Source organism: Taudactylus pleione, unplaced genomic scaffold (assembly GCF_031769625.1).
Source record: "Taudactylus pleione unplaced genomic scaffold, aTauple2 ptg000306l, whole genome shotgun sequence".
Classification (NCBI taxonomy): Eukaryota; Metazoa; Chordata; class Amphibia; order Anura; family Myobatrachidae; genus Taudactylus; species Taudactylus pleione.
The window spans coordinates 6,498,437-6,642,615 of NW_028284707.1; the positions used below are offsets into that span (position 1 = coordinate 6,498,437).

At 44.9% G+C, this 144,179-nt stretch overlaps 1 protein-coding gene across 1 annotated transcript; it reads right to left on the reverse strand.

The window, feature by feature from the left end:
- Window positions 1-15,945: 15,945 nt before the first annotated feature.
- Window positions 15,946-115,703, reverse strand: LOC148511474 (sodium/hydrogen exchanger 3-like). Its single transcript, XM_088442210.1, has 15 exons — window positions 115,580-115,703; window positions 113,508-113,668; window positions 105,743-105,821; window positions 101,402-101,579; window positions 92,378-92,598; window positions 72,020-72,222; window positions 61,483-61,572; window positions 58,154-58,224; window positions 53,930-54,059; window positions 50,455-50,570; window positions 40,844-40,973; window positions 33,978-34,151; window positions 31,928-31,988; window positions 29,306-29,416; window positions 15,946-16,506 (listed from the first exon to the last, which is right to left on the reverse strand). Exons 1-15 carry the CDS (start codon window positions 115,701-115,703, stop codon window positions 15,947-15,949), a joined length of 2,409 nt encoding a protein of 802 aa, XP_088298336.1. The 3' UTR covers window position 15,946.
- Window positions 115,704-144,179: the final 28,476 nt, after the last annotated feature.

The window sequence follows — 144,179 nt, forward strand, 5'->3', positions numbered from 1 at the left end:
CATCGCTGATGATAGCTATTGCTTCAAAAACATTTACATACATCTACGTTTATCTACCACTCCTATCAAAAAATGCTCTGGACAATTGCCAAATGAACCTACTTTCAATCTATCTTATCTGCTCAAGTTTCTAACAGAAACACCCATATGCACCTACCATCTAACATCAGTGCCCAAGATCTGTCCTCCAACTTCAAGGACTAGATTGGTAAGATCCTACATGAAATGGTCACATGCACTGAAGCCTTCTGGACGGATCACTGAAAGCCAAATGTAGGTCTATACCCACCTGCCTGCCCCTGGAGCAGGAAAACTCATACACACCTCTCCCCTGCAACATAAATGGGGAGGCATGGATGACATAGAGGAGGACAACCGACACAGTTATTGTGTGTATGTTCATGTTTTTCTGGTGTTTTGCAGTGGCACCGGGTAATTTAATTTTAGTGATAGTGGTCTTTATTGGGGTGCTGTCCCTATTAATTCACATTATATATACTTAGATATGAGAGGCAAATGGAGATGGGGATGGAGATGATTCAGAAACAAGACAAGGGGGGACAGAGATGAGAAAGAAATGAAAAAGGGTAAATGATTAGAGTCAGACCAGGGTGGCAGGAGGGACAGAGGGGGAGATGTATCAAGCCTGGGTGGGAGATGTATCAAGCATTGGAGAGAGATTATATAAATAATAATTCTGTTAACAGGTCTTACTTTTAATATTAGCTCAACCAACACAAACTTTGTATATCTCACAGTTTATATTCAAAATGTAACCATACAAACCAGAAATTATAAGAAAGAAACTGAATTTACCAAGAATCGAAATTGCAATCTCGGGTGAGATTTAAGAAAAGTAACAGAAAAATTGAAGTTTCAAACACTCCAGCTCCCGAGCTACGAGTTTTGCAGAAACATACACAGATCAGTGTGATTTGGGTATGTTTCTGTATGTGTACACATCCTCTCTAGGTGAACTCATCAGCTCTTTTGACCTCCATTATCATCTCTATGCTGATGATTCTCAGATCTACCTTTCCTCCCCTGACCTCTCCCCCTCTCTCCTCACTCGTATCTCCAACTGTCTCTCTGCTGTCTCTTCCTGGATGTCCCAGCGCTTTCTTAAACTTAATATGTCTAAGACTGAGCTGATAATTTTTCCACCCTCCAACATAACTTCACTTCCCACTATTTCTTTAACAATTGATGGCACAACTATCTCTTCTAGCCCAAAGGTGCGCTGTCTTGGAGTTATCCTGGACTCCTCCCTATCCTACAAACCACATATCCAGAGCCTCTCACAGTCCTGTCGCTTCTATCTCAAACATATTTCCAAGATTAGACCCTTTCTCACACCTTATGCCACCAAAACCCTCATACACTCACTGGTCATATCCAGATTGGACTACTGTAACCTTCTCCTATCTGGCCTCCCCAACTCCCATCTCTCTCCTCTCCAGTCTATCCTTAATGCTGCTGCATGGCTTATCTTACTCTCCGAATGCTCTACATCTGCCTCCCCTCTCCTACAAGCCCTCCACTGGCTCCCCTTCCCCTTCAGAACCCAATTCAAGGTTCTCACACTTGCTTACAAAGCCCTCACACATTTCTCTCCCACTTACATCTCTGACCTCATCTCCCTCCACTCTCCTGGCCGCCCCCTTCGCTCAACCAATGCACGCCGCCTCTCATGCCAACTGATTACTCCCTCCCACTCCCACCTCCAAGATTTTGCCTGTGCTGCTCCCGACCTTTGGAACTCTCTCCCTCCCCCTATCAGACTCTCCTCCTCTTTACAATCCTTCAAACGGGCTCTCAAGACCCACTACTTCATCAAAGCCTTCCAGCTCCCATCCTAACTTGCTGCAACATGCTCCTTCTTCCGTTTACCCCATCTGTGTCACACCTGTTTGTCTGCCCCTCCCCTTTAGAATGTAAGCTCTTACGAGCAGGGCCCTCTACCTTCCTGTGCTTCTCTTTACTTTACTTTCACCTACTTCTTACCCCCCACCAGGGCACCTAACACTTGGTTGCTTACGCTCTGTTGCATATCTAGGTGTTATGGTCACTTATGTATCAATGTATATTATCCATGTCCTTGTCCTATTTTTTACTGTAAGTCAGTTGTCAAATTATTTGTTTATGTAGTTTGTAAGGTGCTGCGGCACACTTGTGGCGCCATATAAATAAACGATAATAATAATAATAATAATAATAATGTGTACCTAAATTAAAGTCGTTTTATATTTAAAAAAAAATAATGCAGGGTTCCCCATCAAAAGCATACCCAGAGCCGGACTGCTGGGTATGCTGTAAAATTACAGGGTACAAAACGAGTAGGGTTCCCCCGTAATTTAGGAACAAGCACCTGGCTGCAGGGCCAGTGCTGGTTTCAAATATAGGGGGAAAAAAGGCATAGGGGTCGCCCTATATTTAAAACAAGCACCAGACCCAAACCAACCAGGGTGCAATGCCACAGCCAGGAGACCCTATCACCGGGGCTCTATGGCCAAAGCATTCACACCCCAAGCCAGTCAGCCTAAGCTGGGGATCTCAGCGGAGGTGGGGACCCTCCCAAAAACACAGGTTTTGGCTGCAGCCCAGGGCTCTTCCCTGCATCCCTGGGCTGTGGGTACGGGGGTATTAATGTGGTAAATAGTTATAAACTATTGTATTTTACAGTGGAACTACAGGTGCCAGCATGCCTGCCCTTTTGCACTTGTGGAACTACTAGTGCCAGCAGGCAGCCAGCACCCGTACCTCCACTGTAAAATAGTTAAAAAAAGACGGTACACACACACCGTCTAAAGTAAAACTTTATTACACACCTACTTACCTCACTCACACATACTTAAATGTGCCAGCTGGTCGGTCCACTTCTCCCATGTAGAATCAGTTTGGAGTACGTGAAATAAAGATCCTATACTTACCTCCATCCTCGCGCTGCTCTCCGTAGCATCCAGGGGTCTTGGCAACATAACAAACCGAGTAACCGAACCCAAACGGACAAGTATTGGTATGTGTAGGCACACATACCAATACTACGTAAATGCCAGCTGACGGGCCTCCTCAGGAAATCTCATGGCCCACCAGCCAATCAGAGGCCGCTTTGCATATAGCGGCCGCTCATTGGCTGGTTACAGGTTGGTAGGGGCGCCGACAGGGGTGGGAGCGGGTACTATTTACCCGGGCCTGTTGAAGGGGCCCGGCGCGACCTGGGTCCTGCAGCCCGCCCCCAACCCCGCCCTAGCCACCGTTGTCAAGTTCGGGCAGCAGGGAGAGAAGACTGACTGTTTCTGCAGCAGCCTCTCTCCCCAGCCCAGCACACACACTGCTGTCATGCTGTGGGCCGGGCCAGGGAGAGAGGCTTCTGCAGCAGCAGTCAGACCTCTCTCCCAGCGTTATATGCCTCTCGGGGGAGCGATTGCACCCCCACCACCTGACACATGTGCCCCTATGCGGTGCTTGCGGCCGCGAACACGGTCATTTATTTTTTCGGAAGAACGGGGTCTGGCCCCACCTCCCCAATTGGCCATGCCCCCTCCCTTTACCTGGGCCAGGCAGAGCTGTCGGCAGCCCTGCAGGTCGGGTGAGTAATCTCATCTAAACTTGCCACTCGGGGGAGAAATCTCGATCTGCTTCACCATCGGCCATCTCACTTTCAGCTAAACTCACTTCTTAGTAACTTTGTGAGTTTAAAAATGAGAAAATCACCCGAGTTTCGGTGAGGCAAATCGAGTTTAAAAAAACTCGATCAGACTCGATTCTTAGTAAATTTACACCTAACAGTTTCATTGAAATAAGTACTGAGCACCACAATAATTGGCTTTATGAAGTACCTAAGGGACCATTTATGTGCCCAAAACGAAACTGCTCTGAACATTCTATCAAAAGCAAGCAGAAGAAATGAGTCACCAATTCTGAACTAAAGGATATAAAATAAATCATTAAAGAAGCAATGTAGCAAGAGGAACAAATGAAGAGGGAAGATTTACTCATTCCAAAACCTTCAAACAAATCTGAGAACAGAGGACAGTTTATCGTACCAAATTATGGTTCCCATTTTAGGAAATTTGAAACCATAGTGAAATAAACATTGGAAGTTACTGACAAAGGATCCCATTCTGAAATAAATCTTTCCTCCAAAACCATCATTTATTTACAAAAAAAAGCGCCTAACTTGCGCAATAAATTGGCTAGAAGTGCATTAGACATCGAGAACAAAAACTCTATAAGAGCCACAGGTTTTCACAGATGGGGAATGTATGCAGCCTGTAAAGGTGCCCATCCACTAGACGAATTAAGTTGAGCGATTGAACGATAACGATCGTTTAATCTTTCATAAATCGTTTGCAAAAATGTCTAAAACGACCAGTGATGAGCGCGCCCGCTGGTCGTTTAGACATCTATCATCGTGCAAACATGCTGGTCAACCTGACGATATCGTCATGTTGAGCATGTTTGCAAATGATGGATGAACCTGTACTGAACGACTGCTCGTACAGAGCAGGCTCATCACAGACTGACAAACGACTGCACGATTACAATGTCGTAATCGTGCAGTCGTTTTCATGTCTGCTAGTGGATGGGCACCTTAATACCAGCACTAAATACAATCATTTTGAGGTCAACTGCAGGCAGTATGATACTAAGGATTTCATAACATGCCACACAACCAGTGCTGGTTACCTTATTGAATGCAAGTGTGGACTCTGCCATATAGGAAAATCATAGTGTATCAGCTATCAGTATAAATATTTATATTCCAATCTATCATACTATTCCCACCATTTATAAATTATCATTTCTCTTAAATTATATTTATAGATTGTCCCTTTAGAGGTTGTTTGAAGCAAAAATATTGATTTTACCATAAGAACGTTTTTAATACTGTATTTATTTTTAGATACCAACGATGCTTACTCATTTACCACCACAAGGTGGCACCCCACTTTAGTTTTTCTGAAAAATGTATTAAGGAAGAAAATGCCAGGCAAACTTTGGATTGATAAAGACTGGCCACAAAAGGATTTAATAACAATTAACAGAGACGCAGAACTTGAATTGAAAGAAAAGGAGAAAGTAAAAAGAAGAAGTGAAAAGGGAAAAAAACAAAAAACAAAATAAACTTTTTTATTGCGCCAACCGGAAGTAGGGCACTACTGCACTTACTGTCACGTATGATGTTACGGTAGTGTATAGAACCCCTCTTCATTTGATGTACATGGAAGTGATGTGGAGTGAGTGTGGTTCCATGCCCATAAAGGCCACCAAAAGAAGAAATTTGTCTCCTGGCAGGCTCGCTTTGCTCGCCACGCCTCGGGCACAGTCCGGGAGGGGATCTATCCACTACCATTTTGTTACAGTATTTCTGGTCGCGTCTAACCAAACTGGAAGTGGAGTCTGTATGCAGTATAAAAGGAGGTTACTGCACTGCGCTGGTCCCTATACTTTGACAAAGAACTATTCAGCTTGAAATGCGTTGACCACAGGAACCAAGGGACTGCTTGGGAGAGTACCTTACACCACCAGAAGAAAGGAGGAAGGAAAAGAGGTATCTGTGGAATCACCATCTTTACTATTTATTCCACGCTTAAAAAACATCTAATCTCCGGTAGGAGTCTCTCCATGTCCTATTTAAAAGCAGTTTCTTATACATGTCAATGTTTTAACAATATCACACTATTGTTGATAATCCCTCTATTTCTCTGTGTTGGATTGGAGTAACAGAACATAGATGGCAGTTAGGTGACACTGCCGGATCCAGTAACGGGGACCCCGATGTGTGACAACTCCTTTCCAACATTGCATAATCACAGTTCTACCAAAGGTTACATTACTCACATTCACATATTTTGAAGTACACATCCAGATTGTCAACCCACTCTCTCTGCATGTTGCTGTAATCCATCGCTCCCTGGACCACACCAACAATTTATTGAACAGCTCTGCTTGGCACCCCCATTTCTCCTCCTCTAGCAACATCACCATCATGGGTGCTTTTATTATTATCATAGTCCACACTCTCCTTGTGCCTTCAAACTAGTGGCCCTGATTCAGAGCCGGACGCTCTGACAGAACGCTGAATCTTTTTTTAGAACGACCTCCTGGCCACTCTCATAGCTGTGGGTGACAACCCACAGCTATAGCGAGCAGCCAGGAAGATGGTCGTGAAGGTCAAGACCATCGCGACCATCGGGCTTGCGACGAGACCATTCTGGCAGGGTCTCGTTGCCGCAAGCCCCAGAGAGATTTCGGCTCTAACAGTGATGTCAGTGGGGCCGCCCCCAAACGGAGGCGTTCACATGGGAGCTGTCACTCAACATCGACAGCTCGCCCCCTTTGTTGCGAGACCCGGAGTGACGGAGTGCCCGACGCTATACGGGTCTTGCGCATGCGCACGACGGAGCCTGCTCCATCATGTGCATGCGCACTGGCCCACCATTGACCCGGTTGCGAGCGCACAGCGCTTGCGACCGGGTCTGAATCAGGCCCTAGTTTCCCTATGGACTGACGCTTTTACTCACCAGAATGGCCACAACATTGGTCTTCAGTTCTCTAGGCTATACTCAGTTTCTGATTTCATTAGCACTCCTTTCCTTCTTGCTGATCATCACCATCACCATCATCTGCAAGCTCTCCTCCATTATTTTAACCTCTCTGCTATTGAAGTGTACCAAACCTCCTCATACCCGCAGAAATAATGACTCTTAATTTTCATCTTAACATCTCTCTGCAACAACTTCTCTCACCAATTTCTACATCATCTTCTCTGGATGTTGTTGTGACACATCTTAAACAAACACTGGAAAGGTCCCTTGATGAAGTGGCCCCAGCTGCTCTTCACACTCCACGTCATCGCTGATGAAAGGTATGGCTTCAAAAACTTTTACATACATCTACGTTTATCTACCACTCCTATCAAAAAATGCTCCGGACAATTGCCAAATGAACCTAATTCCAATCCATCATATCTGCTCAAGTTTGTAACACAAAACACATTTTTAATACAAATCCCTGCTCTCTTCTCCCATACCAACCCACCATCTAACATCAGTGCCCAAGATCTGGCTTCCTACTTCAAGGACAAGACTGATAAGATCCTACATGTAATAGTATCCTCTTACTCAGCCAGCCACCTGCTCAATTCCTTCCCTTAATCTTCTAGTACTTTATCTTCATTTGATTATACAAATGAAGACAAAGTCTCTACTCTTTTATCTTCTTACTCTACTACCTCCCCTCCTCATCTTATACCCTAACAAATCAGTGGATCAATTTTTACTGTTCTCATCCCAACCGTAACTAAAATCTGTTATCTCTCTACTGGTATCTGTCCATCATTATATAAGCATGCAGTGATTACTCCTGTTCTGAAAAACAAAACTGACCCAAACTCTCTCTCAAATCATCGCCCCATCTCTCAGCTCCTTTACCCTTCCAGGATCCTCGAGAGGTTTTAAATTAATATACTCATCTCACCCTTCTGTTGTTAATAAAACTTTCAACATAATTATGCCAACATACATCTGTTCCCAAATATCTCCCAACATCACCCCTCTGCTCTACACATAGATCTGCCTCTCTCATCCACAGTCAATACCTGCACCTGTTCATGGTCAAAATACTTTTTGCATGGCTGCACACACTCTGGGCCTGATTCAGACCCGGTTGCGACCGCTGTGCGCTCGCAACCAGGTCGATGGTGGGCCAGTGCGCATGCGCACGACGGAGCTCCGGGTCTCGCAACAAAGGGGGCGTGCTGTCGATGTTGAGTGACAGCACACCCCTTTTGGTGGGCGGGCCAGGGGAGTGCCTGCCCAGATGGAGGCGTTCCCATGTGAATGCCTACCGTCTGGGGGTGGACCCACTGACATCACAAGTGATGTCAGTGGGAGAGCTTTCGGCTCTGTTAGAGCCGAAAACTCTCTGGGGCTTGCAGCAACGAGACCCTACCACAAGGGTCTTGTCGCAAGCCCGATGGTCGCGATGGTCTTGACCATCGCAACCATCTTCCTGGCCACTCGCTATAGCTGTGGGTGGACACCCACAGCTATGTGAGCGGCCAGGAGGCCGTTAAAAAAAAAAAATAGCCCGGCCCTGATTCAGAGCGAGCGCTCTGTCAGAGCGAGCGGCTCCGAATCAGGGCCTCTGTGTGGAATGCCCTCCCTCAGCCACAACAAAGCTTTCTTCTAGCCTCCAAACCTTTAAGCGATCTCTGAAAACCTGCCCCGCTTCATAAAAGCTTATCAAATTCCAAAACCACTCACACATAACTTTCATAAGCTATTCTATCCAATTTACCTTCTTTGTCTGTCTGCTGTTACCCAGTCTCATTTTATTATTGCTTGTTACCAACTGTAATCAGCTTTATCCATTTAGCACTTGAACATTAGAGCCAAAGGGGATGCCTTAGTCCCCTCAGAGCTTACTGTGGCTGCTCGGGATGAAATGGACTGTGCCTCTTCCCACGGTCATATGCACTGAAGCCTTCGGGACAGAGCTCTGAAAGCCAAATGGAGGTCTATACCCACCTGTCTGCCCCAGGAGCTGGAAAACTCAAACACACCTCTCCTATGCAACATTAATGGGGAGTGGGGGAGGCAGGGATGAGATAGAGAAATGAGGATGACCAATATGAAAGAGAACATACAGTAATTTCTGGTATTTTGCAGTGGCACAGGGTAATTTAATTTTAGCGATACTGGACTTTATTGGAGTGCTGTCCCTCTTAATTCACATTATATAGTTAGATATGAGAGGCAAATGGGGAGGAGGGACAGAGATGATACAGAAACAAATGGAGGGGGGGGGGCAGAAATAAGACAGATGGTGGAACAGAGCAGTGACGTGCGGTGAGGTCAATGGCTGGGGAGGCATAAATGGAGATGGGTCTGAGTACTGGGAGCCTGTCTCGCCCCCTACTCACTGGAACTCTTCCCTCACTACACTAAGCTTCAGTATCCATTGATTCTCCTACCTGCATCACTGTGTCTTCTCTTGCTGCTGCTGACATCTTTGATCTCTAAACATGGCAGTGCACTTCCTGGTCACATGATACATCCAAAATGTCCATCAGTGCTCAAGACATGCCCCCCCATACTCAGAGGCATGCCTCTATTAGCGCTTTTGCTGTGCAGCTTCCTGCCCGTGGTGTGGCCCTGCCCCCAGCTCTGCAAGTAGTGTCTGACTATATAGAGGCAAGGCTGGCTGAGCTGTTGCTGCCTCATCTCCTGTCTGCCTGCAGTCCCAGGGACTTCTACAAAGCTCGTGAGTGTTAACTATAAAAATTATTACAATAAATAAAGATGTTTATAAGTTATATATAATATCTTTTTTGTATCATTCTAATAATTTTTATATCAAAGCTCAGGAGTATGACAGGGGAGGCTCTACCACCCCTGCCTACTCTACCTGCACGTCCCTGGAACAGAGATGAGAAATGGATGAAAAGGGGTAAGTGATGAGAGAGACAGAGGGAGCACATTTGAGAGGCAGATGGGGGAATGAGATAAGAGACAGCGTCAGACAGGAGGAAAAGAGGGGGAGATGTATCAAGCCTTGGTGGGAGATGTTCCAAGCATAGGAAAGAAATAAAGTACAAACCAATCAGTTTCTAGCTGTTATTTGTCAAACACAGGCTGTAAAGTGACCATTAGAAGCTGATTGGTTGGTACTTTATCTCTCTCCACTTTATCCTACTCTCCAAGGCTTGAAATATCTTGCCCAGAGATGAGAAAGCCAAATCTGGTAGTATGGCTGGAAACCGTTTGTGATATATGCAAACTGTATTACAAATGGCTTATCCCTAAATTATTAGACATAATTCTGGATTGCATACTTAATCTTTATCGGTTTCCAGTCAAAAGGAACCATGTTGACGTTCAAAATGTTGACACCACAATGTCGACTTGGTTCAAACTGACAACAGGCACCATGTTTGCAATGTCGACATGTGAACTGTCACTGTGTGAAATGTGTCACGACCAGGGTTTCGCGGCATGGAGGTTTGCAGTCCTTACCGGTGAGGGCGCTGTGGCGCGGTCCTTCTGTCAGGGGGAGCTGGCATGTGGAGACTGGCATTGGCTGTATGCAGAGGTCTGCCAGTATTGGGCCATCCTGGCAAGGATAAGTCTAGCAGCATCTCTGCGTCACAGGTGTCTGGGCGCCACCATGTTGTCTGTGGCCATGTGACATAGCAGGCCAATCGTCTGTAGGTCACCTGCTATCTCTGGCCTATCACGTTCCGCTACTGGGTACTTAAGGGTGTTTGGAGCTCCCTGTAGTTGACAGTGCAACGTGTTCACAGCGTAGCTGTGAGAGAGTTATCTGCGCTCCTGAAACCTAGACTTGTGCTCCGGTGCTTACCCTAAGCTCCTTGTCGGCCTCTGGCTCCCTGCATAGCCTGCACTGCTCTGCCTAGCCGTGCTCTCTGCTGAGATCAGTCCTGCACCTTCCACCGGACCCAATCCTGCCTGAACCTGTCTCCCCAGTTAACCCACTCCTGGATTTCCATTTCAGCCAAGCATCACAGCATTTCCAGATTTCCATTTCAGCCAAGCATCACAGCATTTCCGGATTCCCATTTCAGCCAAGCATCACAGCATTTCCGGATTTCCATTTCAGCCAGCATCACAGCATTACCGGATATCCCCTTCAGCCACTATTCAGCAAACCAGGGTATCCACTTCACTCTCACAGTCTATCTGAATTCATCTCTGTCACTGATCTGGACATTCGTTTACTTCAATTCACTACAGCTCCCTTCAGCCATATATATCAGTTTGTTTATTACTGGACTTTAGTTATCTTATTATTCATGTCTACAAACAGTCTCATTAAACAACCCACCTTTCAGTTTGAACCTGTTCTGGTGTCTGCTCATGTTTTCACCCCGGGTCCACAACAAACACCGACTCTGACAAAATGTAAACTAGAGATGAGCGGTTCGGATTCTGTGGAATCCGAACTGCTCCAAACATAGGGGATCCAAGTCCACCCGAACCCAGTTCGGGTGTTCCCCGCCTGACTCGGATCCCCGGCGGCCTCCTGAGACCATTGCGACCATCGGGGCTTACGACGAGACCCTAGGGTAGGGTCTCCCTTGTCGTAAGCCCCGGAGAGCTTCTGGCTCTGTCTGAGCTGGAAGCTCTCCACTGACATCACTAGTGATGTCAGTGGGGCCGCCCCCAAACGGCAGGCATTCCCATGGGAACACCTCTGTTTGGGCTGCCACCCCCCCGGCCCGCCTTCCAAACGGGGCGAGCTGACAATCAACATCGACAGCTCGCCCCCTTTGAATCGAGACCCGCTACGACCGGCGCTGTCGGTCGTAGCGGGTCTCATGCATGCGCACGACGGCGCCGGCGCCGTCGTGCGCATGCTCTGTGGGGGGCCATCGACCCGGTCCGAGCGCATCGGCGCTAACGACCGGGTCTGAATGACCCCCTATGTGCGGTGTAGTGTGAATAAGATTGTGCACTGTGACTCCTAGGGCCGTAGCCCACTTTGTAAACAAGTACTGTGACTCTGCTGGCCGTACCCCACTGGGTGGGTGCACTACTTTTCATTTCTGCCACTGCTGTGTGGCAATGTGTCATAGATGTGCTTTAAAATGTGGTGTCTGTGCCGCTGCTTTGTCGCTTGGTAACCAGTCAGCTCACTGCAACCTTTGGCCAATAATGGTGAAAACTATAATTTAAACTGTGAGGTGGTCTAAATTGACTGTAAATGACTGTAAATTAAGGTTATTGAGGTTAATAATACTCTAGGAAGAAAAAAAGCCCAATTTATGTGATTTTAGCTTTTTTTTTGTTAATTTTTGTAAAAAAATCCAAATCCAAAGCCAGTCACCACAGTCTGGCAAATCCAAATCCAAAGCCAGACGACGAATTAGAACCAAATCCGGCAAAAATGGTCCGGCGCACATCCCTAATGTCAACAGACTGAGGGGCAGATGTATGAAGCTCTGATAAAGTGCAGAGTAATAAATGACCGCCACTCAGCTCCCAACTGTCATGCTACTGGCTGTGTTTGAAAAATGACAGTTGGGAGCTGATTGGTTGGTCGTTTATCACTCTGACCTTTATCACTTCCAACGGTTAAAGTTAGGCACCAGGGCCGTAACTAGGAGTGTGACCTGTGCCATGGCACAGGGCACCGCAGGGCAGGGGGCGCTATTCGGGCCTGTGATATTTTCTATTTATTATCATTCTCACTTATAGTAGCTTCCTCTTATTTTTTCCCCAGCATCTCCTGGCCTCCCCAATCTCTTCCCTGGCCCTTCCCCATGAAGCCATGGCCCTTTTTCGGGTGTATCTCACTATTTAAAAAATAGGGGGGGTGCCAATGCTCTTTCTGGCACAGGGCAACAAAAAGTCTAGTTACGGCTGTTAGGCGCCGCCGGGCGTCTCAGTCGTTTAGGGCTAGGTACTAGGGAGAGGGTTAGGGATTAGGATTAGGGATAGTGGGGAAAATACTCACCGAACGCCAGTGCTGAGACATTGCTGCCGGAGCTGATCCCCACGTAACTACAGGGACCCAGGAGAAGACGCTACAGCCGCCACAGCTGCCGGGACAAAGACACTGCTAGACCACCAGGGAACGTTTGTTGACGGTTTGTCATGTCAACATATCATCCACGTGGACCAGAGGTTCCCAAACTCGGTCTTCAAGGTACCCTAACAGTCCAGATTTTAAGGCTATCCATGCTTGACCACAGGTGACTTAATTGGTACCTCAGTCAATTTGATTTTACCATCTGTGCTCAGCCATGGGTATCTCTAAAACCTGAACTGTTGGGGTGCCTTGAGGGCCGCGTTTGGGAACCTCTGATGTAGACATAATGAATGTCTATATGATAGCTGTCGTATCTAACCCATCTTTATCTAATAATTAGCACTTCAAGTATCTAGAATTCTAAGGATAACCATTAAAAAAAATTAAATTTTATGTAGTGTCAAGCTTGAAAAAGAGGGAAAATATTTTTTATTTCTTACTTTTTACTATATTTTGCCAACTTTGTTCACATTTTAATAGGTCAAACAAATGATTACATATGCATTTTTTTGTGTAATAAATATCAAATCTGGTTTCCATTCCACAATTTTCTATACAATTACTGATTCTTTATAAAATGACATTTTGTTAATATATAAATAAATACATACATCTATGAGATTAGAAATATATTTGGAGGAGTAATCAAACAATTGAACATTAGAATAAAATAGATCTATTTCTTTTGTAGAATATAATTTGTTTCTGTGATCCGTAGTTCTACAAAGAAAAGATAAGACTCTGTATGATAAAACAGTATAATTTACAAGAAAACAGACCATACTGACAGTAAATTATAACGAAAAGGAAATCTTTTAGAGGTGCTTTAATAATGAACACTTTTCTGTGTTTTTTTTATTTTACACACATAAAAAAGCCACGGTACCGTGTTAAAATTTTCTAATGGCCTTTACAGAATAATTTAATCTAATTTGAGCATTGTAGGGCTACTAAATCCGCAGCACAAGATTTCTCATATATAAACGGAAAACAAAAGGAAAAAATAACTGAAAAACTACTAATCACATTGTGAACTATGAAAGATAATAATGAGATAAAGTAATACAAATATGTGATATCATGGGAAAATGTTTTCCTGTGCACAACAGACTTAAGGCCGCCATACATCTGCAACGGATTGCCGCAATGTCCCGTTCTTCCGAGGTCGGGGCTGGGGGATCGGGAATATTCAACATGTTGAAAGTCTTCGATTCCCCGATCCCACCCCGAAACTAGTCGGAATTGGTGAGTCGGGAATTTTAAACATTTAGAAGTTCCCCGATCCGCCGATAGATCGCAGATCATCGACTACTGCAGATCAGTGTTTTTCATTACCGATCCAGAACAGGGAATTTGCGGCTCATTTACTTTCCCCATTACTTACCCCATTGAAAACCAATGAGCCTCTATCAGACTGCAATAGTTCAAAAGGAGGAACAGCTTGTAGTTGATTACACAGCAAATACAGTATAAATACTGGATGCTACAATTTTAGTACCTAAGTGGGTACTTTTTCAAACAAACACATAACACAAAGTGGCAGAGTTGCTGGTAACTCTATTTTATGTGTGTGTGGTGGTTTATACAGTATGTATGTACACATTTTGGTCCAGCTAACAAAATGTTTGCCCCCACTCTGTAGAATATAAGCACTCTTCTGTTCCTTAAAAATATGTAATTGTATAAAAAAAGTTCTATACATTAGAGGTGTTGTCCTGGGACAATGGTTCCCAAACTTTTTGGAATCACAGTACCTTTGACTCTGTTTTTTTTTTTTTTTTTTTACAGCAGCCCTAGGCCAAAAATTTCTCATTGAAAATTCAGAAAGAATGATTCATGGGGTGATTCAGCAGAGCACACCAGTGCTATCATCGCGGTGAATTCCCATGAGGAGGCGCGGCTTAATGAAGTGATCTGACTGGCCCCACCCCCAACTCCGCCTACCTGCTTCACTTCCCCGGCCTTTTCCCAAGGAGGAAGATTTAATAGTTGGCAAGTATGGTGTGCACTACTGAATGAGACCTTAAAGTTATTCAATTGTGCTTTCCTGTCAGCCTTAGGTCCATTTTATGTGATGGTGGGCAGGGTTGCGCTTCAACTTGTCCACATATTTTATGTCTATCACAGTGAACACAGGACCACCAACTCGCGGCACCCCAGCATGTGCCCCGCGGCACCCCAGGGTACCACAACACCCAGTTTGGGAACCACTATTCCTATACACATCAGACTTAATACTTGCACCCTTACTGAGGGACACTGAAGACAGCCTCTGATGTTGAAATACTGATAACAGAGAACTATAGATCTTGTTACTTTCCTTAAAGTGCACATTGAAAGAGAGAAGCATCACATAATCACCATCAGCCTGAATCTTTGTGACCGACTAGCAGGCTGTTTATGAACAAACAATTCTATGCTACACAGGCATATGACCAGATATCATATTATAGTGTATTATAAAGGCAGTAACTAGCATACTATGCAAATTCATTGCCAGCAAGTTGCATTGGAAAGTCAAGCCAAGACTGAACAATGAATTTTACCGTACTTTGCAATTTCTTATTGTAATCAAATTATAATAATGGTCACCAAAACTAAATAATAACATAAACACACCTCACTAACTGTTTGTCAAGCAGAGCCAGTAACTATGTTGTTTAAAATGGTCAGTTAACATATGCCAAATTTTGGGGGCAATTTTAGTTTTAAATTGTTAGAGGAGCGCCCTGCGCAACCTCTGTTCCCTTTAGCCGGGCTCTAGGACCCAGCAGCCCTCCATGGAGGCATGACTTCTGACATGCACCTTCTGTGCTTGCGTGGCTGCACCGTGCACCTTTCCTCCTCAGCGTCCTGTATGACCGGACGTGCTCCTGGGTGATTCTCTCCACAGAGAGCCCTACAAAGCCATACAGAGACACTACTGCCCTGTGCCATTATCGCACAATACAGTAGATCTACCGCTGTCAGCCTAGTCTGTGTGTGTGTATATAACACCCGGTGCACTACAATGGCTAGCATACCCTATACGCTCCAGGCTGCATCTGGCATACCATCTACAGCCTGTACCTGAATTAACCCTGTGACCTAGGCTACTTGTTTCTACTTGGTTAATAAACCAACAACTGGTTAGGTGTGGGCTAACGTCCATTCGTACACCACTGCGCACCCAGCACCATCGTATGCTCAGTAAATAAATAAAATATACATTAAGGAAGTGGTTTTCTTTTCTACTAAATGGTGGAGCCTTAAATCACTATCTAATCTGTGTAACTAATTGCATATATTTTTTTCTTACAATGAAAATGTTTTCTTTTTTTAAATTAAATAACATTTTAAAAATGAACTAATATTCTGTTTTGCTAATTTGGGATTTAAAAACGATCTATTAGAGGTGCGTTTCTTCCTGTTCTAATGAATGGGGAGGAAAAGGAGAAAGTGGAAATGGTCTGAGTTTCTGCGACCGACCATGGTACTGAAAAGATTTTGGACAATTAAACAAATGACGATTTTGGACACGTCTTGCGATAGCCGAGCTCAGTGGCGTGTGCGTGCTGAGAAGTGGCTTCTCCTCTTGAAGGTCTCTGGTATTAGAGTCTTCTGAGTCAGGCGTACTTATATTATTTTGTTTTGTGGCCTTCAGTTCATGGAAAGAATTAGAACAGGGAGCAGGCAGGGCTGAGCTTTTCACATCCAACATTGTTTTCCATTCATGAAAAGGTTCAGTTTGATCATTTGTAATATATTGCAATAGGGTTTCCAGGCTGGTTTTTCGTTTCATGTCTAGTGTTGCGTAGTTTGGAGACCAAGGCCACTGAAGACCAAGAGGTACAATCTTTGGTGTTTCTAAAGCACTTAAGGAATTATATCTTGTTTTGTCACATTTCAAAGCTTCTACATTTTCCATAGAGGGTTTCAAAGTCTGATAATCATTAGTGGTGCAGTCACCTGGAGATTAAAAAATGAAAAGTATTTATGAAACATTCATTTAACATAATTGGTGGGATACTATGGTCAAAAATGTGGTCAAACCCCCGAAAATGACGTTTTCAGGGGTTCGCCCGCATTGATCATATGTAATCAAGATCTGGAACTTTTGCATTATTGGACCTGGTGGGTAACACCATCTTTAGTAGGTTACCCAATAGAAGCCTATGGTTTCTTTTCGCATTCCTGAGAGGGATAAAATCGGATCCTTCCCAGCACCCCCGACGGTGCGCGTGTCTTTCTGAGCGTGCGCAGAAGAATTCCAGAGGGACTTCTGGATCATAAAACTGGAAGTCTCTCTATTGCAAAGGACAGCTCTTATTGGGAGAGCTGGTCCTTTGCGATTAGAATTGAAAATCTAGGTACATATCGGCGTAATTAACAGCGGTATGTACCCAATAAGTGGCGGAATGTACAGCATCGCGGGCGCGAGACTTAGTTCATCCCGCCCAATATGTTTTTATGTTTCTTGTAACAGCTATAATAAGAGGCAGCTCTTCAACTTCAAAAATGTATTTAACTCCATCTTTGCCAAAGCTTGGTCTAGAATGCTCTAAACCAGTGGTTCCCAGACTCAGGGCCTATTTCAGACCCGGTCGCAAGCACTGGGTGCTTGCAACCGGGTCGATGGTAGGCCAGTGCGCATACGCACGATGGAACCGGCTCCATCATGCGCATGCGCGAGACCCGGATAGCGTTGGGCAATCCGTCGCTCCGGGTCTCGTACCAAAGGGGGCGTGCTGTCGATGTTGAGTGACAGCACGCCCCCTTTGATGGGCGGGCCGGGGGCGGGGCTGCTCAGACGGAGGTGTTCCCATGGGAACGCCTACCGTGTGGGGCCGACCCCACTGACATCACAACTGATGTCAGTGGGAGAGCTTTCGGCTCTATTAGAGCCGAAAGCTCTCTGGGGCTTGCGGCAACGAGACCCTACCACAAGGGTCTTGTCCCAAGCCCGATGGTCGCGATGGTCTTTAACATCGCGACCATCATGATGGCCGCTCGCTATAGCTGTGGGTGGTCACCCACAGCTATGTGAGTGGCCAGGAGGCCGTTCTGTAAAAAAAAAATGCCCGGCCCTGATTCAGAGCGAGCGCTCTGTCAGAGCGTCCGGCTCTGAATCAGGCCCTCAGTCCTCAAGGCACCATAACTGTCCTGGTTTTCAGGATATCCATACTTAAGCACAGGTGACTTAATCAACACCTTAGTCATCTATGCACAAGCATGGATATGCTTAAAACCTGGACTGTTAGGATGCCTTGAGGATCGTTTGGGAACCCCTGCTATAAACAACAGTTATACAATATACTTGAATATTAATTACATTCTCAGTATATATGCATGTATTTAATTAATTATAGTTGCAAACAACCAAGGAAATGCACAGCGCTAAGTAATTTAAGATTAACAGGTATAATCGCAGCAATCTAGTGGAGGAAATGTCAACCTCACAAAAAGACATAAAGGAAGAATAATAAATTGATTCCGCTGAAACTACCCCTGTCGGGACATATAAACCATACACCAAATAACAAACAATGTAGTTTATTTAGTTAATTGAAACTCTTGCAGCATAAATAAAGGTCTAGTAACCTAAGACAAATTCAACATTAGTAATAGATATATAGAAATACAAATTTAGCATAAAACACAAATAAAACTTTAAATCAGAGCTGATCAGGCTCAATAAAAAGAATTAGGAAAAAAGAAGAGCCGTGATAAAATAGGAAGGCCAGCTTGTCATTTATTTGTATTTCTATGCATCTATTACTAATGTTGAATTTGTCTTAGGTTACTAGACCTTTATTTATGCTACAAGAGTATCAATTAACTAAATAAACTACATTGTTTGTTATTTGGTGTGTGGTTTATATGTCCCGACAGGGGTAGTTTCAGCGGAATCAATTTATTATAGTTGCAAACAAATCGGATTAAGGGGGTCATTCAGACCCGCTCGCGAGCGCAGGACGCTCGCAAGCGGGTCGATGTTGCCCCACTGCGCATGCGCACGACGGAGGGAGCTCCGTCGTGCGCATGTGCGAGACCCGGATAGCAACGGGCTCTCCGTCGCTCCGGGTCTCGCACCAAAGGGGGCGTGCTGTCGATGTTGATTGACAGCACGCCCCCTTTGGTGGGCGTGCCGGGGGCGTGGCTGCCAGACGGAGGTGTTCCCATGGGAACGCCTACCGTCTGAAGCCGGCCCCACTGACATCACTAGTGATGTCAGTGGGAGTGATTTTGGCTCTGATAGAGCCAAAATCACTCCAGGGCTTGCGGCAGTGAGACCCTACCGCAGGGTCTCCGTCGCAAGCCCGATGGTCGCTTCGTCTTGACCATCGCGGCCATCATCATGGACGCTCGCATAAGCTGTGGGTGGTAACCCACAGCTATGCGAACGTCCATAAGGCCGCTCCATTTTCATGTAGGAGGGCCCTGATTCAGAGTGAGCGCTCTGGTCAGAGCGTCTGGCTGTGAATCAGGCCCTAAGTTTTTTCATCTAAAATCTAATCATGTATTGTCCATGTCGTGCTTTCTATTCTCCCATTCATTGATCATAGCATTCTCAGGAAAGTTTTAATTATATCTAATGAGAAGTGAATCAATAATCAGTCTTGTCACTATACACAGAGGCGGCAGAAAGGTTGGAGAGGGCACCAAGAGTGAACATAGAATAATAAAGGAGAAAAGAGAAGAAAGTGTTAAAGCTCTACAATATATATGGTGTGCATATAACAGCGTATTAAGGGGTCATTTCTATTAGGTGCAAAGTGGGCGAGTTGACGTTGCAACAGCATGGAAACACCGGCAATGGCAACTCGCGGCCCGTCTACGCTCTGGACTTGCAGATTTTTGTATGTACGTATCCCTATGGGGCAGTGACCGAAAACCCTGAGCCTGGCAGTACCGTAAGTGCTGCAAATAGATGCACTTACACGTGCCACGAAAAAATAATCGCAGCTTATAGGATCGATCCCTAAGTGTCCCAGAATTTCCAGGAATGTACAAAAATAGTCCCGTCCTTATTTTCTTCACAGATGGCAATATTCAAACTGGTGCAGCGAACAGGGTTTCCACCCGCCCTGTATAATACAGGATCGCATCTGAATTGAAGGCAACACGCTACGTCCCATATTAATTCAAGATGGGACGCAGTTTGTCCTGTTTTTAGGTCTGCGGACCGCCGGTGGACAGGGATGGATCAACTCCCCACCCCCCCACCCCCTCCCTTCCATAACACACAGCTCCCTTCCAGGTGCTGCTTTGGGCACTGCAGGCCACAGATCTGCATTATACCCTCCCCCAGTAGAGTGAGACACCCCCGAGGACTGAGAGATGGGATGAGTCAGCAGCAGCAGTTGTGCAGAGGGAGGAAAGAACTCTCCCGGCCAATCACAGCCGGCCTCTCCCTCCATCCTCCTCCTTTCTCCCATGTGGCTATGGAGTCCCCAAAGACTCTCGGTTCTATGAACTAAGCCTTGGAGAGGGATAAAGTGGACAGTGGTAAACTACCAGCCAATCAGCTCCTAACTGTAACTTTACAGGCTGTGTTTGAAAAAATGACAGGAGCTGATTGGGTACTTTATCTCCATCCACTTTATCCCTCTCCAAGACTGAGTACATACGAGACTATCTCCCGGGAACTGTCCTGGCTGAGCTCTGGAATAATGCTCACAATTATGTTTGAATAAACATTTGAAGCACTGAAGAGAGACAGAGAGGAGGAAAGAGAGAGAAAAAAGCCCAGGCAGCCCCGGAGAGGACATTTAGTTTTATGTAGAATAAAAAAGCATTTCCATGTTGCAATTAATATATGCATGTATGCTACTATTATTATTTTTAACAAAATCATTGTATCAATGAATTATAAGTACACTTAAGGCTAATCCGTATGATATGCTTTTTTATTCTTTTTTTTTAATTATTATTAGTAGATTAAAATACTGGAGTTAAATTAAGCATGTATACTTCAGGAAGTATAGATAGTTGTAAAACCATAAATGTCAGCTCATATATTACATATTTGTCGTCTCGGGAAGCAAAGATCTGGGATGCTCCTCCGCCCCCTCTGCTATCAAAAAGGAATCAACTGATCTATTGCTGAGCCGCAGGGGAGTCAGCCTCCTGAGGTTGTGTGGAGAATACGGAATCTGCACTCGCGCCCTTTGGGATGGGACGACTGCCTCTTCGTTGTGCAGCCAGGGCGCAAACGTCGCAGAGGTATGTTGCTCATCGTCAGTTGAAAATACAGGATTATCAATTCCTAAAATTTGGAGTTGAAAAGAATTTAGTTTTGTGAAAATTCTGGGCTACAGCATTATCTTCTCAGCTCTTAGTAACCAGAAAAGCGAATAAAACTGAAATGTGTGTGACTCGGGTATCTTTCAGTGTTATACAATTTAGTAAAAACATCTACCTGGTTACCCACCTGAAAATGAAATGATATACAATATAAAACAGTCAGAAAGAGATGACAACATTACCAAAAAGAAACATTATTCACTTCAATTGAATAATTATATGTATTAGTACTTTTCTTAGAATCTAATGCACAGTAATTATTAAATAAATGTGTGAAAATATTCTTGTTAAACAACATTACGTATCTATGATGGCTCTAGTAATCAGGCTTACCATTCAGTAGAGATGACATTGCTTTGCTTCTCTTCCCCTAGAGTAGGGGGGGGGGGAATTCAGAGCGAGTTTGTTAAGCTCCTGGGGGTGAGAGCTATTCATTCTCCCACATCGTGCCAGTCTGGAGATGTAATTTACCACTCTAATGCCCAGAGCTCAGTTGTGGTAAACTGTATTTCCCGACTTAAGTGGCGGGCACGGTGCTGTTACCGAACGCAATGCTGCAATTGAATAGCCCCACTGTGATGTTCTGGATTGTTTGTGGACCCGGGGTGGTAGCAGGAGCGATCACAGAAGCAGATTTAAAAATAAAACTAGAATTTTAAATAAGTGCTTGAGTAGACAGATAATGGCAGTAAATAAAAGTCCAGGAATATATAATGTGCACAAGAGTTCTGTGGTGGGAGTAAAAGGGTTAATGTCCAAGTAGATACAATTAAAGCTGTCCAGGTGTGCAGGTAGTGAAACTGAAAATAATCAAACCAGGTTTGTAGTGAGCTGAAAATAAACAAGCCAGGTATACAGGTAGTGAACTGAAGCGCAGGATGTCAGCAGGCTCAGGCACTCAGGTATGGGCAAGGGTGATGGAGGAAGCAGGGTAGTCCAGTGGGAGCTAGGAGCTGACAGGCAGACTGGCAGACAGCGAATTCACAGGAACAGGTAAGCACAGAGAACTCCCTCTCAGCTAGGCTGAGATACACGTTGCACTGGCAAAGAAGGAAGGCACTGACCCTTCCTAAGTACCCCATGCCGTGCTGTTACTGGCCGGAGGGAACATGTGACTCACCAGGATTGGCCAGCCGCATCACATGGCCAGAAGGCAAGATGGCGGCGCCCATGCCAAATGGAATGGAGACGCCGCCAGGCCTTACCAGCGCAGAGTGACAACAGGCCCGCACAACAACGCGCGCAGCCAAAGCCCCCCACCAGACACCAGCTCCGCCACCAGACAGCCCGCGCCACAATGACCTCACAGGTAACACTCGCCTAGCGCCATGCTGAAATACCCTGGCCGTGACAGTACCCCCCCCTTTTGGGGTGGCCTCAGGACACTCACCAGGCTTCTCCGGATGGGCAGAATGGAATCTCCTGATGAGCGTGGGAGCGTGGACATCACGAGCATCGGTCCAGCAACGTTCCTCTGGACCGTAACCTTTCCAGTCCAGCAAATACTGTAGATGACCTCTGCGTAGACGAGAGTCCAAGATCTGGGCGACCTCAAACTCAACTCCTCTCTCCGTCTGGACTCGAGGAGAAGCAGGTAGAGCACTATGGAATTTATTCAGGACAAGGGGCTTCAATAAGGAAATATGGAAGGAATTAGGGATTTTTAGGTATGGGGGTAACTGTAGACGATAGGCCACTGGATTAATGACTTCTGTTATGGAGAAGGGACCGATGAAGCGTGGTGCAAATTTCATAGAAGGAACCCTCAGACGAAGATTCCGGGTGGATAACCAGACCTGGCTTCCAACTTGCATGCGTGGAACTATTCTACGCTTCTTATCGGCCTGGGTCTTATAGCGAGAGGATGCCTTCAACAAATCAGACCATACTTGAGTCCAGATGGCAACAAAATTCCGCACCGTGTCCTCCACGGCCGGAACATCGAAAACAGGCAGGCTTCGGAATTCGGGAACACGAGGATGAAGGCCATATACAACCTGAAATGGTGTTTGGTTAGTTGACGAGTGGTAGGAAGCATTATGTGCAAACTCAGCCCACGGCAGCAAGGCAGCCCAATTGTCCTGGGAAGATGACATAAAAATTCTTAAGAAAGTCTCTAGATCTTGATTAACTCTCTCGGTGGAGCCGTTGCTTTGCGGATGGTAGGCCGTGGAAAAGTTTAACTTCACTTGAAGAACAGAACACAAAGCCCTCCAGAATTTTGCAGTAAACTGCACACCACGGTCAGAGACAATTTCAGCAGGAAGGCCGTGTAGACGAAATATGTGTTGGACAAACAACTGTGCCAGGTCAGGGGCAGAAGGTAACTTCTTCAACGGTATATAGTGGACCATCTTAGAAAATCGGTCTATTACAACCCAGATAGTGTTGAAACCTTGAGAGACTGGCAGGTCTGTGACGAAATCCATGGAGAGATGCGTCCATGGACGTGATGGAGTAGGTAATGGAAGCAATTCCCCAGCTGGAGCTTGTTATGATGATTTATGCTGGGCACAGGAGGAGCAGGAAGAGATACACTCCATTATGTCTGCCTTTATAGAAGGCCACCAATAGTGTCTTTTCAGGAACTCCAAGGTCTTCCGAGTGCCTGAGTGCCCTGCGAAGCGAGAGGAATGTGCCCAAGTGAGAAGCTGCTTCCTTAATTCCGGGGCCACAAATGATTTTCCCGTAGGAGGCTGAAGTTGTAATGCGGCGAAAACTCTTGATTCCAAGACAGGGGTATTGCTTTGATTTTCAGATTGATCATCACAGAGGAGAGATCTCGATAGGGCATCAGCCTTCTGATTAAGTGCTCCAGACCGAAAGGTCAGGGTGAACTGAAACCTGGCAAAGAATATTGCCCAGCGGGCCAAACGAGGTCTCACACATTGGAGGTTTTTGAGAAATAGGAGATTTCTATGGTCCGTAAATACAGTAAATGGAAACTTGGCGCCTTCTAGCAAATATCTCCATTCTTTCAACGCCAACTTTACAGCTAGTAGTTCTTGCTCACCTATGGCGTAGTTCCTTTCGGCAGGTGAGAATTTTTAAGAAAAGAACCCACACGGATGGACTCGGTTGTCCTCATAACGTTGAGACAAGACTGCTCCCACAGCTTCAGATGATGCATCTACTTCCAACAAAAAAGGCCTGTCCAGATCTGGTTGTCGAAGAACTGGTGCTGAGATGAAGGCCTGTTTTAGAAGATGAAAGGCAGACTCTGCCTCAGGTGACCATTGGGCAGGATTAGCACCTTTGCGGGTCAAGGCTGTAATGGGAGCCAGCAGTGTAGAAAATCCCTTAATGAAGCGTCTATAATAATTGGCAAAGCCCAACAATCTCTGGATGGCCTTCAGTGTCTGAGGTCGGGTCAAATCCAGAATTGCTTGTACCTTCTTGGGGTCCATTTCTAAACTGGAGCCAGATATTACATAGCCGAGAAAAGGTACACTGGGCACTCCAAAGACGCACTTCTCCAGTTTGCAGTAAAGGTGGTTTTCTCTCAAACGGGTCAGGACTTCCTTAACACGTTCTTGATGTTTAGCCACAGAGGGTGAAAAAATCAGTATGTCATCCAGATAGACAACAACCGAAACATATAACAGATCCCGGAAAATCTCATTAACGAAACTTTGAAAGACAGCAGGGGCATTACACAATCCAAAAGGCATTACTAAATACTCGAAATGTCCATCTCTGGTATTAAAAGCGGTCTTCCATTCATCGCCAGCTCGGATACGAATGAGGTTGTAAGCCCCTCTTAGATCTAATTTAGAAAAAATGACAGAGCCCTTGACCCTATCAAACAACTCAGTAATCAGGGGAAGAGGGTATCGATTTTTTACAGTAATGTCATTAAGGCCTCGATAATCGATACATGGTCTTAGACCACCGTCCTTCTTGCCAACGAAGAAAAACCCAGCTCCGGCAGGTGAAGTAGAGGGGCGGATGAACCCCTTTGCCAGGTTGTCCCGGATGTACTCGGTCATGGCTTGAGTCTCAGGCAAGGACAGCGGATAGGTACGACCACGAGGTGGCATTTTATCAGGTATCAATTCAATTGGACAGTCCCATTCCCTATGAGGGGGTAAGATATTTGCTTGTTGTTCAGAGAAAACGTCGGCAAACATCTGATATTCCTTGGGAATGGCAGAAGAAACGAATGAAACGGTCTTTCTCACAGGTCGAATTTTTGGAAGACAGGATTTCTGACAGTCCATACCCCATGACAGAATCTGCATAGAACTCCAATCAATACTGGGATTATGTTTACGTAACCAGGGTAGACCAAGAACAATTTCTTGAGAGGCCTCTGATATCACCAGGAATTTTAAGGACTCAGAATGAAGTGCCCCAATTCGGACCAATACAGGTTGAGTCTCTTTGGTGACTATCCCGTTAGTCAGAGGGCGTCCGTCTATCGAGGTCAGAGAGATAGCATGGTTGAGAGACAAACAAGGTATCTGAAATTTATCAATGAAACTAGACGTTATGAAATTTCCGGCTGCTCCTGAGTCGATTAGAGCAGTAGCAAAGACAGGTTTGGGTTTAAGATCTAAGGCTAGGGTAATCGTGAAATCTTTAATTTTTGGAGACGGGTTCATAACTCCTAACTTGATGTCTCCAGGGTCAGTTAGGATTTGGCATTTCCCGGTTTACGGGGGCAGGAGATCAGCAGGTGACCGGACTCTCCGCAGTACAGACAGAGGTTCTTTTGCATTCTTCTCTGACGTTCTTCTTTAGAGAGGTGTGTATGATTCACGTGCATAGGCTCCTCTTCAGTAGGGGAAGGAAAGGGACGGGTAGAAATGGAGGGGGTAAATGACCTTTGCCGGTCAGTTCTGTTTTTTTCAGCCTGACGTTCCCTGAAGCGTAGGTCAACTTTGATACACAACGAAATCATGTCGTTCAGATTAGTAGGAAGCTCTCGAGTGACTAGATCATCCTTTAGTCGGTCTGACAACCCATGCCAGAAGGTCGAGGTGAGGGCTTCCTCATTCCATTTGAGCTCTGATGCTAAAATTTGGAATTGCACGGCATATTGACTGACAGGACGGACCCCTTGTCTCAGTGTCATGATGTTTGATGATGCTGATAAAGTACGCCCAGGTTCATCGAAAATCCTCCTGAAGGATGACACAAAGCCTGCGTAATTATCCAGCAGCGGATCTGAGCGCTCCCAGAGTGGGGAAGCCCATTCCAAGGCCTGGCCGGATAACAGAGAGACTATATAAGCCACTTTAGTTCTTGCAGTTAGAAAGTTGTCAGGCTGCAGGGTAAAATGTATGTCACACTGATTTAGGAATCCTCGGCAGAGTTTAGGATTGCCATCAAATTTACTTGGTAAAGGAAGATGTAAGCGGGGAGATGATCTGCCTCCTGTATTCCCAGACGCTAAAGCGGATGTAGATGCTGGTACTCCAGGGGTAGGAAAGGAAGTTTGCAAACTATCCTGTCGCTTGGACATCTCTTGCAGAAATTGAGCCATCTGATGCTGCATGTTTTCCAGATTTTCTAAACGACCAGAAATGCACCTGAACAAATCCACTCCTGACTCCTGATCCGTGGCCGGCTCCATGGGGCCAGTGCAAACTGTGATGTTCTGGATTGTTTGTGGACCCGGGGTGGTAGCAGGAGTGATCACAGAAGCAGATTTAAAAATAAAACTAGAATTTTAAATAAGTGCTTGAGTAGACAGATAATGGCAGTAAATAAAAGTCCAGGAATATATAATGTGCACAAGAGTTCTGTGGTGGGAGTAAAAGGGTTAATGTCCAAGTAGATACAATTAAAGCTGTCCAGGTGTGCAGGTAGTGAAACTGAAAATAATCAAACCAGGTTTGTAGTGAGCTGAAAATAAACAAGCCAGGTATACAAGTAGTGAACTGAAGCGCAGGATGTCAGCAGGCTCAGGCACTCAGGTATGGGCAAGGGTGATGGAGGAAGCAGGGTAGTCCAGTGGGAGCTAGGAGCTGACAGGCAGACTGGCAGACAGTGAATTCACAGGAACAGGTAAGCACAGAGAACTCCCTCTCAGCTAGGCTGAGATACACGTTGCACTGGCAAAGAAGGAAGGCACTGACCCTTCCTAAATACCCCATGCCGTGCTGTTACTGGCCGGAGGGAACATGTGACTCACCAGGATTGGCCAGCCGCATCACATGGCCAGAAGGCAAGATGGCGGCGCCCATGCCAAATGGAATGGAGACGCCGCCAGGCCTTACCAGCGCAGAGTGACAACAGGCCCGCACAACAACGCGCGCAGCCAAAGCCCCCCGCCAGACACCAGCTCCGCCACCAGACAGCCCGCGCCACAATGACCTCACAGGTAACACTCGCCTAGCGCCATGCTGAAATACCCTGGCCGTGACACCCGGGCAGAATAACAAACTCGTGCTGAATTGAATCCCCCCTCCCCCCCTATAAGTCCTCGCAGAACTCTCTTCCTGAGGTGTCACTATCATTGAATAATACAATAACTTTGGGGAGTGGTGTAGTATCAATAGATATGTGCAAGACCATTGGTGTTGTTAGGATGCCTCTGGCCACAAAGCCAGTAGGTAAAGAGTGTCTGCCAGACGCAATAAAAGCAAATAAACATTTGGATGTCATCTTTATAAAGAGGAACACGGCTCACTGAGCAAAACTTTGGGGTCACTGGGCAGCACAATTTTGTTAACTGGATAATGAGAAGAAAATAAACTTATTATCAGACAGATAATGAGCAATTTCTTATGTTGGCCCCGCTTCCCAACTTACATCTACAGCCCCGATTCCACATTCTGACGATCTGATCTGCTAATCGGCGATCAAAAACTCTGATCCGCAGGCATCGATGATCAGTGATTCCATTGGGGAAATACAGCATGTTAGTAATCCCCAACTCGCAGATCTCAATCATTGTTTGGATGGGATCGGTGAATCAAGGTTTTCCAGCAGAACGGGGAATTGTGGCAGAGCAGGGAATTGGGGTGATACATCGCAGATGTATGGGCCACATTAAGCACAGAGGGGCTTATTCAGAGATGTGAGCTAACCCGATGGTTAGTACACATCTCCCATTGTGCTGGTCTCCGCCGGCGCAGTACGGATCCTGCATGTTCGCACGCAGAGCGGCAGCAGACTGTCAGTGATTGACAGTCTGCTGCCGTTTCTGGGAGGGCAGGGGGCGGCGCCGGCCTCCGTTTCCCCAAATGGAGGCGGGTCACCGCCGTTTGGGGGAGAGGGAAGGGGCCAGGATCTACGTCGGCTGACAGAGATTTCCTGGTCTCTTTTGAGCAACTGCGTTTGCCGCCATGAGTGACCCTATAGTGACTCAAGCTGGCAGAGGATCACACAGATGTTCCGATGCTGCGTTAATGGACATAGCTCGGAACAGTAATGTATGCGGTAGGTGTGATGCCTCCTGCTACATTACCATAATAGTGCTATCACCATGGTAGCAGCTGCGATAGCAATACCACCAGACCTTGAATCACCCCCGGAGATAAGTTTCATTTGGCCAGACATGTAAGGGACAAGCCGGTGGATCTCTGTCTTATAGATAGTGCTGTCACTATAGCACCTACACTTGAGGGCCTAGACATCAACCATTAAATGGCCCGGTAACCATGCGGAAACGCTAGTTTCCGCATTTTTAAGTTACCGGGCCATTCATCATTAGGGGTCCGATAGGACCCCCCCAGTATTATTATGCTGCCAAGAACAAGCGCCATCTTTAGATGGCGCTTGTTCTCGGATCCCCGCTCCTTCCTATGTGAAGGAGTTCCGGGGATGTGAAGAGTGATCCCTCCGCTGCCTCCTCACTCCCTCCCGGCGGCTTTGCGCATGAGTGACCAAAGTAGCTGCGATACGTTCCACAGGGACAAAATCTTTTTTTGGAGCAGTTGTCCCCTCACCAGAGCAATGATGAATTGCTCCGGTGTCAGGCTTCCCCCGCTGCGAATTGGATACTAAAGTATCCCTCGCAGCGAGTTCAAAACTTCATCATCGGAGGCCATACGGCCTTCGATGATGTATAGGCCCCACAGGTAGCTGACATCTACCGTCCACAACCTGTCTGATATTACTGTAATTAGACTAATATTCAGTATTAGGGCTATTTTGAGGCCACATACTATAACTTGTGATATGAAGCCAAATGTCACAGTAACTATTGAAGTGTGCCTTGCCCAGCATTAATGACATACTGTACCTACGTATTCTTGGCCTGTAATACAATAAAACCTCCCTTTGCTTTGTCAATGTAGATACTTGTCGGCTTTTGGTGTTAAATGATGTGATTAAAATGTAGTTACAACATCATTTATTTACGACTGCGGACATAAACTTTAAGCACGTATTTTCCTTATCAGAGAGCTCTACACAAGATAAAGCAAATCAAATGCAATAAAACAATTAAAAGAAAATATAAATTTCACTTCTTGTGTCATTTATTATATTTTTGACATTTTGACATTACCGAATGCTGGGTCTGTCATTCCTCTGTGTTCTGTCAAGGATGTTAAAAAGGTAATGCTGCCGTCAAGCTGAGGGTCGTATTCCATAGTATCTTCTGGATCTATATCTATTTCTGTATAAACACAAAGCAAAAAATGCTCTTAGGTTCCGTCCTTAAATTCAAGATATAAAGGTCTATGGGGGTGATTCAGCAAGGAACGCACGGGTGCAGATGCACGCAATCTGTCGATGGTTTGAAGCTCTGCACATGCGTATGCACCGCAGTGCGCATATGTGAACCAGCCAGTGCGATGGAGTATGCGTACGTAGGCAGTACCAGGGACAAGTGATGGACAGGAAGTGCCGTATGTGGGTGGTGAAGGGGGGGAGTGGTCCGGCAAACGCAGGCGTGCCTAAGCGTTTGGACGGCGTTTCAGCGGCATGCATAATTAAGCCCTTACGGCGGCAGACTCAGCCTGAGGTATAGTTGCACACAGGAAGTCTCGCTATGTCTGCGGGAGAGTCAGGTCAACCACTATTGTGCGCATGGTTCCGATGGTTCTCGATATTACCGATGTTACCGCTGTCTTGCCAGGTATAGAAGACGCAAGTAAAGGGAAGTGGGTGGTATTATGGAGTGCTGGGCGTCTGCTTATTCTGCTGCGATTGCCGTGCGTATTCAGTCATTAGCATATTCTCGCAGCGGCCGGGTGCGTGCGTCTGCATCTGTGCGTTTCTCGCTGAATCAGGTCTCATGTACTAAGCACTGGAGAGAGATAAAGTGGACGGAGATAAAGTACCAACCAACCAGCTCCTGTAATTTTTTTTAAAAACAGCCTGTAAAGTGACAGTTGGGAGCTGATTGGTTGGTATTTTATTTCCATCCACTTTATCTCTCTCCAAGGCTTAGTACGTAGACCCCATAGGCAGGTAAAGCATTATGATTTTCTGCTTTGCACCAATGGTTATATCTACTCTGTAGTCCAAAATTATAAAGTCAGAACTTAGACAATCAAAAAATTCGACATGGTCAATGGGTCAGACGACCAAATGGCCGACATGGTCATAATGTCATCGGGGTCATAAGGTCACGGTAACAATGTAGACAATGAAAATGTCCACAATGAATAGAGAAATGTCGACATGGTCAAAATGTAGACAATCACACAGTTAAAGTGATGACAGTCATAATCTCGACAACTATGTCAACAGGGTCAAAATGTAGACAGTCATAAGAAAATAACCCAGACATGGCAAAAAAGCTGGCGACTGCTAGAAGCCGTCCCGTGGCTCAGACGCTGCTAAAAGCCCTGAGAGACGCTTACGCGAGCTAGACGTGCACCTCGGTGTTCGGGAAGGTGGAAAAGCTCTGGAGGGGCGCACTGTGACATGTGTTAATGTTACATTTAAAGTCAACCTCCAACAATGTTATAGCCAATCCTTTCATAAAATGCAAACTTCTCCATGTTTCTCTTGAAACACCTCAATGTTTAGCATCATTTATGACACAATAATTATGAGTGTGAGTGGCATAGGAACAGACATTTTTTGTGTTTAAGGATTTGTTACATTAGGGAAAGGGTGCTTAGTAATCGTGAAAGTGCATATATTCCTACCATTACCGACTGTGCGTGCCTTCAACTGGGGATGTCACAGGCCAAGAATCTTTTAAACAACTGACCCAAGGACTTCTTATCCGCAGCAAAAAAACAGCATTCATAGATTGGCAATCAGACACATAGGCAAACGCAGGGGGGTTTCCGTCTGCCTGGAAACCCCCCTCCCCAGCCACACCATGACCACAATAGAAATAGTAATATAATAGAATTTTACTAGTGCTGCATGTTCTTCACAGTATCACAAATGAAATAATTAGCACCACCTGTGGATCTTTTAACATGCATCAGTGAGTAATAAATAACCTGTGCACCAACTAGGAGATCTTGAAAACATGCACGGGATGCACTGCTATAGAGCCCAATATGTACATATATGTCCAGGGCAGTGCTAGGTTATTCTGCTGCTCCTCCAGGCTCCTGGACTTGCTCTAATGCTCTGGAATGGTGCCCACATCGAAAATAAAAACATTCAGCTCAGGCAGGATGGCCCTACTGCTGCATATAATGGCTTACTGTGATCCTGTATATGCTGGAATTATGACACACAATACACTTTGTATGATGCATATTAAAGCTGGATAAGTGGTAATTATGTCCTCTTCATGGCCTGGCCACACTCACCCTAAAAGCAAGCATTTGGAAACCCCCCTCTGGAAATCCTGCGTTTGCCACTGAGGCATGTAAAGAGCTGGGCCAGGCCCCAGTACCTTTTGGGGGGCATGGCCCAATAGTGGGAGGCGTGGTCATGTCACTGAAGCCCAGGACACTGCAGCCTGTGCTGGACTGGGGAGAGAGGCTGCTGACAGATAACAGGGAGGGGAAAGGGGGGGGGGCAGCTGCCCCAGGCCCCTCCCCCTGGAGTTCCTCCAACAAGCCCAGGTAATTAGCACCCACTCTCCCCCCTTCTCTCAGTTCCCCTGTTAGCATTACACTATACTACATCCATCAATGAACAGTACAGTAAAAATATATAGATAGTATTCATTTGTTTGTATATAAAATAATTGTATCATATATGAGTTTACCATGCTCCTTGAATTTATATGGGATGCTTCCGTTCTGCAGCATAAGCCCACTGCTGTTTCTCTGCAAAACAAAATCATATCTGAATATGTGATATAAGTAACTGCTAAAATAAATTCTAGGACACAAATATAAAACTAATAAGCATTAATATCAACAATATACTTTCCATGGTTTTCTTAATTTTTTTATTCAATCTTCTTATTGATTTTCAACAATTAGCACAACATGAACAATAATATGAATTTTTAAAATATAGAATTTTTTGCAAGCTCAAGTAAACAGACTTAAACACATTACGGGACGGGAAGGTACAAGAACTGTAAAAGGGATGTGATATGAGATTAGCTCATTAGAGACGCATCAATGGAGTCGGTGTGCATGATTCAATGGTGGACCCAGTGCTGATGTTTGCGCAGTTTCATGGTTTTTTTGCTACTGCGTATAAGCAAAAAGCCTAGGAAACCTTTACTGCACACATGTGAACCTCGGTTTGCTATGGCGTACACAGTTTCATATGACATTGCTTTGATTAGAGATGGGATCTGCAATTCATGGGCAGTTTAGGGAAGGCGAATGATGTGGATAGGATGGGGATTGACATAAGGACTGATCACATGACTTAGCCTGCCTATGGTGTGGCAGAGGTGTGCCTGTGTTAGACTTTTTGGGCTGTGGGCCAAAGCCTCTTTATTCCAGTCTTCCCATCCTCCCTTTTTTGTGGTTGGTGATTGATCGTTGGCTATTTTGTGGTGGGAAAGAATGGCAGCTTACCAGTCTGGGTGCAACCATTTCATTTTGTCTGTGCTGCCTTTGTTGACTAGTTGGCTGACCACCCTGATGGGTCAGAGCCATTACCCTAATGTTGGGTAGTCAAAAGTTACGTTAGTGTGTGCTAGGTTTCTACTGTTAATTGTGTGCATACTGGCAGTGAATGGTTAATGAGAGTGTCAAAATGCCCGCATCACTGGTGTAATGAACCCCATATGTAAGGGAAATAACCCCAAGTGGCAGATGACAGTACAGATGAATAAGGCATATACTAGTGTTGATAAAAAGCAAATTAATATCCTTGTTTCCCCAAATGGAGAAGGATAGTCTTATGACTATTATAATATCTACATATTGATCCTATAATAATGAAAGTGCAAAGTAAAATAAATATATAACAATGCCAATAGAATTTATAAAAATATATAGATTATCACTATGTCCTAGTCCAAAAATAGCTATAATGAAAAGTAGTACAGTCTAATTGATGCTCAGCATTCCCCAAACAAGATACAGTCAAGTCAGATGTATATTAAATACTTGTATCAATACTAACTGCCAGCAGGAGTCAGAAAATATTAAAGAAATAGAAATAATTCTTTCCCGATGTGTCTGCTTGCTGCTTTTATCCCTGTGCCCTAGGGCAGTGAATGGCAAATGAGAGTGCCAGAACACTCTAGCGCTGTGGCAATCCCTTGTTTGGGGGATTCTGAGTTCATTTGAGTAGTGATTCCACTGATTCACAACTCTGAGGGAGCACCACCGGTTATCTATATAATGTTATGAAATTGAAGTCAAATTCACCAAAGTGAATTTATCACTATGTGCAGTGATATTATACTATTCATAACCCTAGTTACTGATTACATATTTACCACTTTTTGCGTGGGACTTGTGCACTAAACTACCCCATCTTCTGCTTTCACTTGACACTACTAAGTCTGCAATTAACAAAGCAAGAGTCAGGATAGAGGAAAGTCAGAACATGAATTATTATTAGCTTAACCATTGTAAGTAGAGAGCACTCCATTTTTTTGTGCTTTTCAAGCCCATAATTTGTTAAGGATTCATGATCTCCTTGATTATGAATTGGAGAAATTGTCCACATTTGAACAAAATCTCCACCTTCATATCTGGTTTCTAAGGGAGTGCATTCCCTGTCATCTAAATGGTTTGACAATTGATGTCACCACCCTAAAAATAAGACCAAGTGTTCCATGAGAAGATAGTTTTTGAACTGGTATGTACAATATAACAATGAAATGCATAAATTTTACTTACTCTCTGCCCTCGATCTCTTTTGTAATTTTTGTTTAGATGTTTGGCTTGTTTACGCCCAAATTTGGTTGACTTAAAGGACTCCAAGCGCTTCTTCATTGTTCTTTGAAATATCTCCTTAGTTTGTTTATCATCTTCATCAACTGTAAGTTCATGACGACTGTAGAGGTGTTTTTGCTGATATTAGAAAAAAAATTACGGTTAAGACTGAATGTAATCAAAGCTATTTCAAATTCATGCAAAATAAAAAAAAAATTAAGTGTCCTTCATCAAAGGACACATAAAATGTTTTTGCCAAATCTGAATTATTTTCTCACAACGTTACCATCATCGTTTAAGTTTAAGGTACCACAAAATTCTACAGTGCTGGAAAGTCATGAGTAATTCATGACTAAAACATATAAAACAACAATATGTTGATAATCGGAGGTGCAGACTTGAGACAAATGGAGTGAGGGAAGGGAGGAAAGGAAGGGATGGGATTCTCTGGAGGATAAAAACAATCCTGCACCAAATCATACAACGTTGATCTACAAAAAGAGTCCCTATAGTATTCTATTGAAATAATATATAAGATTTATCAGTCAATAATAATTAGAATTGTGCGGTTTGGTTTTCCTGAAAACCGAAAACACCCGAACGTTGGGATTCCAAATTGAATTGAGTGCTGGCTCAAATCACTTTTGGGGTCCTGAGCAGAACCGAGTCCCAGCTCAGGTCTGCTGTAACCACTATTGAAATAATATATAAGATTTATCAGTCAATAATAATTAGAATTGTGCGGTTTGATTTTCCTGAAAACCGAAAACACCCGAACGGTGGGATTCCAAATTGAATTGAGTGCTGGTTCAAATCACTTTTGGGGTCCTGAGCAGAACAGAGTCCCAGCTCGGGTCTGCTGTAAGTTTGGAACTCAGATTTAAAAAACTAATCTCGGGTTTGGATTGAATGTAAACAGGTCCAAATGACACGATTTTAGCTATTTTTTATCAATTGAAATGAAATAAAAAACCAAAACAGAAAAGAACCAAAACACTTGAGAGTAGTTTTGCCAAAACCATAACATTTGAGGGTGGTTTTGTCAAAGCCAAAATCTAAACACGGAAGTCTACTCACATCTCTAATAATAATATGGGTGCCAATGATGTACTCTTACACATTATGGGGTATAGTTAAAGCAAAGCGAAGAGCGGCACAAAAGCCCGCTTTCAGCATTGCAATGATCTCCTCATTTATATTTTTGAAGTGCAAAGAGATTCTGCACATCTTTTGTATTTCGAATACGATGAACAGTGTCGGTGATGTCAGATTAATGTTGATTGGTGAGCCAGAGTGGGGAGCGTGGAGCCGGCTGGGGCATATAAGAAAAGGAGGAAGAGAACGCCTCTTCCCTGCTTTTCGGCATTATGTTTGTCAGAAGAGATAAGAGAAATAGTGTTCCGGCACGGCCCCCATTGAAACCATTGGGGGTTACAGGAATTTGACAGGAGAAATGTAAAGGTGGAGAAATCTGTGATTTCAATGCTCTTCTCCCTTTACTAAATTTGGAGAAATGACAGTTTAGCTAAAATGCTGGAGAAAAGTATTTTCTTTTTTAGTTTATTAAATAGACCCCAATATGACTAAAGAAGCACAATAGTAAACATGTAGAGAAGTAAGAAGTGGTCAAAAAAATACTTTGACACAAAATAACCGCTATATTACTAATGTAAATGTAACCGATACACACACTACCTATTAAAACAGCCGCTACACAGCCCCAATGGACTGATAAATAAAGTAACTTACAGTATATACTGAGCCACCAAGAGAACAAGTCGTTGTGAATGGATACACTCAACAGGAGATATTGACAATTTGTTACCACAAGAGTATTTTCCCCTTGATTGGAAATAATACTAGCGGTACATTATATAAAAACATTGGTACATACAGTACACATGTAAGTTATACTATGTGTAACAGTTTATAAACTATTATTATATATATGATATTATATAGTATTTATTATGTGGAAATCTCTTCTTATTGCACAGTGGGCCTCGCGGTTTGCGGACATATCCGATGGAGCGTTTTCTATGAATGTGCAGAACAGTCCGATTGACAGGCTGTGGCCATTTGGGGGCGGGGTGGGGGTGGTGTTAGCCTCTGTTCTAAAAAACTTTCAATGCAGACTTCCTTGCTAGGGAGCTGCAAGGGCCAGTCTGAGGAACCTCAGGATTACTAAAATGGTCGATGGTCTCGCAGATTATCTGAGCCTGCATCTTAGGACGTGGCACTCGGATCTACGATGCTGTCAGGAGGCATCTTTTCTCCACGGACATCTCCTGCGGCATTAGCATATTTTAGCATCGCTACTGTGTTTAAATACGCCCAGGGCTGCAAGCATGCATTAATTGTGTATAAAACTACTTTTAAGAGTAAGTAATAAAGATTATAATATTATAGTTGGGTGTTTTGGGTCCCATGTACACTGCATTTCTTAAACCTACTTGGTTCTTGCTTCTTTAGTAATAGGTCACTCCAGAGCCACCATCAGTGGGGGACTGGAGTCCCCTGGGCTGGACCCTGGGAGAACGGGAGGGGAGGCCCTCCCGTTCCTAACCCTGCTGCACAGCCTGCAGCCCCACACTACCTTTTGTTCCCACTAAGTAAATGGAGGCTGGAGCAGGGCCCGAGCTGCACCAACCTACAGGACACTGACACGCTGAAGCCCGCTGTTATATAAAGTTTGTTGTGGACTGGAGTAATGCCGCGCCGTTGGAGGGAGAGGTCGGAGGGGGTGCGATGAGCGAGGAGCAGCGTCTGCTGGGGGAGAAGAAGAGAAGAAGGGACTTGGAGCATTCTTTATGGAAATAAGGTAAGTAAGTGGGAAAAAGCTGGGGAGGGCAGTTTGGGGGAATTAGTGGTTGGGGGGCTGCCTATTTTGTCAGTCCTGGGCCCCACAATTTCTGATGGCAGCTCTGGGTCACTCCAACCTGAACTACTACAGACGGGATGTAGTCAGCATCCCGGCGTGCGGTATGCCAATGGCTGAAATACCGGTGACAAAATCCTGACAGCATCGGGATTCCGGCACCAGAATCCCGACCACCGGCATCCCGAAGGTAAGTATCGGGCGTTAGGGGGAGGGTTAGGGGTTAGGCATTAGGGGAAGGGTTAGGGTTAGGCACTAGGGGGTGAGTTAGGTTTAGGCACCGGGGAGGGAGTGTTAGGTTTAGGGTGTAGTGAGGGGGAGATTAGGTTTAGGCACTAGGAGTGGAGGTTAGGATTAGGAACCGGGGTGGGAGGGTTAGGAGTAAGGGTTAGACTTACCTTCTGTCCTTATGGGTGTTGGAATAACAACTGTCGGTATTCTGACCAACAGCATCCAGACCGCCGAGATCTCATACCCAACCCTTACAGCTTCTGTAAACTGTTTGGTATTATTTGATTTGGTATTGTCTACACTGTGGTAAGTGAACAACCCACCAATGAAAACCTGTAGGCAAGAATCAGAGTTGTGTGACTTTGTACGCAGCGGCTACGCAATAATATGCTAATGCCGCAAGAGGCGTCTTGTGTAAAGAGTCGCCTCCTGCAGGCTTATGTGATACTCTTCTGCATCCTTGGATGCAGCCATGGGATCACTTGTGTGAACATCGGTCAACTGAGTAACCATCGGGTTACTCAGGATGGGCATGAAATTCACGCTTCCGGGGCCATTGATGCTGCTTTGGAAAACACAGACACTGGCCTTGGCCTTGACCAGAAACAGGGGCTGACACACTCTTGTTTTCTGACTGCATGTCAATCACAATGCAACTTAGGGGGCACTGCGACCGTCATCGCAGATACAGATTGGCACATTCGCAGAACAGATCCCGTGCATGTGCCGATCGGCAACCATCGGAGTTATTCGTAAACCATCGGTTTTGCACACAACTCTGAATCAGGTCCAGACATAAATGAAAAGTACTTTGTGTTATGGTAAAGTAAACATTATTGATTAATATCAACCCTGTGTTTTATTGTTCTGTTATTTATTTACAATTTATCCTGTACACTATGAAAACAATACAAACCTTAGAACATTTATTGATTATGATATGTTGCCATTATCTAAGCCAGGGCAATGGTTAGCAGATCATTAACATTACTTTATTGTGATTGTGTTTATAATGTAAAAAAAAATGGGTGATGAGATCAAAATGGGGCTAATTTTTAACTTCATTAAAATCGATACTGCTTAAGATGTGGGTCTTCCACATGTACATTATACTGCGTGATAGCATGTTAGTTATCAAAAAGTTTCATACTGTAAGAGTACCAACCTACATGCTCCATAAATGCCAGCTAATTCTTATTGCTTATCAACATCGATACAGTTTTCGATAGTGGACCAAACTAATGAGTAGGTTTGTTGTGAACATGGCATTATCATGAGTTAATAAAATAAAATAAATAAATGTGGTCATTAATAAAACCAACGGAACGAGTACCTGCAAAGTCATTATGTGTAAGTAAACTGAGAGAGCAGTCGATTCTCAATAGCATCCTATCCATCCCCTTTATCACCCTTTAGGAGACATCCTTTATTTCCCCTGGGATTTTCAGATAGGCTGGGATGCCTGGATTACACGATCACTTGGTTATACAAATTAGCATAGCACAACTCTTTCAGTGGGTTCAAAAAGAGGGGTTTGAGGTTTGAAAAAAGTGGTTTTAGAAAGGAAATTAATTTGTGAAAAGACATCAGTTTTGGGGGGTCAGTCTGCTACTTGAAAGCTGTCTACAATCTAGTCTTCCTCACAGACAACAGAGTAGTTGAAAATATATTTTTGTTTATTTTAAGAAATAGTTTTGCAATTGTATTTCTGTATGCCATTTTGTTATTTTTTTATGCAATAATTGTGCCTTTCTTTGTTACTTTAAATTGCATTTAATAATGTGCTGTCTTAGTGATAACACCATATGCAAGACCATATGCAAGATATTTATGCAATAATTGTGCCTTTCTTTGTTACTTTAAATTGCATTAAATAATGTGCTGTCTTAGTGATAACACCATCTGCAAGATATTTATGCAAGATAATTGCTGTATCTGCTGATGCTAGTAATTGATGTAAGAACTCAAGTTAAGTTACTGTAGGTTGAGATTGTATGTTGAGATAAGTCAGGGAGTAACTGAAGACTTCCTCAGCTCTCGAACCAAATTGTAGTAGAAGAAAAATTGGGTATTAAATGGTGAGTGCAAAATATAATATGGGGGTAGTTCAATAATTTTTAGACAGACCAGGTGGCTTTGATCATCACATTAAAGGACCGTAACTTATTAATTGAAAAGAGAAAATTGTCCAAATGGATGGTATGGAGAATATGCACCATGGATTGTAATGGTATTGACTATTTGTAATTAGGAGAGGAACCTAATTTTAGCTGTGGTTGCATCCAATTCTATTCTATACTAAAAACTAAAATTGTGCAGATAGTTTTTCAGATATGGTGAAAAAAATGAAACATAGCCATGGTATCCCCACACTCCACTCTCCTGTCACTGTCCCCTTTTCCTTTTTACTCTCCCCCTCTCCTCTTTATCCCCCTCTCCTCTCTCACTATCCCCACTCTTTCTCGCTATCTCCCCATCTCCACATTCAACCTGATCGCTCCTCTTTCTCTTGTTCTACTCTTCCTCTTTCTGTATGCCCCTCTCTTTTTTCTCTCTATCCTGCTTTTCTCTCTACTCACCATTTCTCTTTCTTGGTTATATATTTCCTCTCCCCCTCTTATTTTTCTCTCCTACTCTCCTCTATATCTTCCCTTCTCTCCTCTTACCCTCTCCTCTTTATCTCCCCCACCCCCTTTTTTTCCCCTTCTCCTCTTATTCCCTCCCCTCTTCTTTCTCTCTCACTCCACTGACTTTTCAATCCCTATCCCTCTCCTTTTTCTTATACCTTCTTCTCTTTCTTTCTCCCTCCAACTCCCTCCTATTTCTTTCTCTCTGTCTCTCCCACTTTCTGCTTTCTCCCCCTTTTTACTTTTGCTCTCTTCTCTCTCTGCTCTCTCTCCTTCTCTACTCTATTTATGTCTTCCCTCTTTCCTCTTTTTCTCTTCCCCCTCTACTCTTTTTCTCTCTCCCCCTTCCTCTTTCTTTCTCTTCCGCTTTATTGGGTCAAACTTTTTGGCCTCCTCTCTCTGTCTCTCTCTTCCGCTATGCAGAAAAGTTAACTGACCCAGACAACTTATCATATTGTTTTGCCTGCCAAGTTAAAAGGTTTTCCTTTTGAAATCACTCTGACTAAAGAATGTCTCTTAGATAAAGTATACCAAAACAGTTGAGAAACAGTTTGCCAAAATTGTAAATAATGCTGTTTTTGTATGTTCAGTATTTGAAAGCAGAATCAAGAAATCCCAAAGTACTTTTTGCTATAAACAAATCACAGAAGGACCTAACGAAGCCCACACGTTTACAATGTATTTCCCCAATTCCCCTTTCTGCCAACACTGGAATCGGGAAATGGGGAAATCAAACATGTTGGAATTCCTTAATTCCCTGATTCCGGGAAAAAATGATTGGGATCGGCCAGTCGGTGATTTTTTCCCCGGTCTGCTGACGGCTGCTGGTGGCTGCCTGGTACTTTGGGGTCTATTTACTAAGCAGTGTTAGGAGACAGGGTGAAAAGTGATAAGAAAGTTATAATTTACCAGCCAATCAGCTCCTAAGTGCCATCTCACAGGCTGCATTTGAAAAATGACAGTTGGGAGCTGATTGGCTGGCACCTTATCACTTTTCACTCTGTCTCCTAACACTGCTTAGTAAATAGACCCCTTTATCTCCGTCTACTATATCTCCATTCAAGGCTTAGTAAATAGACCCCATATTTGCTTACCTGCCTTCTTGGTTTATATAGATATTGTTGCAGTGTATGGTGGGTTAACATATCTTCTACATCTTTTAAGCTTTTCCTCCGTTGCTCCAATGCTTGCATGTCTAGACAGACGGCACTGACATTTTCTCTTCTGAAATGGAAAAAGTTATATGTTTATAGCGGTTCATGAAAAGTAACTTGATACATGCCGGACATTAATGACACAACAGGAAATCTCTGCACTGCAAGTTTAATTTCGCCTGTTGCAAATTCACATCATTTTATGCATTTCGTATAGTATACGAATAGCATAAACCCTCACTGGATGGATGCCTTGGCAAAACAGTTGGTATGGCGTGGTTTGTGGGTTACCAGTATTGTGGGACAGTTCTTCATTGATGGAACATTAATAGCAGCTCGTTAACACTGCAACATGGTGGACAGCACTTCGAACATATCTTATTAACTTTATGTTAAAACTCGAGAATAAAAAAAGATACGTAAAAACAAAGAACACCATTGTTTATCTTATGAAGTTCTGCATCTGTTTGACATGTCACATGACTACCTTCCCATTTAAAAAATTAGAGTTGCATCCAAGATGGCCAACTCCAAGATGGCCGCCATACTTTTGCGATACCCTAATAAGTGTTCCCCACTCCCATATCATATGTGTAGACACTAGATTAATATATCCTTACTCATGTCCTTTTTATAAAGGTGTTACCACACTCATGGATGGACCACCTTGTATGTATATATATATATAATTATATATATATAAAATAGTGTAGTAGGTAAATAATACATAAATATATAGAAAGATCAGACTTATCTGATATTTTTCCACTTCAACGCCAATAGATGAAATAATAAACCCAGTGTTTTGGTTTGGACATAGGTTTTGGTTCTGAAACCATTTTCATGTTTTGGCTTTGGGTTTGGTCAAACAAGATATAATCCTGTAATTTGATGTTCCATTTGTTCATACATTATTATTAATATTAGTGTTCATTTACAATATTTTCCCTTTTCATCAATATTTTCATTTTTTATTGTCCAAGGGCTGCAGGGAGCTTGATGTCTAAACTATATGATAGAGCAGCGGCACAAACACAACAGTTTAATATTAGATACAACACCTATAGAATACAATACAAATAAATAGAAGCCATGTTCTTTTGTGCAACACACAGAAATTAATGGTGACAGATTTAGAGGCCAGTTCATTTAAAAAAGTAGATACAGATTGTTACGTCTGAGGGTTGGTTTAGGCTGGAACAGGCATGGGAGGCTGAAGAGGAGAGTTGGGAGGTGTGAATAAACCTGGGTGGCTTAAGCCAGGACTTCCTCATGTATTGCTGTGAGGAGTTCGAGGAGCTGCAGAGGATGATGGGCCAGAAGGTGAGAACAAGAATGGACTGTCTTTATTATACAGAAGGTTGGAATGAGAACTGGAGATGATAATATTGAATGAATGAGCAGAATTGGATTGGGACCGATGATGCTGGATTGAGAGCAGGATCGGTTTGAGACCAATGTTGATGATTTGAATAACTTGATGGACTTGAATTCAACGTTGAAGAATTGATGAACTTAATCGGTTTGAGACCGATGTTGAAGAATTGAAGAACTAAATTGACATGAGTCCGATATTAATGAATTGAGGAACTTGATTGGTTGGGACCGATGTTGATGAATTGAAGAACTTAATTGATAAGTGTCCGATGTTGATGAATTGATTAACTTGATCGGTTGGGACTGATGTTGATGAATTGAGGAACTTAGCTGATATGAGTCCAATGTTGATGAATTGAAGAACTTAATTAATATGAGTCCAATGTTGGAAGCATCAGATGAGACCGATGATGGCTGTAAGAACAAGTCTCAGTGGTAAAAACCAGACTGGTGTGCAAGATGGTATAGGAGACTTGTATACCAGATATAGAAACTGGATATAATGGACTGGGACCGTTCAGATACAGAGTACATGGGAGGTCAGAACTGAGCTGTAACTTCAGCAAGAAGTGACATTGTACTGGCAAAAGAGGCCTGTCTGGAAATGGAATTTATAGGGGAGGATCCCCAGGGATTGGCTGCTGCAATCGGCTGGTCTGGGAGCAGCACTCTGAGTGGAGGAAGAGCGTCAGGTGACAGAGTCCAACATGGCTGCGCCGATACTGTTGTTTAGGAGGGAACTCTGGTGTGCAGCCTGTGTGCCATCATGCTAGGAAGACACACTGTGAGCAAAGTGGCTGTGGAGAGCCTTCTCCATTCTCAGTAACAGGAGACTGAGCAGATGGGGCAGAGCAGCACAGAGAGATCTCAGCAGCAGCCGGGAGCAATGTGCAGTGTGAGCGGTGCTATCCTGGATAGGCACCGGAGTGGTAACAAAGTGGTTTTATTAATCCAGAGTGTGACAGCACCCCCCTTAATGGGAGGCCCCAGGACAACTCTTAGGCTTTCATGAAAACTTGGCATGGAAAGCTTGGATCAACTGAGGAGCATGGACGTCAGAGGCAAAAGTCCGGGAATGTTCTTCTGGGCCATAGCTCTTCCAGTTGATTAAGTACTGGAGACATCCATACCGGATTCGAGAGTCCAGAATCTTTACCACTTCGTACACTCAACTCCATGATGAGTCTGGACTTTGGGTGCCTTTGGAATGGCAGAATGAAATCGGTTGAGTATGAATGGTTTTAATAAAGGAATATGGAAGGAATTGGTATCCCCAGAAAGGGAGGTAGCTTGAGTTTGAATGAAACTGGGTTGATTACACGCTCAACGATGACTGGCCCAATGTAACAGGGCGCAAATTTCATGGATGGCACTCTTAAACGCAGATTTCGTGTAGATAGCCAAACTCATTCACTTTCCTTGAGACTGGGAACTGCTCTCCTCTTCCTGTTGGCAAACTTCTTGTACCGCTCAGAAGCTTTCACAAGGGAGGAGCGGATCTCTTTCCAAATCTTAGTGAAGTGCTGCAAGGTGCAGTCAGCAGCTGGAACCTGAGAGTCAGGAAGCATCTGGAATTCACGGGTGGAGGCCATAAGTGGCATAAAAGGGTGTGGAACCAGATGAAGAATGGTACTGATTGTTGTGACAAAATTCCGCCCAAAGAAGCAGTTCAGCCCAGTTGTCCTGAGAGGAGGATATGTATAAATGAAGAAAAGACTCCAGATAGATCTTGGTTCACTCTTTCCATCTGGCCATTAGACTGGGGGTGGTAGGCAGTGGAGAAATTGAGCTTGACTTGAAGTGAAGAACATTAAAGTAGTCCATGAAGTCTGAAGATTTATTGTATGAATAATTGAGCCAACTTGGGAGCTGACGGAAGACCAGTGAGGGGTATGAAGTGAGCCATCTTGGTGAACTGGTCAACTACCACCCAGAAGGTGTTGAACTTGTTTCAAACCGAGAGGTCGGTAATGAAGCCCATCGACAGATGTGACCATGGTTGATGTGGAACAGAGAGATGAAGTAACTGCACAGCTGGAGACTGTCAAGGCACTTTATGCTGGGCGCACTTGTTACAAGAGACAATAAAGTCTTGGATGTCTTTTCTGAGAGAGGGCCACCAGTAAGACCCAGAAATTAACTCAAAGATCTTTTGTATGCCTGCATGACCTGCGAAGCAGCAAGCATGAGCCCAATGTAGCAGTTGCTTGCATAATGTGGGCTTTACAAGAGTTTTCGCAACAGGTGGGGAGGATTCTACTCCAACTGCAGAGAATGCTACTGGATCAATGATCAATGCTACTGGATCTTAGCGGATGTAGTCTCATTTTCTTGCTCCATGGAGCAAGAGAGAGCATCAACCTTTCAGTTCGAGACCCCTGAACGAAAAGACATTTTGAAATTAAATTGTGAGAAGAAGAGAGCACATTATGGCTTGCCTTGGATGGACTGTCTTAAAATATGAGAGGTTTTTGTGGTCTGCAAGAATGGAAATGGGATGCACAGCTCCTTCCAAAAGATAGCTCACCTCCTCCAAGGCAAACATAATAGCGAGAAGTTCTTGATCTCCAATAGAGTAGTTGCACTCAGCAAAAGTGAATTTTCTGTAGAAATATCCACAGGGGTGGAAAAGACCATCAGGAGCACGCTGAGAGAGCACAGCTACAACTCCTATGGAAGAAGCATCAACTTCCAAGATGAATGGCTGTGTAACATCAGGTTGACGAAGAACAGGAGCTGAAATTAACTTCTGTTTGATTTTTTGGAATGCTACCTTTGCTTCCTCTGACCATCGGGATGGATTGGTACTTTTCCGGGTGGGAGCGGTAATAGGTGCAATGATGATGGAAAAGTTCTCTATGAATTTGCGATGCTAGTTCACAAACCCTTGGAAGCATTGAACAGTCCTGAGAGTATTAGGAAGTGGCCATTCCTGAGTTGCTTGGAGCTTTTCTAGGTCCATTTTGAAACCAGGACCTGAAATGATATATCCCAGGAAGGGAATTGACTTGACTTCGAAGACACACTTCTCCAATTTGCAGTAGAGAATATTGGAACAGAGATGTGTCAGAACCTCCTTTACTTGCCACCAATGTTCTTCCAGATCATTGGCAAATATGAGAATATCATCAAGATAGACAACAACATGTTTGTACAACAGATGGCGGAAAATTGACATAGTGCTGGAATACTTCAGGAGCACTGCGAAGACGAAAGGGCATAACTAGGTACGCGTAGTGACCATCGCGGGTGTTAAATGCGGTCTTCCACTCGTCTCCTTCCTGAATTCGTATGAGATTATATGCTCCTCGCAAGACCAATTTGGTGAAGATGGTGGCTCCACTGTCAGTCAAAAAGAGGGAGAGGATAGCGGTTTTTAATGGTGATGCCATTCAGTCCCCTGTAGTCAGTCCAGGGGCGCAGACCTCCGGCCTTTTTTTTTGACGAAAAAGAAGCCAACACAAGCGGGAGAGGTGGGAGGATGATCCCTTTTTAAAAATTCTCTTGGATATAGTCAGTCATGGCCTTTGTTTCTGGGAGCAATAGCGGATAAATTCATTTTCTGGGAGGAGATTTCCCAGGGATCAATTAAATTGGACAATCCCATTGACAGTGAGGAGGAAGAATATCAGCACCAGATTTACTGAAAACATCAGTGAAGTTTTGATAAGGAGGAGGAGGAGTATCCGGATGAGACGGTACTGCAGAGCATACTTGAAGAACTTTTTGGAGACAAGAACCAAAGCAGGAAGATCCCCAAGCAGTGATTTGTGAGGTTCTCCAGTCAATTTGAGGATTATGCAGATGGAGCCAGGGCAAGCCCAGAACTATGGAATGCGAGGCCCTGAGTATGACAGAGTGCAGAGCACCAATCTTCACTCACAGAGGTCGAGTCTGAAGGGTAATTGTACCCTCTAGGATGCGGCTTCTATCACAGCTATGAGGTAGATAGGATGAAGCAGACTCTAGGTTGGTAACGCCCATCGCTGGACCAATTCATATGTGACAAAGTTATCAGCTGCGTCTGAATCCAATAGCGCAGAGACTTGCTTGGCCACTTGAAGAGAAACTGAGAGAATGCAATCAGTTTTCTTTGGAGAAGAATGAACTACTTCTAACTTAGCCTCTCCTTGCCTAGTTAGGAGCGGGAGTTTCCCGGACACTTGGGACAATTGTTGAGCTGATGAGAAGGAGTAGCACGATATAGACAGAGATTCTCAGACTGTTGCCTTCTGTGTTCTTCCTGTGATAGGTGAGAACAATTGATTTACACAGTTCCTCTTTGGGAGGAGAAACTGACTGAGGCCAGACTGTGCCAATAAAAGATGGATTGACACCATGGGCTGAGTGTAATAGGGTGCAAGTTAATGTGCAAGTACAAAGTCACATTATCTCGCAGTATGATGTGTGTTTGTACTCAAAATCACACTGTAATAGAGTGCGAGTAGGAGAGGCGAGTATGTACAGATGCGACTCCGTGTGAGTTTTTCTTTGGGGAAAACTTGCAACTTGTAATGCGAGTTTCATTACAAGTTACCAGTTTCACAGAAGCCTTCACAGATCAGTAAGATCCGTGAAGGCTTCTGTGTCTAAAAAGCAATGATAGTGTTAAAATAAAAAATTACGTGGGGTCCCCTAAAAGCACAACCAACACCAGGCGGTCCTGGTTGTGAAAGTACGTGTGGAAAAAGTACGTAGGGGTCCCCCATATTTTCATCAACCAGCACCAGGCTCTGTGACCTGATCCTGGTTGTGGAAATATGGGGGACAAAATGAGTGGGGGTCTCCCGCATTATCCACAACCAGCACCAGGCTCTAATTAGTGGGGGTGTAATGAAATAGCCAGGGGACTTGCATCACGGGGACACCTGGCCAAAGCATTAACCATCCACACTAGTCAGCCCAGGGATTCTCCCTCTCCAGGGTATCCCAGGCTGGGGCTGAAGCCCAGGGCTATCACCCCATCCCTGGTCGGTGGATGCGGTGTTGATTGTGTAAAAAAATATATAAATAATATTGTCTATTACAGGCGGACTAGAGGTCCCAGCAAGACTTCCCTGCATGCTGGTACTTGGAGAACCACAAGTACCAGCATGTGGGATATTAAGGGCCTGCTGGTACTTCTAGTCCACCTGCAAAATAAATATAAAAAATATGACAAGACACACACTGTATATTGTATCTTTTTTATTACACATACATATACTCACTCACACTACATACTTACCTTGTCCCTTGTGTAGGTCAGTCCCCATGTCCGGTAGAATCCACGATAGGGACCTGTAAAAAAAAAAACATACTCACCTACCCCTTGGTTCTGGACCTCGTTGTTCCCTATAGGCATCCACATTTTTGGCAAAATAAAAAAGGCAAAAACGGGGCCCACCGGACATATTGCTGTCCTACTTTTTAGAAAGCTGTGCACATATGACAAATACTACAGACTGTTTACAAATAAATTATAAAATTGCAAAAAGGAGAGAGTCTCTTAACCAGTGACGTGCGGTGACATCCCCTATTCACTCTCCTCTCACTACACTAAGCTGTCCATTCATTCTCCTACCTGCATCACTGTGTCTTCTCTTGCTTCTGCTGACTGAGTTCCGATGTCTAAACACTACAGTGCTCTTACTGGTCACATTAAACATCCAAGGTGTCCATCAGTGCCCCAGTCACACCCCCCATACTGATGCCTCTATTAGCTTTCTTTCTGTGCAGCTTGCTACTCATGTTGTGGCCCCGCCCCCCAGCTCTGCAAGCAGTGTCTGATTATACAGAAGCGAGGCTGAGCTGTTGCTGCCTCATCTCTCATCTCCTTGCAGTCCCAGGGAGCTGCACAAAGCTGGTGAGTGTTAACTATAAAAATGACTACAATGAACAAAGAAGATGTTTATAAGTTATAAATATCTTCTTTGTATTATTCTAATCAAATGTTAAGAGTATGACAGGGGAGGCTCTGCATCCCCTGCCTCCCTTGTCTACCGTGACTGCACGTCCCTACTCTTAATCTATGTTATTATGGTGTGGTATGTTGACTACACGCGTTTAGATCGTGAGTCTATCTATAGCCAGGACGGTTAAAGCGGCAGAGAAATCTATTCGTCAATCTCTGCCCCATTTGGAGGATATTTTTGTTAGAAGGAGTTTATTGGAAGCAAATAAGATCATCGCTAATTCCAGTCATCTGTGTCATTCCTTATTTTCCTTCCTGCCCTCTAATAAATGCTACGTGTACTAAAACCTGTACAATTAGGTTGAGGAATAGTTTTTTTCCCCTTTGGTGATTTCTAGATCGAATTTTTAATACATTGTGTTCTTTATATATATTTTATACTTGGAAGTCTTGTAAGAATCACATGTGCTGGGCCGGGGAGAGAAGCTGCTGCTCTTCTCACTCCCTGCCCGAAGTGCCATCCTATTACGGGAGTGGGGTGACGGACTGCAGGACCTGGGCCCCTCCAACAGGCCCCAGGCAAAGAGTACTTGCCCCCCTTCTCTGTGCCCATATATATATATAATTATATATATATATATAATTATATATACACATACACACTCAGGTGTGTGTGTGTGTAGCTGGCTGAGGCTTCCTATCTCCCCACATGGACTGTTTACATTAGATTATAGCTGTATTAGAGCTGTCAGCGGGAACAATGGGTAGCTAAAGAGGAGTGCTGTAAAACATTACAAAGCGAATAAAGCTGCAATTTAATCTTTTTATTAGAGATGAGTAGTTTGGATTTGGCTGGGACCTTCCCACTAAGTTTGGATCTCGTGGCAAATCGTCTTCTTTCATGGACGTCTCGGCACGGTCAATAAAAGATTACATTTTGCCTCTTTCTGAGATCTGGACTTGGCGGGAAGATCTGAGCCAAAACCAAACCACTCAACTCAACTTTTTATGTCAATGAGTTTTATTTTCTAGGAATTGGAAATTATAGCGCACTGCCAGGTTTGGGAACGGCCGAGTATTTAGAATCATTGCTGTGTGGTCATTTCCAGAAGCAAGTTTATGAATGCCTCTAGCTACTCGTAGCCCTACAAGCTTCTTTATGCTGAAATATTAATATCATTAATTTGTGGAAGTGGATGCATCATAAGTTAACAGATAAGTTGAAAAATGTGGTCGGGTCTCTGCTCAATGGGGGCAAATTATGGGGGAGGGGATCTCTTTGCAGAAAGGGACAAATTCTGCAATAAACCAAGTTGCTTTCTGTATATTATATATGTCCAGTGGTGGCTCCAGAGGTGGGGCCGTAGCACAGTCCAAAATTCAAATACAGGAGTCACACCAACTGCCACCAAACAACCTGCCAAACAAGGCTGGCTGTGACTCACTGGCAGTTGCTGTGGTTCCCCTATTTGAATTTTAGATTGTGCTGCCCCTCACCTCTGGAGCCGCCACTGTATATGTCTCTTTCCATAGGGGTAGAATTTTGGTAAAGGGGCCTGAAATGCAACCAACTAGAATATATTACAAGCTGAGTCTGCGTTATACAATATGGACAGAATGCAGATGTGTCCGGCACTGTATTGTTAGAATGTTGGACTTCTAAAAGTAAATTATTGTTAAAACATACCAACGAACAATGAAGGCTCCAGAGGTGGGGCTGCAGCACAGTCCAAAATTCAAAAAGGGGAGCTATACCAACTGCCAGTGAGTACAGACCGACGCTGTTTGGGGTGGCAGTTGGTGTGGCTCCCCTATTTGAATTTTGGACTGCGCTGCTAACAAACAAGAGCGGTTATTATTTCATTAATATGCCCCCTATGGAACTTATTTATCAACAAGTTTCATCATTCATGAGTGATAAAACTCGCTGCGCATGATAAATGCTGCTCCAGCCAATCAGCTCCCAACTGTCATCTGTTTGAAAAATGACAGTTGGGAGCTGATTGGCTTTAGCGCCATTTATCATATGCAGCTAGCTGTATATGTTATAAAACTCATTGATAAATGAGGACCTACAGTATATGGGGAAAACAAACAGTCGCACAATTTAAAGCTTTCATATTAATAAGACAGACGTATCGCGATGTGCTCTTTAAACAAATAGTTCTCATTCAAAAAATAAATGTCATAAAAGCATACATCAATTTAGGATGCATGTAAATGAACAGAGAATATAGCAATATAAGTAAATAAAAAATTAATTCAAAATAATCCAACTTACAAGAAGAAGGAAACGGACGGCTCAGAGACAGATGTGCGAGGACTGCTAAAATCCACATTGGCCATATTTTCCATGCTTGGTGAGCGAATAAAGGCCAGCGAGCCCCTGCGTTCTCCCTAGCGAAAGAATACGTGAACACTGCGCTTTTAGTAGCTTACTGTAATTCATTTAATTAAATATTTTCTAAAACAAATAATTTCTGTAATTATGTTAACAAAAAATATGTTTCAACTGCAGATCGTATAATTTTTATGATGGCCTCCAACCCGCTTATTTACTTCCTTTTCAAACTATAAACACATATCAGAGATAATCCAATGTTCAGATCTTAATTAGCACACATTAAGGAAGGAAACTGAAAGAGGTAAGGAAGAGACTGTGTAATGTCGTCCAACTCAAATGCAAATGTAGCAGGAGGTGTCTGTGGGAAATAAACACCTCCTGCATGCACCTGCGATCCGAGAGCAGCGCCCGTAACACTATTGCAACCATCGCGACTGATGGTCGAGTTGGTTGCTCCCTTGGACAGGCTGCGTAAGCTGAGACTTATTCAGCCTGACCGGTCCACTGATGCAGACCATGGCCTCGTTCCTCCCAATCTATATGCCATATGCCCCAGTAGCTAACAACCTGCTCTAGCCGCTATCGCCGAAATTCCCTGTTCTTCTGATGACGGGGTCGGGGAATATTCAACATGTAGAAAAATCTTGATTCGGCAAGTTGGGGACTTTTTAAATGTTACATTTCCCTGATCCACTGACGGATCGTTAATCATCGATGGCTGCTGATCGCCAGAACGGGGTATCAGGGCCATAGATGTATGGGCTCCTTTAGCTACACAGTAACCTCACATAAATGTATTTTTTTTATCAAACAAATGGAAAGAGAAGAAATGGAGTCTGTGGGTCAGTCCCTCACCACCATACCTGCTACTTCTTATGTTAGCAAGTGTGAGGTGTGGAGTGGCATTCTCTGATTCTCGGAGTGTATGTGTGGTGCCTGTGAGTTACACCACAGCCAAGCACCATGCTCTCAGCCAGATGGCCATAGCAATAATTGGTACAAGCTGACATCAGATACTGCCAGTACAGACCACAGTCTAATCAGCACCGGTGTTAAGCTGGGTACACACTGGCAGATGTATTGACCGATCACTTGATCGGCCAATATATTGTGTGCCCGTCGGCCAGTGCGTACCAGCGATATGTCGGTCACAGACATATCACGTCGGCTGTGTTGCACAGAAGATGGCAGATATATCCGTCCATCATGCTGTGTGTACGGGCGATCAGTCGACCGCCTGTACACTTGTAGCAGAGGCCAGAGATGGGGCTGCAGCGCAGTCCAAAATTCAAATAAGGGAGCCACACCAACTGCCACCCCAAACACTGCCAAACATCGCCACCGGGGACTCACTGGCAGTTGGTGTGGCTCTCCTATTTGAAGTTTGGACTGTCACACACTAAGCACACGGTCACTGCGGAGGGACTTTCCAAACTCCCTGTATAAGCAAATCACAATCTATGGGTATTTGGTGCTACCATCTCAATTTAAAACATTCTATCTCAAACAGTAGGAAGTTTATCAGAAGAACTATAACATAGAATACACACTGTTGACCTACTGAGAGTACTGCATATTGTGCAAATACATTTCATGAATTCGACTCATAAGTGCTACCAATAAAAACTACTTATATACTTTGTTAGTGGGTGCATAACTTTTTTACTACTTTGTACTTTTGTAGTAATGGTTTCAATGTTGTATAACATGTATATAATATATAGGCTCATTTGGAAAAGTACAAACCCACAATGCAAAGACTACTTTGTGCAAATGCAACTGGTTTGTATAAATAAGCATATTTGGCAACCAAAGTGTATCATGGGTGATCCTTGCTGAGTACAAATTATGAGTCTGATTAATTACGGATCGCTATTGCGATCGTAGCTGCGATTACGCACGCAGACCCACTGCGAAATATGCTAATGTTTTCAATCGCTATGCCGTTGCAGCCCAACATAAGGGCGCCCACTTCCTCTTACTCATATCCTTAATACCTTGCAAGTCTGCGAAACTATCAGTAACATCGAGTACCATCGGAGCCTCACGCACAATTACAACAGGTATGACCTTTCTCAGAATTTGCTAACCTCATTGCACACAGTGAGATCTCAAACTGCGTATGCCATCGCAGTGACTAATTTATGCACGCCACTGTAACGGCGTTCAAACACACTGACACGCCTGCGTTTCCCAGACTACTCCCCCCATCAACACCCCCAAACGCTCACTTCCTATCAGTCACTCTGCGATGGGTCTGCGTGGACACTGCGATCACAGTGGAGCCTTCGTGCACTGCGATGCATATACGCATGTGCAGTACGCAACAATCGTCCGTCTGCGTGCAGTAGCGAACCGTAACAAATAAGGCCCTATATGCAGACGTGCACTGATTTATGCCTTTTTATGCAAATGAGAATTTGTTTGTTTAGTGGAAATAAGGGCCTGATTCAGACCCACTCGCGAGCGGCTGTTCGCTCGCAAGTGGGTCGATGTTCTGGACTGAGCATGCGCACGACGGAGGGAGCTCCGTCGTGCGCATGCGCCAGACGCAACGAGCGAAGGAAAGTCCTTCGCTCGTTGTGTCTGATCAAAGGGGGCGTGCTGTCGATGTTGATTGACAGCACGCCCCCTTTGGTAGGCGTGCCTCCCTGACGGGGGCGTTCCCACGGGAACGCCTCCCGTCAGAAGCCGGCCCACTGACATCACTAGTGATGTCAGTGGGAGTGATTTTGGCTCTGATAGAGCCAAAATCACTCTGGAGCTTGCGGTTGAAAACCTCAACCGCAGGCTCCGGCTCGCAGTTTCGATGGTCGCGATGGTCAAGACCATCGCGGCCATCAAAATGCATGCTCGTATAGCCTGTGGGTGGTGACCCACAGCTATACGAGCGTCCAGGAGGACGCTCCATTTTCATGGAGGCCGGCCCTCATTCAGAGCGTGCGCTCTGCTCAGAGCGTACGGCTCTGAATGAGGGCCTAAGTTATTTAAATTAGATTAACGGGTTAAGAAGATTTAACCATAGGTTGTCCAAATTTTGAGAGGGCGCACAGCTTTTATCCTCCTGCAAAAAGATTTGGGTCTTGTCCTGTACAAATTACTATATAAGAGGAAAATTTACTAAAGTGAGAGTTTTTAGAAGTGAGTTTTAGAAGAAATGTTGCCCATAGCAACCAATCAGATTCTACTTAACATTTAACTAGCATCTTCTAGAAGATAATAGCTAGAATCTGACTGGTTGCTATGGGCAACATCTCTTCTAAAACTCACTTCTAACAACTCTCACGTTAGTAAATTTACCCCTAAATGTGTACAAGCTGCTATTAAGTTTGCTGTTTGAAGGTGAAATGCATAAAGACAATTGCTGAATGATGCAGACATAATAAATGCAAACATTAAAACGGTCACCTACCTCTGTAACATAACTTATAGCATCTTTCATATTTAGCTCATGGAAAACATTGAGAATTCGATCTTGTGTTTTTTGAGCTGATTTTCGCATAAATATTTTGCTGAAATATTTTGCATCAATTTTTGAGATCCTAAAAGAAAATATACAGTATGATATACATATACATATACAGTATGATATACATATACATATACAGTATGATATACATATACAGTAGGATATACATATACATATACAGTATGATATACATATACATATACAGTATGATATACATATACTGTACATATACAGTATGATATACATATACATATACAGTATGATATACATATACAGTAGGATATACATATACATATACAGTATGATATACATATACATATACAGTAGGATATACATATACATATACAGTATGATATACATATACATATACAGTATGATATACATATACTGTACATATACAGTATGATATACATATACATATATAGTATGATATACATATACAGTAGGATATACATATACATATACAGTATGATATACATATACAGTATGATTTACATATACTGTACATATACAGTATGATATACATATACAGTATTATATAAATATACTGTACATGTACAGTATGATATACATATACAGTATGATATACATATACATATACAGTATGATATACATATACAGTATGAAGATTGATAATGATTTGCCAAAAAGTTGAACTGTATTCATTCTAGATTGCTGTTAATTTTAAACTCTTGTTTTGAACAATTCCGCTCATAATAGGCACATACTTTGTACACACCAACTTAATTAACGCCATATTTACTCTATACATAGGGACACTAGTTTCCTTTTTTCTTACACAATGGTGACGAGTGGATCTAATTTTTGATGCACACACTGAATGTGCTCTTCCTGTAAATCCAGCAACCCATCTGCCAGGCAGCCCCAAATAGCCTGGCAACGTCACTGAGGATGCTGCAGGGCCGGCCCCCTCTGCAGCTCTGCCTCCAGTCCGTCCTGCCCCTCCACATCAGCGGAGATGCCCTCGGGCATAACTGGAGGACACTTTGAGGTAAGTAACATGAGGGAGGGGGCACTGGTTCCCATGTAAGGGTAAGTGGGGGCACTGGGTTCGCTTATAAGTTCAAGAGGGGGCAAGTCTGTAACTAGAGGTGTGTGACTAGTGCTGCTGCACAGAGCACAGGGCTCTGTGGGTGGCACCATTGCCGCCCCACGTCCCTTGCGTCAGCTAGGATCGCTGCTGCAGTGCTGCCAGAACGTCCTTTAGATGCTTCAGACAGGCACCCTGAAGTCTCTGCAGCTGAACAGAGCAATCTCAGGATGAGCACAGGGTGCAATTGAGTCCTGTTATAGCACTAAGAGGGGGCACAGGACTTGCATATAAGGGCATTAGGGGGTGCTGGCCTGGCTTATAAGGACTTGAGGGAGGCTCAGGGGGCTCTGAGGACTGAGGCATATAAAGGGACATGACTAAAAGGGCTCTAAGTCTGGCATATACAGTAAATGGGCATGAATGATGGTTCTACGTGTGGCATATTGCCAGTTGGGGTCATTACAGTGTGACATATTACCAATTGGGTCATTACTGTGTGGCATATTACCAATTGGGGGTATTACAGTGTGGTATATTACCATGTGGGGTCATCACTGTGTGACATATTGCCAATTGGGGGTATTACAGTTGGGGACGGTTGAGATGGTTGGGTGGTATGGGAAACCAAATAGACTACAGTATTTCCAGAGGAACTTGAAGGGGAAGAGAGTTATTATCAAGACCGAGGCTGGCATATAATAGTGGCAGACAGCACTTCAGGCCATGTAAACTGTTTATACTGGATGCCTTGGCATAGTCTGCACTGATTGTGCAGTGCTGAGCATTATTGATCAGCGCAATGTGGGCTGCACTGATGCACAATTGTAATTGGTCACTGCTGGATTTATTAGGTTGTCTGCGCTACTCACTTATTTTGCGTAATAGCACTGGCTTCATTCTGTGTAACGATTTGAAGTCTCCTTGTTATTGACCTGTCTCATTTTGACTACTCTTCCCTGCATCCAGCCTCGACCTCTCAAACCTAACCCTGATCCTGACCCTAACCCTAAAAATCAGGAAAAACCATGTGTCGACCATTTTTGTGTCAACCTTAGTCCATTTCGGCCTTTTAACTGTCGACCGTTTGACCCTGTTGACCTATTACCTGTTGATCACCTGGTGATGATCTACTGACCGTCTGTCTATACACTGTCGGTCTTTTATACCACACCCTCATTTCTCTCACTGCAGTTGTCCAAGTTGCTATATCAGTAGTGTTACTAAGTAGTACTGCTATTAGACCGAAATTCCGGGTCTGACCCGGAGGTAATGTAGGAGCAGGATTCCAATCCCCCGGCGCCGACCCATGATATTCCTGAGTTGGTGCCGTTCACACCGGAGCTGGGTCTGCAGAGTCCTGGCTTTTCCGGCGTTGAAGTGGACGCTTGGAGATGACGACATCTCCAAGCGCCACTGAAGCCGGCCAATCGGCAGGCATGCGGCACGATACAGGTCATCGTGAACCGGATCGCGCCCTTTACACTGCAGGGCTTCACGGGTTATTCCAGTGTTTAACCCTGCAAGTTACCTGGGTTGGATTGCCGGGTAACTCGACCCGGCAATCCATCCCTGTCCCCTTTTACACCGAGGAGCTACCCGGGTTAATCCTGCAATAACCCGGGTTTTAGCTCTGGAGTAAAAGAGGGATTAGTAGAAAAACTAATTATTTTTTGTTTCTCCATGTATAAATAAAACTTTAAAGAAATTGATTCAATCTGGCAAAAATATTAAAATCTAAGTTTTTCATATATACCATAGTATATAGGGGTTGATGTATTGAGCTAAAGTATAGAGAGATAAAGTCCCAACCAATCTGCTCCTCACTGTCACTTTACAGGCTGTGTTTGGAAAATGACAGTTAGAAGCTGAATGGTTGGCCCTTTATCTCTCTCCACTCTCTGCAAGGCTTAGGACCTGATTCAGACGATGGTCCCACACTGCGCATGAGCACGCCAGAGCTGGCTCCGGCGTGAGCGAGACCCGGCCAGCGACGGGAGCTCCGTCGATACGGGTCTCGCGGCTGTCGATTGTGATTGACAGCTCGGCCTGTTTTGGAGGTGGGCTGGCCAAACAGAGGCGTTCTCAAAGGAATGCCTGCCGTTTGGGGGCGGCCTCAGTAGTGAGCTTCCGGCTCATTTAGAGCCGGAAGCTCACTGGGGCTTGTGATGGACGAGACCCTACCACAAGGGTCTCGTCACAAGCCCGATGGTCGCGATGGTCACTCGCAAAAGCTGTGGAGGTCACCCACAGCTTAGCAAGCGGCCAGAATGCCAGCTCCAAAAAAAAAAAATGCCGCCCTGATTCAGAGCGAGCGCTCTGAAAGAGCGTCCGGCTCTGAATCAGGGCCTTAGGGCCTGATTCAAACCCGGACGCTATTTGCGGACGGTCGTTCCAAAAAAGGGGCCGGCTATTTAAATTGAGCGCGCGCTCTTTGCGGTTTGTTGACGCCTCTATGTCTGAGCGAGCGAACGAAACATGCGCTCGCTATTTTGTAAAGACGCCCCTTGTCCGCTCGCATCATACGTCATCTCCGCTATTTATTAGATTAATCGAGTACATCGAAAGGCGTATGAACTGCTCGCTATTCTTGTGGTAGGTTTTTCTTACCGCAATCACTGCGAGCAGTTCAGGCTAAAAGACAACCAAGTGACGTGGTAGATGACACTCCTTTACTAATTATGCACTCCCATTAAACGCCCTTTTCACCGTTTGGCACGCCTGCGTTCGGATCTCCACTCCCCCGTTTTCAAGCACCTTCCCCTGTTACCACCCACAAACGGTACATTCTGTCAATCAAATTAGTAGCCCCTCGCTGTTTTGCGAGCGCACGATTTCCGACCGCAATGACTGGTTTGCGCATGCGCATTACGACCCATACGCATGCGCAGTTGTGCGAACATCGCTCATAGCGAACGAGCGGCCGCTTACGAGCGGCTCTGAATCAGGCCCTTAGTACATAGACCCCTTTGTGTTGTTTTCATAAGATTATTGAAATCACTTAATGGGTTGATAACCGATAACAATTCTTAACCTATTTCCTTAGCATACTGGCAAAAATGAAAAATGCAATCTCATGGTAATGATCTAGCTGTACATTGTATATAGTCACTCACTTATCTCTCATGTAGTTGTGTCCAATTTGTCCAGAGACATCTTCAATAGCCGAACAAATGTGATCGAATGCCTGACAGAAATATAATCACATTAGCAACTTTAAAACAATATCAAGTTATTTGCTTTTGTTTTAACCCCTCTGCTGCTGAGTCTTTTCTCACTCCTGACCTGAACTTATTTTGGCACTTTTTTGGTTTAGGCACAAATACAATACCAGTATCAGTAATTGGATTATGCCATGCTCACATACAGTTTATCTTATTTATTAAAAAGACTTTAAATTTACAGAAACAGATCGAGTCTTAAGGTAAGTATTAGATTTTTTTTTTTGTGTAAGCTAGCGGCTTCACTATTGGGGTCATTACTACTGGGGGCACTACTCAGGGGGCACTACTACTGGGGGTATTGCTCATGAGGCACTACTTCTGGGGACATTACTCAGGGCACTACAACTGGGGTATTACTATTGGGGGCATTACTCAGGGGGCATTACTACTGGGGGCATTACTCAGGGCACTACTATTGGAGGCACTACTGCTGAGGGCATTACTCAGGGCATTACTACTGGGGGCATTACTCAGGGGGCACTACTACTTGGGGCATTACTACTGGGGCATTACTCGGGGGCACTACTACTGGGGGCATTGCTTAGGGGACATTACTACTGGGGGCATTACTTAGGAGGAACTACTACTGGGGGCATTACTACTAGGGGCACTACTATTGGGGAACTATTACAGGAGGATTACTAATGGGGGCACTGCATAAGCGGCACCAGTCCTGGGGCACTGCATAAGGGGGGCTCTGCATAAGGGACACCACTACTGTGGGCTCTGCATAAGGGGCACTACCAGTACTGGGGGCACAACCACTACTGGGGGGCACTGCATAAGGGGGGCTCTGCATAAGGGACACCACTACTGTGGGCTCTGCATAAGGGGCACTACCACTACTGGGGGCACAACCACTACTGGGGGGCACTGCATAAGAGGGGCTCTGCATATAGGGCATCACTACTGTTGGCTCTGCATAAGGGGCACTACTACTGTGGGCACTGCATAAGGGGCATTACCACTACCGGGGGCACTGCATAAGGGGCACTACCACTACTGGGGGCACTGCATAAGGGGGGCTCTGCATAAAGGGCATCACTACTGTGGGCTCTGCATAAGGGGCACTAACACTGTGGGAACTGCATTATGGACACTACCACTACTGAGGGCATTGGATAAGGGGCTCTACCACTACTTGGGGAACTGCATAAGGGGCACTACCACTACTGTGGGCTCAGCATAAGGGGCACTACCACTCTTAGCACTGCAGGGGCACAACCACTACTGGGGGCACTGCATAAGGGACACCACTGCTGAGGACACTGCATAAAGGGCACTACAATTGGGGGCACTATTACAGGGGGATTACTAATGGGAGCACTGCATAGGGGGCACTGCATAAGGGACACCACTGCTGAGGACACTGCATAAAGGGCACTACAATTGGGGGCACTATTACAGGGGGGTTACTAATGGGGCCACTGCATAGGGGGCACTGCATAAGGGACACCACCACTGTGATCACTGCTTAAGGGGCACTATCACTACTGGGGGCACAACCACTACTGAGGGGCACTGCATAAGGGGGGGTCTGCATAAGGGGCATCACTACTGTTGGCTCTGCATAAGGGGCACTACTACTGTGGGCACTGCATAAGGGGCACTACCACTACTGGGGCACTCCATAAGGGGCACTACCACTACTGGGGGGCACTGCTTAAGGGGGGGCTCTGCATGAAGGGCATCACTACTGTGGGCTCTGCATAAGGGGCACTACCACTGTGGGAACTGCATTATGGGCACTACCACTACTGAGGGCACTGGATAAGGGGCTCTATCACTACTTGGGGAACTGCATAAGGGGCACTACCACTACTGTGGGCTCAGCATAAGGGGCACTACCACTCTGGGCACTGCAGGGGCACTACCACTACTGGGAGCACTGCATCAGGGACACCACTGCTGAGGACACTGCATAAAGAGCACTACAGTTGGGGGCACTATTACAGGGGGATTACTAATGGGGGCACTGCATAGGGGGCACTGCATAAGGGACACCACTACTGTGGGCTCTGCATAAGGGACACCACCACTGTGATCACTGCTTAAGGGGCACTATCAGTACTGGGGGCACAACCACTACTGGGGGGCACTGCATAAGGGGGGTCTGCATAAGGGGCATCACTACTGTTGGCTCTGCATAAGGGGCACTACTACTGTGGGCACTGCATAAGGGGCACTACCACTACTGGGGGCACTGCATAAGGGGCACTACCACTACTAGGGGGCACTGCTTAAGGGGGGCTCTGCATGAAGGGCATCACTACTGTGGGCTCTGCATAAGGGGCACTACCACTGTGGGAACTGCATTATGGGCACTACCACTACTGAGGGCACTGGATAAGAGGCACTACCACTACTGGAGGAACTGCATAAGGGGCACTACCACTACTGTTGGCACAGCATAAGGGGCACTACCACTTTGGGCACTGCAGGGGCACTACCACTAATGGGGACACCACTGCTGAGGACACTGCATAAAGGGCACTACTATTGGGGGCACTATTACAGGGGGATTACTAATGGGGGCATTGCATAGGGGGCACTGCATAAGGGGTACCACTCCTGGGGGCACTGCATAAGGGAGGCACTGCATAAGGGGCACTACCACTACTGTGGGCTCTGCATAAGGGGCACTATCACTGTGGGCACTGCATAAGGGGCACTGCCACTACAGGGGGCACTGCATAAGTGGCACCACTGCTGTGGGCATTGTATAAGGGGCACTACTACTGTGGGCATTGTCTATAAGGGGCACAAATGAGGGCATTGTGTATAAGGGGCACTGCTGTGTGTCATACAGGAATAAGGGAGGTGTAATGTGAATCAAGATTGTGCTACTGTGTGGCGTAATTTGAATTGGAAATATTGTGTGACCACGCCCCTTTTGTGACCACACCCCTGTCATTTGAGGCCCATCCCTTTTCTGACGCGTGCGCTTTTCCTTTATTGTAAAAAAAAAACAAGGGGGGGGGGGGCTGTGAGCTCCACCACCTCTCTAGGACCACTTTAAGCACTGGTCACTGTCAATGAAGCCAATACATGTACTCCAACTGGCTCACTGGAGGTGGCAGATTTGACTGCAGGGAGCGGTGGGGGGGTTTTTGGATGTGCCACTGCTTATTATCAATGTTAGCATACTGCTACAGTGTATTTGTGTTGTTATATAACTTAATGTGCTCATAAAGATATACAAAAGCTCAGATTGTACTTACTCTGCCATGAAGCTTTTCATTTATCTTTCGGTCACGATGTTCACTTCTCTTCACCTTTAACCATTGTACCAAAGGTTTAATAGTTAATCCCTGTTTACAATTGACATAAAAATGTACAGAATTATTTTACTGAATGAGAGAGAATTAACACAAATGGACAGAAAACCTATTATTATCTCTAATTGCAGAAACAGGGAAAATATAATTTGTTCAAATCACGGATCATGTAAAAGTAGGTGAATTAAAATTCGGGGACTCGGTAAATCTTAAAACGTTTGGCAGATTTAGCTATCACAGAAGATTCAAAGCTACACAAATGTTCCCCCAAGAAGCCAATTCATTTAAATTTTTATTTTGTCTACAAATAAAGCAAAGTTTTTAAGAGAGGAGGAGGCCCGTGTGCAGACTCAGGGCCTGATTCAGACCCGCTCCTGAGTTGCGGTCACTCGCTCCCAGCGTATGGAAATTCAGCTAAGGGAATCGGTATGAAATCCCGGCTGCCGCATGGCCGGAAGTTCGATTCCCGGCAGCGGCAGCCCGACAGATCAGCAGAGCCCGGCAGCGGAAGACCGACAGCGCTGGAAATCCCAATCGTCCCTAAGGTAAGTATTCTCTATACTAAACTAACCCCCTAACCCTCCTTTAGGGTGCCTAACCCCAACCTCCTCCCGCCAAGTGCCTAACCCTAACCCCCCCTTCCCCACTGCCTAAACCTAAGTCCCCCGAGGGGGTGCCTAACCCTAACCTTCCCTCCCCCTAGCCTAACCCTAGCCCCTCCTGGGGGGGTGCCTAACCCTATTACCCCCCCAGGTGCCCTAAACCTAACCCTCCCCCACCCGCGGCTGTCCGCTCGCGGCGCCCAGTGTCGGGAAAATTACAGGCATCTGGAAATAGATGCCGTTCATTTATCCCACGACAATCGGGATTCCGGCAGCCGGCTTCCCGATTGTATACCCAGCTAAGTGACGTCAAGGCAGGTGATCGCACGGCAAGGCATAAGCACACCCACTATGTCTGGGCGAACGATCACCTTTTGTTTCTAGATGCCCACCAGCCTGTCTTTAGCCGCCCACTTGCGTACGTCATTTCCAGGAAGTATATACAACCATCGGTACATCGGGATCCATCGAATCTGACCGCAGCGCTTGCGGATGACTGTACCCTACCGCAAGCACTGTGAGCAGTTCAGTGTAAAAATCAACCAGGTGACGTGTACTATGACGCTGCCTGTTAATTATGCACGCCCCAGAAATAGTGTGAAAGCACTCTAGCATGCATGCGTTCGCAACTCCACTCCCGCGTTACTACTGGTCTGCCCCTGTTACCACCCCCAAATGGCCTCTCCTGTCACTCATTCCACTGGGCCAGCGAGAAATTTGCGATCGCTCGTACTAGTTTGCGCATGCGCACTGCGAACTACACGCATGCGCACATTAGTGAACATCGTCTGCAACGAGCGGCCGCTTGCTAGCGACTGGCTCTGAATGAGCTCCCCAGTGCGGGTCCCCTCCTCTCTCTAGCGATGCTGTAGTGGCCAGTGGGTGTAGGAGACTCTGGCTTAGTGCCAGAATCTACTGCGCATGTGCCGGTCTCCGGGAAAATGGTGCCCGAGTCATTTTGCTGGGGACATCAGTACTGCGCATACGTGAGACACTGGGAAAATGGCAGCTGTGTGGAAATTGCGCAGCTCGCGGGACGATCAATAAGGCAGCCTTCAGTGTGGACGAGCATTCTCTCTGTGAGTATGTCTATGTCCCTGGGGGAGGCTGCATCACAGGGCACAGGGCTATTGCAGGGAGTGGATGAGGGGGGATCTCCACACACTCGGAGTAGAGTGCCCTGACACTTAGGTTAAGGCAGGAGTCCTTATGTCAACACAGGCTCCTCTCCACTAATAATAAAAAAATATATATCTACAGCAAAATATTGGCTTTTTCACTTTGAGTGAGGGATTTTATTTACATACAGTATTTATTATATGTGGGGCCCCTGGCTCATTGCCCTTATGTTCCTGTTGCACTGTTAGGTCACCCATTTGTGTAGAATAGTGTCTGACATAAAGTTTGGTGCACTGTTAGCTACCAGGGACAGGACATTAGGTTACATCTATAAAGTACAGTAGGGCGCTGCCTTTATTTAGATCCATAGGGGCCAGTGGCAGGCTGGGCCGGGGGGCAGGGTGCCATGTGTCTCTGTGACACAGGCTGCACCGCGCGTATAGCGCTGACCGGACGGAGTGCCGGTGCCGGCAGCAGTGTGTTTGTTTTGAGTGGCAGCCAATGAGAGTCTGTCAGACTCTCACTGACTGCTGCTGCGCCCACTGCCGGAGCCGCTCCATCTTCCGGCTCCTGCAGTGGGTAATGGGAGAGACGTTATGACGTCTCTCCCATAATGCAGAGCGGCCCGGCCCGGGAGGACGAACGGAGGAGCGGATGGCGGCGGCGGGAGCGGGGATTCAGGTAAGTGTTTTTTTTTTTTTTTTTTAATTACGTGTGGCACTACAAGGGGGAGAGCACTACTGGGGGCACTAAAAGGGGGAGAGCACTACTGGGGGCACTAAAAGGGGGAGAGCACTACTGGGGGCACTAAAAGGGGGAGAGCCTTACTGGGGCACTAAAAGGGGGAGAGCACTACTGGGGGCACTACAAGGGGGAGAGCGCACTACTGGGGGCACTAAAAGGGGGAGACCACTACTGGGGGCACTACAAAGGAGAGCGCACTACTGGGGGCACTACAAGGGGGAGACCACTACTGGGCACTACAAGGGGGGGGCTACTACTGGGGGCACTACAAGGGGGGAATACTACTGGGGCATTACAAGGGGGGGACTACTACTGGGGGCACTGCATATGGGGTACCACTACTGGGGGCACTATATAAGGGGCTTACTACTGGTGGCACAAGGGGCACTGCACAGGGGGGACCACTACTGGAGCACTATATAACGGGCTTACTACTGGGGGCACAAGGGGCACTGCACAGGGGGGACCACTACTGGGGGCACTGTATAAGGGGCACTGCATAGGAGGATCACTACTGGGGGCACAAGGGGCACTGCACAGGGGGGACCACTACTGGGGGCACTGTATAAGGGGCACTGCATAGGAGGATCACTACTGGGGGCACTACTGGAGGCCTGCATATGGGGGTCCTCTCCTCTCCTGGGGCACAGGGGGCACTGCATATGGGCATCACTACAGGGGGCTGCCCCTAATCTTTATTTTTACTTTACATTAATTCCATATGGACCCACCTCCTCCCTGGAACACTTGAGGGGGGGGGGCGCCGTAGCAAGCACGTGCTCTGGGCACCCTGGCTACACGCTACTCCTGTGCCAGGGCCAATTGCATGCATTTGCCCCCCAGGCTGAAAGTTGCCAGTCAGCCCCTGATAGGGGCCCCCTTGTCTTAAGTGCCCTGGGCCCCTCTGAGCAATCCGGCTCTGCTTTCACTTGTTGTTTGTAAAAAGAAAAGCATGGCAATCATGAAGCAATCGCCCACCCCTTTGCTCTATACTTTTCTCCTCTTCCCTCTCTCAGGGTTCAATTTACTAACACAAATGAAAAATAAACTGCGCTCAACTAGACGTGGTTATAGAACGTGGAGGGTGTTTATATATAGATATAGATACTATGGGTCAGTATCTAGACAAAATGACACTACACATATTAATGATCTCTGTATTAATGGAATAGTTCAGTAACCAAAGACTGTAGGAAAAACCTACCATAATAAACTGATACTGACCTGTTGGACTACTAAAAAATCACTGAGTATGCTGATACATGGATAAATAATTTAATGGAAATTGAAAAATAAAACAGAAGTAAACTCAAATATAATTGGATATATCAACATATAGGTTCAATAAGTATGAAACACACAGTATAAATAGTACATAGGAATTAAATAGTAAAAGTTCCCAATCCTCTGATTGGCGTGAATAAAGATCAATTATGTAGGGGAGATCGGTTACAGGATCTGCTGATCATGAATGGAAAAGACCCCCGGTAGGTCAATAACTGTATATATCAATTTCTGGAATAGATCACAAGGAGAATTGTCCTGGTGGGTGATTGAAAGGAGAATGTAGGGGAAAAATCCGGTATGTGGAACGGTGATGGTACCAGCGGCGTCCCACTGATACTTGATGTTAAGTCCTGGTGTTATGTACAGAGATGCCCGGGGTAGACTTCTTTGAGGAGGGAGTACGGACTAACCGGCAAGTAAGGGGTGTATCTCGACCAGTAGGCACTACTATGGCGACTGTAGGGGCTGTGTCCACTACTTCAAAGTCCATAGGGGCTGGCTGGACTGTGTTGTGCAGTCAGTTCTCCATAGGGGCTGTGTCCACTCCAAAGTCCTGTGCAGTGTCCCAGTCCTAAAGGGGTGCTGTAGTGTTGTCCAGGGGGTGCTCTGTCCATCAGGGGTGCTCCCCCCAAGTGCTAAAAAAATAATATATTTTCTGTGTTTGTGAATTGTGTGCGCAGTAGCCGCACGTGCATCAACAAAGTAGTGCCAAGCGTGCGCCTGTGTCATAAGTAAAGGGCCGGCTGGCTTGACCGTTAAGGGTGCTGTAATCCCCGAAAGTACACTCCAGTCCAAACCAAAAAAAAAATTATTTTCTGTGTTTGTGAATTGTGTGCGCAGTAGCTGCATGTGCATCAACAAAGTAGTGCCAAGCGTGCGCCTGTGTCATAAGTAAAGGGCCGGCTGGCTTGACCGTTAAAGGGTGCTGTAACCCCCAAAGTACACTCCAGTCCAAACCAAAAAAAAAATTATTTTCTGTGTTTGTGAATTGTGTGCGCAGTAGCCGCACGTGCATCAACAAAGTAGTGCCAAGCGTGCGCCTGTGTCATAAGTAAAGGGCCAGCTGGCTTGACCGTTAAGGGTGCTGTAACCCCCGAAAGTACACTCCAGTCCAAACCAAAAAAAAAATTATTTTCTGTGTTTGTGAATTGTGTGCGCAGTAGCCGCACGTGCATCAACAAAGTAGTGCCAAGCATGCGCCTGTGTCATAAGTAAAGGGCCGGCTGGCTTGACCGTTAAGGGTGCTGTAACCCCCAAAAGTACACTCCAGTCCAAACCAAAAAAAAAATTATTTTCTGCGTTTGTGAATTGTGTGCGCAGTAGCCGCACGTGCATCAACAAAGTAGTGCCAAGTGTGCGCCTGTGTCATAAGTAAAGGGCCGGCTGGCTTGACCATTAAAGGGTGCTGTAACCCCCAAAGTACACTCCAGTCCAAACCAAAAAAAAAATTATTTTCTGTGTTTGTGAATTGTGTGCGCAGTAGCCGCATGTGCATCAACAAAGTAGTGCCAAGCGTGCGCCTGTGTCATAAGTAAAGGGCCGGCTGGCTTGACCGTTAAAGGGTGCTGTAACCCCCAAAGTACACTCCAGTCCAAACCAAAAAAAAAATTATTTTCTGTGTTTGTGAATTGTGTGCGCAGTAGCCGCACGTGCATCAACAAAGTAGTGCCAAGCGTGCGCCTGTGTCATAAGTAAAGGGCCGGCTGGCTTGACCGTTAAAGGGTGCTGTAACCCCCAAAGTACACTCCAGTCCAAACCAAAAAAAAAATTATTTTCTGTGTTTGTGAATTGTGTGCGCAGTAGCCGCACGTGCATCAACAAAGTAGTGCCAAGCGTGCGCCTGTGTCATAAGTAAAGGGCCGGCTGGCTAGACCGTTAAAGGGTGCTGTAACCCCCAAAAGTACACTCCAGTCCAAACCAAAAAAAAAATTATTTTCTGTGTTTGTGAATTGTGTGCGCAGTAGCCGCACGTGCATCAACAAAGTAGTGCCAAGCGTGCGCCTGTGTCATAACTAAAAGGGCCGGCTGGCTTGACCGTTAAAGGGTTCTGTAACCCCCAAAGTACACTCCAAACCAAAAAAATATATATTTTCTGTGTTTGTGACTTGTGTGCACTGTGGCTGCACGTGCATCAACAAAGGAGCAGCGCCAAGCGTGCGCCTGTGTCCCATAAGTAAAGAGCCGGCTGGCTCATTTCTTAAAGGGTGGTGTAACCCACAAAGTGCACTACTCTCCAGCAAAAATAAAAAAATATTTTCTGTGTTTGTGTGCGCTTTAGCCGCACGTATATATCAATATAACATAAATGGAGGACCAAACTTTCTCCGATAAAAATAAAATAGGGAAAGATCAAGAACCACTTCCTCCTAGTGCTGTTGCTGCTACTGGGAGTTGTTCATCATCCCAGAGAGGAAGTAGGAACATCACTACTTTTACTAAACAATTGACCCTCCAACAGTCCCTAGCGATGAGGATGAAGTACGACAGCAGTCATCCTGAAGCAAAACGTATAACTGAGGCCTTGACTGCTATGTTGGTGTTAGACGTGCATCCGGTATCCGCCATTAGTGCAGTGGGATTTAGACAATTGATGGAGGTAGTGTGTCCTCGGTTCCAAATCCCGTCTAGATTCCACCTGCATCCTCAAAGCAGCAGCGACAAGCGTGCGTCTGTCTGTTAAAGGGTGGTGACACCCTCAAAGTGTGCTACACAAACAATTAAAATATTGTTCTTTTTTTTTCTGTCTTTGTGAAATGTGTGGGCTGTAGCCGCATCTGCATCCTTAAATCAGCAGCGACAAGCGTGCGTCTGTCTGTTAAAGGGTGGTGACACCCTCAAAGTGTGCTACACAAACAATTAAAATATTGTTCTTTTTTTTTCTGTCTTTGTGAATTGTGTGGGCTGTAGCCGCACCTGCATCCTTAAAGCAGCAGCGACAAGCATGTGTCTGTCTGTTAAAGGGTGGTGACACCCTCAAAGTGTGCTACACAAACAATTAAAATATTGTTCTTTTTTTTTCTGTCTTTGTGAATTGTGTGGGCTGTAGCCGCACCTGCATCCTTAAAGCAGCAGCGACAAGCGTGCGTCTGTCTGTTAAAGGGTGGTGACACCCTCAAAGTGTGCTACACAAACAATTAAAATATTGTTCTTTTTTTTTCTGTCTTTGTGAATTGTGTGGGCTGTAGCCGCACTTGCATCCTCAAAGCAGCAGCGACAAGCGTGCGTCTGTCTGTTAAAGGGTGGTGTAACCCTCAAAGTGCGCTCCACAAACAATAAAAATATTCTTTTTTTTTTCTGTCTTTGTGAATTGTGTGGGCTGTAGCCGCACTTGCATCCTCAAAGCAGCAGCGACAAGCGTGCGTCTGTCTGTTAAAGGGTGGTGTAACCCTCAAAGTGCGCTCCACAAACAATAAAAATATTATTTTTTTTTTCTGTCTTTGTGAATTGTGTGGGCTGTAGCCGCACTTGCATCCTCAAAGCAGCAGCGACAAGCGTGCGTCTGTCTGTTAAAGGATTACATCGGTGACAGCATCCAAGTAGGCATGTCAGACAGTCCGTACCTGTACTGGCAGGAAAAAGAAGCAATTTGGAGGTCCCTGTACAAACTGGCTCTATTTTACCTGAGTTGCCCCCCTCCAGTGTGTACTCCGAAAGAGTGTTTAGTGCAGCCGGGAACCTTGTCAGCGAAAGGCGTAGGAGGTTGCTTCCACAAAATGTGGAGAAGATGATGTTCATAAAATTAATTATCAACTCTTCCAGGGAGACCAGCCTCCAGAACGTACAGAGGGACCTGTGGTTCCAGCAGGGACGAATTAATACTCTGTGAGGATGAGGATGTACACACTGAAGAGGGTGAGGAATCGGTGGATGAGGAGGATGAGGATGACATCTTGCCTCCGTAGAGCCAGTTTGTGCAGGGACAGATTAATTGCCAGCTTGTTTTGTGGGGGCCCAAACGAACCAATCATTTCAGCCACAGTTGTGTGGCAGACCCTGGCGCTGAAATGATTGGTTTGTTAAAGTGTGCATGTCCTGTTTATACAACATAAGGGTGGGTGGGAGGGCCCAAGGACAATTCCATCTTGCACCTCTTTTATTTCTTTGCATTATGTACAGTTTGGGGCCTAGTTTTTCAAACTGCCATCCTGTCTGCCACTGCAGTTTCACGCCTAGATGGGTCACGTGTTTGTGCCGCCCACTCGTGTCGCTTAGCATAGTCATCCAGCTACCTCGGTGCAACCTTTTGGACATAAAAACACTATTGTGAGGTGTGAGGTGTTCAGAATAGACTGGAAATGAGTGGAAATTAAGGTTATTGAGGTTAATAATAGCATAGGAGCAGAAAAACCTACAAATTCTGTGATTTTAGCTGTTTTTATGCTTTTTTTCAAAAAAATACAGATCCAAAACACAAAACCCAGAACCCAAAACACGGAAGGGTGGTTTTGGCAAAACCAATCCAGATCCAAAACACGAAGAAAGATCCAGATCCAAAACCAAAACACAAAACACGAAAAGTGGCCGGTGCACTCCCCTAATACACACACATATATTACTCTGTATATTTTATATATATTAACAACACATGTATATTTAGTGTCCTTAAATGTAATGAAATGAGGAATGGGGGGGGGGGCGTAGGCTGAAGTTCTGCCTAGGGTACCGGGAAACCTTGCACCGGCCCTGACTAAATGGGTGCAGGGTGTGCAGTGTGAGCCCACCTGGACCCAGGGGTCAGTGTGCACCGTAGACCCCCGCACCCATTATAGATACGCCCCTGTATGAATACACAATTGCCCACCTGACGTACAGTACACCTGGGGCAATAATACTAGAGTTGGAGGCAGCTAGAGATACAGTATGTGTGACTTAGAGGCCTATGGATCAAGTTATTTTTCATAAAATGATGTACTGTACATTTTTGCATAACTGTATGAATTGTTGCTGTGTACTAATAGCACAATGCAGGGTATTTCACAGCAATCTCCGGCAGAGTGCTAATTAGCCCTGCAGATCGCAGTCCCCATTATTATCAATGAGGACTACAATCTCTGCCCTATGTACCAAACTCCAAAAAGCAAAAGCTTTTCGGAGATTGGCCCTGGAAGTTTACACCATTTTCAGATCTGCTTCAAGCCTATGGAGCTTTACGAGCAGGAGAGAGATCTTTCGATCTGTCTCCCACCGCCTCCGTTCAGCGGCGGGAGCTGGCACTGTGCGCAGTGTCAGCTTCCCCCCAAAAAGTGTCTCGGAAACGAGAAAGACTTCCCCAAAGTGCTTGGATATAACTTGCAGGGACAGCGGTTACTGCAACCGCTGCTTCTGCCAGTTCCCCTTTGTACATATTCGGGATATTTTCATAAAAAATTGTAGTATCTGCCGCGATATGAAACAATATATTATATAATACATAGGCCCCTTAAACACATAGTATGGGGTATATTTACTAAAGGTCGATTGTAATCGATTTAAATTCCATCAACATCGATGATGTGTTTCAGGGAGTAAATCACATATTTAGTAATACTTAAAAAAAAAAAAAAAAAACGAAAATTGTCCATTAGTAATCAAGTGATTCAGCCCCAGAAACACAACATTGATTTTGATCGATTCTGAATGATTTTCATACATTTTAAATCGTTCAAAATTGATAATAGTAAATATACACTAAAATGGGCATTTTTCTGCAAACATCATGAGCATTAATGGTTCAAACTGCAAATAGGTCCTATTATACTCAATATTCAGAATAAATTGTGCTCCATTCATTTAGGAACATTGGACAATGATCCGTATAGACGGCCTGATTCACACATGTATGCAATGCCGGTTTTTACGCAGAGCGAGCGTTCTTTTTCTCTTGCGCAGCGATTGTCTTGCGATTCCACATGCACAGAGAACCCATTTGAATAAGTGAGTGACAGGTAGTCAGCATTTGGGGGAGGTAACGGGGGAGTGGTTAGAAAGACGCAGGCATGTCTTACCGTTTAAACGCCGTTACAAGGGCGTGCATAAATTAGCCACTGCGATCTCCTAAGCAGTATGAGAGCCCTCTGCGTGCCAGGAGAACCACTGTATTTGAGACAGGTCAGACCTGCCGCATGGGCAGCATAGCTGGTCGATGTGCGTCAAAGTTACCGATATTTATGCTGGTAAGCGATGTCGGAGGCAGATGAGAAGGCAGCAATGGGCGTTCCTATACTCGGGTAAGCTTTGGAACTATTAGCATATTTCACAGCTCTGGTTCTTGCGAAATTTCAGCTGCGATCGCATTAGTGTCCGTCTCTTTAATCTGACCCAGAATTAGCATTTTTGTTCTGCGTGAAGAGCAGTAATTCTAAAGCTGCATACACACACAACGATTTAGTTAATGAACGATTTTAGTAAACGATTTTCTCCCTTAAAAAATGAACTAAAATCGTGTACTAAAGTTGTTCATTTACTAAGTTCATTTAAATGTAATGAACGATTTTTTAGAAGTACAAACGATTTTTGCATATTCCCTTACTGAAAATTGTTGAGTTGACAAGTCTGACTGAACTACAAACTACAAACTACAAATGTGAACACGCATGAATGATAATCGTTCATCATTTGACTCAGACAGTGAACGATTTTTTTCAAACGATTATCGTTAAACGATATCGTTTAACGATAATCGTTCAAAAAATCGTTGTGTGTGTATGCAGCTTAAGATGGACATTTCATTATTCAAACAATTGACGTACCTGGAATATGACTGTGAAATACACAACAATTATAGTTGTGCTGACAAACAAATTTCTTGCTTTTACTTTGTGGGCATCTAATAAAGCGACTAAGGCGAAGGCCACGGCTCCCCGCAGTCCGCCGTATGACATCACAACTTGGTCTATTATTTCCAGCTGTACCATTCTATAGCGATTTAAAATCCACGTTTGCAAAACAACACCTAAAAGACAACAACATAAACTGTTAGATTATATAATATATGAGCCCAAGATGCTTATATGATTTTAACTATTCTGCTTCCGCCTATGGGATTGGAATGAAATTACAAATATGCATAACATTTTTTGGGGGTAATTTGCAAAGTGCAAAATGTTGTACTAAAAAAATTACTTTTGGCGCCTCTTGTTTTTCAGAACAGTGCAAAATCTTGTTTGCATCCTGGATGGAGTGGTGTTTATTTCTCGGGGGAGGGGGACGACTGGCATTTTCACTCAGCACAAACAATTCAATTGCTGGAGATCAAGTCTCATCCTAATCTGGCGAAACGCGCTCTATAAATAACATTTTCATTATATTCTTCAGTAGGTCTTACCTTGTGTCTTCCACTTGCGGCAAAGCAGCTCATTGAATCAACAACACAACACTGCCACATATAACAAAGGCGCCCTGCTTTTCTGAGTCATGCGTATGAGGAAGGGGAGCGGAGGCTTGTGTAAAATTACTAGGTAGCTCGCATTAGCATAAGATAGAAAATCTACCCGCAAATACAGCCACTTTGTTTGCGACTCAGAATCAGGCCTTAGGGGTGGATGTACTAAGCCTTGGACAGAGATAAAGTGGAGAGAGATAAAGTACCAACCAATCAGCTCCTAACTGTCATTTTTTTTAAAGACAGCCTGTAATTAGACAGTTGGGAGCTGATTGGTTGGTACTCTATCTCTCTCCACTTTATCCCTCTCTAAGGTTTAGTACATCTCCCCTTTAATGTGCTTGCTAGTGAGTGCTAAATTGCAGGAAATACATTCATTACAATTTGACATTATATGGATGATGCAAACACCACGTTAAGCACAGACACATAAATGGACCATATAAGCCTATGGGGCATATTTATCAAGCTAATGGCAAAGTGGTCTGTGTGCAAATCGCCACAGGACTCCGGAGAGCTGCAGAAATGTGTCTTTACTAGCTGTAGTCATGGTTCCTGCTAGATCTTAGTTGGAGAGAGGACCTCTCTGACGTTGCAACCACGTAACCGCTTTGGCAGCGCCGGACTGCTCCAGTGTTACCATCCATGTGGGCATAGAGGGGGAATATATTTTTGTGGCGATCGTAGCAAGCCACCGTGACCGAAGCGTGGCGAACAAACTCTTTTGGCCCCCCCGTTCGGTTCCTTGCCCCTCCTCTTTTGGTAATGGGTCACGTGGGTGTGACGTCAGAGGTCCTTTGCAGCACCCAATTCTAGACCTGACCCTCAGGCATGCTGAACAATGGCTGCACATGCACTTCCTCTATAACTAACACTTACTGTATAGCACACATTTCCTGTATAACAAGTGTATGGCAATGCTGCAACTTCCACCACCCACATACAGTGTACGTCTACACTAATTCTGCCCTTAAAATATAAAGAGGTTGCGGTAGCAATCACTACACTTCGAGATGATCGCTGGGACGGGCTTATATAAGAGAGCTTCTGTCCCAGCAACTGTAGCTTGATACATGCCCCTGAAAAAATATTCCTTATTTACCGCTATATGCATACCACACTTTTTCATGTATATTAAAAGCTTAATGTATGCACTTGGGCTTATTTAAAAGTATGGTACAAGCTACAGCAACTAATTAGAGCTGATTTGCATGGTTAGGCTAATTAAAGCTAACATCTGTCTGGATGTATTACATGTTTTCTGATTGTACTACTTATTTACTTATTATTATACTACAGTACCTATTTATATGTATCCCATTAATTTGATTATGTCAAAGCAATTACACGTTATCCTTATTTAACCCTGAATTTGGGTCTTTTAGATTTGATTATGGAATTATATTTTTCAACAGAAAAAAGTAGGATGTTAAAAAATGTAAAAACACTAAATTAGCACAAAACATTTAAAGACCCCAAAAAATAATAATTAAAAAAATAAATAAATAAATAATAAAAAAAAAGTATATATATATACGTATACAGTATAAACTGTATATATCTATATATCTATATATATATCTATATATCTATATATCAAAATATATATATATATATATATATATATATATATATATATATATTAGGGATGTGCAGGCTCGGTTTTACTCGGATTTACTCGGTTCTTATCGCCACTTTACCGCAAATTCGGATTGATTATATTGGCTATCCAAAACACATGATAGGCGATAGCCAATAAAAAGATCCGAGTAAATCCGAGTGAAACCGAACCCGCTCACCCCTAATATATATATATATATATATATATATATATATATACAGTATATATGGAATGTGTTCTGTCCTGGCTACTTACTACTTGATACTTTGAGGCCTGTGTATCATTTGACGTACAGCTAGGCATTACTACTCTCCATTAAGGAAATCAGATGTTAGAATTTGAAGAACTGGGAATTTGTTGAAGAAATAGAATGTGTATGGTAAAAGCAGGAAAACTGGTAGTGTGTATGGTAAAAGTATATATAGTATATGGCAGTCACTAATGCTGTATTTAGTATATGGTGGTCACTAATGCTGCCTGTAATATATGACATTCACTAATGCTTTCTGTAGTATATGGTGGTCACTAATGCAGTCTGTAGTATATGGTGGTCACTAATGCTGCCTGTAATATATGACATTCACTAATGCTTTCTGTAGTATATGGCAGGCACTAATGCTGTATGTAGTATATGGTGGTCACTAATGCTGCCTGTAATATATGACATCCACTAATGCTTTCTGTAGTATATGGTGGTCACTAATGCTTTCTGTAGTATATGGTGGTCACTAATGCAGTCTGTAGTATATGGTGGTCACTAATGCTGTATGGCAGTCACTAATGCTATTTGTAGTATATGGCGCTCACTAATGAGGTCTGTAGTATATGATGGTGACTAATACTGTCTGTAGTATATGGTGGTCATTAATGCTATCTGTAGCATATGGCAGAAGCTAATGCTGTCTGTAATATATAGCATCACTAATACTGTTTATATTATATGGATGTCATGGGCAGTATTATTCATTGTTATGGGGATGCAGTGCCATGATGAGTCTTTGCCCCAGGTGACAGAAAGGTCAGCTTCACACCTGAACAGAGCCATTGATGTTCAGTCCCCCCTTGAACATGTTCTGCTGTGCATGAGGGGGAAAGGTAGGGATTAATGGTAATGGAGATTGTTAATTAATGCCTCAGAGAGGGGTGGTGGTAATCTATTGCTATGGGGTGTGGGGATTTATTGTCACTAAGGCATGTATTGCAACTGGGGATAGGGGTGGGAGGCAAATATTATAATGGGACATTTTGGCAGCATAGTTGACATACTGTTCAGCATTACTGCCTTACAGTCCTAAGTTCAATTCCTGACCAAAGGCACGGTGTGTGTGGAGTTTGTATGTTCTCCCTGCATATGTGTGGCATTTCTCTGAGTGCTGCAGTTTCCTCCCGATACTCAAAAACCATACTGATCGGTTAACTGGCTTCTGACAACAACAAAAATAACCGGGTGTGTAGTGTGTATGTGTGTACATGTGGTAGAGGATATAGACTGTAAACTTCACTAGGGACTTTGAGAATGACTAAATATTTTCTGTAACGTGCTGTGTAATATACGTGTGCTATATAAATAACTTGATAAATATAGGCCTTGGGAGGTTAATACCACTATGGACACTTATGAACACAGGGCTGGGAAGCTACAGTGGTTACATATGGACACTGGGGTGGGGTGATGTAATACCACTGGGGACAGTGCTACATTACACATCCCCAGGGTAGTGCTAGACACCCCCTAGGTGTATTTTTCTCCTAAAAATAGATGTTATAGAGTTAATTAAGTTATTAAAAAGAGTCATTTCTGGTGATATTTTTGAAAAAAAGGTCAGCACTAGATGGAGCTCACATTATTACAGGATGGGCATGACTGTATTTAATATTATACTGTAAAAAAAAGAAGAGGCGACACAAGCGCAGCCCAGCCAGAGACGCCGGGGACCAGGTGACTATATCGCTGCTGCATCATCGCGTTTTTTTGCATCTATACTTATACCTACATAAGTGATCCAAAATTCTCCATACATTGGGAACGAAAATCGATCTTTTGGAAAAATCAGAGATCGAAGCCCATCACGATGAAGGCATGACAGAACCATGCACATATATAATGAATGTCGGTGTAATGGTTAGTGTTACTGCCTCACAGCACTGAGGTCGTGGGTTCGATTCCCACTAGGGCCCTAAATGAGCAGAGTTTGTATATTCTCCCTGTGCTTGCATGGGTTTCCTCCGGGTACTCCGATTTCCTCCCACACTCCAAAAATATACTGGTAGGTTAATTGGCTCCCAACAAAATTATCCCTAGTGTGTATGTGTGTGAGCATGTGATAGGGAATATAGATTGTAAGCTCCACTGGGGCAGTGACTGATGTGAATGGTAAGATAGTCTTTCATAGCGAAAAACAATGTAACGCAGCAGGGCCGTAACTAGCGGTGAGCGACCGGAGCCTCCGCACAGAGCGCAGGGCTCTGTAGGCGGCATCATCACTGCTTCTTCCTAGAACAGTGCCTGAATGCTACAGGCAGACACCCTGCCATGTGTACAGCTGTCAGGAGGGCATTGAAGACGCTAAAGGAACTGCTGCACTTATAGGTTCTATCAGTCCCGCTCCTTATACGCAATGTCATCATGACATCATGTCGCTTCCTGGCTCCCTCACTTTCTCTCCTCAGACCTTCCCTCCCTTATCCTAGGTGCTTTTAATATTCCTATTGACATTCCCACAGAATCCTCTGCAGCTAAACTCCTTACCCTCACCTCTTCAGTTGGTCTCGCCCAATGGACCTCCTCACCCTCCCATTTGAGTGGGCACTCACTTGACCTGGTCTTTACGCACCGTTGTGATATTTCTGATTACTCCAATTGCCCATTCCCCCTCTCTGACCATCACCTTCTCTCTTTTAACCTATCCCTCTCTCCTTCCCCTCCTCTAACTCCTAAAGCTACAATTACTAAGCGTAATATTGAGGCTATTGACACTGTTGCCTTTTCCTCCCTGCTGGACTCTCTTCTCTCCCCTATCATTTCTCTCTCCTGTCCTGAACAAGCTACTTCCCTGTACAATTCCTCCCTTACTTCTGCTCTTGATTCTGTTGCTCCAGCAATAACCACTCACCCTCACAGATCCACACCACAACCCTGGCATTCCAAATGCACCAGATACCTACAAAAGTGTTCAAGAATTGCAGAGCGTCAGTGGAGAAAGTCACGCTCTAAGGCTGACTTCCTCCATTTCAAATTTATTCTCTCTTCCTACAGTGCTGCCTTGTCTCTCTCCAAACAAACATATTTCAAGAACCTCATCTCCTCCCAGTCCTCAAACCCCCGGCGTCTCTTTGCCACTTTCAACTCCCTACTCTGCCCTTCCCCTCCTTGCCTTCCCTCCTCACTCTCTGCCCTCGACTTTGCCACCTACTTTACATCTAAAATTGACTCCATACGTGAGGACATCATATCCCATCAGACCCTCAGCACTCCTCCTCCTTGCCCTTACCACCCATCCCCTTCTGTCTCACCAACTCTGACATCCTTCTCCCCTGCTTCTGGAGAGGAAGTCATGGCCCTCATCTGGTCCTTCCCCCCTTCCACCTCCACTCTTGACCCTATCCCTTCCTGTCTCCTCTCCCACCTGTCTCCTTCTGCCTGTTCCCATCTGGCTCACCTCCTTAATCTCTCCCTATCATCTGGCACTGTCCCTTCTGCATTCAAACATGCTCTTGTCTCCCCCATTCTTAAAAAACCTACCCTTGATCCTAACATACTTTCCAACTATCGACCCATCTCTCTTCTCCCTTTTGCTTCCAAACTCCTTGAGCGTATTGTCTACAACCGCCTTACCACCTTTCTTTCTTCCCACTCCCTCCTTGACTCATTTCAATCTGGCTTCCGATCTCTCCACTCCACTGAAACTGCCCTCACGAAAGTCAGCAACGACCTCCTTGCTGCCAAATCCAAGGGCCACTACTCTCTGCTCATTCTCCTTGACCTCTCTGCTGCATTTGACACTGTAGACCACCCTCTCCTACTGCAAATCCTTTACTCTCTCGTTCTACGTGACACTGCCCTCTCCTGGCTTTCCTCCTACCTCTCTGATCGTTCCTTCACTGTGTCCTCTCATGACTCCTCTTCCCCTCCACTTCCACTAAAGGTAGGAGTTCCCCAAGGTTCTGTTCTTGGACCTCTCCTTTTCTCCCTATATACATCCTCTTTGGGTGAACTCATTAACTCCTTTGACCTCCAATATCATCTCTATGCAGATGATACTCAAATTTACCTTTCCATCCCTGAGCTCACCCCTGAGCTCCTTAACCGTATCTCCAACTGTCTCTCTGCTGTCTCTTTGTGGATGTCCCAGCGCTTTCTTAAACTTAACATGTCTAAGACTGAGCTGATCATCTTCCCACCCTCTTCCACTACATCACTTTCCACAATTTCATTATCTATTGATGGCACAACTATCTCCTCTAGCCCCAAAGTGCGCTGTCTTGGAGTTATCCTAGACTCCTCCCTCTCGTTTAAACCGCACATTCAACACCTCTCGCAGTCCTGCCGTTTTCACCTAAAAAATATCTCCAGGATTAGACCCTTCCTCACCCAGGATGCCACTAAAACCCTCATCCACTCACTGGTCATATCCAGATTGGACTACTGTAACCTTCTCCTAGCTGGCCTCCCAGTCTCTCACCTCTCTCCACTACAATCGGTTCTTAATGCTGCTGCTCGGCTCATCTTCCTCTCCAGACGTTCTACATCTGCTTCCCCTCTCCTTCAAGCCCTACACTGGCTCCCCTTCCCCTTCAGATGCCAATTCAAGGTTCTTACATTCGCCTACAAAGCCCTCACCAAATCCTCTCCCGCATACATTTCTGACCTTCTCTCCCTTCACACTCCCGCCCGCCCACTTCGCTCAACTAATGCATGCCGCCTCTCTTGCCAACTGATTACTTCCTCCCACTCCCGCATCCGAGATTTTGCCCGTGCTGCTCCCTACCTTTGGAATGCTCTCCCTCTCCCCATCAGACTCTCCACCTCTCTACAAATCTTCAAACTTCATCAAGGCCTTCCAGCACTCATCCTAACCCACCTCATGCTCTTTCCTTCCCATCTTCCCCTTCTGTGTCACGCCTGTCTGTCTGCCCCTCCCCTTAGAATGTAAGCTCTCACGAGCAGGGACCTCTTCCTTCATGTGCTTCTCTTTACATTTTCTTCTACTCTCTACTCCCCATTAGGGCACCTAACACGGGACCGCCAATTCCCGGCAGCTTATTGTGAGTGCTTTAATCACTATTTCAGCAATGTATATAAGTTGTGTCCTTGTCCTGTACTGTAATGTACTGTATGTTACTTGTTTCTTGTTCACCTATTAGTTCTATGTTCTATGTACTATGTAAGGCGCTGCGGAACACTTGTGGCGCCATATAAATAAAGGATAATAATAATAATAATAATGTGCAAAGGAGACGGGGGCAACACAGGGTGCTGTGGAGCCCTGTTACAACCCTTTTGGGCATGGCCGGCTTATAAACTTCTAGCTTGCTATAGTCTGTTGGTGCGTTTCCCTTAAGTACTCAGGATAGGTTGATTTCACACCCTACTGGGGTCATTGGCACGTCTTACCCGAGCAAGCTTGGTTGTGTATTGGAATGGAGGTCGGATGCCTCCTGCTTGCTTAGACAGGGAATAGTTGGCCCTTGCAAGCTTGTTATAGCAGACTTGCGTTGATCAGGGATAGCTGGCCCGTGCAAGTTGTGGTATGATCTCAGTAAGGTTAGCGGGGCGCTGCATAACTGGCCGTTCGTTCTTCTGCCACAATACCTTTGTAATAAATGCAGCTTATGTCACATCCAAAAAGGGTATTACCCCATACCAATGTTTTTTTTTTGATAATTATACTTTTTTAAGTTCATTCATGTTTCTCTGCCCAGTTATTTAATGTTTAACCATATATTCTGGTGCTTGTAATAAGAAAATGTACAGTCATATAATACCAATAAAAAATACCAATAAAAATACCCAAAAATGTGCTTACCTGATATCACTAATCAGACTTCTCTTAACCAAATACATTTATTCAAAAAATTACGTTTGCCAGCTTCACATTAAAAAAGTAAAGACACAACATGTTACACAAACTGATACAATTGTACAAAATGTGGGCCTGATTCAGCAAGGATCGCTATTCTGCTTATAAGCACGCAACGCAGTTGCTAATATCAGCGGTGATATGTAAATGTTTGCATTCACATTGCGATCGCAGCCTAACATAAGGACGCCCACTTCCCCCATACGCACATCCGTATACTTGGTCACCATAGCTAAACAATCGGTAACCGCTGTATGTGGTACTGACTCCGGCCAGGGCAGGCTTCTCTCCCTCCAGAGGCTGCTTGAATTGGTAGACCACAAGTGAGTGCTGAGTTTGTATGATCTTTTTATGTAAATTGTGTGGTCGCATCCCAAGGGCACCCCAGGTGGTTGTGTGCCTTGGATTAAACCTGAATGAAGTCTTGAAAGGACGAAACGCGTTGCCTCTTGCCGTGTATTGCCTGCCACATGAACTATTAATTTTCTACCTCAGATAAGCTGCTCTACCTTCATTACCCTTTTTTTTGGTGTTTTAAATTATTTTTATTGATCATTTTTGTATCTTGCTTTTAAATTGCAAGTGATGTTTATTGTTTACTTTTTAAAACTGCAATATTAAATCCTTTTACAGTTTTAAATATTTATTTGATTGCATGTAATTTTATTCTAATTCACATATTTTACACATATTTAAGTAAATAAGTGTATCATTTAACTACAGGAAAATTCCAGCACTTTGCACTTTTGTATATGCTTATACATTGAACACTGTATTGCACATTTTTGCACTAATATTGCACTCATAGCACTTGCACTTTTTGGTGCAGTACATTATACATATGTATATGTATTTTTGTAAAGATTGAACTTCACATATTTTATTTTTAACCAACTAGCTAGTCGCTCTAAGGTCAACATTTATGTATATATATATATATATATATATATATATACTGTACATACAGTTTATATTTATTAATTAATTATACTATAAGTCTGCTGTTTCTATCAGGGGCCAATGGTCAGTTCCCAAATTATATAGTCTGTTCCTGTGAAGGTAACAATGATAACCCTTATGGGGTCATTTCTATTAATTATCCTACTGTAATGCGAATAGAAAGTACTGTAAGTTTATTTTGGAGGTTATTTGCAAATTGTATCTACTTACCAACATTACCGCCAATAGGGTGTTAGTTAGGCAGAAACAGATCCTCCAATGTACTTAAATATTTAGACTGTCTCCACATTTCTTCAAAGTAAATAGTTTGTTTACTATTCCCTCTTATACAGAGGAGAAGTAAATGAAAGGTATCTTATCTAGGGCTGATCTCGTATCATATAATTTCCTTCACTGCCAAACTGCCAACACATAGTCAATTAGGCAGATATTAAATTGCTTCCTTCCTCAGCCTCTGACTTTCCTCCCAATAATTTATTACTCCAATTGCCATCTATTATAAAGTTAGGCACCCAGTATATTACAGTATCTCTCTTTAGAATATTTGTATAATTCAGTCTATTGCATACATAGTGCATGGAGACTTCAGATGTAGTTTCTGTATTTCCCTGGTTTATAAAACCTTATTAAAATTAATTCTTAAATAGTATCATATTTTATTTAGCAAACAGACATATACACAACTCCCAACTGTTCATTGTACAAGTGACACCTTAGTATCTTTCTATTGTAAGGTTTGTATCTCTATTATTAATTGTTACAATATGTTTTACAATGTTTCACTGATCACTCTCCGTTATTTATATTATTCCTGCAGCGCTCCCCTAGTATATTATACTTACTCAGTCCTGCTAGTTTTAACACTGTTGCTACTTGCAAATGTTACTAACATAAATTATATGGCGCATAGTGAATAGCTGCAGGGCAGCATTAATCTCTCAATTGCTGGTGATGTCAATTTATTTGAGACATTGGGGCCTATGTATTAATAATCGCTGTACTGCCGCGATTATTAAAAGTCCAACTCATCGTGAATATTTTAATTTTTAATGAAAATATCCCTGCTATGTACTAACGGGAACTCGCAGGGACAGCAGTTGCAGTTTCCGTTGTCCCCACGAGTTATATCCCCGGCATTTCGGAGAAGTCTTTCACTGAAGTGAAAGACTTCTTCGGGGAAGCTGACGCTGCGCATGGGCAGAGCGTCAGCTTCTGGGACTGGCCAGGGGCTGCAGAGGGACAGATCAAAAGATCTTTCTCCTGCCCCTGGAGCCCCAATAGGCAAACAGTAGTTAACACCACCTGAAGATGGTGTAAATTACCGGGGCTAAACACCGAAAAGCTTTGCATTTTGGAGTTTAGTACATAGGGGTCCGATCGTAGTCCCCATTGACAATAATGGGGACTGCGATCTGTAGTGCTAATTAGCACTTTGCAGGAGATGTCTGTGAAATCTCCTGCACTGTGCTATTAGTACATAGGATCGATACATAAAATTATGCAGAAACTGCAGTTTCTGCATAACATTATGTAAAAAGTGGCTTGATACATAGGCCCCATTGTTACAAATTACAATAGGTATCAGATAGTGTCACTGATCAAGTCCCGTCATTTGTGTAGTTCCTGTAGTCATTTTCTAACGATATATATATATATATATATATATATATATATATATATTGTCCTAACAGTTTCAGTAATATTGCTGCTTACTGATAATTATATGATGTAATTGTAGCATACACAGTGCTGAGAACACCTGCAGCTTATCATCAGTCTCTTAGGTGTCTATGCTGCCAGCTCTTCTGACAAGAGTCTCCCATAGTATCTCATTAAAGATCTCTGCACCTTTAATAGGGTGAGGTATGACTTGTTGACATTCAGAAGATCGACATTCAGAATGTCGACACCAGAATGTCGACAGCTTCTGAATGTTGACAGTCAGATTGTCGGCAGGATCATTAGGTCGACAATCAATATGTAGACATGCATTAAGGTCGACATGGTTAAAATGTCGATACATTCAGAATATTGACATTTAACATGTCGACACCAAAATGTCACCATATTTTTTTAGGCTGTTTTAGACTAATCCTAAACCTAACCCTAATCCTAACTCTAATGCACAACCCTCACCCTAAACCTATCACTAACCCCTAACTCTTACCATATCTATCTATCTATCTATCTATCTATCTATCTATCTATCTATCTATCTATCTATCTATCTATCTATCTATCTATCTGTCTCATATCTATCTATCTATCTATCTGTCTCATATCTATCTATCTATCTATCTATCTATCTATCTATCTATCTATCTATCTATCTATCTATCTATCTATCTATCTATCTATCTATGCAGTCATGTTAGACTAATCCTAAACCTAACCCTAATCCTAACCCTAATGCACAACCCTCACCTTAAACCTATCCCTAACCCCTAACTCTTACCATATCTATCTATCTATCTATCTATCTATCTATCTATCTATCTATCTATCTATCTATCTATCTATCTATCTATCTATCTATCTATCTATCTATCTATGCAGTCATGTTAGACTTAAACAAAGCCTATAAAAATGCAAGTACCTATTAAATTCATGGGCACCAAAAAGACTACTTAGATCAGGGGTCAGGGAACTTTTTTACCTTTTGCCCCAAAATATATTTAGATACACCGACATTACCCCCTTGATTTGAAAGGAAGGAAATCATATAGTAGTGCCCCCATATAATGCCCCATGTAGTAGTACCCCCATAGTTATGCCCCTGTAGTAGTGCCCCCATATAATGCCCCTGTAGTAGTGCCCCCATATAGTGTCCCTGTAGTAGTGCCCCAATATAGTGCCCCTGTAGTAGTGCCCCCATATAATGCCCCTGTAGTGCCGCTTGTACAAACCCCCCCCCAAAAAAAACACTTACCTTAATCCCCGCTCCTGCATCCGCCGCCGTCCTGTCCGCCCGGCTGCTCCTCGGAACTATGGGAGAGATGCCATGACGTTTCTCCCATAGTGCGCATGGAGAGAGGAGGAAGCTGGAGTCCAGAAGAGAACTCCAGCCTCCGACTAACGCGGCGCTGCAGGGAAGGAGCCGGGCGCCCGTTGGTAATAACATCTCAGCGGGCGTCCAGCTTAGAACCTCCCTGCGGCACAGCCGGGCATGCATATGAATCATTCTATATTATAGAATGATTCATATGCATGCCCGGCTGTCCGTCAATTACCCCCAGGAATTTCATTTTTACCCCATGTGGTGTAATTTACCCCTGTTCCCCGACCACTGACGTAGATGCAAGAGAAGAATTAACTTTTGGTTCTATTACCAGATAACCCCATCTGTACATTGCAGAAACTCTCCATCACAAGCAACGCTTCTGAACCCCTGATATTGCCTCTGATTGAGAAGTACTTGGCATTAGTTAAACTATACATGCTCAGAAAAGAGACTGTACACATTAATCTTCCAAAATAATCTCACTAACACCCCAGTGCTGCTACTGCCCTAATATTTTATAGACGTATGTGTTAAGCAGTGCCAGAACCATGGGTGTGTGAATGGTACCATAGCCCAGATTGCAGGGACTCTGGGTTGGCATCATTGCTGCCCCATGGCCCCTGCATCTGGCTAGCAGGGTGCCTGTAATGGCACCCGGCAGCCAATATCACTGGCAGAGCTCCTGGCACACACGCCTCAGCCTGTACAGCCACCTGGAGTGTTATGTAGAAGCTGGGACTCCGAGAGGCTGAAGCTGGTCATGGAATCTGGATTGGATTTCAGTTGGTAAATAAAGGGAAAGTTTGCTGCAGATTGTGTTCCCGTATTTACTATAGTAATTACACAAACTAACAACAATGATTACATAGAAAAATATTCACATAAAAAAACCCATATAAAATATATTGCTTTGTAAACCTCCATTTCATGTTTTATTTTCTATTGACTTTGTGTGGATTTACACAGGTCATAATTGAGTCAGTATTTGGCACTTTTATTTGAGTTGGCAACAATATATAGCGGAGATTATGGAACTTTCATAATACTTTGACCTAAAGACTAGTTCAAGGTTAACTTTTTTCAGTGTGATGTAATAAATACCGGCAGCATTCTGTAGCATAACCGGTTACTGGCCATTATGGCCTCTATTTATCAAACAGGTGGGTTTTTCGCCTGGGATAGGGCTTTGCCCGGGATGTAGTCAGGAAGCCGGCAGTCGAAATGCCGACCACCGGGCTTCCCGACAGTGAAATCCTGGCATGGAACTAAAGATAGGCGTCTAAATACTGATGCCTATCATAAGCCCCATGCCGAAATCCCGACACCTGGGATACCCAACGTAGGTAAGGCGGGCATCGGGAGCGCTTAGCTGGGGGGAGGGTTGGGAAGGTTAGGTTTAGGGACTCCTGGGGGGATTTAGAGTTAGGCACTCCCCCGGGAGGATTGGTTTTATGCTAGGGGAAGGGGGGGGGGGGGGTTAGGGTCAGGCACCACCGGGGGTCCTATAGGTGGATTCCTAGGTAGTAGGTCACCTCTCCCGGGTCTTCTTTATGTTCAAAGTGTGAGTCTAGAACTTCACTTTGTTTTGTGATCTCTTCTTTTTCATGAGCAATAATGAAATCATCCACCGATAAGAGCAGATACATCCATTGCCCTCTCAGTATAGGCATGGATCAGCTCGACTTCTTGTGAGCTCTAATTCCAATAATCCTTCATTAATGTTACAATTCAATGCTTTTGGTCACAGGTTCTCAAACTCGGTCCTCAGGACCCCAAACAGTGCATGTTTTCCAGGTCTCCTCACAGAATCACAAGTGAAATAATTAGCTCCACCTGTGGATCTTTTAAAATGTGTCAGTGAGTAATGACTATGCCTGAGCACCTGCTGGGTGACCTGGAAAACATGACCTGTGTAGGGTCCTGAGGACAGTGGCCCTGATTCAGAGCCGGACGCTCTGAAAGAGCGCTCGCTCTCAATCTGGCCTTTTTTTTTTTTTTGTGCGGCCTCCTGGCCGCTTGCATAGCTGTGGGTGACCACCCACAGCTATTGCAAGCGGCCAGGATGATGGTCACGATGGTCAACACCATCGCGACCATCGGGCTTGCGACGAGACCCTTGTGGTAGGGTCTCGTGGCCGCAAGCCCCAGAGAGCTTCTGGCTCTAATAGAGCTGGAAGCTCTCCCACTGACATCACTTGTGACGTCAGTGGGGCCGCCCACAAACGGCAGGCCTTCGCTTGGGAACGCTTCCGTTTGTGAGGCCACCCCCCGGCCACGCCTACCAAACGGGGCGAGCTGTCATTCACCATCGACGGCTCGCCCCCTTTGGTGCGAGACCCGGAGCGACGGAGCACCCGTCGCTAGCCGGGTCTCGCACATGCGCACGTCGGAGCCGGCTCCGTTGTGCGCATGCCCAGTGGGCAAACATCGACCCGGTTGCAAGCGCTCAGCGCTTGCGACTGGGTCTGAATCAGGCCAGAGTTTGAGAACCACTGCTCTTGGTGATTGCTTAATACCATAGAGCGATTTTTGCACTTTGCAAACAAGATGTTCCTGGCCCTTTTTGACATAACATTCAGGTTGTGTCATGTACAATTCTTTTTCTATATCACCATTAAGAAAAACAGTTTTGATGTCACAATGTCTCACTTGCATATTTTGTAAGGGAGCTCTGGTGATTAAGGTTCTGAAAGTGCTCTGTTTAGTAACTGGTGCAAAAGTGGCCTCATAATCTTCACCATATTTTTGAGCGTAGCCATTTGCCATTAATCTTGCTTTAAATCTGTAAACTTTACCTTCAGAATCACATTTGGCCTAAAAAAAAACATTTACATCCAATTGCATGTGTTCCTGGAGGTACTTCTGTAAGATGCAGAGGCGTATCTACAATGGGTGCAGGGTGTGCGGGGAACACTGGCCCCTGGGTCCAGGGGGGCCCTGCACAGCACACCCTGCACCCATAATATTACTTACCTCTCCAAAGTCCCACGTCGACGCGGGGGTCCGGCGCTGTACAACGACTGGAAAATGGCCGCGGTGGCCATTTTCCTGTCGTTTGCGCATGCGCAGTACAGGGAAAATGCGGCCATCTAGTGCCCAGAGTCTATAACTCCGGCGCTGGCTGCGCACAGCTCAGTGTGCTGCCAGTCTCCGGGCGGAGAGGAGGGGGCCCGTGTCGGAGACTGCACAATGGCCCCCTCCTCTCTAGAAACGCCCCTGGTAAGATGCCATGTCTGGAGCTGTTTGAGAGATTCCATCGCTTCATCAGCAGTTTAATTCCATTTTTCCTTGTCATGGGTAGGTAGTTTCTGCATCTCTTTCCAGGACTCTGGCTCAGGTTGCGGTGCTGTCCAAGGAAGATAAGATAACTGCTGTGGTGGTATATTCTTGTTCCACCTAGTAGATCTCTTTAGAGAGGAGGGGACCCGTGTGCATTCCAGAAGTCCCTCTCTCACAAAGAACAGCTCTTATCGGGAGAGCTGTTCTTTGCTTTTTTTTTTTCATGCAATTAACATCGGCATGCATGCAATGAGTGGTGCAATGCATCATGCATCCCACACATAGTAACTTCAATTTCATTTTCCTTTGCCTCTGGTTGTGGTTTTGGAACTCCTTCCTCGCACTGTTCTGCTTGTGTTGTTCAATGTCACTTGGTTGGTTTCCTTATGCAGAATTCTGTAATCCTTTTCACTATAGCCTACAAACACTCCTTCCTTTGCACGAGCATTGCAGTATGAGCGTTGGAACGTGTACTAATGCCTTACTTCCAAAGATTTTATATGTTGTAGCTGAGGTTTCTTTCCATTCCACAGTTCATATGGAGACTTTTCAATGATTATAAAGACAGGAGATTGTTGTGATTGCTTCTCCATAGTAAATCGCTGGCATATCTGCATCAGAATGCTCCACCCAGGGGCGCCGAGAGGTGGGGGGGAGCGGGTACAAATTACCCGGGCCTGGGCTTGCTGGAGGGGCCCGGCGGAGGCCCGGGTCCGTCAACGCTCCCCCCCCTCTTACATCACAGCAGCCCAGCACACGTTGCTGTTTGCTGGGCTGCACTGAGTGACTGCTCACGGCTGCTAGGAAGCAGCCAAAGCAGTCTCCTATGCCTGTGGGGGGAACGATCAAAGAGATCGCGCCCCCCACTAGTTATGCGCCGGGCTGAGGGGGCTCAGAGCGCCCCCCTCCCCAGCGCACAACGCCACTTCGCGGTGCCGCAAATCTTGTTTGTTTGTTTTTTTCTTGAAGAGGGCATAGCCACGCATCTTACGATTAGGCCACACCCCCTTGTACCTGGGCCCACCGCAGCGAAAGGTGGGCCTAGCTCCATCCACTTTTGCAGAGAGTCTAATTCATCCTCTCATCCTCCCCCATATTGCTCTGCATTGTACGGTACTGTTTTCCGGAACATACTTTCACACCTTTCCAGAGTGGCTTGTGTCTTGACACTTCTATATTCTTTCCCGTTTTTGGAGAAGTGGTTCATTATATGACAAAGATATTCTTCAAGTTTTTCTCAGACTTTGGGGCATATTCAATTAGGTGTGAAAAAGTCGAGTACTTATCGCCTGTCGAGGTTTTCGCCGTCATTGTTGGTTTTCCATGCGCGCGTCCACGCTTATCACCGTATTCAATTAGAAATCAGCGAAAAAGGCACCCAGCAAAGTGCAAACAGGTGAAAAGCGCTGTCAGATTTGGGGAAATCAGCCTGAGACCCCCCCAAAAGATGCACTAACATTGGGGATCATTGTAGATGCCCCCGAATAGCCCTGCTGAAGCTATTTGGGGTATTTATATGCTCTCATTAGCTGCTAAATAGCGTCTTTGCACAAGTGGTGAGGAATATCATTTAGCAGGTTTTTTGGGTGAAAATAACTAGTCCCAGCAAATTTGGGGTACATGAAAATGGGTACAAGCATGGTTAAAAATTGCAAAAGTGTGGTTTTTAAAAACGTTAAAAACAAACCTTCAGCATGCACCTGAAAACAAAAAAAACCCTCCCCCATACTTGCAGACCCCCCCAAAGTCTATTTCGCTAGTTTTTAAGTTTGTACCCCAACTTTGTATTTTTCGCCCCCTTTTTCAAAGTCATTTTATGGGGTGTTCTTTAATTTTATTTAGGATTTTTTTTGACACAGTTAACTTTTGGGGTCCTGTCCTAAGGGTGCAGGGTGGATTCCCCACCCCAAAACCGCAATTCTGCACTTTTTGTCAGCTGCTATTCCGTCGGGTACATTGCATTGAGTTTCCGTACCGGTGAAAAGTCTCCACAATTGAATACGGGGATAAGTTTCCGCTGGCGAAATGACATCACCGGCGAAACTTTTTTTGCCTAAAACGGCTTTTCATACCTAATTGAATACGGCCCTTTAGCCTCACTGAGCAACAGGTAAAGTGTTGTGAACTTTGAGTAATCATCATGGAATGTGATAAAATATTTAGGGCTCCGTTTACTAAGGCGTTTTATTTATTGCGCAACATAACGCCGACGCTCGCTGTGCTATTTTAATTTGTTTACCTTGTATTCATCACTAACATGCTCGCCGGCGAGTGGTGTTATTAGTGAAGCAGGCAGCTGTGTTTTTCTGTGCCCGCTGTCACTGCCGAATGAATAGGACAGGACAGACTACGGAGAGTTGGAGGGAGGGGGCGGGGAGCTGGAGAGTCGGAAAGTAGGAAGCTGGGAATGGGAGGTAAGGGGCGGAGAGCTGGAGAGGCGGAAAGTAGGAACCTGGGAATGGGAGGAAAGGGGCGGAGAGCAGAAGGAAAGGTGCGGAGAGTGGGAGAGAAGGGGCGGAGATTAGCTGCATCATTGCATTGTGGGTATGGACCCGGATGCCGCAACCTCTTCACTGGGACAATAGCGGTCGTCAAAATAACACCAGCAGAGACACGGAGAAATCACCCAACGAGTGGTAAAATACAAATACCGCTCTTGATAAATACAGTATACAATACTTTATGGTGATAAGAAAACAAAATAGCACCGCTGGAACTCAGAAAACGATTCATAAATACCAGAAACAGGATTAACATATCTAACGAGTCTTAAAACGGCTGAATCTCATTAGTAAATAGAGCCCTGGCTTAGTTTGTCCTGGGGGTCACATCTTTCACTGGTCTACGTACATCTGTGTGCAGTGCTGTAACTAGCGGTTTGCAAGCGGTGCTACCAAACAGAGCGCAGAGCCCTGTGGGCGGCACCGTCGCTGCCCCTCGTCACCTCCATCTGGTTAATAGGTTGCAACGGCACCCTGCAGCCGGAATCACTGCTGCGGTGCCACCTGGAGCGTCCTTTGGATGCTCCAGACATGCACTCTGCAGCGTGTACGGCCCCCCGGAATATACTGAGGATGCTCCGGGTAGTGGTGTAATTACCGATGCTGGTGGTCCCGCCTCCTCAACATGACATCACGCGTTCAGGGTGCACGGCGCTGTCTATGTGAATTAGGTCAAGACAAGTCTTAGCTCTGCTGTTACTGGTTTTTGGAAAACTTTTTCTTGTAATTTTCCCTTTTAACCAGCTTACACATTTCATTACTTTGGTGCAGGAATCGCTCATTATACTTCCTCTGGTGCGCTAGTGCGCTTGTTTACTTTGAAGCATATTTTAAGGCGCACTCTAATTTCTAAGCCTTTCATAGCACTTTCTTAAATTTGAAATGAACCTAATGTTGCCGGTTGGTTATGCTTTGAAAGGTGAAGGCAGTTAAAATGTAACATCAACGTCCAACCTTATTCCCGCTTAATCCCCTTTAGGACCAGCTCATATAGGGTGGGATGTACTAAGCATCGCATCCATAATGCCGTACATACCGCCCATTAACATGTACATACCGGAGATAATACAGTATCACCGGTATGTATCTAGAAAATCGCAGAAGGACGCGCTCACTGCAGGGGGAGCTGGGAGGGATCTGATTGATACAAGGGCGGCGGCATGGTGAGAGCTAGAGCTCGTGGACCAGCAGCCAATCAGGAGGGGTCGTGGTCGGCGCCATGTTTGAAATTCCGTCTGTGCTTCTAGGCCAGGTACAAACCAGAGCCGTAACTAGATATTTTGGTGCCCTGTGCCAGAGAGAGCATTGCCCCCCCCAATTTTTTTAAATAGGGACATAAGATAGAGCACCTTGAGAAGGGCCATGGCCTCATGGGGAAGGGCCAGGGAAGAGATAGGAGAGGCCAGGAGATGCTGGGGATAAAAGAAGAGGAAGCTACAAGTAAGAATGCTAATAAACAGGAAACTTGACAGGCCCAAACAGCGCCCCCTGCCCTCCGGTGCCCTGTGCCATGGCACTTGTAGCACCACCCTAGTTACGTCCCTGGTACAAACCACCTGGTACAGCCAGCCGTCCCTGCCCTGTCCCCCCCCCCTGTTCCAGCCATTCTTCCCTGCCCTGTACCTGCCCCGTAGTCCAGCCAGCCTTCTCTGCCATGTATTATATATCCTGGCTGTGCCTGTATTTATTAGAAGTGCTGTTGAGACCCTGAGTGCTATCCTTCCACTACAGTGTATATACTATATATATATATATATATATATATATATATATATTTTTTTTAATTATACTAGAATCGGCGTTGCTTTTCCTATATATTTAGTATAGATTATGATTTTGTGTGTGAATTTACAGCAGTTTTCTCTTGTATAGTTTCACATTTAATATGTTAGTTTGACATGTTATAATAACAACCACAGCTCAAACTATGACATATTTTAAACTGGTTTACGCACTAATTGGTGTCCCACCCCCTGGTGTTGCTCCGCCCACCTCTGCGGCCACCGGGGGGCCCTGTCTGCTTTGTCAGTACCGGGCCTCATCATTTCCACCATTACAGTCCACATTTTAAGGGTATCCATGCATGAGCACAGGTGACCTAATTAGTCCATAAATCAGTTTGATTTAACCACCTGGACTCAAGCATGGATATCCTTAAAAGCTGAACTGTAATGGTGGAATTTGGGAACCTGTGGTGTAATATATGGTTCACAGACCAGGTACAATATACAGAATGCATAAATTACGCGTATACAAAAAAAAGTGTTTCACGTTACCGACTTACCGATAACTCTGTAAACGGAGATAAAGAGCAAAGTCAGAAGTATGAACGCTGTATTCCACACCCAAAGCTCCGGATCAATAGCAGATATTCCCAAGAACATGAAGATAATAGTTTCAGCTCCGCTCGCCAACATCTTCATAGTGTATCTCACGGTAGTTGCAGATTGTTCGGAAATATTGGCTTTAACATACTTCTGGCAGAAAATTCCACAGAAAGTAATCCTGAAATGAGAGGTGTCTTTTTATTACTGTAAGATTTACCATGTAGCATTCTATCAGTCAATGAAAGCTGCTAGAACATAAATATATAAGATCTAGCAGTTGAACGCGACTTCGACCATGATGAAATCGCTTCTGCCGACATTGTTTTTATCCATACTTGCCTACTTTTTTTTTCTCCTGCCCGGGAGAAGCCCGGTGAGGGGAAGCAGGTGGGTTGCGACGTGGGTGGGGCCTGACGGTTGACATAATTAAGCCCCACCCCCTCTGTGGTAAATTGCCACAATTTGTGTAAATTTACATAGGGGGCGGGGCTAAATGGCACGAATCATGTTGCCACACCTGTCTCTTGCATTGATGATGTCATTCAATTTTGTTTTTGTTAATGCTCAGCTTTAACTTGACGGATCGAGATGAAACAAAGGTCTCGATTCAGACCCGCTCGCTAGATGCGTTTGCAGGCAGCTGTCAGCTGCTAAAGTATGCAAATCCTTCGATCGCATGGCAAGACACTAGTACGTCCACTATGTCTTAGCGTGCGATCGCGGTCTGTATTTAAGACGCCCACCAGCCAGTCGTAAGACGCCCACTTTCCCTTCGTAATATACATCATCTCCAGGAAGTGTATGCAGCAATCAGTAACATCGCATACCATCGGGCCCATACGCCGCACTAGTGGTTGACCATATCCTACCGCAAGCCCTGCGAACACTGCAGTGTGTTACACAGCCCGGTGACATGTACTATGACGCTGCGTCGAAATTATGCACGCCCGTGAAACTGCGATAAGTTCAAAAGACACATTCCCATATTTATACGCAGTGCATTAATGTGAGGAACGGTCATGTAAACAAATGAGAATACTGTGTTTTATAAAAAGCACAAAATGCATTTTTAAAATAGAATTAAACAAAAACATTTGTTTTCACCTTTATCCAATAGAAATCTCTTTTCCCGCAGTAGACCAATTGGAAATGTCCATTAAATAATGCAAATTGAAGCCGTGACTTTATATTATACAGCTGCTAATGATTTACGTACGATCAGTGTGAGGGGCCATTATGAAATCAGCCAATCACAAGCAGTTAGATAGTGCTGCTGACAGTCTTCATTGTCATTGCTTATTGTTGCATCAGCCCTCCAGCACCCACACCAGATATGACCAATGGCGGCTCCAGGGGTGGGGCTGGCGATGTTTGAGGTGGCAGTTGGTGCGGCTCCACTATGTGAATTTTGGATTGTGCTGCAGCCCCATCTCTGGAGCCGACAGTGGATACGACACCTAAGAGGTATATCTGCGCCCATGTCTAACTGTGTTGTAAACTTGTAATAACATAAACACGACCATAAGATGGAATGAAGTGAACACAGTTACTCAGCCTACATTTGCGTGTCCACAATCTGTTTCTTCAGGTGTATGGAGATGCAAAATGGTTGTATGGATGTATGCGTAGGCTTTTTGGGTGTGTCTGCACTGTACAGAAATGTGACTGAGGGGTCTATTTACTAAGCAGTGTTAGGAGACAGAGTGAAAAGTGATAAGGTGCCAGCCAATCCGCTCCCAACTGTCATTTTCAAACTCAGCCTGTGAGATGACAGTTGAGAGCTGACTGGCTGGCACCTTATCACTTTAGACTCTGGGCCTGATTCGGACCCGCTCGCAAGCGCTGAGCGCTCGTAAGCGGGTCGATGTTGGGCAAGTGCGCATGCGCACGACGGAGGCTGCTCCGTCGGGCGCATGCGCGAGACCCGGATAGCGACAGGCAAGCCGTCGCTCCGGTCTCGCACCAAAGGGGGCGTGCTGTCGATGGTGAGTGACAGCACACCCCCTTTGGTGTGCGTGCCGGGGGCGTGGCTGCCTACCGTCTGGGTCCGGCCCCACTGACATCACTAGTGATGTCAGTGGGAGTGATTTTGGCTCTGATAGAACCAAAAGCACTCCAGGGCTTGCAGCCAACGAGACCCTACCACAAGGGTCTCGTCGCAAGCCCGATGGTCGCAATGGTCTTGACCATTGCGACCATCATCATGGACGCTCGCATAAGCTGTGGGTGGCCGCACTATTAAAAAAAAAAAACGCCCTAATTCAGAGCGGGCGCTCGATCCGAGCGTCCGGCTCTGAATCAGGCCCTCTGTCTCCTAACACTGCTTAGTAAATAGACCCCTGAATCCTGTGGAATAAGCATGAAAGATGATGAACCACGAGGGCATTTCTGAGTATTGCTCCCTTTAATGTGCTGGTATTATTGCTCTTCTAAGTGTTAACCCCTCCTATTTTGTTGCTGATGATAGCCTATAGCAGAGGTTCCCACACTCCACCATTACTATACAGATTTTAAGGATATCCAGGCTTGAGCTCATATGGTTCAATCAAATTGACTGAGATACTAGTTAAGTCACCTGTGATCAAGCATGAATATCCTTAAAACCTGGACTGTACTTGCTTAGTTTTGGAACCTCTGGCCTATAGCATTACATTTTGGGAGGAGTTGATAGACTCTTATGTGTTGCCAGGCAGACTAAGGGGGATATATATCAAAACTTGGAGAGAGATAAAGGAGAGAGAGAGAGAGAGAGAGAGAGAGAGAGAGAGAGAGATAAAGGGGGAGATGTACTAAGCTCTGGAAAGTGTTAAACTGGAGAGTGATAAACTACCAGCCAATCAGCTCCTAACTGTCATTTATGAAACAGTCTGTAACATGACAGATGTGGTGGCTGCATTAAAGAACGGACAGTCAAGCACACAAACCAAACTCTCCACATAACATAACCCGCCCATTCATGTGGTGCAGCCATTTCCCAGACAGGATACTATAGGCCCACTATATAGTGATAAACTACCAGCCAATCAGCTCCTAACTGTCACGTTACTGGCTGCGTTTGAAAAATGATAGTAGCTGATTGGCTGGTAGTTTATCACTCTCCAGTTTAATACTTTCCAGAGCTTAATACATTTTCCCCAAAGTACCAACCAATCAGCTCCTAACTGTCCTTTCACAGGTTGTGTTTGGACACAGTTAGAAGACAGTTTGAAGCTGATTGGTGGGTTCTTTATCTCTCTCCATTTTATTTATGTTTGATACAATTCCCCCTAACTGCCTTTTTGTTCCAGTTTCCCCTCCCCCACCCTTGTTTCGATTCTGTTTTGCTTTGTGGCGGTAAAGAATGGTACAGTGTATGTGTAATACCCCACTATGTGAGTTATTACGTCCGACTTGACATTATATAGGCAAAGAATTCCCAGTAGTCTCTACAGCAGCTGAAGAGGTCAGGAGCAGCAGGTCACATGACCAGTGTCAGGCAGGTGTCAGTTGGCAGGGAGCAGCAGTTGGCAGTTGCAGTCCTGAGGTAAGAAAGAGGACCAGACCTGCGCACCTACCTGGCAGCAGTCGGCAGCCAGAGTCGCGATAATCTGCAGATGGAGACACCGAACCCATTGTGAAAGCTTCAGACAATCAGTCAGCAGGTAGACTGTGAGCCTTAAGTCCATAAGACTGCAGCTAACTACCATCTACCCTTATAGTACCAGAGCCGCTCTCCTCAGTACTGACTAGTAACACTGGAAGGCATCCTATTAAGAAATACTGCCAGCCAAATTGCTACAACAGTGGAGATAGAGAAATAGCACAATGGAGACTTAAATTGAGATTGGATAAGTTGCAACTCCTAACCAAGAACATGGTCTTATCTAGTATATAAAATAGCCTCCGTCAGAGTCATCAACCCGGGCAACGTTGCAGGCATAAAAGTGAGAATAGCGCTGGACTGTTACTAAAGTAGTGAGCTCATATACCAGTTTAGATATATTTATAAGGTTAGACTAATAGATAAATGACTGTAGCTCAAGACAAGTTCAGTAAATGGCCATATATAGAGTTGATATTTACTGAGTGTCCAATGTTATGTGATTTCATATGGTGTTCAATGTACTAACCATTGCAGCTTACAGAGTTCGGAAGGACAGCCGCCCAAGCGGCTTCCGGTCCAGTTCCTGTCAAATAAAATATACTAAGGTGTTTGCGCTTATTTATGTGAACTAATGTCAACTGAAAGTAATTTCTGAATTCTGTTATTGTTGGTTGAAGTCACATACCAATTATATTGTAAACGTGTGACAGTTTGTTGGAATAAAAGCAAAATTGTTAATCTACAGAAGTCGGATTCACTCAAATGAACTCCCTTTTCATACATTTACTGAAACAATCTTCACATCTGTAAGTAATAGTAGTTTATTACAACTTGACGTCCGCGAACAGGATATGACACGAAAATGTCAGCATCACAAACTCCTGCATTGACCTCTGGCCAGAGACCATTACCTGCTTCACCCAGACAGAGAGCTTCACCATCAAAAAATGTCTCACCCAGCAGTAGTATGGTACATACGACACAGGCATCACCCATCACAATGCCGTATTATTTTGGGGCCCCCTGGCTACCAACGTACTCTGGGGATACACGCACACAGGGTACAAGTACCTTCAAAGAATTCAAAGACAAAATGCGGTCGATGTTTAGGCTATACCCGCTTAGTGATGAGCAAAGAGTGGAGATCGTGATCGGGCAGTTGAAAGGTCTTGCCTTACGGGAGGTCAAAGCATGGGCGGATGAAGAACGTAAGACGGCAGAGGATATCTTCAAAAAACTGGAAAGTATATTTGACTCACGGACTATTTCTGAACTTCGGAACCATCTTTACGCCAGGAAGCAGCAACCCCAAGAGTCACTGAGGGAATTAGCCCTGGGCCTGCAGGAAGCTATGCAGGCAATCCAAGCCCGAGAACCATGGATGGTAGAGCAAGTCGATGAAACTCTTATTAATTTATTCATTGAAGGGGTACGAGGAAAAGCGACAAGGGCCCAACTTAGGATGTGGAGACGCCAGAATCCTGTATGCTCATTCTCAGAGTTCAAAGAAGCTGTGCTAGATATCCTTGGGCTTAACCAGAACACCGACACTGAATATGGCGCACCTCCAGAACAATTGAAAGGCGGAAATTATGAAGAGGCCAGACCATATATAATGCCTGACGCTCCATTACCTAGTGAAACGGTTACCCAACAAGTGCAGTCTGGCCAAGATCTGATCGGAACCTTTATGAGTGCTGTCACTGAAATAATGAAGGAGTTAAAGGATATTTGTCAGGAACAGGCTGGAGCAAAACGCAGAGACTGGCGCCAGGAATGCGGTGTGAGGAATCGGTCACGATGGGACATTCCACGGGAGTCAGGCCGACGTCCAACGGACCAATTCGACTCACAAGGGAGGCCTATCTGCAGAGGTTGCCAGCAAACCGGCCACATTGAACGCTATTGCATCCAGAGAGAGCCTGAAGACCAGTCCTCAGGAGAGACAGAAGGCATAGGTCCACAAATGAAAGTAGGGCAACCCAAATATGTGAGTTTGAGCCCAATATTACAAAACCAAATAAAAGGCATGCCATCAGTAGGTGATGTTACATCAGCTATCGCAAACAGAATTTCGGGCAAAGTTGTATGGTTCCACGTGCGACGTGGCTATGGATTCGTGAACCGGAAGGACACCAAGGAGGACGTGTTCGTACATTATACTGCCATTAAGAAAAACAACCCCAGGAGGTACTTCCGCAGTTTGGGAGATGGAGAGACCGTAGAGTTTAATATCGTCAAAGGGGAAAAAGGTCTACAGGCAGAAAATGTCACTGGTCCTGGTGGTGTTCCAGTTCAAGGGAGTAGATATGCAGCAGAACGTCAGTATTATTGGTGTTATTCACATCGCAGAGGTTCTCCACATAATTACCAACAAAACTATCGATACCACGAATATGGAAAGGAGACCGAAGAAGTGGGAAGTGTGGAAGAAAGAATAAGTAAACAACAGTTATTACGTCCGACTTGGCATTATATAGGCAAAGAATTCCCAGTAGTCTCTACAGCAGCTGAAGAGGTCAGGAGCAGCAGGTCACATGACCAGTGTCAGGCAGGTGTCAGTTGGCAGGGAGCAGCAGTTGGCAGTTGCAGTCCTGAGGTAACAAAGAGGACCAGACCTGCGCACCTACCTGGCAGCAGTCGGCAGCCAGAGTCGCGATAATCTGCAGATGGAGACACCGAACCCATTGTGAAAGCTTCAGACAATAAGTCAGCAGGTAGACTGTGAGCCTTAAGTCCATAAGACTGCAGCTAACTACCATCTACCCTTATAGTACCAGAGCAGCTCCCCTCAGTACTGACTAGTAACACTGGAAGGCATCCTATTAAGAAATACTGCCAGCCAAATTGCTACAACAGTGGAGATAGAGAAATAGCACAATGGAGACTTAAATTGAGATTGGATAAGTTGCAACTCCTAACCAAGAACATGGTCTTATCTAGTATATAAAATAGCCTCCGTCAGAGTCATCAACCCGGGCAACGTTGCAGGCATAAAAGTGAGAATAGCGCTGGACTGTTACTAAAGTAGTGAGCTCATATACCAGTTTAGATATATTTATAAGGTTAGACTAATAGATAAATGACTGTAGCTCAAGACAAGTTCAGTAAATGGCCATATATAGAGTTGATATTTACTGAGTGTCCAATGTTATGTGATTTCATATGGTGTTCAATGTACTAACCATTGCAGCTTACAGAGTTCGGAAGGACAGCCGCCCAAGCGGCTTCCGGTCCAGTTCCTGTCAAATAAAATATACTAAGGTGTTTGCGCTTATTTATGTGAACTAATGTCAACTGAAAGTAATTTCTGAATTCTGTTATTGTTGGTTGAAGTCACATACCAATTATATTGTAAACGTGTGACAGTTTGTTGGAATAAAAGCAAAATTGTTAATCTACAAGTCGGAATCACTCAAATGAACTCCCTTTTCATACATTTACTGAAACAATCTTCACATCTGTAAGTAATAGTAGTTTATTACACATGTAGCTTGTTATGGGTATATTTACTAAAGTGCGGGTTTATAGAAGTGGAGATGATGCCCATAGAAACCAATCAGATTCTAGCTATTATCTTCTAGAAGGTGCTAGATAAATGATATCTAGAATCTGATTGGTTGCTGTGGGCAACATCTCCACTTCTATAAACCCGCACTGTAGTAAAAACACCCCTTGTTTTGTTTTAGGCTTAGCGGGTGCGCACATGATATGATATATATAGTAGGGGCCAATTATTCTTTCTGGGAAAAGGCTGCACCACCTGAATGGGTTACGTTATGTTATGTTATGTGGAGAGTTTGGTTGTGTGCTTGACTGTCATTGTCCTGTCCGTTCTTTAATGCCGCCACCATATCTTAATAATTAATTTCAGGGCCGGCTCTAGGGGTGTTCCACCAGTGCGGTCGAACAGGGGCGCCACCCATAGAGGGCGCACCCCTCCCCAACATCCTGATTTGCTGCTCCACCCGTGGGCCGAAGTGGCCCGCGGGTGGTCAAATCGGGAGGTTGGGGACCACCGCCGCCACAGCTGTGCGGCAGTGCCCGGCCCCCGGAGTGTGAATAGATGCTGCGCGCATGCGCCCGGCATCCATTCACTGACGTGAGAGGGCTGGGGGAAGCCCAGCCAGTGACAGAGGGCTGGGCTTTACCCAAATAACGGCACTTAGGGGCGTGGCCTATGGTAATGAGGCCACACCCCCAATTTCGGTAATGAGACCTATGGTAATGATGCCACGCTCCCAATTTTGTTTCACCCCGCGCGATTACAGGGCACATCGTTCCGGGCTGGCACAGGGTGCTCAGACCCCTGGAGCCGGCCCTGATTTGTCAATAACTATTTTTTACTTATTAAATTGCCAGCACTGTGGTCTGTGCTTTATTTATTATATGGTTTAAACGGTTTAAAACAGGTAACATTTTGGGGACAGTTAGAAGCTGCTTTGGGCAACTTCTCCACTCTATCTCTCTCTAAGGTTTGATACATCTCCCTTTAAATGGACACGTAGATAAATAAAACTGTAATCAGCTTAACAAAGACAAAATGTAAAAAATTGATGCGAAGAACAGCAATATCACAAGTATATCTGCCCCAAAATTGTTTTCACATATAGAAATAGCAAATCATTAAAAGCACATAACATTGGGCCATTAAAAAGAATTAGGGGAATATATATTGGAGGACATAAATGAAAATAAGACATAATAAATGAGTATAATAGAGGGATATCAAATGCTTGTCAGTTTTAGCTGCATCTACTGTGTATCGGTATACCAAATATACATTTATCAAAGGTTAATAGATGCAGCTTGCTTTACACAAGGTTGAACATAGGCCCCATATTTTTTTCTTTTTTTTCTTTTATAAATCAAGGTAGACAGTGGTGTCTTGGTGTGTTTCCACTATTACCAGCACACATAAATTCAGTATAACCGGGATCTAGTAGCAGCTGTTGTACCAGTAGTCCTTGGTTTACATCATGAAGCTAACTTGTGGGTATATTTATCAAGTACCAGATTTTCAAAGCAGCTGCAGCTTTGCAGTTCTGGCTGAGGGATTTAAAAGGGCATTAATATGAAATGCAAAACACTGCATGCTTTGCATGTGATATTATCGCCCTTTTAAATCCAGCAGCCAAAATTGCTGACAACATTTATTAACGAGTTTTATCACTCACAACTCTCGTTGCGTGTGATAAATGGTGCTCCAGCCTATCAGCTCCCAACTGTTGGGAGCTGATTGGCTGCAGCGCCATTTATCATACGCAGCGAGTTTTATCACTGGTTGTGAGTGATAAAACATATTGATAAATGAGGCCCAAGAGGTGGCTGAAGGTGGGTCTTCTGTTTCTTCTTTTCACACCATGGCTATCAGTCTTGTAAGGTACGAGCTACTTACGCAAGGATGGCCGACAGAGAAAGCATCTCTGCTGTAAGATAAGACAGATATGAAATAACGAAGACGAATCCAGGCTCAATTATCCTCACGTGCTTGGTAAATCGTGTAACTAAGCTGAGGATGTAGGCAAAGATGATACCGATCAGCGTCCCTCCGATTGCCACCACAAAAAAAGACACTGAAATAAAAAAAGCCACTAGTAACAACAGGTTCATAACAAATGTAATCAAACTAGACGTGTGTTGTACAGCGTAAGATAATAATCATTAAAGTGCGTGCTTCTCAGTTGGACCTGATTCAGAATGAAGGGGGGGCGCGGATCATGCACAGCGGCGATCTCTCAGGCACTCTCAAGTGCACAAAAAATGGAAATGGGAGTTCGAGCATTCGCCGTGTGAAGTAATGCGTGACGCGGGACTCCGCATGCCCTGCGACGCCCACTTGCCTATGTGAGCAAGGCTCAAGTGCCCTGGTGGATCAGATCACTCTACCATCGGCGCATCATTGACCCCTCGAGTAGCCTCTGCCTGGCGCAGAGTCTCTTTTGTGTCTTTCTTAAGATATGGCCACATTGGCTGCGGTGCTGCGAATGAGAGTGCAGCCAAATGTCGAAACACGTCCATGACACTCCCATAACGGAATCGGTATGAAATACCGATGGAAGGCATGATGGCTGTCAGTACACTGACAGCGGCATCCTGATGGTTCAATTCCCGACAGGGGAATGGTGAGTAATGTTCCCCTGTCCTATTTACCCCTAAACATAACCTTCCTTTTTATTACCCTAATGCAAACTCTCCCTACCCCGCACCCTAACCCTCCCGGTAAGTTCCTAAACCTAACCATCTCCCCTTAGTGCCTAACCGTATCATCCCCCCCCCGTGGTGCCTGAACCTAACTTCCCTGCCTAGAGTCTAACCTTAACCTCCCCCCTTCTGCATCCTAATGCTAGCTCCCCCCAGAGTGCTAAACCTAACCCTCTCACCCCCATGGCTGATACTTACCTTTCCCCAGTCTCCTTACGATCGGGATGCCATCTGAAGGTAGCCCGGCGTCGGCATCCCCAGTCCTGTCGGGATTCCGTTGCTGATGTTCTCTGGGTGATTGGGATTCCAGTGCTGGGGTTCCAGCAGACGGCATCCCGGTTGTCGCAATCTTAACCGCATTCCCCTCCCCATAACACGCCCATGACACCTCATGTAATGGGCGTACGCCATCAAACTTATGTTTTTCGTGCATGCGCAGTAAGGATATTTGCTGGCTGCACATACGCAGTTTGCCAGTACAGGGTATCGTAACGTCCTAACGTCCGATCTCTCAATTGCGTCCACCTCCAGATCAGGCCCATCACCTCTCCATTAAATATCTTTACCTCATGTACACTTTCTTTCATTGTCTTTAAATCCTAATGTCAAACAAAATTCAAAATAATAAAATCCTCAAAGTATAACACAGTATCAGTTTATGAATAGTAGTTTGTGGCCATTTGTGGCCTTTGTGTACAATAGACATAGGTGATAACCTGCGTCAGACCATAAATGTAATGGGTGGAACGTTAAGTAAAACGGCTTCAGGAGGTCTGTAGGATTGCAGGGACCAACAGTCTGAAGCTCAAGCCAGTATTTGTTTAAACTGTAATGCAGTGACAAAGCAAGCAAGAGAATCCTCAGGAGGCAGTTATGCTTTGTATCTGCACATCCATTGTCAGTTGGGATTGCTATTGTTATAAGGTGACTATTTCCATATTGTTTTATTTCTTATTTAGGCTTTTTTATGTTATAATAATATATTCAGCAGCCAGGTACAATGTTTGACCCACAGTACTCCCTAAACGGGTTGGGTACACGATACCGGCGCCCACACTGTCGGCAGAATCCCTATGGTTGAAATACAGATGCCCACAGGTAAGTAATTTAAACCTAACCCTAATCCACCTTTACCACAGCCAAAGCCTTGCCTTCCCCTCTCGCCGCCTAACCCTAATGCCCCCTTTCACAACCTGACCCTAGCCCTCCCTTCCCACAGCCTAATCCTAATTCTCCCCATAATGCCTAACCCTAAACCTTACATTCGGGATCGCAGCCATCGGGATTGTCAAGCCGGGAATCTGACCCCTGTGGGATAGTGAACGCCGGCATGAAATGCGTCGGGATGCCAACTACATCCCCCCTAAACATGGGAAAGTTTTGGTGACTGTGGAATACTGTACCACTGCCGACACCTTTCTTTATGGCTGTCACATTATTATGTCCACAGCAAGCTGAATGTTGTTTACCAATGAAGACTGGGACACAGAGGCGCAAGTTCATCCCAGGCGCACGGAGGCAAGTTATAATTTCTTGCCCTCGTCACACCTGCTGACACTGTAATGTAGCTATTCGCATGCAGACAGGCTATAGATAGACGGAGGCGGCAGCTGATGGTCTGACATGGAGCTCTCCAGTAGTGTATGATGGCTTCTCAGGTGCCGGGAAGGGGTGCCATGTATTGGGCGGCCATGACGTTACACTCCGGGTACATGGTTATAGCCCTATGTGGGGTGAATATGTTGTGGACAATTGAGGAGGTGCCCCTTCAGAGCAAGAGCCCGGCGGCAGGCGCCTCCATTGATGGGACGTAATCAGATGTACCGCGTGTGTCCTCTTTGAATATCCTTCCAGCCAGACGGCACTTGGCTTTGTGTAATACAGTATGGAAAAAAAAATCTCATGAACAATGTATCATCATTTGTGATAAGGTGTCTGAAGCTAAATTTCCATAGAACTCTAAAGAATATTAACTTGTAACACCTTATCACAAGTTATGATACCTTATCACAAGTTATGATACCTTATCACAAAATGTCTTGCACTTCACAACCAGTCAACTGTCCGGCAGGAAATACAGTCATAAGATGACACATCTGTACAGTATGTGCTCCCACTCTGCACGACGGAAAAAAATGCGTATGTTTGCCCATAGGCACCCACCCCCTGTACACCCTATGCTAGGTGCACAAGACACACCTGGAAACAGGGGCCCTGGTTTCCAACTCGGGTACTTTGCAGGGTTGGCCACGGGTCGTTCCCATGGCACCCTGCAGTGTAAATGGCACGATCCGGGTGATGATGATCCAGATCGCGCCGCATGCCGCCCGCATGCCGCAGTGGCGCTTGCAGATGACATAATCTCCAAGCGTCCACTGCAATGCCAGAAGAGCCTGGTCACTGCAGACCAGGCTCCGGTGTGAACGGCGCCGACTCGGGAAGATTCTGGGTCGGTGCCGCAGTCTGAAAGGGGAAAGTTCCGGGTCTGATTCGGATTTGAACTCGGTTCCAACCCCTGGATCAGACCCTGGAACTTTGGTATTAAAGAGATATAACACATCTCTGATCATAAGTGTAGATGTGATTGAAGTTAATCTGCACGCGCTCATTTTGGTGCACGAAGAGAAGCCATATACACTTATGTTCAACTGTGTGAACAATTTTCCAGATTAAATCAGCGGTAGGGATGGCCACTGACTATCGATGGTTAACAACCATCGATGGTTAACCACTAGATGATGGTTCTCTGTAGCTGTGCGTGTCATTGTGTCAGTGCGCTGGCACATAGGTGTGCGCACAGTGTACAAAGGTTCTGAGTCACACGCAAAAGTGAATGCAGAAGCGTCTATAGGTGGTCGCCCAGCTGTGAGTTGATGCAAATCCCACTGCAAACTCCTCTTGTGTACATCCGTAAGGCTGAATGTGCATGGACTGAGACGCTCACCTTTAGCGCCCGTTCACGCTGTAATACCGATTGGTGCACCCTTATAAGCCACCATCAGTCGCTCAGTGGAAAATTGCAACAGCCCAATGGCAGGTGCAGTTTCTCTGCCGGACCATGCGCTGTGCGTCTACGAATGCAGCCACTTGCATTGACACACCCGCAACATCCCATAGTATGTCCACTGAATGGCCCATTTTAGCGATGCCGTATGCAATTGCGGTTGGCATAGGACACTTGGGTTTGCGTGTGTGCAGTAAGAGGTTTCCGGGTTTTTTGTGCATGAGCGTCGCTCAGCTGTGTAAATATCGGCCCAGCATCCATCTCTCCAATTAGGTCCCTGATAAGAAGATAATGGCGGCCTCGCTGAGAATCCTGGCCAGGCTTATTTGTAATTAATTTAATCTTACCGGTTATTAAGCATTTAAAAAGAAATGGAAACTGCTTAAATCTCAATTGCCCAGAATTTCTATTTTACCCCTCTGAAAGGTCCGGCATGACCAGCACTGACAAGAAGTTATTTTTTGATGAACATTCAGAGGGAAAAGATGCAACATAAGGAAATAGATATTTTTGTTAGGAAAATATACATACCGACGCCTTTGACACAATCCACACCTGTCACATTGGGGCCTCCAATGGAAACAAAAGAGTCAAATACATTGTACAATACCTAAAATAAAGCAGAGAGTTCATATTAGGATTGTTTGCAATGTATTACCATAATAGTGACAGCTTGCCCCAGCACACTTTTGCTTACAGTGTACGGAAATTTTTAATTGATAAAAAAATTTAATTACCGAAATTATGAAGATGCGTTCCATTATAATACATTAATTGTATTTTTGAGATTTTCCTAACATTACAACACAAGTTGCATTTGGAAATCCAATGCAGCTTGACGGCAATGCCAGGACACATAATAATAATAATAATAATAATAATAATAATAATAATAATAATAATAAAAATAATAATAATAATTCTTCTTTTTCATCTTATTATTATTATTATTATTATTATTTTAATTGAGTATTTTTTTATTGAAATCTTTATAAGAGAAAACAAATACAAAAGGTACAAACAAAAAAACAAGACAATAGTTATCAGAATCATAAGCACAACCATAAAACAAAAAGGAGACAACGTAATGGCGAGCAATCGACATGTGTAAACAGAACTGAGAGAAGACAGCAAAGAAGAGGAAACATAAGTCAAAATGCATCAAGAAAGGGAACAACATTGAGGCAGCGGAGACACCCACAGTCACACCTTAGGGTGCAGGCAGAGTCCAGAACATATTTGGAAGTTTGCCAAAAGGACCTATGAAATTTAAAGGGGCATTGCCTTTTGTGGTACATAAATCACCCAGCCAAGGCCCGTATTCAGTTTGAGCCGAGCTGCATTAACTTAACACGGCCCAGACTTAATGCTGACTTCGCCTGTTTTCCAGGCGTTAAAGTATCGTGTATTCCCGTATTCAATTCCAAAAACGGGACCCGGATATACTTGGATCGGCGAAAAAAAATGGGAATTTTTGGGAAATAATTGTAGGATCCCCCTAAAGATGTCCAGACCTCGGGAATCCCGTTTTTGCCTGCAGAAGAAAGTCGGGGTTATTAAATAGCCGCGGCAGGTGTTTTTTTAGTGATCCCCTATGTCTAAACATCTTTAGGGGGTTTCCTGGATTTTTTCCCTAAAATTCCTGTTGTGTTTATACCTGTAAACAAACGGGATAAAAGTTTAAAAAAAAAAATAACATAGGGCCCCCCTCCAAAAGCCAAACCAGCCCCAGGCTTGCCAGCCAGTGGTGGTTTCTAAAAATACCGGGAACAAAATGTGTAGGGTTCCACCGTATTTTAGAAACCAACACCAGGCTGCAGGGACTAGTGCTGGTTTTAAATATAGGGGGCAAAAAAGACGTGGGGTACCCCCTATATTTAAGACCAGCACCAGACCCAACCGACCGGGGTGTAATGCCACAGCCCGGAGACCCAATCACCGGGGCTCCAGGTCCAAAGCATTAGCACCCCAAGTCGGTCAGCGCCAGCCGGTGATCTTGGGGGAGTCAGGGACCCACCAAAGAAGGGTTCCCCCCTCCCGAGCACCCCAGGCTTACGCTGAAGCCCGGGGCTCTTCCCCATACCCCTGGAGCGGTGGGTATGGGGGTAATGGGGGGGCCAAATAAAGTAAGACTATTGTACTTTACAGTGGAACTACAAGTGTCAGCATGCCTGCCATTTTGCACTTGTGGAACTACAAATGCCAGCAGACATGCAGCACTTGTAACTTCCCTGTAAAATAAATAGTTTAAAAAAGACAAAACACACACAACGTCATTAGTATAACTTTATTTCAGACACCTACCCATTCACACATACCTATAACAGAAGTATCTGTCCCCTTCTCCAGTAGAATATCCTTAAAACATGGCTCTCCTACTCACCTATATCCTTGCGCTGGTCTCTGTAGCATCCCCGGGACTTGGCAAAACAAAAACCTACTCTATTGACCATACGGACACAGGATGTGTATGTGTGTTGCCACACATACACATCCCTCCCGATTGCCAGCTGACGGGACTGCACGGAGCTTGCATGTCCCGTCAGCCAATCAGCTGCCGCGCTGACTGTGTCACGGTGTGTGTGTTTTGTCTTTTTTTAACTATTTATTTTACAGTGAAGTTACAGGTGCCGCATGTCTGCTGGCACTTGTTGTTCGACAAGTGCAAAATGGCAGGCATGCTGGCACTTGTAGTTCCACTGTAAAACACAATAATTTTACATTATTTGGCCACCCCATTACCTCCATACCCACCAAGCAAGGGGTATGGGGAAGAGCCCCGGGCTACAGTGTAAGCCTGTGGTGCTCGGGAGGGGGGGACCCTTCTTTGGGGGGTCCCCGACTTCCCCGAGATCACCGGCTTGCTCTGACTGATTTGGGGTGCTAATGCTTTGGACCTGGAGCCCCAGTGATTGGGTCTCCAGGCTGTAGCATTACACCCCGGTCGGTTGGGTCTGGTGCTGGTCTTAAATATAGGGGGATCCCCACGTTTTTTTTTAACCCTATATTTAATACCAGAACTGGTCCCTGCAGCCTTGTGTTGGTTTCTAAAATACGGTAGAACCCTACACTTTTTGTTCCCCATATTTTTAGAAACCACCACTGGCTGGCAAGCCTGGGCCTGGTTTGGCTTTTGGGGGGGGGACCTTATGTAATTTTTTTTGTAAATTTTTACTTTTTTTCTTTTACAGGTTAAACAAAATGGGAATTTTTGGGAAATATTCTAGGGACCCCCCTAAAGAAGTGTAGATATAGGGGAGGACAAAGGGTACCCGCATTTTTAACTCCTGAAGGAAGTCAGGTGCATAAATGCGGCTTGGAATAAGGTGATGCAGAAGAGCATTTAGAAGTTTTTTTAGGGCAAAACAAAATATGCCCATCAAATTTGGGGTACTCGAAAATCGGGTTCAGCATATTTTAAAGTTGCTAAAGTGACTTAAAAAAATCGTGAAAAACCCACCTGCCGCAAACACCTGCAATCAAAAAACACCTGGGGCATACTTGGGGACCCCCTCAGAGTCAAGTTCTCTATTTTTTAAGTTTGTACCCCAACTTTTTTTTGCCCCCTTTTTCAAAGTCAATTTTTGGGGTGTCCTTAATTTTTCTTTTTTTTACACAGATTACCTTTGGGGGACTGTCTGAAGGCTGCAGGGGGGTTCCCGAAACGTTGCACCCCAAAACTCCAATTATGCACTTTTTAACGCCTGCCACTCATAGGCGATACTTTACCGCCTATTACATTGCATTGACTTAACGCCTAGGCGGAAAGTCTTTCAAATTGAATATGGGGTAAAACTAAAATAGGCGATAATGACGTCATCAGCGGTAAATTACCACAAATCCGGACTTAACGCCTCATATTGAATACGGCCCCAAGTGGGGAATGTGAATCCATCCAGGTCTGAGCAATACAGACCCTAACAACAGAAAGAGATTGTTGATGAAAGCTGCAGGGATGAATTTAGGGAATCAGCCAGACCTCTGAGCCTGGACTAGTATTGGAAAAAAAGAGGGATTCCCATTATTTTACTATACCCAGCACCAGGCTGAATTAGATAGGCAGATAATCCTATAGCAGGGAGACACACAGCGTGGGGTCCCCCTGCCATAAGGTTACCACCCCCAAAATGGTCAGTCCAGGGCTGAAATCACTCATAAAGTAGGGACCTCGCAAAATGGGGTCCCCCCTCCCGAGGCTCTTCCTTGGTGGCAGTGTGTGCATGGGTAATGGTTAATAAAGAGTTTATAATATTGTTTTTAACAGGCAGCCTACAAGGTACAGCAAGCCTTCCCCGGCATGATGGCACTTGTAGAACCACAAGTACCAGCATGCCAATGCATTAAGAAACTGCTGGCGCTTGTAGTCTGTCTGTGAAAAAGTCAGGGCATTAGTATTGTAATATTTTATAAAACACAAACACCCCCCACACAGCCCCAACTCTCACTTTAATACTTTAATACAGAAGCAATGAAGCAGGTCCTCTTCAGTCCATGGGGCATCCAGGGAACACGATTTGTGTCACTATAGCCCCACCACCACTAAACAGGCCCACGATTCTCAGTATTATCTCCCCATCCTGTCCATTTAACTAGGAAGTGGTCGGGATGCGAGAGATCCACAGACTCTTCCGGGCATGCGGCAGACTACTACTAATATCGTAAGTCTCCCGCGACTTCTGGGAGAGTGGGTAAGGTGCCAGGTAAATGAAGCTACTTCCACCACAAATGATAGAACAATTGATTTTCTCTATAATTTAGCATGTCTTGCCTATACCACACAAGCCATACCCACTACCGGACAGCACAGCAAAGGACTGTATGCACTTTTAACTTAAAGGGGGGCCATTCCATTAAACGCAATGTACACAGGGCCTGATTCAGAGACGGATGCTCTGAAAGAGCGCTCGCTCTGAATCAGGGCGTTTTTTTTTTTTTTTGTGCAGCCTCCTGGCCGCTCGCATAGCTGTGGGTGACCACCCACAGCTATTGCGAGCGGCCAGGATGATGGTCGCGATGGTCAAGACCATCGCGACCATCGGGGCTTGCGGCGAGACCCTAGTGGTAGGGTCTCGTGGCTGCAAGCCCCAGAGGGCTCCTGGCTCTAATAGAGCCGGAAGCTCTCCCACTGACATCACTGGTGATGTCAGTGGGGCCGACCACAAATGGCAGGCGTTCGCATGGGAACGCCTCCGTTTGTGAAGCCACCCCCCCGCCACGCCTACAAAATGGGGCGAGCTGTCGATCAACATCGACAGCCGCCCCTTTTGTAGTGAGCCACGGAGCGAGAGAATTTCTCTCTCGCCCCGGGGCTTGCGCACGCGCAGTGGGGCCGCTGCGCATGCATAGAGCACACCGTTGACCCGCTCGCGAGCACTCAAGCGCTTGCGAGCGGGTTTGAATCAGGCCCACAGTGTTCTGTTACAGCAAGGCACATTGTATGCATCAACCTCACAAGTTTTTCCTAGAACCCCATAGAGGTAGGCAGTAAAGCTAACGATATTTATGGTGCCATACAGTATATGGCAGATATGTGTACCCCAAAATGTAAAAAAATGGGTTAAATTTGTTAATAAATGAAAGTTCAGTACCGGTACAGTATGGTGCATGGTACAAGTCTGCTTATTGTCGAATACTTTAGTATTTGGCGTGTGTGCTTAGGTAAGAAGGACACAGTATATTTATACAGCTATGTTATGGGATACAAAGAGAATGCATTATCTAATGACTGAAGAGGCTTCATCACCACATTGGCAGGCATACTGTTTACAATGAATAGAGATAGTACCACTGCAAGCCATGTATTGCCCGGGACCTGTGTTGCCCGCAAGTTTGCAACCCTCACTGCTTCCACTGTTAAACGGATTCCCCTCCCATAACTGTTTACATAAATTACTTCCTGAACCTCCATGTTATGAAGTATCTCTGGAGTGGACCCTTAATGATGAGGGCATCCCACGGATATTTTTATCTATTGCATTTAATAATAATACTACAGATAAACAGTAACAGCAAAGGTAACTTGAATTGTGGCTGTAAAATCTGCTCAGCTCAGTCAGCAGCCTGTGCATAGACAATGGCAGCAGGTCTTAGAAGTGACATTACTTGCAGGGAATGCCCCTTGGAAAATGGGGACATCTAGTAACCACAAACTATTAGGGGACATCTAGTAACCATATACTATAGATATCTTTGATAATGACCTAGAATTTAAGTTAACTCACTGAGTGCCACTACCCTAGTATTACAGCAAAAACTATGTTGGTTCCTGTAGTCCAACTACATCTGAAAAGTCAAAGCTTCAAGCCTACAGTATGTACCGCTACTGTCAAGAGAAATTAGGAGCATCATGGAGGTAGCATACAATGTTACTTAAGGATTCAGAATTTTGACCACCATCCACAATCTAGCCACCTACCCTACCATCTTAACCTGAAAAATGCAAGAGATTGCAGGGGCAGCGGTCCCAGCACCCACTTATTAAATAATGAAACCCACCACCTAAAAGATTGTATGTCATTCAGTAATACTGAGCTGGTCAACACAGCTTATCATGTCAGTGCTTATCATGTTGGCATTATTTTAGCAATAGTAGCGGATGGGTTTTCATTAGCGATATACGCTGATCCCCGTGTTTTGGTTTTGTAACTGGATTTATCTTCGTGTTTTGGTTTTGGTTTTGCAAATCCACCCTCAAGTGTTTTTGTTTTGGATCTGGATTTTTTTTTTTTTTTTTTAAATAGATAAAAAGTTTTTAAAAACACAGCTAAAATCATGTGTTTTATGCAATCCAAAAAACAAAATTTGGATTTAAAATCCGAAATTCCGAACCACGAAAAGATCAGAACCGCGACTTGGATTTACCCGGATTCACAAAATTCGTGAGGATTTGGATTTCTGGAGAATTGAACCACACATCTCTAGTTTTCATGCAATAGTCATGGCAGCTTATTTAGTGGATACATTGTGCAGAATACTATTGTATGGAGCTCTGCTAGGTCATGGTCCCTGCGGGATGTAGTTATGAGACCGGTGGCCGCGATGCCGCCGATCTCAATCCCATCGCTGGAAGGCTGACAAGGGACTTAAGATAGGCGTTGAAATACCGATGCCTATCTTAATCCCGATGCCAAAATCCAGGAGGATGACAGACCGAACAAAGGTAAGCCCTGGCGCCCTTAGTGATAGCTGCGGGGGGGGGGGGGGGGTTAGGATTAGGCAAAATAGCGGGGTTAACGCTAGTTTTTTTTGGGGGGGACGTTAGGCTTAGGCACACCTAGGGGGGGGGAGGGTTAGGGTCAGGCACTAAGGGGGGAGGGTTAGGTTTAGGCACTAATGGGGAGAGTTAGGGTTAGGGTGCAGGCTGGGGAGGGTTAGGGTTAGGCTACAAAATGGGAGGGTTAGGAGGAGAAGGGATACCAACCATCGGGATGCCACTATTGGTATTGTGACCGGAGGGATTCCGGCAGCCGGCTTTACATACCGATTCCGTCCCTCCAGATGCAAAGTCCAAAGTTGGAGATATCCCAAACACAGGCATAGGAGCACTTAGCAGCCAGTTGTCTCCTCAATTATGGTAGACTTGGCATGGAAGCAGGGGTGTATCTATAATGGGTGCAGGGTGTGCGTTGCACATGGGCCCCTGGGTACAGGGGGCCCCACACCGCACACCCTGCACCCATATTTTGTAATACATACCTCTCCGTAGGCCCGCGTCAAGCGTCCCAGCTCTGCACAAAACACCTGAAAAATGGCCGCCGCAGTCATTTTCCCTTCGTTCTGTGCATGCGCAGTGAGGAAATCACTGGGAAAATGGCAGCCGCAACATTTTTCTGGTGATCTGCACATGCTCAGTAGACTCTGGGCACACAGTAGTACCAAACGTCTACTGCTGTGGTCAGTCCGCTGCCGGCCACAGGGGAGAGAGGAGGGGGCCCCGGACGGGAAATGCACACCGGCCCCCTCGTCTCTAAATACGCCCTGCATGGAAGACATGCAAAAAACAGTAGGCTAAAGGTACAGACCTAAATAAACCACCCACCCTTGCAAATTCAGAGAAAGATAATATATGGAAGTAGTAAACTATTTAAAAATAATTTTGAGCTAATCCACTAAATTATCACACTAGGCAACAGTCCCCCAGTGCCCATATAGCAAATTTGGGCCATTTAGGGACTGGTGGCACCTACAGAGACATAATTTAATCCAGTGTTTGAAACAATTTAAATAATTCATATTTAAAAACTATAAGGCACGTGTGTGCATTCTACATCTGACAGGTAATATCCATCTCCCTTACCACTGTAACAGCATCATTCAATAGAGATTCTCCAAAAACAATGATAAATAAGACATCGTTGACATGAACTTCTTCAAATACAGCAATGACAGCGACTGGGTCCACAGCAGCAATGAGGCTTCCGAAAAGCAGAAAGTCCAGCACACCAATTTCTAACTCTCCTGCAAGGTGAAACAAAACAGCACAGGTTCAGCGTTGTCACAGAATTCTACAGCGCGTTTCACTTGTAGGAGGCCCGGAGCTCCCGCCCATCACAGACACAGTATACACACAAAACGGTTGCAGCTACGGGAGTTCCGACAGATGTCAACACGGCTACGGCATGTCTCGTCTGCTTGGCGCCAATTCAGACTTTGTGCTCCCCATCTCACTCTTATAAGCTAAGTTCTCAGTTCAGGGCCTCCTACGAGTGAAACACCCATTTTCTCTCTCTGTCTCTCTCTCTGTCTCTCTCTCTCTCTCTCTCTCTTTCTCTCTCACTCTCTCTCTTTCTCTGTCTTTCTCTCTAAATGCACGAGATACATTGCAATTTTAGGAATAAACAGAGACAAAGGAGAAGGCAGCATTACTAGAACACAAGAGGAGGACGAGGAGGTCCTCTCCATTTAAGTGCAATACAGATGTTCATGGTACAGGCCTACACTGCTGGGTAACTGTACATTTATTTTATATTGCTGTCTATGCTTATTAATGGGTGAAGTAGCGACTCAATTGTTATTGCTGCCTGTATATCTGGACATATAACTACTATTGAGTGAGATTATTATTAGTGTACAATATACTACTAGGGATTTTGCTAGTGTTGTACCTATTAATGGACAATATATCACTTCTTGGTATGTTTTTCCTGGTGGGTACAGTCTGTGGACTTCTGTATGTACTATTGGTCTGATTCAGAGATTTACGCTAATTCAATCGCAAATGTGTTCTCCCAGGGATCACAGTTGCTAAAATATGTTAATGCCTTCCAAAGCACAGCCTGGCATAGGGACACCCACTGCTGGCTTCTCATATCCGTCCGACGCAACAGTGCAACAGCGTAACCATCGGTATCATCGAAGCACATCGGGCAGGCACGCAGCAGGTAAGTCAAATCTGACCAGCCACAAACACTGCGGCTCTCCTGACACACAGAGAGCTGTCATGCTGTGAAGGACATCGCAATGGCTAATTTATGCCCATGCTGCTTAAACGGTCCGACACGATTGCGTTTCCTTAGCCACCCAACGTCACCTTCCGCCAAATACTGACTACCTGTCACTCACTTTGCATGTGGTTCCTATTACGAGAGTCATCGCAAAGTAATCGCAAAGTTGTGCGGCTTTTGAACATGCACGTTAGTAAACGATCGCTCTTTCTGCGAAAATATCTGCTTGCATAAATTTTGAATCAGGCCCTGTTTAGTAGTGGACACTGGGCCTGATTCAGACCCGCTCGCAAGCGGGTCGATGTTGCCCTAGTGCGCATGCGCACGACGGAGGCGGCTCCGTCGTGCGCATGCGCGAGACCCGAATAACGACGGCCAAGCCTTCGTTATGGGTCTTGCACCAAAGGGGGCATGCTGTCGATGGTGATTGACAGCAAGCCCCCTTTGGTGGGCGTTCTGGGGGCATGGCTGCCCAGACGGAGGCGTTCCTATGGGAACGCCTACCGTCTGGGGCCGGCCCCACTGACATCACTAGTGATGTCAATGGGAGTGCTCTCGGCTCTGATAGAGCCGAAAGCACTCCAGGGCTTGCGGCAGCGAGACCCTACCGCAAGGGTCTCATCGGAAGCCCGATGGTCGCGATGGTCTTGACCAAATAGTAAGAGGGCCGGCCCTGATTCAGAGCGAGCGTTCTGTCAGAGCGTCCGGCTCTGAATCAGGGCCACTGTCTGTTATGCAGTTGCTGGGTTCTTATGCTGTACAGTTAATCTGTTTTGCCTTAAAGGGGGTTAAATGCGCTATAATAGAATAAATGAAAAGATTGATAAAAAAAAGACTAAAAAAATTATACATATAAATTATCACCAAGAGGAATAATAAATGTATTAACGTCTCTAGAAATGGAGAGTAACAAAGGAACCCTTACCCATTACTCCGGTTAAGTAGACACCATACAGTGAAAGGCCAGTTGTAGCTGCGTTCCACACTGTTCCGACTACTGCGTACAGAAGAATGGTGCCAAGATTTCCAAAAAACAGTCTGTTCGGCATAAAATATCCAGCGTCCAGTACAATAGGCGGCAATAAGTAAAAGAAGAATACTGTCGGTGTTAAGGTAAAGGAAGCGCTGCGGTCTGCTCCCCATACTATACCACCCAGGAACAGGCCAAGCACAATCAGGAGGGCACTTTCTGGCACAACAGATGTCACTTTGTGGGATAAGTGAAAAACTATAAAAACAAAACAAGAACAACAAAGTTTAAACTATATTTTAAATGTAGTTGACATTTATTTTAACATGTGTTATATTTAGTAAAAGAAGCTCAAATACTAATTCTCACAAAAGAAAAATAAAGAGATTTTAGAAAAATATTTTTGAAAATTATTAAATTAATTTCAAATCTTTTTTTTAAGCCTAAAGACATTTCATACTACACCAAAAGCAAAATGAGCACTAAAATTAAAGGATGAGCTGAGGGCCTGATTCAGACACGGTCGCAAGCGCTGTGCGATCGCAACTGGGTCGATGGTTGGCCAGTGCGCATGGCGCACGACGGAGCCTGCTGCGTCGTGCGCATGCACGAGATCCAGATAGCAACGGGCACTCCTTCGCTCTGGGTCTCGCAACAGAGGGGGCTTGCTGTCGATGTTGAGTGACAGCACGCCCCCTTTGGTGGGCGGGCCGGGGGCGTGGCTGCCCAAATGGAGGCGTTCCCATGTGAACGCCTCCGTTTGGGAGCGGCCCCACTGACATCACGAGTGATGTCAGTGGGAGAGATTTCGGCTCTGTTAGAGCCGAAATCTCTCTGGGGCTTGCGGCCACGAGACCCTACCACAAGGGTCTCGTCGCAAGCCCGATGGTCGCGATGGTCTTGACCATCGCAACCATTTTCCTGGCCGCTCGCTATAGCTGTGGGTGGTCACCCACAGCTATGCGAGCGGCCAGGAGGACGTTCTAAAAAAAAAAAAAGACCAGCCCTGATTCAGAGCGAGCGCTCTGTCAGAGCGACCGGCTCTGAATCAGGCCCTGAGTACTTAACAGACCAAAGGTGGCAGTTGGAGGGTATGCTGATCCTTGTAGTATCATATTGGAGGATCTTGGGGTGGGGGCTCCAGGTAAGGTAGCTCTCAATTTAGAAATACATAAATGTTTGACCCAAAGTAGGTGTTATTATCAAGTAGACTAGATCCACCGAACAGTGTCGCCTTGCCGTGGCTGGAGGCTTACCATAGGTTTGCAAATGTATGTAACTATTGTCATGTAGGATATGTGTCTTTTTCCTGGCCTACTACAGTGTGCTGGGGGAATTTGTTCATTTTTTTTCTTGTCTAGACACATATTATTTGCATATTGATTCTTTGTCTACGTTATTTTATACCATTTTATTCCATGCATTTTTATCATTGTGTGTGATTATAATTAACTTGCATATTTATTCATTTATTTATCTATTAATTTTTCTATTTTTGTATATTTACTATCCATTTGGTGCATTATACAGTATGTATAGAATCTATCTTTTTTGCCCATTAGGTACAAATCTCCTTTCTTATTTGCAACTTCCAGTCTGTGTACCACTGTTCTGTGAAGCATGTTATGGGATCAGAAGCTGAGGGTATGCTGATCCTTATAGTGCCATATTGGAGGCTCATGGGGGGCCTCCAGGTAAGTTAGCTCTCAATTTAGCAATACATAAATATATGTCCCATAGTAGATGCAGTTACATGTAGCGTAGGGACCACCAGAGCAGAGACGCCTTGCCATGGCTGGAGGCTCACCATATGTTTGGAAATGTATGGAACTGAGGGTCTGATTCAGACCCACTCGCGAGCGCTGAGCGCTCGCAAGCGGGTCGATGTTGCCCAAGTGGCATGTGCACGACGGAGGCGGGGCTCCGTCGTGCGCATGCGTGAGACCCGAATAACGACGGCCAAGCCGTCGTTATGGATCTCGCACCAAAGGGGGCGTGCTGTCGATGGTGATTGATACGCCCCCTTTGGTGGGCGTGCCGTCTGGGCATGGCTGCCCAGACGGAGGCGTTCCCATGGGAACGCCTACCGTCTGGGGCCGGCCCCACAGACATAACTGGTGATGTCAGTGGGAGTGCTTTTGGCTCTGATATAGCCAAAAGCACTCCAGGGCTTGCGGCAGCGAGACCCTATTGCAGGGTCTCGTCGCAAGCCCGATGGTCGCGATGGTCTTGACCATCGCGACCATCATTTTGGCCGCTCGCTATAGCTGTGGGTGGTCACCCACAGCTATGTGAGCGGCCAGGAGGCCGCTCCAAAAAGGAGGAAGGATGGCCCCTGATTCAGAGCGAGCGCTCTGTCAGAGCTTCCGCCCCTGAATCAGGGCCTGAGATCCCTGCATTACTATTATCATGTAGACAGTATGTCTCTTTTGCTTGCCTATTGCACTGTGCTGGGGGAATCTGTTTGTTCTTTCTAGTCTCGCTTAGCCTCTCGCTCACACACCCCTGTGATGAGCGCATAAATTGATTTTGAGCTTCCATTCTTTGTATCACTGTTCTGTGAGACCAAAGGAAGACCTGATTTATGAAGCCTAAAACCTCTATTTTTGCATGTTTTTTTTTTTTTTTTGCAAATATAGCTATTGGGTCCATTTAAAAAAATACCTAATGTATTAGGCATTTATTAAATGGCCTCAATACCTATAATTGCCTACACCATGCAAGAAAGCAGCTGATTTGCAATGCAAACTAACTCTGAAGACCACAGTCCATATCATTCTTAAGGCATGTATCCACTAGATCAGGGGGTTCCCAACCACGGTCCTCAAGGCACACTAACAGTCCAGGTTTTAGGTATAGCCATACTAGAGCACAAGTAACTTAGGCCCTCATTCAGAGCCGGACGCTCTGAGCAGAGCGCTCGCTCTGAATGAGGGCTGTCCTCCATAAAAATGGAGCATCCTCCTGGACGCTCGTATAGCAGTGGGTCACCACCCACAGCACATACGAGCGTGCAGGATGATGGTCGCGATGGTCTTGACCATCGCCAGTGCGACCAGAAGCCTGTGGTCGGGTTTTTCGACCACAAGCCCTGGAGTGATTTTGGCTCTATCAGAGCCAAAATCACTCCCACTGACATCACTAGTAATGTCAGTGGGCCGGCTTCTGATGGTAGGCGTTCCCTTGGGAACGCCCCCCGTCTGGGAGGCACGCCCCCGGCACGCCCACCAAAGGGGGCGTGCTGTCAATCAACATCGACAGCACGCCCCCTTTGATCAGACACAACGAGCGAAGGAAAGTCCTTCGCTCGTCGCGTCTCGCGCATGCGCACGACGGAGCTCCCTCCGTCGTGCGCATGCTCAGTGCACACCATCGACCCACTTGCGAGCGGACAGCCGCTCGCGAGTGGGTCTGAATCAGGCCCTTAATTAGTACCTCAGATATTTTGATTTAACCATCAGTGCACAATCATGGATATCACTAAACCCAGGACTGTTAGTGTGCCTTGAAGACCGAGGTTGGGAATCACTGCACTAGTTGATTAAAATGAGCGATTGAACGATTACGACATTGTTATCGTTCAATCGCTCATTAATCGTTCATAAATCATGCAGTAAAATGTCAAAAACGACCAGCAATGTGCGCTCCCGCTGGTCATTTTGGACGTCTATCATCGCCTGAAAATGCAGGCCAACCTGCTGATATCGACAGAGAGGGTGCCTGCACTGAACGGCATATCGTTCAGTGTGGGCACATTATCCACTGCAAAGGGTGATGAACGATTGTACGATTACAGTGTTGTAAACGTACAGTTGTTCCACTCTCGTGTAGTGGATGTGCCTCTTTAAAGGAAACTGCAGTCTGGGAATATTAAAAAAAAAAAAAAAAAGCCTTTTGGATCTTGGCCCAAACTAATGCAATCTTCAATCGGTTCCTATACTGTGCACACGACCAGGTGACTGCACGTAAGAACATGGAAGAAAAGTGTCAGTGAAAGCCACCACTTTACAACACGATTTTTACTGGGCTGGGCTAGTAACTGAGTAAGAGGGTTTTGAAAATGAAGAGTGAATAATTTTTTTTTATTGGTCACAATGCAATGAGTCTTAATTAGACCCCCAAATTCTGTATACACCGTACTGAAATGTTTCATTGTGTAAAGAAAATTTCAGGACCAGACAAATCCTAATCCTCTGAAGAAATTGGTGTATCGCTGAGGAAACGCGTTTGGAGTTTTTACTGCTTTAAACCAACTTTTCCCGGACTTCCTTGCTCTATAGAACAGTCTTGATTTGGTCACCTCAATTGTAAACTGAGCACTACAAGTTCATCAAATCTGTATGTGACCACTGACTGATTACATCAGGAACTCCCGATTGCGTTGGATCACTGTCACATGTGGCAACTCCGTGACTGCCAGCATGTAACACCAGGCTTCTATGTCTGCAACATCCTGGTACTCCAGCAGTAACAAAAGGTTTCCATATCTGCAACATCCTGGTGTTGATGATCTGCTTTGGTCCCAGAGGACAGATCAGAGCCAGCACCGGCATGTAAAGTTTTTTTTCTGCCAATACTGGTGAGCGGCTCTTGTCCACACTGGAAATAACTAGCCGCAATCACAGACCACAACATATACAATACTACAGTGATTGGTGAGATTACTACACACCTTCTTCTATTTAATGTTTGTGCATTTTTATTTTATCCTTACATGCAGGTAATGGAACTAACAGCAAGAAGATTCTTTGCACTGCAATGGCATCCCAGAAAATCTGACATTTAAAAGGAAGTCCACATGAGACAGTGCTGTAACAGGGAAGCAGTGCACCCGGTGCCAGCCCATCTAATCCCATTATGTCATGATGTCACGCCTAGGGGGCGGGGCCACCGACTCTTGGCAATAGAGCACTGCCCGGTGTATCCTAAGGACGCTCCAGGCAGCTCTACAGGCTGCATGCAGGGTGCAACCATGGGACGCTCTGGGTGGCTCTGCAGTAGCTGCAAAGTGCCGTTCCAGGAACCCAGCGAGACATGTGCAGGTGCTGTGGGGCAAGTAACGGTGCCGCCCCCAGGTCCCTGCTCCCTGTGCAGTGGCAAAGGTCGCACACCCCTAGTTACGGCGAGACATACTTATTATCGCTGTATCTAACTGAATTTGTGGAATTAAACTACACTTGTCATATTGTATAACCACTGCCATTTTAAGTTTGTCTCTTTTGCGTAACTTTGAACCTGTCGGAGACATTTTAGTTTGATCCGTATATCAGTTATGCATCTACGAGTGACCAGCCTTTAACAAATTAATTGTGATTTGATGGTTGAATATTTAAACATGTCTAGTCTGGGATATTGGTTTAAATTGGAGTTTTGTGTTTCTTTATTTTTTTTTTTCTTTTTTATATTAACATGCTTTTAATAATGTAAGCCTATGCAAATTATAAGTTGTTGGTCCTATTTTAATTTTGGCAGAAACTTTGATTCCCTGTCTTTCTTTTATATAATCCAATTTTAGATAATATCCAGGAGATGGTTCTATATTGATCTTTTCATGCACTTTACTAACATTTCTTATACCGTGTACTAGGAAAAGAGAAATACCTGTGCTGTCTCCCTGAGATGGCAATAACAGATTAATACAATTAAAATTGTCATTATTTAGATAAGCATGTTTTAATGTGCAAAGGTTATAATTTATATATATATATATTTATATATATATATATAATATATACATATAATTTGTATTAATTTATTTAAAAATCTGGGCTTTCAGTTTCATTTTGCATGCACAAGCTAGCTAGCATAACGACTAGCCATAGAGGCTGGACCCGAAGTAGTAAGTTAACCCTCCAAATTAGTATCTCCAAGGCAGCCGAGTATCACTAAGATGCAACATAAATAGTTTTTTAATGTAAATTGACAATACAAAAAAATCTGCAATATTGACACCTAGTGATGATAGGCGCAAGATAAGAAATTCACACCTATGCACTCAGCACTTCAATCACAGGGAACATGTTCTTGAAACAAACTGTAATGACTTTACTCCGTTGTGGCTGTGGTTAACTTTGCTGTTTTTGCCTCTAAAGCCACAACCAAGAAATCAAAACTGAGGTGTCAAGTTCTGCAGCACTGCTGTCGCAATCTCTTCATCATTCACTTGCACTCAAGCAGTTGCCGAGACAAAGACATCATTTTGTTTATGTAATCACTCATACTGCTGCATTCATTCAATTTGGTGTTATGCAATACACATCTTAAATGTATCCTCCTCATGATACCTCTCTCTTGGTACGCTCAGGCCCCGCCAAGAGCCACGGTGGGCCCCGGGTAACAGGGGGCATGGCCTAATTGCGGGAGGCATGGCCACTCTCCCTTCGGGGGAAAAAAAAAAGATTTTCAGCGGCACTTGCGCACTGGTGAGGGGGGCGCTCTGAGCCCCCCTCAGCCCGGTGCAAAGCCAGGGGGGGCACGATCAGTGTGATTGCTGCCCCCCACAGACATAGGAGACTGCTGTGGCTGCTACTCAGCAGCCACGAGCAGTCTAACACTGCAGCTCAGCACACGCTGTGTGCTGGGCTGCTGTGAGGGAGGGGTGGGGCGGCAGTGAACCCAGGCCCCCGCCGGGCCCCTCAGGAAGCCCGAGCCCAGGTAATTTGTACCCGCTCCCCCCCCTCTCGGCGCCCCTGGGTATGCTGCCTGCAGTGCTGTCCACATGTCTTTTGCCGATCTTTCCCATTTATTATAGAGTACACATGTTGTTCTAAACTTAAGCTTATGTTCACAATTGCTCTGTCTATATCATCTAGACATGACTCTGCATCTGCCTCTATAGTAACTTTTCACAACTTTTCACATTTCAATTGTATCTCTATAGCAAACTTCCAGGTTGTATAATTCTCTGCACCCTTCAACTTTATAAAACCCATCATGGGTGTAGCTCCTGTATTTATGCTTCTTACAGAAATGACTGTGCAGCTTCTGTACTTTAATCAGCTTTACTTATGCTATACTGTGCTGGAAACACTAAGCGCTCGCTCTGAATCAGGGCGTTTTTTTTTGGTGCAGCCTACTGTCCGCTCGCATAGTTGTGGGTGACCACCCACAGCTATTGCGAGTGGCCAGGATGATGGTCACGATGGTCAAGACCATCGCGACCATCAGGGCTTGCGACAAGACCCTTGTGGTAGGGTCTCATGGCCGCAAGCCCAAGAGAGAGCCGGAAGCTCTCTCACTGACATCACTTGTGTGTCCCAGTCTATGGGTGCCTGGGCCCATAACCTGTTGGAAATGATGTGTGTGCAGGTGTTGAAACTGAACAGTTATATAGACACACACCAGTGGATGAATCAAACTATGAACAGCCCAATTATTTAAGCAGTGGTGTTGGTTTATTGAAAGATAACAGGTATAGCCGTACTCACTGTTATATGTACACTGTTAATGGAGTGAAGCTTGAGCAGAGCCATGTCCTATACAGCTCACGAGCTGGTGAAAGTATGCTGTTTGCAAGTAGTGGTGCAGGAACAGCTTTATGCAGGTATACACTGGGGTCTCTCACATGGAGCTAAGTAGAAGACATCTGTCCCCCACCATGTCACTGACACACAGTACCAAGATGGCTGCCGTCACATGTGCAGAAGCATATCAGGTTGGAGGACGGACCTCCCTGCAGTCTCTGGGTCCTAGTGCCTAGCATGTGTGCACAGTGAGAAGACAGTGCAGGAGAACACTGCTTTCTAGGTATATTTTTGCATAATGAAATGTGCTATAGTACTGCATGTTTTCAGGTTGCTAACTCAATCCCAGTGAAGGCTATTTAATAATATTGCTCAAAGGTGCAAATCTGCACTAAAACCTTGGCAACCAATAAAACATTCTTTTGCTACTGTACTCCCTTGCTTGCACAAAACAGATAAAAGTAACTGCGTTATAGTTATGCATTTATTCAGATTTGTAAGTTTGAGCAAAGTTAGCTTATAATATAACACTTGGCATATGCTGCATTAATTTCCAGATCGCAGATTTCAGGTAAAAAAAATCACAATAAACATTATTTTAATATTGTTATTATTATTTATATAGCACCAGTATATTCCACACTTTATAACTGGGAACAAAGCAGTGATAAAATAAGACTGGGTAATAACAGAGGTAAGAGGGTCCTTCCAACAAGCTTACAATCTATAGAACATCTAAATCACTATATTATTAAAAATATGCTCTGTAACCTGTTATTGCTGAATTCTGTGCAGGGTCAAACGCAGGATTCGTAAAAGGGGGTTTCCTTATATACGTGTATAGGTGTTTGAATATATATATATATATATATATAAAAATTAATACATTACTTTGTGAGTCTGAAATATCGCAGGAGGTCATTAGGCATCAGTAGTCCCTTTGGCAAAATGGTGCGATTTGCGCATCTGTGGGGAGTGGGCGGGACTAAAGCCATGCAATATGAGAATAATATCATATTGGCTCCACCCCCTCTGCATGGGCCTGCAAATCTTGTCACAATGCAGCAAAGGGACGAGCGCCAGTACTGTGATCACAAGTGGGGGTCGAGAAGGAGGGGCGATCGTGGGGGGGCGTGGTTGTACTGGCGGCACATGCTTGAACACCTCATTGTATTTTTTGCGAAAAATACAGTGAGAAGTGTGCAGGGGGGATTCTCAGGGACAGAGGGCCTGATTCAGACATGCTCGCGAGCGCACAGCGCTCGCAAGCGGGTTGATGGTCCCCCACTGTGCATGCGCATGCCAGAGCCAGCTCCGGCACGAGACCCGGCCAGTGACAGGCGCTCTGTTACGGGTCTCAAACCAAAACGGGGCGGCTGTCGATTTTGATTGACAGCTCGCCCCATTTTGGAGGCGGGCGGGGGGGTGGCTGGCCAAACGGAGGCGTTCACGAAGGAACGCCTGCCGTTTGGGGGCGGCCTCAGTAGTGAGCTTCCGGCTCTATTATCACTTTGTGCATTTAGGAACTATCACAAGAATATATCAGCATTCTCAGGCAGGGACAGAGCTTGCGAGAAAACTGTCCCTGAGAATCATCACCGCACAATTCTCGCTGTATCTTTCGCCAAAGATACAGCAAAAGTGCCAGCTGACCAAGGTCACGCATTAGAACGAAGGAGTCACGCACGTGGACTGGCAGGAAGGTGTATTCCATACATCACAGGGAATCCTCCATCACCTGGTACACCATTACTAAACACCGCCAGCCTACGGAAAGTACCTCGGCAACAGCCGGACCAGCATACCACTGGGAAAAGAAACCAGGAGAGGGATAAGATGGGCAGCACATGCTCCAGGCAGTAGGAGGACAAGGACGGAAGCAGTACACCGCTCACCACCATCCCGCAGCGATGGGTAAATGTAAGAAGGCTGTTTTCCATAGACAATGTTATTTATTTATTGAGATCTCAGCGGGACATTAGTTGCCACCAGAGTCGTAACTAGACTTTTTGGTGCCCTCTGCCAGAGAGAGCATTGGCGCCCCAACCCCCCTATTTTTTAAATAGGGACATAAGATAGTGCACCTGAAAAAGGGTCATGGCCTTATGGGGAAGGGCCAAGGAACAGATAGGGGAGGCCAGGAGATGCTGGGGATAAAAGAAGAGGAAGCTACAAGTGAGGATGATCATAAACAGAAAATTGACAGTACCGAACAGCGGCCCCTGCCCTGCGGTGCCCTGTGCCATGGCACTGGTCGCACCACCCTAGTTATGGCCCTGGTTGCCGCTTTATAAATATCCAGTCATCACAAAGTGCTCATTCCGAGGAGAACGGCGATTGCATGATCTTGCAACAAGGAGTTTCCCCTGCTCAAGATCAAAGTGGTAACATATGATACAAATGCTAATGTTTCAAGATACAAATGAATATGACCAGAAGTGGAAACTAAATTTTCCAAAAGATTTATATTAAACTCTCAGGATAAATGTATATTTTTAACAGCATTTGGGTGAATGGACAAAAAACAACTGATTAGGAGGTTTCATTTGATTTTAGACAGATCAGAATTTGTGTATTATATATGTCAATATAATGTTGATTTTAAAAGCCAGTAACCTTTTTTAAGGCATGGAAATACCCGCATAGATTATATATTTGAATCCAATTACATTCTCATTTTTACTTTGAAGATTTTTTTTTGCTGTATTATACATATTGTTTCCATCCTATGCATGTGAATACGTGTATTTCTAGAGTTTGTTGTCTGTATTAATAAATATCAGAAAATTTTCTTAACATATACTTAGCGTCTATTCTTGTATATATATTCCATTTTTGTGGTTTTAAGGATAAATAAGGTAGCGCAGTCAGATTTATAATTTTATTTTCTATGGGAAACTTGATCTACGTGCTAAAAAAAAATGCGAATTAAAGGGCTTAGAGTAGTTTTTCACGAAAACTGCTCCAAAAGCCCTTTAATACATTTTAGTGAAACTAAAAGAATGTGAAATTGATATGAAACACCCGTTTTCACATTATTTTAGTGAAAAAAAGATTGATAACTAGAGCCCTAAAGGAGAGTTTATAAGAGAATGTAGATGACTTCTGCACTCATATTCAAATATGCGCATCAGTCTTTTCCCAGGGAAAGTTACACGGAAGAACTTAACAGTGAAAGCAATCATTAAAATAATGGTAACAACTACTCAGTTTAACACAGTGTTAGATAAAGACAGATGTAGAAAGATGATTATGACATAAACACAACTGATGAGAGCCATTAGTCTTACCATTGTGTACTTCACTTTAACATACGTCTATAAGACATACTTCATTTAATAGGATCCTACATACTTCATTTAATAGGTTCCTATAACTTTTAAATATGTCAAGAATAGTAGCCTTGACTGGAACATGAGCCAACTTTTATATCTTAAGGTGTAACATATTTGCAGTTGTATACTTTAACTAGACTTTAACTAGACTTTTATTTGGTCCTAAAACAATCTGGTTTGGGTAAGTTTCCATCCAGGTTTTCAAGGATAAAGAAGTAATTAGCATTTAAAATGCACAGCACACTCCACTGACTTCACTAAACTGAAGGTGATTATATAAGCGACCTGTAAACCTTCTGCCTGTACAGGTACAATTGAAACAACGCCAAGCTGAAATAATACAGAGAGGTACGAAGATGACCACATAGTACACTTTCTTGCGGGACAAATTGTGAAACATACCAACTCAGACCCTGATTTAGAATAGTACGCTCTGATGAAGTTCACGCAGTTCTGCGATTTGCTACTGTGCGAAACGCAGGGGAAAGTCCCATGTGCACGGGTGACCTGTAGTTTTACACGCCATTCGCAATGTTTCCGTGATTGCAAGGTCCTCAGCAGACCACTGCGATCCGTGGGCGCTCCTGCGGGGGAGGTGGCCGAAAGTGTTCGCAAAAAGAGGCCGGACTGTGGGCGTGTTAGGGGAATTACAGGGGTGTGTCAGCGCTCACAGAAGACCCACAGTCTCAGAAGCCATTTAGAAGCCATTAGAAAGAAAGTTGTCCCGGAATACGTGCAGCCCAGGACTTATTTGAGGAGTCGATGTGTGCATCGATGATGGTGTGTTCTCAATCCCCGGAGGATCTGTACACAATACAGATAGGGGAAGTGGGTGTAGCAACATTTGCTCAGTCTGTCGCACGCTATTTCTGTGAGTCTGTTAGCAGGCATTAGCATATTATCGCACTTACATTGCGAGCTTAATCTCAGCTGTGAATGCAATAGCACACAACTCTGAATAATGATCATTTGAGGGTTTGCCATGAAAATCCTATGTAAGTGCAGCACAAAGGTTATATCAGAATTTTTTGAAAAAAAAAATGGTGGATGCTTAAAGGTAACCACTAGCACTGAAGTACTAAGAATCACGGAAGTACAGCAGTTTTTTGTAATGTACAACGCAGGAGGGATAATAATTTTTTACAAGATTATCCCCTCTATATACTAAATGTAGAGTAACTCGTAGGGAAACGGTAGCGATAACCGCTATCCCCAGGGGCGTCTTTAGAGAGCAGCGGGCCTGTGTGCATCCCTCTTTACGGGCTCCCTCCTCTCACGCTGGCAGCCGGCAACCAAATGTCGTGGCTGGCCAGCCACCGCAGAATCAGTAGACTCTGAGCACTAGAGTGTGTCCAGAGTTTACTGCGCGTACGCAGATCGCCCGGGAAAAAGGCGATTTCCTCACAGCGCATGTGGAAAACACTGGAAAAATGGCCGTGGCAGCTATTTTTTCCGGTGTTTTGAGCAGCGCTGAGAGACCCGACGCGGGACCTCGGAGAGGTAAGTTTTAGATAATATGGGTGCAGGGTGTGTGCATTGCAGCCCCCCTGGACCGCACACCTTCCATTATAAATACGTCCCTGGCTGTCCCTGCGAGTTATTTCCCTGGGGTATTGGAGGAGTCTTTCACATTTTTGAAAGACTCCTCCTGGGATACTGACACTGCGCATGTGCACAATGTCAGTTACCTAAGAGACGAAACTGAGATCCCTCCCCTCCGAATATGCCTCCATAGGCAGAAAGCGGTTTACCCAATCTGAGGATGGAGTAAACCAATGGGACCAAACTCCAAAAACATTTGCTTTTCAGAGCTTGCTTTATAGGGGTCAGACTGCAGCCCCCATTGATAATAATGGGAACCACAGACTGCAGCGGAAGTTAGCTTTATGTGAAATCTCCCCCATTAGGCCGTTGTTACATAGTGGTTATCCAAAAAACTATGTGGAAACTCAAGTTTCTGTTATGAAAAACTGGCTTGATAAATAGGCCCCTTAGAGATAAATCAGGTCAACATGTATAACAAATAATGTTTTTGTTAGAATTTCTTGCTTTTGTGCTATTTTAATCAAAGGTCTTTAAATGCAATTTCCCAGTCTCCTGTGTTCGCATCATAATTGATAATATAATTTGTGATGCAAACACATGATTTGTGCTAATAGTTACCTGTAAAGTTGGGTACACATTAGTCAACGTGTGCTCAGAGCGATATCGCCGGCGACGGGACCCGGCATGCGGCAAGTGCATACACACTTGCCAATGCCGTGATGCCAAGTCCGACAGGGGGGGGAGGGTGGGAACGTGTTATTCTGCAGCATGACAACGTTAGCGACATCCCCCGTCGGCCCTGCAGAAGGCCCGACTGGTGATGTCGCTAATGACCCACAGGAACGCGCATATCATGGGTACATACTAGAAGATGTACCTGATATGTTGCTCCAATCCGCGTGATCAGACATCATATCGTCTAGTGTTTACCCACCTTAAGAATTAACCATTTTTAATTTTTATTTTTGGCCAGAATTGCGATCAGTTGTGTGCAGGCAAATTGAACAACAAACTTTAAGTGACATACAGATGTGTTCTCGACTCGTACACCCAAACCTCAATACGCCAAACAGCGCGAGACTACAGGCGTAATTGAGACTCTTTGGGAGTTACAGCATCTTTTTCTTTAAACTTTGCATTGTACTCACATCACAGATGCAAACGATTCACTGCTCAAAATGTACTGAAAAGCGGCGCTGCAACATTTACCAGGCTGGAAATAAAATAAGTTTTAAACTCGTACAAAGTCGCAGATGTAGTACAACAGAACTTGGAGTGAGAAAAAACCTCACCCTCTGTATCACAGCACTTTGTATACACATTCAGACTCACTGGCACACAGATGTACAAATAAGATGTATATTTTGAGCGTAAAAGATGTTTGGCGCTGCCAAGTGGTCCAGGACGTGACTGAAAAAAACGTGTATGAGGACAGGTCCGTATTCTTCACATGCTCACCATCTCAGACATAGAGATCTCGCTCTGATTTTTTGTGGGTTAGGTTAGGGATAATAATCACGGCAGTGCAACTGGCGTAAACCTATGGGGTCAAACGCACGAGAAAAAAGTTTGATATATAGGCCCTATTTACTAAGCCTTGGATGGAGATAAAGTGAATGTAGATAAGGTGCCAGCCAATCAGCTCCTGTCATTTTTCAAACAGACCCAGTGACATGGCAGTTAGGAGCTGATTGGCTGGTACTTTACCTCCGTTCACTTCATCTCCGTCAGAAGGCTTAGTAAATAGACCCCTGGACTGTTAAATTAAAATTCTGAATAATTGTTGTGCATAGTTTAGTTTAGTGACGCTTGTTAGAACTAATTTGGAAACAAACGTTTCTACTGTGAGATGTACTGTAACCAAATAAATGCTACAATGATGTGCCAAGTGGAGTATATTAAAAAGATTTAGGGGCATATGTATTAAAAATCGTGGAAGCGCTGCAATTTTTTTCATTCTACTTTACAGCGGGAATAATCATTTTTACTTGATTATGCCTGCTATTTACTAACATATTTGATAAAGCGCTGTCCCTGTGAAATACTTCCCGGCCCTTTGGAGGAGTTTTCGTGTTTTTGAAAGACTCCCTCACAGTGAATGATACCGCGCTTGTGCGCAATGTCAGTTTGTGAAAATCCTCTGCACCGGACAGAGGCTGCGGAAGAGGGATCGAAAAATCCCTCTTCCCCCCGAAAATGCTTCCATAGGCTATGTTAAAAACGGCTTCTGCCATCTTAGGACGGCGATGGCCTTCGGGACCAATCTCTGAAAAGCTAAGCTATTTGGAGCTTGGTACATAAGATGCAGGCTGCAGTTTCCATTGACAAAAATGGGGACTGCAATCGGCAGCTGTAGTCAGCCTTTGGCCTGGAGACTTTTGGAAAATCCCCTGCACAAGGCTGTTGTTAAATAGAGGTGATAGATAAAAGTATGCACAAACTAGTTTGCATAACTTTATGAAAAACCAGCTTGATAAATAGGTTCCTTAGTACAGGGTGTTTCACTCGCTATTGGCCCCAAAGATTTTCTTATAACTTTTAAAGTAATTAATGTAATTTAGTGAAATGTGACACAGACATACATTGGCCTATGAGAAACATGGGGAAGTTATAGCAAGTGTTGAAAGTGTCCGCCATTTGCATCCAGGCCAGCTGTTCACGCATGCACAAAGTGAAGGCCAGCTGTTCAAGCATGCACAAAGTGAAGGCCAGCTGTTCAAGCATGCACAAAGTGAAGGCCAGCTGTTCAACACCCTAGTCAGCAGCGCTGTCCACAATTCAAATAGGGGAGCCACACCAACTGCCAGTGAGGATGCCAGTGAGGGTGGCAGTTGGTGTAGTTCCCCTATTTGAATTGGAGCCGTCACTGCTAGTCAGTAGGTATTGCTGCTTCTCACAGTGGTGTTGTGTACTGTGGCGTCCACATTTATCGTGTCTGTTACGTGCCGATATGAACATTTAACGACTCAGTTTTCCATTATGTCTGGACACTATATACACGTTGCTCAGCTGTGTACCGGTTCATATCGACAAGTAACACACAGACACCAGGTCGGGCTGTGTCAAATTTCACTAAATGACATCAATTACTTTAACAGTTATAAGAAAAACTTTGGGGCCAATAGCGAGTGAAACACCCTGTATAATATGAATTTAAACATATTATTTATGTATTATTCCATTAAGCATTATTTCTGTTTGAAGCACAGAAACATAGATATACAGTATATTTTATTTTGTTTATTTTAATAAAATGGATATTAAAATCAGTTTTTCCTTCCATTGTATTTACAAATTATAAATGTTCCATGTAATGGTAAATTACAGTAAGCACTAACTGCGCACCTGCAAATTGTTGCAATTATTTCCACATCATTGACCGTGAAATACTCTAATTACACGCATTTGCAACTCGAGTCTAAGGTCAGCAATAAACAACATGTCCAACCAGCATTAGTAGAATATTATTCATTTAAGGAACACTAGTCCTTAAGGCACATGAATAGATTAGGTAACACTGCACATGTGCACTTAGCCTCTCGGACAAAACATATTCTAAGGGCAGATGATAAAAATCACATGAAAATAGTGTCAAAGAAAATACATTTGTTTTGTTGGTATTCACTATCGACATTGATCATTTTTCAAGAGGTTTTCTACTACAGTGAAATATAAAAAAAATTGCAAGAGGTGAACATAAAAAAAAAAATTGTGAGAAAGTAAAAATAAAAGTCAAAAATAAAATAAAAAATAGCTCCTTTCCATAAATTCTACTTCTGTCCCATTTTTTTTTCTTTGGCTGGGATATCGGAACAAACGCGCTCGAAGCGACCAGGCACTTGTCACAGGGGCATACCCAGAGCACTTCTGACATGCTAGACCACCGTTTTTCTGTTGCCCACAGCACTTCTGACATGCTGGACCAGGGCCGTAACTAGGGTGGTGCAGGGCAGGGGGCGCTACTTGGGCCTGTCAATTTTCCTGTTTATTATCTTCTCACTTGTAGCTTCCTCTTCTTTTTATCCCCAGCATCTCCTGGCCTCCCCTATCTCTTCCCTAGCCCTTCACCATGAGGCCATGGCCCAATGCTCGCAACTCCCCCTAAGAGGGATCCATTCCGATCCCTCCCAGCACGTGTGCAGCACTCGATGCATGCGCAGAAGGACTCCCAGGTCTTAAACCCGGAAATCCTTCTATCACAAAGGCCAGCTATTACCGGGAGAGCTGTCCTTTCTATTTATTTTAATTTAAGCATACAGCAGTAATAAACGCTGTTGTGGTTGCGATTAGTGGCGAGATGCATCACAGTTACAATGCGATGCTTCATGCATCCCGCCCAGGGGCAGAAGTATGGGAGACAATGGAGGCGCCTGCCGCCAGGCTCCAGCACTGAAGGGGCACCTCCTCCATTGTCCACAACATATTCACCCCACTTAGGGCTGTAACTATGTACCCGGAGTGTACCGTCATGGCTGCCCAATACATGGCACCTCTTTCCGGCACCTGAGTAGCCACCATACACTAGTGGAGAGCTCTGTGTCAGACCATCATCTGCTGCCATTGTCTATCTATATCCTGTCTGCATGCGAATAGCTACATTACAGTATCAGCAGCTGTGACGAGGGGGGGGGGCACTAAATTATAACTTGCCTCCGGGCATCTGGGATGAACTTACGCCACCCATAATGTCAGAGAGACATCCTGAAATATTAGCAATCTCCCTGAATCCCTGAAGTGTCTAGCAATCTCCCCTTATTGCACCTTACCCCCATTATGTAGCTGTTATATACTTGGGGAAAAAAATAAATAGAGATATATATGTACAGTACATTCAAATGTGATCATTAAGGCACAATGGGGGAGATGTATTATAGCGGCAGCTACCGTGCCGCTATATCACTTCCTGCTTCGCCTAGCACTAACAGGAAGCACTAACGATGAGATGTAAAAACATCTCATCGGCCGGCGCGGGGGAGCGTTAACTTCCCCCTCTGGCGATCCCCGCTAGAGACCACGGCGCATCAGCCCTGTCATTTACTGCCAAACCCCCCGATCATACATGGGGAGAAGCGGTATCAGCACACATAACGTGCGCTGATACCGCTTCAGCGGTTCATACATCTCCCCCAATGATTCCTGTGGGTAGATACATTTTCAAACATGGTTTCTCATGGCGACAGTATATGGAACCACTTGTAAAACACAATACATGAGCAAGCCGTGGGAAGTATCAGTGTGTTTTCATCAACAAGTAGGTCTTACACTCCGCGCTCATAGGTGCTGCTTTCACAATCTCCCTGAATTGCTTTTTCAAAATTAGGCAAGTTCACCTTGGGTGCCAGAACAGATTATCCTGACACTGATATTGCCGAATAATAGGCATAGGCATTTATCCAAATAATAATAAGTGGAAAGAAATATATAACTATACCCTATATTCTATGTGGCGATTCACAAGCAATACGATTGATATTCAAATAATCAATTTAACAGAATATACATAAGTAAAAAAAAAACATATATTATAAAATATTTCACATAATAATGGAAAAAAAACATATAGCAAAACCTATCATTCCTATCCCTAAAAAATTTTATTAATTAGGTAGGAAATTCCTCTGCAGTAGGTAATCCTATACTGGTATATTGATGGTTAGGAGATTCCGATTTATGCAAAATAGACACTGCAAAAGTATACACAAATTCCTGTACAAAGCTATATTTTGTACAAGGTATATTGGGCCTGAATCAGACCCGCTTGCTAGGATGCGTTCGCTCGTAGCTGGCGATGTTTCGTAATGTGCGCATGCGTACGCATCGCAGTGCATGTGAACGAACCAGTTTGAGCGATCGGGCAGCGTTTGCTTGCTGCGCATAGACTGTCTAGCTAAGTGAGTGACAGGAGAAACCGTTTGTGGGTGATGTGATAACAGGGGATGGTCTTTGAAAACGGGGGGAGTGGAGGTGCGAACGTAGGCGCGCCTGAGCATCTCAACGCCGTTTCAGAGGCGTGCATAATTAAGATGCAGCATCATAGTACACATCACCTGGCTGAACTTTACACTGAAGTGCTCGCAGTGCTTGCGATAGGGTATGGTCAACCACAAGAACTGTGTTCACTTCCGATGGTACCCGATGGTACCCGATGGTTGCATACACTTCCTGGAGATGACGTGCGCAAGTGGGCATCTTTAGACAGGCTGGTGGGTGTCTGCATACATATAGCGATCGCACACCAGGACATTTTGGGCGTGCTTTTGCCTTGCCGTGCGATCGTCTGCCTTGCTGATTGATAGCTGAATTTGCATAGGAATCTAGCGAGCGTGCACATCTAGCGAGCAGGTCTGAAGTGAGCCCATTGTCCACAGGTGCACCATACAGTCACTTATAAGAATTCTAAATTTCAGATCCAGAGTGACAGCATTCTTTATGCTATCATTGGAAAGTGCAGACTATATTGCAGTGATTCAATCCCAGCTGTTCGTTCATGCTCCTCTGTAAACTGACCGGATATCTTTCTGCCGATGATTCAATCAAATAGCTTTTTTTTCGGAACTTGACAGTGATACTGTACGCCATTCTGAGATGGTGTACAGCACCTGATACCATTCATAAGCTGCATTTTATAGCTTGTGCAGCAGAGAGATCTTTTCAGATCCCTCCTGCTGTGTTTACTTACCTCCTGCGTCTCTGGCTGTTACTGGCTCCCTCCTGTGCTCTTCTGCAGGGGTGCAGGGGGGAGGGCATTGAGGCACCACCCGCAGTGGCTGCAGGGGTTACCGGACCAGCAGCAGCGGCTGCGAGGGGAATGGGGGCAGACACCGTCGGCTGTAGGGGTGAGGGGGGGATGGACACCAGAGGCCGTGGAGGGAAGCAGGGCTGAGAAGGCCACCAGCGGCTGCAGTGGGAAGGGGGGGCTGGGATACCTGCTAGGGTACCTCTGGACTCACTGATTTTTGGTCACAAAAAAATCTGCGAGTCTAAGATGAGATCGGGCTGTGAAGGGGTTGCTGTGCTGTTGCTGATATTTTCACACCGCTGCATTGGCAACTGGCCCCCTCACACTTAATTGAACTGACCCTAAAATTGTGAACTGAGGACTTGTATACAAGAGACTGCCTTCGGCTGCAGTTTCTACCTTATAATAACTTAAATTAGCACAGTGTTTTGTTAGAAATTAGACTTTAGCTAATAATGTCACATATGGCATACCTAAGCCTTTGTGTTGGAACCGTGACTCAGTACATTCTACAGCTACAGGTTTCAATAATTAAGCTTAGAAGAATTGCAAAACTTATTGATCACTAACTTATTGATACTGTAGTAAAGCTTGCAAGCTAATATAACCTATATCATTGCCCTGCTCCTGAGTTTTTTTTCCTCCACCACTTTTGTTGTATGTTATATTATTGACTTTAAATTATAGACTGGATTAAGGGCCAGATGCAGCAAGAAACGCATGCTAGTAGACACACGCACCCAGCCGCTGCGAGAATATGCTAATCAATGCATACGCACGGAGACAGCAGCACAAGATGCAGACGCCCAGCCTCATATTAAACCACCCATCTCCCTTTACTCAAAACCTGATCAGTACACTAGATAGCTTAAACATCGGTAACACCAAGAACCATAGGACCCATTTGTATATTAGTGGTTGACCGGACCTGCCGCAGGATTTTGTCCACTTCCTGTGTACAGCTTACAGTATGGCTGCATATGCCGCTGCACTGCCTTAATTATGCACGCCCCTATAACGGCGTCCCAACGCACTGTCGCGCCTGCGTTCGCCCGAACCCCCCCTCCCGTCACCACCCACAAATGGCACGTCCTGTCAATCAATATCGGAAGGAGTCTGCGTACATGCTGTGTATAGTCTGCGTACGCTTACCCGATCGCACTGGCTAGTTCGTGCACGCGCAGTGCGATGCATACACATGCGCAGTACGTAAACATCGGCCAAGTGCGTGCGTGCGTTCTCTCCTGTGCGTTCCTTGCTGAATCAGGCCCTAAGTTAATAATGCTAAATATATTAAACAAAATTTGTGGGATATCCCCTGAAAACACAGTTTTACCCACAAATATTAGGGATCCCTGGGATTTACCATGGATCATCGATATCTGCCGACTGCCGCGCACCCTCCATTTTCGACTATAAGCAGCACCCGTAGGTCTCTATGCAGGCGACTATGCAATTGAATTTCCAGAGCTTGGCCACGGTCGCTAACACCATCTGCAATATACTTATCGTATACTCTTTCGGAGATGGATACTCTGGATCCCTCTCCATCACCCCCCCCCCCCACTAATGCATTCGCAGTGCGCACAAAGACACAGGACCAGGAAGCTTTCACTCTACTTCTAGCACTTCACCGGGGTGGGATCTTATTGGAGCCCGTTTCCTGGCAACAGCTTTTTATGTTATTATGTAAATGAGCTTCTTACATTTGTATTTCCAGATGATTCACCTTAGGGGGCCAATTTATAAATCCAGGGATAATATTACAGATCAACCATTAAGGCTAAATGCAATGTTTGTGTTTGCTGGATAACTGCTGGCTTTAGGGGCATACTGTATTTTATTTATTTATTAACAGTTTCTTATATAGCGCAGCATATTCCGTTGCGCTTTAAAATTGAAAACATTAATAGAACAAAACAGGGTGATAACAGACAGATATATAGGTAGGAAGGCCCTGCTCGCAAGTATGTACACTATCAAGCCCTTTTTACTTACAATTAGATATATGTAGCAACAGCCTTAAAGCAGGCGATTTCCCAGGATTCTTCTGCAAATGGCTAATTTTTGCTTCAGACCACAGTCCTTATTCAGGGGCGTTTCTAGAGAGGAGGGGGCCCGTGTGCAGTCTCCGACACTGGCCCCCTCCTCTCTGTCCGGCGGCCGGCAGCGCACTGAGCTGTGCGCGCCCAGCGCCGGAGTTATAGACTCTGGGCACTAGAGTGCACCCAGAGTCTATAGAGTAAGCGCAGGTCACCGGGAAAATGGTTGCAGCGGCTGTTTTCCCTGTACTGCGCACGTGGCGGCCATTTTCCAGTTATTTATACAGCGCCGGAACCCCGCGCCGACGTGGGACTCCGGAGAGGTAAGTAATACTCTGGGTGCAGGGTGTGCGGTGCGGGGCCCCTATGGACCCAGGGGCCGGTGTGCCCTGCACACCCTGCACCCATTATAGATACGCCCCTGTCCCTATTATTCTCAGTGGGGACTGCAGTCTGACCCTAATATCTAGCTCCAAAAAGTCTAGCTTTTCCGAGCATGGCCCTGAAGGCTGTAAAGTTGGGGGGAGGGGTCAGGATGACACGATTCAGCGCAAATCGCATCATCGTTCCTCCTGCCATCAACGTTACTCAGTAAGTGGACGGCTGCTGGATCCGGGAGACTTGCCTACTCTACCGGATAGCCGGGAGCGCCACCGTTCCGGGCAAGTATGGCACAGATATTCCTGGTCTCCCAAGTCTAATAAGGTGAGTGATATAAATATATATATATATATATATATATAATATGCACATATATATATATATATATATATATCAATATCAGGTCTAATATGCAGAACCATAACTGTTTCTAAATGTAGCACCCAGAGCTATATATAGTTCCAATTTAACTCCAAAGAATGCCCAGATAAATCCAACTCCCATTTAAATCTCCGAGCCTCCATTGCGACCCACAATCCACAGGAAGTGTTTATAACTACTGTAAAAAGCACAATATTAGAAATTATTACACAATTGCTTTCCTCCTTACACAACAAATAAAGAAAGAAAAAACTAAATTGAGGTTAGATTCCCTGTATCAGTGCTAGTGCTACTCTAGACTATATGAATTCAGGATTTTTCATTAACCTATTTCTAATACAGAAAAGCCACTTAATTACACCCAGCCTCCACTGACCCATTTATAGTGATCACTCAGTAATACTATCCGAATGAAGAGGTGCAGCACAATACAGTACAGCAGAACTATTGACTAATGATTGATTTCAGAGACTTGAGAGAAGGTAAAATAGTTTATAATAGCAGTTTAAATTTAATACATACCTTGCAAGACTAACATAACACCTAGCGGTAACTTGAATAAATATCCACAAGTTTTTTAAATATCAACATTTGACAAGCGCTCCGCTCCCAGGGAGCAGGATAGAGCGCAGGACCAGCGCAACAACAGAGCAAATGGCTGGTTTTAAATAACGTTCAGCAAAACGAGAGCTTCAGTACTTTATACATAGATATTTTGACAAATCTAATAGGCATTCAAAATCAAAGGCACTTGGGTTGATTTACCAGATATATGTAAAAGAAAAAAGAATAGCCTGTTAAAATTACTATTTTAAACCGCAGGTATATTTTAAACTAACAAAAAAGGAAGGAAGGTGACTGTGACTTACCAATTTTGGCTAAACTTGCCACGAGAATCCAGAGGGCGACGAGGTAAGGGTCCTGGACATGGTGCCATTTAAAAGTGACAATCTGAAGCTCGGTGGGCGCATCCCCACCACCCTCATTGCGTATGTCCTCTCCATTCACTAGGGTAAATGCCAGGCACACTGAAATAATTACTGCCAAGCATAAGTGAATATTCTGCATGTTGGTGATCTCACTCAGTGGTTGCTATTTCCTTGCTATATATTGGGCAGGGAACAGAATGATTGTATAAGAATGCAGTGCTTTAAACCTCAAGGCTGTGGGCCGGCTTTTGTGACATCAGGTGATAGAATGTCCTATGGTAGTTGGAGGTGTTTTGTCTGTAACTGTTTAGGGCTTTGTGAGCTGGGCTCAGCCTCTTAAAAAAAATTAAATGAATAAATTTGTTAGCATTCGATTATAACAATTTTTTTCTTTTGGCAGATCCTAATTACCATTGTTTTATTTTACCCATCATTTAATATCCTTTTGTTTCTCTCTTTTCCCTCTTTGCTGGCAATGGCATTGCTACAAGGTGCGAGGGGTGCGGCAGCTACAGGGCCCATCGCCCGAGCTGCGCCCCACTGGACCTGCCTCCCCTGCACCAAGCGCTCACCTTACTCCGCAGAGAGGCGTTCCTTGGACCCTGCCTGCTGGAAGGGTGGTCTCCGCCTGTATTCAGCACCGCCCACACAGCGTTCTCTCTGCCTGCTGGGCTGGATGGTCACGTCACACCAACCAGCATCCCCGCGCCAGGTCATATTCGCCTGCTTTAAGCGCCAACTGCACAGTGTTCTCTCTGCCTACTGGGAGGGGTGATAATGTCACGCCTCCCAGCAATCCTTACACACCAGTGGCAGTGAGAGGGTTATCGCTAGACCCCCTTTGCGTGTGACCAAAAAGGAGTGCTGAATGTGGCCAATATGAGAGGAGTGTGTATGTATGGGGGGGCTAAGTCTGCATTGTAAGCGGGGAAGGGTGCAAATCAGAGCCGTAACTAGACTTTTTGGTGCCCTGTGCCAGAAAGAGCATTGGCGTCCCCATCATTTTTCAAAGGAACATAATGCACCCAAAAAAGGGGAATGGCCTCATGGGGAAGGGCCAAGGAAGAGACAGGGGAGGTCAGGAGATGCTGGGGATGAAATAAGAGGAAGCTACAAGTGAGAATGATAATGAACAGACATTTGACAGGCCCAAACAGCGCCCCCTGCCCTGTGGTGCCCTGTGCCAGGGCACCAGCCGCACTACCCTAGCTACGGCCCTGGTGCAAATTGTCCCCAGTAAGTGTGTGTGGGGGTGCTAAGTGTACCCAGTAAGGGATAAGAGGGACCCTTAAAAGTTTAGCTTTGGTGCCCACAAAGTACTAACTACTGTATGCCCTTGCTGTAGGTCTTTCTTTCGATTATGTTAAGCGGTGGATTATTGGCTACTTATGTTTTTTGAGGAAGTAGGTTCATGGCTTTGCATGGAGAGCGTCTTTTATCAGGGTCAGACTGTGTCAGGTGGGTAGGGGTTAGAGGTAATGTTGTGCCATGATCTTAGACCTAAGCTTTTAGGTCGAGCAAAGCATTTTGGTTTGCCTGAGATTTTGGTTATTCATTTGGGTGGCAATGACAAATGGATGGCTATGGAACAGAGGTGTTCTATGGCAGTGCCATTACAAGGCTCTGGAGCACCCTGTGCTAGCCCCTCCCCCTAAGTCCATGACATTGCACAGTGGGGCGGGGCTGCGGACACTCTGAGCGGCTGTACAAATGTTCTAAAGGTGCTTCGGGCGGCCCTGCTGCAGCAATATTGGCTGCAGGGTTCTGTTCCAGGGACCCTGCTAGCCAGAAGCATTTAACATTGGGCAGCGACGGTGCAGCCCAGAGAGCCCTGTGCTTTGCGCGGTGGCACTGCTCGCACGCCCCTGGTTACTGCCCAGCTCTATAGCAGATGATATGGCTCGTACCTTATCTGCCTAGCCATCTTGTAAGATTATCTGGCTGCTCAATGTTCAGAGATTAGTTTGGCAGGTAGTGATGAATTCTTGGGTTATTGACGGGGCTAGGATAAAGGTGAACTCGGGGAGGGGCAAAATTTGTGTTGGTCAATGACGTTGGTGTTACTCTTTCCAGAATTAAGTTTAAATTTTTTTTAGGCCTGATGGGTTGCATTTGACCAAGGAGGGTGGTTGTCTATTCCTTGAAGATCTTTTTTTGTGCTATGGTGGCAGTGCAATGGTTCTGCTATTAGAACCTCACTTTGCGGGAAGGAACGATAGGTCGCAAGTTCTGGTGCAGAATTTCTATTATGTTTGATTTGTTGTAGCTTTAGGTGCTCTCACTGTTTAGCTTGCTGTACCACCCTGATGGGGTGGTACAGCACTCTGTCCCATTAACATGGTCAATGACCAAACATTGACCATAGTACATAGGTCAACATAGTACACAGAACTCCAATGACAGCAAGTTTACCTCTGAGCACCCCCACCACCATGAGACGTGGTACTCTGTAAGTCCCCTACACCCAGTGATGTGTGGTCAGGTGAGGCAGGTGAGGTAGAGCCTTTCCTGTCATACTTAGGTATACTCCAAAGTTTTCACTGTAAAAATGATAAGAAAAAAATGAAAGAAAATATTATAAATATCTACTTTGTATTAATCTAATAATTTTTATAGCCAAAACTCCGGAGTAAAAAGTGTATGGCAGGTGAGCCACTGCCTGCCCTGTCTACTTTTTCTGCACATCCCTGATAAAAACACACCAAATGTCCAGCACTATATACTGCTGCACCTTTGTATAATGCCCACATGTACCCTCGGGTTCATATACTGTGTGTGTAAATCTGTCTATGATACTAGCCAGTGCCTCCCCAGCGATTTACCTCACCACAAGTCATTGCCTCCATCCGTTCTGGTGTCCCAGCGAACACTTCTGTTGCCTTCCGGGAGTTACACCAATTCATTGTACAGATGAGATTAAAGGTCACGCGAAGTGCTGAAGTGTTTAAGTTTATTTGGTGAATGAGACAGAGAGAATGATTCAGAGATGGACGCAAATGCCGTTGGGACTGCGATTCCGCAAGCAGCGGACTTGCGAAAATATGCTGATGACTTAGCTGATGTCTTGTGCACAAAGGCGTCTCGCATTCGCCACTTACATACAGGGGAGCTGACAGCAGTGGCAGGCCCGGGTGGAAGGGGGCCAAAATAATAATGAAAAAAAATTTTTTTGCAGCGCCACTTAGCGGTGCTGCATGCCGGGGAGGGAGGCGCTGTGAGCCCCTCAGCCTGCCGCAAAGCTAGGAGGGGGCGTGACCAGTGTGATCGCTCCGTCCCATATAGGTAGCAGCCGCGAACAGTCTTCTACTGCAGCCCAGCACACAGCAGTGCCTGCTGGGCTGCTGAGGTGTGGTGCCGCCAGACCCGGCCCGCGCCGCAAGCCTGGGCACGGGTAATTAGTACCCATCCCCCCTCCTCAGCGCCCCTGCTTACATATAAAAGCAGGAACATCAGAAACATTGGTCACATATCAAACTTGTGAGTAAGCAAATACTGTCTCAGAATGAGTGGTTTTCCTAAAGTGCCTGGGGCTCCGCAGCTGCGAATGAATTTGCAGAGGTTCACTAGAGCATGCTCAGAAAACGGTCACAACACTCCTACATTTTTCTAAACACCCCCTGTTACCTCCCCCAAATGCTGACTATCTGTCACTCACTTTGTGAAGAAATACTTACTGCCACCGCAGTTCCTAATCCATCACCGCATGTGCGCAGTGCGTTAAAGGCGCATGGACAGTGTCAAAGAATCGCTTCGCTGTGTCCAACATCGACATTGAGTCAGGGCCAGAGTTAAACTAAAGTAACTGTCATCGCAGATGCCAATCCGCACATGCGCAGTACAGATCCTGCGCAAGCGTCGCCCGGCAACCATCGGAGTTCTACGCATGCCATCAGGTTTGCATACATCTCTGAAGACGGACCACAGTTACATGTATCAAGCTTCTGTATTACGGCAATTAACTCATTACTGAACTGGGAACATAAATCCTGTGGAAAACTAAAGGTTAACTTACTTTGAGATCAATTACTCTGTGTATAGTCACAGTCCTGTGTGGTAGCGAATTCGTTTGTTTTCCCATTGTCATTGTACAGGAAGTTTAATTTGAACATAGTTCCCTCCTACAAGCAAGATGTGTTAATTGAATTGCCTTGAAAGGAATGTTGAATTTGATCTGATTTCTAAGTGATTAGGATTAAAAAGACATATTAAAATACAATGCCCTTCAAGCCTATGTACTGTTAGCTACCTTAATCGCACACAGGTTTCAAAACACTGCATTAAGTTGAGAACAAATATACATGATATCATTGTGTGGGCAGTGTTTCACAATCGTTTTCTTCTTTTACAACATATTAATAACATTCTCAGTGAATCAGTGTAAGATTTTTTCACAAATATGCCCATTTCCTTTTCGTGTGGTTAAAATAACAAATAATTATACTAACTATATGCAATAAAATATAATGTCAGCTACATCTATACATATCCTATACTTTTCAGAAGAAAACCTATTGTTACTTAAAGGTAAAATCTGGGAAGTGGCCATTTTCCAGGAGATTTGCACATATGCAGTAACGGTGTCCCCAGTACCAAGGCGTGGATGCCATGTTACCGGAGACCTGCGCTTGCACAGTAGACTCTAGCACAATACACCACAGAGAGAAGGGGGCCCGCATGGAGTAGGACTCCCTCCTCTCTTAAACTGGCCCTGCCCTGTGAGCCCATACACCCTCTTCCTGACATGTTGTGTGACCACATAGCACCTGACACCTCCTCTCCTGTCATCCTGTGTGTCCGTATGTGACAGGAACTCTTCAGATATCTAAACTAAATGTGCTCCATACACCTAAACAACTTTTTCATCAGATGAGCCAACCAGCCAACTTTTTCAGCATACCAACCAACTTCTCTCCAACTTGTGATGTCACAGAAGTATGCGGGCAGTGTCTGCCTACTTCTGTTAGAAAAAAAATAAAATAATATATATATATATATATATATATAACATTTTTATATATATATATATATATATTTTAAACTGTAGCATGTGTATTTATTTATTTATTATTTTTTCTCAATAAAACTTTAGTTTTTTTTCTTTCATTTCTTTAATGGTGAACTACATTTACCAGCATGGCCTAGCTACCAAGGCAAGCTGGCACTTGAAGAACCACAAGTACAAGCTTGCCCTGGCACCAGAGACAGCTGGGACCTGTAATTAGCCCACCAAATATGTGTGGGTTACCACCACATTTGAACTAGCTTACAGCTCAGAGCTGGTTACCCCAAAACTCAGGGGACTACTGGCATTGGTGAATAGAACTGGGCTGGTGGTGCCATAAAAAGGGTCTCCCCCACCATGTCTCCATTCAGCCCCAAGCTGCCAATAACACCAGGACTTTTCCTGGTACCCCTGGGCTTTGGGTATGGGGGTAATAGGTCATTCAAAATAAACAATCTTCCCAGTAAAGTCATGTCCGCAAAACGTGCAGGCCCCAAACCTGGGTATAACCAGCCCTGGATCCAATAACATTAGGATTCTTCCCCATTCCCCAAGTTGGTGGGCACTCACTGGGGTAATAATAAATAAATAATAAAAAGCAATTTGTAGTTGGCAAACTTCAGGTCCCAGCATGGGTCGGCTGCCAAAATATTTGCCAGGGCCTGCTGGCACTTCAAAAACCACAAGTGCCAGCTAGCCCTGGTACCAGGCCCTGCTGGCACCTGCACAAAGCACATA

Excerpts from the sequence above, each read along its gene's own strand:
- LOC148511474 (XM_088442210.1), bottom strand. The coding sequence starts at position 115,703 with ATGCCGAACAGACTGTTTTTTGGAAATCTTGGCACCATTCTTCTGTAC. Across the intron at positions 61,573-72,019 it reads ATTTCACAGTCATATTCCAG|GGATTAACTATTAAACCTTT; the intron begins GTACGTCAATTG and ends AATTGTAAACAG. Across the intron at positions 40,974-50,454 it reads CCGTCCGTTTCCTTCTTCTT|AAGAGAAAATGTCAGTGCCG; the intron begins GTAAGTTGGATT and ends TTTCCATTTCAG.